We start from the raw sequence: 121,896 nt of genomic DNA, 5'->3' as shown, positions 1-121,896 counted from the left end.
ACCTTCAATGCCAACTTGGTCCTTCACTAATCCTCTTTTTGAGGATTCAAGCTTACTTTTACCTGAAGAAATGTTTGTAGTAAGCACAAGAATGTAAAAAGTCAAGTCGCCAGCAAAATTTACTCTTTGGCAAAGTCAGAGTCCGGGCTGCTGAGCCATAAAATGAGCAAATCATTAGTCCCAAAGCTTCAATTCATATTAAACTTTGTACTAAGAGTCGCAGTTATTAGGCTTACGCTCAAGCTGGAAGAGTTGAGCATATCTAAAGTCGTGTTGCTCGTGCTGGATGAGATGAGCATAAGAGTCAAAGTCTATTAACTTACAATTGGTGGAGTGTCGTAGAGTCTAACACTCACGCACAGTGCACAGTAAGATGAGAGCACATATCCTCGTCTAACAAAAACCATTCTTAAAGGGGTGCCAGCTTGCAAAGCCATGTCATATGATTTTATAGCTACACCATCTTTTTGAATTTCCCCTCAAAATCTTTCTTGCACATCATATTTTTTTCCATGCATTTTTGTGTATGTATAAATAGGATGTCCCATCATTGGACATATGCATTAGACACTCTTTTTTGCTTCCACCTATGCACCTTGAGTGGACTACAACAGGCAAACCCATGTTCCATCATGCTACCCTTTCATATTTGTTGCCCTTTTAATTCCATATCTATTAGCAAAAAATCCATTGAATACTTTATTAATATTTTCCATGCTAATAAGTACTCTAATAATGGGCTTATCCCAAAAAGTATTTTTTTTCCCACTGGGTTTTTTCCCTTTTTTCATTCAGGTATTAGACCCTAATTTAGAACCTCATCATTCTACTTCCCTTGTACATACTTTTCGTAAATAAATAGTAGCCTCATCATTATGCTATTACAACGGACAAATCCAACATCATCTCACAACAGACATATTCGGACAATGAAGATGCTGCAAAAAATTGAACCTCATCAAAAAATTCAACGACATATGAAGACAATCAGCCCATCAACAACCAATCAAAAACCATCCACAACCTCCACGGACACTTTTCAACAGTGCCCAAGAACGGGTACTAAAATCGGAAGGGATGAATGCTAACTAAGTCGACGTCAGTTAACAGGAGCTACTAAAGATTGAAGCTTTATGAATGCACATCAAAGATGAATATGAAGAAGCAGTGAAGATTGGAGCTACACACTTTTCACATTTTTCCAAAATGGCCATGTATTGTAATTTCTTGATTTATTTAGCCATTGTGATAATTGTAACGTGTTACGGGCTCAATAAGAGCTCCAAGATGTAAAGCATAGGTCGCTTGATGTACCTGGGTTGCATACAATAAGTGTGGAGCCTCAAAGGTGTTGGGCACCGGACATTACACATTTTAGACCTTGGCTAAGGTATAAAATCCAACTTTGTAAAGTTTATTATTAAGTTTTAAAAATGCACTTTTTCAGGTTGAGACAGATTCGATATGTTCTGCACTTCTCAAATACCTTTTGTAAATGGTCAATATGTTCTTCTCGTAGAAGAGAGTGGACACAGAGATCATCCATATATATTTCTAAGAATATTCTCAGGTATTCTTTGAACGCGTGAGTCATTAACTTTTGGAAAGTAGCTGATGCATTGGTTAGGCCAAAAGGCATAACTCTATACGCATATATTCCCCACTTTGTGGCAAATGCTGTTTTGTGTTGATCCTCCATTGCAATTGCCAGTTGGTTATAACGTGAAAACCCATCTAAAAAGGAATAAGCCCATTTCCCAGCCACCCTCTCAAGCACATCTTTTGTGATCGGCAAAGGATAATTATCCCTTATTGTGGCTGCGTTCACTTTTTTGAGGTTCACACACACACACGCAGCTTTCCGTTCTTTTTGGGGACAACCACAATGGGTGACACCCAATCTGTATGCTCGATTTCATAAATGAATCAACATCCATCAGCTTTTCAATCTCCTCTTTGATTCGTTTAGCGAATGTGTCATTATATGTGTAAGGACGCTATCTGCTAGGTTTGGCATCTGATTTCAACGGAATTGTATGTTGGTTATCAATGGATCAACTCCTTTGAGGTCTTTATAGGACCATGCAAACACATCTTTATACTTCTTGAGAAGTTGTGTTAGGAGTTCTTCTTCTTCAGGCTCTAAATCAGTTGCTATATAGACAGGCTGAGGCTTTTCGCCTGGCGCAACGAGGTCTATCTGTTTTGCATTTTCCGGCCCATCGTAAGATTCCTGGTTTATTCTTTCCCTTAGTGGTGGTGTCATTATGATTTTTCTATCTTGGATGGTGAATTTTCGATAGTGGGATGGTACATTCATGTTTTCTTTTTCTGAATCCTCCTTAGCATCACTTCCTCCCTCAGTAGTCCATGCCTCTCGTAACGACCGTTTTAGTTCTTGGTATTTCTTTTTACACTCCACTTTGGTCTACTCTGGGTCTTTTGTTTTTTCCTGTTTTGATTGTTGAGATTTTTTTAATCTTGTTTCTGTTTTAGTCACCTGTGCTTGTTTTATTTCCTCAAGGGTCCTTTCCCTTCAAACTCTTGAGAATCTTCCTGATATTTGGTCTTTTACACAATCCTCTCCCTTGACAAGCATGAGATAGTGAGTTTTATCTTTTATCATGGGCATCAAGTTTTCTCTAATTTTGTTTTCTGCTCTTTTTTTCTATAGCATTCCTGGCGTCTAGGGTGTTGATTTGCAAAATCATAAAACTTGATATTCAATGTTGTCTCCCCACGCTCGCTTGAGCTATCTGAATACTCGTTATCTGCATCGTTATTTAACTCCAGATGCTCAGAGGAGTCATAAAACTCTTCTTGTTCTAGTGGGTCTACATTCTCATCTCTTGTTGGTATAAGGCTTACCATGTAATAGGGTAGCACATCATAGCCATCCTTATCGCAAAATTTTGTCGTTGGGCTATCTGTAATGGTACAGACATCCAATGTTGCTAGTATGTGTTTCCATTCTAGAGGTTCTAAGGCATCTTCGGGAAAAGGTTCCAGAATGTAATCCTTGTCCTCAATAGCTCTTTCTAAGACGCATTCCTCTCTTTTTAAGCTCCCACAATGTGAAGCTTCGCACATCCATAGCTCTTTTTTCTGCCCTAACCATGCTGGGAGTTCGGACCCTGCCAATGTAGCTGAATCAAACTCTCCCACTGGTGTCTAGTTCACATCTTTGTAACTATGGTCTTTTAGGTATATTTTGGTTGTAGTCCCACCATGTCTGAGGTATATGTGGTCGTAACCCCAATCCTGGACCATCTTTAATTGTCTCATGAATGGTCTTCCCAAGATGATCTCGTAATTGTTCTTTTTGTCGAAATCAACTATTGCAAATGTATGCTCATACTCGATTCCGCAAGAGGTGACAATTACTTTTTCTAAAAGTCCTAGAGGCTTTTCCATGAACCCATCTGCCGGTTGAAATTTCATTATGGTAGCTCTCAAAGCCGGTTTTCCCTATTTTTTCCAGATTTCCTTGGTGGCGATAGCGACTCCTGCTCCACTGTCAAGAATAGCTTTGGAAACTACTCCTTGGAATTCTACTGGTAGTGTGGTATTTCCATCTTCTCCCTCGCAATATTCTCCAACCTTGTTTAAAGGTATTGGCCTAGTGTTTAGTTGAGGCTTGTCCAATTCTCTGATCCCTTCTTGAAGCTTCGAGGTGGGGTCTTTTACTCCATATTTTTCTAAGCATTTACCTAGTGTGGTCCACATGGTTGGTCGTAACCTCAGGAGTTCGGCTAATGTGATTGTGCATGCCACAGGGGTGGACAATAACTCAATCAACCCTTGTGAATCCATCACTCTGTTGGAAGAAAGTTTTTGAGATGGGATTGCTCTCACCTCAGACTTAGCTTCATACTCCTCTAGGTAAGAGGGTAGAGTTTTTAGCGATTCTGGTTGGCTGTGCCCCGAACTAATTGAACCCTTGTCTCCCTCGGGCCCCTTGTGAATGCATATCAAAGTTCATTTGTGATCTTGCCTCAAATTCTTCAATGGGAGGTAAGATCTCATTTTTCTCTTTTCTCGTGCTATTTATTTGGTGGCTCACCCTGTTAGCTTCATTGGCTTCCCGGATTTGCTTCTACAGGTCATCTAGACTATTACAATCCTTACCCATTTCTACCAATGTTTTAGGTTGGAAACCATCAATTGTCTCATCTGTTGTATTTGGCACTATGATAGGTTCTCTCCTAGACTCAGAGGCAGTCGTGAGTCTCTCCTTCGTGTCTACTTGTTTCTCTAAAGTTGGTTTGATAGGGGTTGGAGCTGGTACCTCGTGCCAACTTGCATGTTTACCAAGCGGGTTTTCTATCAAGGATTGGGTTGTTTCAATCATCTTCTGACACATTTCCAACCTCTGTTTTTCTATTTCTGCATATGCATAAGTCATCCATCTTTGCTCTTGGGTTTGGTTGTTTTTGAGTCTGGCTTCGTATGCTTTTAAAAGTGCATCTAACTGCTCATTTACTTTTCCTGCCAGCATTGATCCTCCTGATCCTACACTTTTGGGTTCTACTATTTCCTTGGGTCCTATGGTTGCCGTAGTATGTGAGCTTAGACTAGTTAGATCCTCTAACCGCTCTAATCTATCCTTTGTGTGTTTTAACTCCTCGGACAGAGCCGTTTTCTCTCGTTCTCTCCTGGCTTTCATACGCGCCTTTCTATTTCCAAGTGCTTCTCTAATTTTTCATTTTTGAACTTAGGACATTAGTTTTTGGCTCTTCAATTATGGGTTCATTTGTCATTCTTTGAGCTTGGGCTCGTGTCACTGCCTGAATAGGTATTATTGTCTCGTTTTCTGACCCTCCACTGGAAGGCACTGCTTCCAGCATGTTCAAGGTAGTTTTTGCTCCTTTGCTCGGGTTCTTCGGGCAATCAGGAATCAAATGAGTAATTCCACACTCAGTGCAATATGCGTTGACTCTAATGATTTCATCATGAGGACAGTCTCTTAGCCAATGGTCTCCACCACACTTATAGCAAGGTCCCTTAGGCTGTTGAGGTGCTCCTTGAGCTCCTCTTTGTTGGTATGCATGCGTCTGACCGCTCATGCCTCCGTTGGCTATGAACAACAGTGTTCATTCATCCAAGCTATATCTTCTTTCTCCTGTTGTCTGTGCAGTTGTTGGTGGTCTTGTACTGCCCATCATGCTCCAACGTTTTGGCGTTGGGGGTTCTTCGGGTGGAAATAGACAGGATTTGCAGCATATCTATTGGAATCTTTGTAATATGCATGCATAGGTACCAAAGACTTCTCTTCTGGCTCGTTTACTGTTGGTGTGTATCTTATGTCGACTAGTCGTAATCCTGGTAGGGGTGGCTGTTGCCCCAATACTGGTTGCGGTCTTTCTACACCTACAGGTCCTGGTAGGTTGCCTGCTTGGTACCTAGGCATCGGTGGAAGTTGAGGACATGCTACTTGAACTTGGGGAGCATATGGTCGCTCTCTCACGTATCCCTTGTTATAATAACATTCCTCCGTCACATGATTTGTCATTTTTGTTTAGTCTCTAAGCCGTCCTTTCTTCAATACAAATACACTTGCGTCCTCGATAGTCAAAATAAACTAGGGCTCCCCTCGATTTTGTTCCTTTTAAGAAGATTATAGTGAATTTGGCATCGTTCAAAGGGTTTTGGGAGGTACTTCCTCCGAGCATTGGTCCTTCATCGGAGAAACCTCCTGGCTGTTGACTACCCATCATGAAGAAGGTTATCTGATGAAGTGTCAGTATCACTACCCTCCTCAATGATCGGTGCTAATGGATCTAGCCTTGCCTGAGTTACACTCTCCTCAGTGGACATTAAGCTACCCTGATCACCTGCCACTTTTTGGTCTCTAGGAATGTGTTTTCCTAATCTTAAATTCATCAAACTTAGCAATGCAATTTATCACAAATTCAACCACTCACCTGACAAAGGATCAGTTTCCGCACAACTTCTTGCCTTGCCGCTGATTATACATGTACACAAGCGTTTAATTTTGACAATCGAATCAAAGCATTTAACCGCTAGAGGTGGTCTTAGTAATGATTGGTATAACTGGAGGGTTAACCTCAACCACTACTGTACTTTATACACTTCGGATGTTCTTGATTAGGTCTGCTAATCTAGAACTGTACTTCACTCGAATGTTTGTCAGTTTACAGGGAAAGTTTTAATTCAGTCTTTGCTCCGTCAAAAGGTCAAACAAGGTCCAATTTTACTTCTGAAAGAAGTTCTGGAACTCTTAAGTCAATTGGAACATCACTCTATGTCCACAGTCAGATTTTCACTTCAATAAGCCCCTGTAGACATCCTACACGTAGGATGTCTACCTGCAGCAAGAAAAGAAGGTCATACAAGAGACGACAATATCGAGAAAATATGAGAGCCAAGATAAACAAAGAAAGATCTACCGCAAACTGGCTTAGTTATGTAGGGGCATGTGATGCTCATCGAAAGTTGGTAGATAATTGGGGTGAACACCTCCAAAATCTCATGTGGTGTAGTCCACAACCCTTGACCTCGCCCAACTAGAGATTGCAGAAAAGCCAAAACTAAATCGCACTGCTAGAAGACGACAAAACCGAGAGTTAGCACAACATCAAAAGAAAGCAGTCAAAGAGCAGGCAGAGCTTAAAAAGATCCAAGCAAGAGTTGAGACTCGAGAAAGACAAAAACGTCTTAGAAGCCAACAAGAGGCTAATATGGGAATTACGAAAGCGTTTTTTGAAGATACTAATGATGATTCATTGGAATCTGAGCCACCTCTACAATATCCAATTGAACTAAATAGCCTCTATGGGAGAGTACTATATAACACACTATTGGATACGGAAGCTCAACATAATTTGTTATCCTATGGAGTTTGGTGTCAGCTAAGAAAACCACCCCTATCCACAAGCACCATCCAAGTCAAGAGTATCAATAAGAAGAAGACCACTGTTTTTGGAATCCTACACACTCCTATTATTTATGACAACGGAACCGTGGTTTAAAGCTTTTTGGTCATGCATGTTGCTACTATGGAGGGTAATATACACCTGGGGCGCAAAGGATGTTTGCAGTCAAATGTAATATCGATTGGGAGATCGGGAGTATGACGACGCAGAAACCAACTCATGGCCCTACGGCTCAAGGAATAACACCTGAAATCTCACCTCTTCATAACACAAAAAACAACAAAATATTTCCAATCCAAAAAGTCACAACATCCTTGCCAGTAGCACAACCCTCTAAAGCTTCAACTTCCATGGCTACGAAAGACAACACTACATCAAAGGCTCCACGTGATCTGACCAAGGGTACATATCAATGGGTCCCCAAGGTATTGTTATTGGATCCCCCTATGGTTCAAGTTAATTCACAAATGAAACCTGGAAGGAAGGCGTCCACTCAGGTTAAGAAGGTGAAAAGAAAATCATGTTGGATTCTCAAACAACTATTAGAAGCCCAAGGCTACTATGATGGAAATGATCGAATTTGGGTACCTAAAGGTAAATTGTATCCTTCCCTATCCACTACAAAACCATGTGAGTGAAACTTTGTCATTCCAAAGCCTATGGAAGACCGTGGGAAGGGAAAGATCACAGAATGCTACACACCTATTCCAGAGCTAGTTTGGGTTCCAAGGCAAAACCAATCTATTTGGCTTGGCTCAGCAAAGGGGGAGTTCCATGAAGATTCTAGCTCCTCATGTAATGCATCCATAGAGGTAAAATCTTATACACAAACTCCACCTACCATAGGCACCTCCATGAAGCTACAAAAGATTCGATACCTCCCATTGTTCAATTATTACCTGATGCACTACTTCAAGTTTGTTCATGGGAGAGTACCTTACCACCCTTGCAACTCAATGAGGCACCCAAGGTAGTAGAGATCTATTGGCTAAAATCCTCACCTATTACCAATTGGAATAACTGGTTCCAAAAGGTGATGACATCCTTTTAAAGTATGATCTACCCAAGGAAGGGGGGAGTCTTCATTCACGTCAGCATATTGAATTATTTCCCTCTTACCCTTCTTTCTGTGACCCTTGAGCTTTCCAATTTTAGGGATTGTATAGATATATAGTAACTAACCACCCTAGCTTATAACAAAAAATAAATAAATAAATAAATAATAATAAAGAGCAACAACAATTAGCAAACGAGCCTGCACAATACTAGTCAAAATCATTGACCCAGACCTACATATGTCACATCAGGTACACTGAAATAGAAACCTACGTCATCAAACACCTAACCATCCTCTATTTGTATTCACATATATGGCTGATTCTTACGAATAATCTTTTTACGTGTCCCAAGTAATGCATTTATGTTATCCTCATATTTCCTCTGAATGGGATTCGATTGAAACACTCGCTTGTGAGAGAATATTGAGGAGTTAGAGTGGTTGGTCCGCCTCTTGACTACGACGGATCCCTATTCTATCGAGGAAGTTCACCCAATTTCCCAAGTTTACCCTTTTGCCTAGGCTGAGTATGCACGCCTCATGACATTCCTAATAAAATTCTGCACGGAAGAGGACAAGGACGATAATGGTGATTGGATAGACGAGACACACGCTTTTACCGAAGAGGATTACACCTGCCTTGATGATGAGGATGGTGGTTTAGCCTTAGAGCTACCGACCGAGCTCTCCAAACTCCACTTACTTTGATCCTCATCACTCAAGTGATGGAGGGTAGATAGGATTAGTACGATAGGAGTGTTTCTATTTTAGAGTTTAGTGATTAGCAAAGTTCTTTTTTCCCATTGATGTGCCTTTGGAAGGTGGATGTTTGGTGGTGACTATTGTGCAGCTTGTGACTACATAAAGATGCCCTCGAAGGACAACGACAATGGATGTTTCCATGTTATAACAAATTTTCTCCATTATATCAGGTGTACTACTTCCTTTTATCTATGCTTTCCATAGTTACATGTTTGCATCTTGTCATTTGAGTTCTAACAATGCATAAAATTCATGAAGTTGTGACATTGCCAATTTAGATGCTATAATTTTTTCAAACTTCTGGTACCTTGTTCCTCTCTTTGAGTTTGGTCTATTAGTTGGCTTTAAGTAGGTTTCAGGACCTTAGGCCAAACTAAGCCACTTAATTGCTAACTTTAACTCCTAAATAGTCTATTAATTGTAGTAACTTTAGTATGTTTTAGGCTTTGAGGATATAGTTCTCTCTAGCTTATTCCACCTAAGTGTGACTTGTGTTGTGGAAGTCCATGTGTTAAGCTAGTATTTGAAACCTCGAGTCTCCCGGCTAGTTTATTTGAGACCTTGAGTCTCCCAACTGCTAGTATTTGAGACCTCGAGTCCCCCAGCTACTTGTAGCAACTATGAAAACAACCAAAAAGAGAGAAAGAGAAAAGAGAAAAGAGAAAGCAAATAGCACAAACTTCCTTGTATTTTATGTTGATCACACTTAAGTGGTACTAGTATGTGACCCGCGCATTGCTACGGCCAAGAAAATCACGGCATTGGAAATCTCTCTCTCTCTCTCTCTCTCTCTCTCTCTCTCTCACACACACACACACACAAGGTCATATATAGGTAGGTGTGTGTGTGTGTATGTGTGTGTGTGTGTGTGTGTTCATCTGCTCGTCCACGTGTGAGGAGAATGGAACGATAGTCCTTGGAATCACTCTAGCAAGATAGCAATGTGTAGTTATGCCTTTTGTCTCTTTCCCTCTCTTTCTCATATTCGATCTTGAGATCAAGATTCATCTTACTATCTTTTTTTCCACCTTTTCCCTCTTTCTCAATTCTTTTGAGTTGAGGGCTTGTTGGATAGCTCTCTCTCTCTCTCTCTCTCTCTCTCTCTCTCTCTCTTTTAATGAGCACATGGAGTATTTTTAGTTAAACGATTGCGAATGACTCATCCTTCACATGACTTCTAATAAATTCAAACTTCCCATATCTCCTTGCTTATCAACCAACGACAATGTACCAGATTTCTACTAGCTTACTTTTGTTGCGCCATGCTATCAAAACCCTGACTTGCTAATAGACATGCTTTTCATGACCCTCTATTGGTTGAAGCAAGATAGGTTTTGGTTGGTGTCACGCTCTGAGGTCACTTTTGAAGGGCTACCAAGTTACCAAGGTAACTCTCTCTCTCTCTCTCTCTCTCTCTCTCTCTCTCACACACACACACACACACACACACACACACAGTCTGTTGAGTCATGACTAGAGATGCTCACACCTAATCCATTAGCTCTTTCCTCTCTCTATCAGGCCCAACACTCAGTGGCTTGAGCAAACCCATGTACACCCATTGCCTTGACCACCCATTTGCTACTACCAAGCGCTCCCCACTGGCAATTAGTGTATGTCCCTTATTCAACTCTTCTTCACAACCGAGTTACTACTGCTAAATTTTGCAGCACCACCGCTTGGCCTATCATACCTATATGTGATCACCAGTAGCTACCCTAGTCAAGTTCTTGGTTTTGGTCCTAGTGGCCCACCTCATTCTTTCTCTTTCTTTGTCTAGTTGCTAGTGGCAGAGTGCTCTGTGTGTGTGTGTGTGTGTGTGTGTGTGTGTGTGTGTGTGTGTGTTTATCTTTTGGCACACACGTTGATGATCACACACACACACACACAAAGTGCACACATGTATGCGGACACACACACGCAAGTTGTCAAGAGTACAATTGTTGGGTGCACAAAGTGCACACACGTATGCGGACACACACACGCAAGTTGTCAGGAGTGCAATGTTGGGTGCTATAGTTTGCACGTTGTTGAAAAAGGGTCAATTTGCACAATTTCTCTCTCTCTCTCTCTCTCTCTCTCTCTCTCTCTCTCACACACACACACACACACACACACAGGTTAACACGATGTCAAATGTACGATTTTGACTATTTCAAGGCATTGGAAAAGAATAGATTTGCAGTGAATTTGGAGTACTTCATGTAATGTTTGAAGGCTCTTTAATGTGTCTATAGCAAGGACGACAACAACAGGGACTCAACAACTCAATTTCGGTATTGATCCAACATGCCGTGCAAATCAAACAGAAGGCGACACGTGGAGACCCTCTCCTTCCTCTAATTTTTCAAGCTCCATCATAAAGAGTATAGATAATGGACTATTGAATAATAGCAAAAAATATTGTGTACGTAGGTCCTCAAGAAAACCACCTACAAATTTCCCTGACTATATCTAATGCACCTTGGAGGCCCGTGCCACGTGACATAAGGAAAGGGCTTGGAGGGGATGGGAGTTGGAGACCAAGATAAAGCAAGAAAGAGAGTGGATTGGGCACAAAGAAAAGGGTCTCTCTCTCTCTCCCTCTCTCTCTCTCTCCATCCATAGGATGGGCCACACACTCGTAAGATTTAATTTGAAGGTTAGGACACTCACAACAATTGGAAGAAAAAACCTAGGTTTAGTATAATCCCACCTACAAATTTACCTCTAATTTTTCAAAAACCTTTGTTTTTACCAGCACTCACTTATCACTTGTAAGAGTGAGTTGTACTAAATTACAAACATAAAAAATACAACATTGCTATGCTCCAAAAAAGCCATGGATGTAAAAAGGCTAACAACTTAACATCACAAAGTTAAATTTTAAAATCAAGATGGTTCAATGAACCTAAATTAATGTTTAGAGAATCTGGAGAAGTTTAGTGCAAAAGCCTTAAAATATAGTAAATTTGCCTCTAAATTTTGTGGAAAAAACATAGTCCTCACAACCCCCCTTACAAATTTTTTAGATTTGCTTCAAAAGTTCTAATTTGTCTTTAAGCGCTTGAAAAAGCTTAGGCTTAGTGCAATCCCACCTATGAATTTTGAGATTCACCTTTGAATTCTGAGTCAACCCAAGGCAAGAGCAAAAAATCTAGCGTAAAGACCTTAAAAATAGCCAAAATTTTCCAAAGTTGCCTACCGTCGTCCACCTTTGCTATTTGTTGAGGTCCGCTCTTGCCTTGGGCTTGCATGCCTTCTACCTTGGATTCTCCGGATCAAAATTTTTCAACTACGTCAATTCTCGATTTTGTAGATGTCGATGTTGATTCTTGATTCTTGATTGTGGATTTTGTTGATCGTCGCTCCCCTCTCTCTCTCTCTTGCGCTAGTGTGAGAGCCCTATCACCCCCCCCCCCCTCTCTCTCTCTCTCTCTCTCTCTCTCTCTCACACACACACACACACACACACACACACACACACACACAAAAACACAGATACATGCGTACAACTATTGAGCTTTGAGCACTAAGGTTGGAGAGATATCATTTACGGCATGGAAGGTCTGTGCAATCCTACAAAGGGTGGTTCAATAGGACATGGTCACGCAAAGCTTAGTTGTCTATAAGCCTCGATAGTTTTAACTAAGGCAGGCACGACAATACAAAACATCACGAGGAGCAGCAAGTAGTGAGAGAGAGTGAGATGCAAACAAGAGAGAGAGAGAGAGAGAGGACTGACCGGAAAGAAATAGATGTAGTTTGGAAATTATGCTCTTTTAGGCATAGTAAGCCAGTGAAAAGCTACACGCTATCAAAAATTTCTGATTGATATAGCGGTCAGCCTCGCATGACCATAGCCTTAGATGACACATGAAGGGAAGTACTTATGGCCTTCAAAATGCAAAGTAAACCCACCCTTCAAATGGCTTTAGAAAACAAAAGTAGTCACTTGATGAAGTGAAATTCCATGCCCTTCCCAAGAACTAAAAATATTATAAATATAGATAAAGTACTAAGTTTTCTACTTTACATTTCTAGAGGACACAGACTTCTCATTTTCTACATTTCACTTTTGCATTTCTTAAGGTTTCCTTTGAAATGCACCAGAGTGTGACACCTGGATGCCTTCTCCTTGCTCAAAATTTTTAAGCTCCATTATATATAGTATAGATAAGTGACCAGATCACTAGTCTTTAGACCCCGACGAGCATTCCTAGGGTTAACTACTCTTTAGTCGACATTTTTTAATTAACATTGGTCAATCTAGTACTTACTTTAGCCCTAGCTCTTGTGTACTTCTCTTAGAGTCACCTAATAGACCTTAACTCAAATGCATTTCATTCAAGTACTACGCTTGTTCTAGTTGGCAATGTTACAATTCATGATTTTTTTTTGCATTTCCTAGAATATCATGTATGCATCTCACTTATTGCACACCTGCACATGCTGCCTTTGAGCTTTCACAATGTTGTTTTTCTTCTGACACAGATACTCCTATCGTGGATCCCGATGCTACACTATTAGATTCCGAGGATGAAATCTACACAGGAAGGGGGGCATGTTAACCACCGACGTCCACTTCTAGTAGTCATGGGCCGGACTTGTCAGTCAAATAGGAAAAGGGTAAGAGTGATCGCCAATGAGCGACGCACTCTAACTGGAACATTCAAGGGTTAGTTGGCTAAGCATGGGCGCCCAAGTGTGAATGGGCGAGCTCATATAAAAGTCACATAAACCTAAAAATCACTCAGTCTCTCATTTGTGCAATTGAAGAGTGCTCTTGCTCCATCTCCATCTTCTTCTTCATCTACTTGTGTGTGTCTGTGTGTGTGTGTGTGTGTGTGTGAGAGAGAGAGAGAGAGGGGGGGAGGAAGAGAGTGTGATCGAGCATTGCAATGGCACTGCGGCGGTGAGGCAATTGAGCGCGGCACTGCGGTAGCTCCCTCTTCTTTGCGGTGAAGAATCCTCCACGAAGGCGAGCGTAGGGCGGTAATTGACACACCCTTGCTCTCTTGAGCTTGATAGATTAATTTGGTTGTGTGTTGCATCCATTTGTGGCTCGCACACGGTGTACGGCAAGTACCTTGCTTTGACACGTGCGGCAGATGCACATAAGATTTCTTGAATGGTGAAAGTGAGTACAAATTGGTCGGTCGGACATAAATGGCCAAAGCTCATAAAAGAGCACTTGAATAATAAAATGTACAAAATATATTTATTGGCATAGGCCTAGATCGGCCAAGCCTTTTCCACCTGCCAACTGCAATAAATAATAGAATATCAATTCCATAACAATTTCTAACCTTCTAAACGTGATTTCCATCTTAATTTGGCCACTTAAGTCTGGCGAAAATAAAAGAGAATAAGAGGGATTGATTAAAGTACTTATAGACTTAGTTAGGTCAACAACTTGGGACCAAAGGAGAGAAGTCTATAAAAGAGCAAGGATAATTGCTGTGTAGCTATCTCAATCAAAAACACAAGTCAAGGAAAGATGAATCTATCTTGAACAACCTTGATCAAAGATACGAGACAAAGGAGATCACCTAGAGCAATTATAGGAGTCGAAAAAATAGAAACTTATTGTGCTAATTTCAAGTAATTGGAATTACTCATTAGACTCCAAGTGAGCTCCAAGTATGATGTGTGGGAAGCGTTAGGGTAACGTTAAAAATTACCAAAGTCAATCTAACTTTAGCATGTTTTGAAACCAACTTCATGGTATCTCCAAAGCACTATGCTAAGGTTTTGCACAAATGGTGAAGTTCTAAGGCCCAAGCGTGAGTTTAACCTTTACCAAATTTCTTCCTAATTTGGCAGGTTTTAAACTAGGAGGTAGGCCAAATCAGTAGGTAGGATCTAGCTCGAGTCCACTTCATAAGGCCCCCAAAGGATAGTGCAAAGAACTTGCATCCGGACGAGTAAATTTAAAGGTGAGTCTATGGTTTTTAATTAACAAGTGGAGATATTAAAAGCCTAAGGTTAAATCATCCCTTTCTTATTTGGTAAATTGACTCTAATCCCTCTTTACCAAGTTTTGCTAGGCCACCTGTCCAAAGTAGTTAGCACTTGCTTTGTGGAAGTTGGTGTGTGTGTGTGTGTGTGTGTACCCTTGCCAAATTCAATTCAAAAGGAAGAGGGGACTAGTTGTGCAAAAATAGTAAGGTGAAGAGTGTACAAGTGTTAGTATATGCACTTAGTTGCATTTTTGAATGTTTACTTCTCATGAGTCCATGTAATTCACTTTCCCTTGGAAAGTTTTGGCACGTCTGAAGAAAAACGAAAAGGAGGGCTCCTGGAGATTCTTGTTCATTCTTTCTATCATTTCTGCAAATTTAGTTGTTGAATAAAGCAAGATCTCTCTCCCTCTCCTTCTCACATGGGAGATCAAGAGGTGGTTTCCATGCTCAAGGACTTGGCTATGGATGCAAATCCAGACAAATGAAATTCTTCTCCTTCATCATCTCCTTCTCTATTATGCTAGATATGCTAAGAGCTTGCCAATGGATTAGAAGGGATACTACTTCTTTGCTTAAGAAATACTTCTTTTCACCCTCATCTAACTCTTATCTAGCAATTCTTTCTCCCCAATGGGGTGTTTACGGCTTGGGGGAAGGAGGGTTACACCATGGAATCATGAACCTCGTTATCTTCTTGGTTCGAGGAAAGCTTCTCAAGAGCACAATCTTGTATTGTAATCAAGGCTCTCTTTCAGAGCATTATAATACAAAGACCTTTTGGAGGGGGGACCTGACTCCAAACAAATCCGTTCCTCAATAAGTAGTCAATCTTAATTGTATTATTCTTTTTTATTTATGTGCATAATTGATGAATGTGCAATGAAATCAACTCGACACAAACTATAGTTCCTCCTCTAAAGAATCCTCTATAGGGAAAACTATATCCTTTTATGATTTAACTCCATTGAATTTAAAAGAAAATACTAGATTCTTTGACAATGGCTGCTTTAGTTGACGATCTATTGTTTTAAATCTAAAGATATCTGTTTGATAAAGAATGTTGGCGATATTGTTTCCAAGGATTCGTTTTAAAGAAACACTATCATGAAAGTATGAAACAAATCATTATTTTAAGTTTCAAAACAATGTGGTAGTAATTAGAAAATTAAGAATCGTGTGTGATTGTGGTGTGGTAAGCGGGGATCGATTAAAGATACCGATGATGGATAGGTGGACCCAATCAATGGGGTAACTATCCTTCCCTGCTGTATTAAATATATAGCAAAGTTTTCCATTGGAAGGGGGATCTGCCAACGAATATATAGAGAGAGTAAAAGCATTTGAGAAGGATTCTCAGGATCCTCTATGGAGGTTAGAGAACCGAAAAAGGTTTATAACTCTTAGGTTTTTGTCTCGTTTTTGCTAGGAGATAGGACTAAGTCTTTTAATAGGTCTTTAGACTCAAGCCATTGTCAATGGCAAAGGCCATCTCCTTGGATTGTTCTTTCTTCAGGACTCTGTTTTTCATTAGGATTAGAGACTTGTCAAGGACTCCATCATGGTTTTTGACTGGATGGGTAGGGACCTCACACCTCCTACGCTTCTACCCATTTCTTGAGGAAAACGACTAGAGGACAAGGGCTTGCTATGAGGCCTACGAGAGTCTTTTCCTCTAAATCTTTTTGAGTTTTGTGAACTTGAGCAGAAGGAAGAAGAACAATGAGCTTACCTCGTCTACTAGCTCCTTCTCTCCCTTGAGGAGATGCTTGCCAGTACTCTTGTTCAACTATCTCAGGAACTGCTCTAAGTTGGCTGCTTACACCACTTCGCAGGAGGCTCTTGATGGTGGAATGCTTGTCTTGGGAGAGAAATCCATGCGATGGGTGTTAGGGGACATATGAGCTAGTGCAACTTGCAGGTGGAGTGCATGCTTTAGTTGTTGCAAGGATACATTAGCTAGAAGTAGGTCGATAGAGCCTTGCATGGACATGGTATTCAAGAGCACTAGGGCCCTATGCGGTAAAGTATTTGAGGCCTCCCACGTGTTAGGGACTGGCGGAATAGGAGACGTCGAGTGACATGATACGGGGCCGAAGAAGGCACTTGCGACTATGAGTGTCCCCCCCCCGCCCTGCAAGTTCCCCCAAGTTGAGAGAGGGAGCATTGGGAGGAGGAGGAGGGAAACACTACTCTGGAGAGGATAATTTCACATGAGACTATTGAATATCCTAGACTAGAAAACAATTAAGATAATTTTTGTAAGATATGAAAAGACCAAGCCATCCTAATATGTACACAAATTGTCCGCTTCTGCTATTTCAAATAAGTTTGGAAGTCTAAAAATCGGTGCATCATCGAAAATGACCATTAGATGGCCGATTTCAAGATTATCCAAGAAAGCAGGGAAGTGAGCATCTCTATTAGGAAACACAAGAACTTTGAAGAGTGGAAAAAAGTAATCAAAGTCATCACGGTTTTGGTGTCAACCAGTTCTATGCAACTATGTAAGTAACTCTCTTCTGTAAGGGGGTAATATAACACATCCACGCACAAATTAAAAAAAACTAGTTTGCCTTTATTGACTCACTGTGCAGATGGTAAGAAGTAAAATAGTGATAGTGGTGTGGATTTTACTGCATGGCATAGCTCGTGATAATGGCTCCATAGCATCTCTCCTCGAAGCTTTCGCCAAAAGCTCTATGACCTCGCATCACAAATGAGATTTTGCATCAAAAGATGTATGAATGTAAACAATTACACATTATAATAAAAACAAAATGAGATGAATTTCGTGCATTTATAATGCTTGTGCCCATTAAAAAAAGAAAAAAACCATACATATGTATGGTGTGGAGTTGGCATCGTTCTCCACATTAGTAATAATACAGTAGGGAACGTGCCTTTCCCCCACCACGTTTATCCCCTTCAGTGTTGAAGGGGGACTTATGCTTCTCCTCTAGTGTTGGGGGGACTTTCTTATTGTAAAAATACTATAGCCGTGTTTTATGAAGACATTACCGATGTTTTATGAAGACATGTATCATTCCACGTTGCCTTGTTGTGGCGTATTGTCTATGTGTTCCTTTGTTGGGCATCACAAAAATTCTTCAGCCTTTGTCACCTTCATCTACAATCTTTTGAATAAAAATGATGTAAATTTATTGCTTTAATGTGTACATGATTTAATCTAAGTACTTTTGAGATCACATAAAGGAAATGAAAATACGGAATATAAGTGTACCTTTGGTATTGGTCGTGTCGATCAACGCACAATCTTGGATGAAGCCGCTTCTAGACCTTCCTTACATTGTTCTGCCACCTTCCCACCAGTATACGTTCTACTATCGTCATCCATTCTGTGACGTCTGCAAACATGTTGATTGATGTTGAATCCACCATATTGTTCGTCCGTAGGCTCACATGCCCACATACACAAAGTCGTAGTCTTTGGGGCACCCCATTTGACATACATATTGATCAAAATACGGCGAAGCATGACATCTTTCTCTAAGATTCCTTGCTTTGCATTTGTTGAAATATCCTAGAGCTTTTTGGCGCTGCCCTTTCAGAGAAAATCTTGCAATCATGAGAGGCGCCGTCACTTCGAATCTACTAAAAACAGACTAGAGCTTTTTGGCCTGCCCCCTGTGGGGTAAATCCTGCAATCAATGTGTTCCAAGATTCCACACTCTGGATAGGAAGCTTTTCGAGAAGTTCTGGTGGTCTCTGAAGTGTACCACATTTAGCAAGCTTTTTGAGAAGTTATGGTGGTCTCTGAAGTGTACCACATTTAGCAAACATGTCAACCAAGGCATTGCCAAGCACGATATCTTTTTCAACAACCCCTTACCAACAATCTCAGCGTAAATTTTTATGCCCATATCAGCATCTTGCGTAGAGCCACATGCCTTCTCAAGAGCGAGGCCCTTGCTTGATGCAATCAAGATATGCAAGCGAAGGTGATTTCCTTTGGACAAAGGCCCTCACTTTGCATGCGTCGATATCTGTTTTCCTGTGCAGTTACACAACATTTTGCCCAAACACCCTGCAAATCTCTTTTTTGATCGGCATGATTCACAAGATACATTTAAACAGATTTTGGTTTGTCCAATAACGAGCTCTGATCTTGCTCTCAAGGTCACACTATTTTAGAACAAGGCAATTACCGTGTGGTACCAAGTCCAGGTATTTACAATGTATGTGAAAAGGAGTGCAAGTATGTACAGAAAAGCTTCTTTTATGTAAAGAGAGGAGTAATAGCCTCATTGACAGAGGCACAATATCTTCTTTGGAAATTTTTGAATATTACTCTTATTGCACATGTGCAAAGTAGCTGAGAGCAACTTGTGTTGTTTCTAGACCTTTTAAAACATTCACACCTTGCAACATAACCACAAAATTCTCATTCTAAATACTAGCACCTCCATCACATTCAAGTATTGAAATAAAAATCAGGTATCCCAATGCAGAGCATCTCTATAGAATAATCATAAAGAAGAATCCTCTTACCCATACAATGATCCCATGTTCACCTAGAGCCAAAATAAAAAAATCAATTTCTGCTTCAGCATCTGCAATTGCTTGATGCAGAGGATCCTTGGAATGGCTTGCTTGGTCAACTTTCTTTCGATATACTTCGAGGCATTCTTGTTCAAGCTGTAGCTACATCTTGTCTCTCTCTCCATCGCTTTCTCCAACTTCATCCCATATCTACTGTCAACGAGGCAATCAAAAACCTTAAATATATTGACATGATAGCAAGTAGTAAGCAGAAGGGAGGAGGGCCTTGTTGGAGTCGTAAAAGCATACTTGTTGCATACGCATGCCTTTCAGATCACCTTACACTGGCATTGGGCTAAAACAACATTCAACACAAGGAAACAAAAGAGCAAACCTACAGCTCACGTAGTAGAGAGCCACACGTGGTATCAACGTCTCCACGAAGTTCATGGCATTCACTAAGTTAGAACCAAATGAGCTGCTTTCAAAATTCTCTAGGATTTAGGTAACACATGAAAGAATTCATGGTGAAGACAAAGCCTCAGTGATTGAAGCATTGGTAATGTTTACCAAAGGAGGTAGCTAGCTACGAGAAGAAGAGTGATGGCCTGTCCTTCTCTTACTGGTAACGTCACATGCCTTCAAGACAAAAGTATAGTTGACTGAATGGTGAGAGATACTCTCGCATTGCATCTGCTAAAAGTAGCCTATAGCTTTCTGTCCCTGCTCCTGCTGCACATATCCTGTAATTGGTGCATTCCGGACAAGAAGCTCCTCAAGCACTTTTTATGCTTTCTGAAGCATACCACATTTGACATACATATTGACTAAGGGAGTGCCAACCACAACCTCTATTTTCAAAAGCCTCTAATGAACAAAGAAATTGTGAATTTTTGTGCCCATATTAGCATCTTACATAGAGCCACATGCCTTCAAGATGCATGTGTAGGTCATTGCATCTGGACAAAGGCCCTCACTGTGCATCTGCTAAAAATAGCCTAGAGCTTTCTAGCCCTACTCCTGTTGTGCGTATCCTGCAATCAGTTCATTCCAAGAGATGTTGTTCCAAACAAAAAGCTCCTCGAGAACTATTTGTGCTTTCTCATGTGCACCACATTTGGCAAACACATCGATCAAGGGAGTGTCAGCAATGACATCTCTTTTCAATAGCATCTGAGTAACAATATCATCGTGAATTTCTGTGTCCATATCAGCATCTTGCAAAGAGCCACATGCCTTTAAGATATACACATAGGCGACTGCGTCTGGATATAGCTCTTGCTTCACATTTGCTGAAAACAGTCCACAGCTTCCTAGCCCTGCTCTTCTTGTGCATATCCTGCAATCAGAGCATTTGAAGAGATGCCACTTCGAACAGTAAGCTCCTCAAGCACTTTCTGTGCTTTCTCAAGAGAATCACATTTGGTATACATGCCAAGACAGTGCCAAGTACCTCGTTTTTTTTCGACAACCCTGCAATCAATGCATTCGAAGAGATGCCGCTCCGAACAGTAAGCTCCTCAAGCACTTTTCTGTGCTTTCTCAAGTGCACCACATTTGGTGTACATGCCAAGCCCAAGTGCCAAGTACCTCGTTTTTTTCCAACAACCTCTGGCTAAAAATATCATTGTGAATTCTTTTGCCCATATCAGCATCTACATAATGCCACATGCCTTGAAGATACTAGGTGATTGCATTTGGGAGAGATGCCCTCTCTTTGCATCTGCTGAAAAAAGCCCAGTGCTTCCTGGCTCTGCCTTTGTTGGGCATATCCCGCGATCAGAGCATTCTAAGAGACAACATTCCAGACAGGAAGCTCATCGAGCACTTTTTGGGCTTTATGAAGAACACCGCATTTGAGTGATTTCGGCCTCCCAACACTGCATTTGAGTGATTTCAGCTGGGAGGCCGCATTTTGTGCAACACGACTGAGGTGTTTGAGTGATTTTTAAGGAGGTCACTTCACTACTAGTAAGGGAGGTGACATCCTCACGTCAGTGGCAGCGGGCATATTTGGAATTTGAGCAGTAGCATAATCCAACATTGGTACGCCGAAGTGGGGATCATCGACCTCCCAGCTGTGTTTATTGGGGAAGGCAAGCGCAAGTTTCCTCAGCTGATCTCTCTGTACTTCTGCGGTTTTTCTTCACCTCACCTGGTACAAACTCTCCCCCCTCCTCTTCTTGTCTTCTAAGTGGTGCTTCTCCTCCCTACTCGCGGCATGTGAATCCTAGTCATCCAACTTTTTTGCACGACACAATAGTGGAAGACATCACACGTGTGAGGGGACCTTGGAGTGGTAATTATCCCATCCACACTAGTCTGCTCTCTTAGCAAAAAGTAGTAGACTCTTCGGTCTAATTTTCCCATACTTCTCTAATGAGTGGCATGTCACGGTGGGATTATTAGCTACTGCAAGATGGCGAACACCTGTTGTGGAGAAAGGTTAGATGACTAGGATTCAACAATTCATTGATGGTGTCAGCTTCAAATAGCTTCGAAAAAGTGTGCTTGGTGTTGCCTTGGTCCACACATATCCGTTTTCTCTCGCAACACGGCCAAGCAAGCAACAATAAAGGCTATAGAAGAAAAAATGGAGAGCAACAGAACGAGGCTCTCTTTTGTGAGCTCACTTGAAGATTGTTATAAGCAGAAGGTTAAGCCCTCGCTTTGCATCTGTTGAAACAACCTAGAGCTTTCTCACCCTGCTCCTCTCGTGCATTTTATGCAATCAATGAATTCCAAGAGATGCCGCTCCAAAAAGTAAGCTCCTCAAACACTTTATGTGCTTTCTCAAGTGCACCACATTTGGCATACATGCCAAGGCAGTGCCAAGTATGTCGTTTTTTTCCAACAGCCCCTGCCTAACAATATCATCGTGAATTCTTTTGCCCATATCGGCATCTTGCATAATGCCACATGCCTTCAAGATACAAGCATACTGATTGCATTTGGAGAGCTGCCCTCTCTTTGCATATGCTGAAAACAGTCCAGTGGTTCCTGGCCCTACCCATGTTGGGCATATCCCACATGCCTTCCAGATACAAGCATAGGTGATTGCATTTGGAGAGCTGCCCTCTCTTTGCATCTGCTGAAAACAGACTAGCGCTTCCTGGCCCTACCTCTGTTGGGCATATCCCGCAATCAGAGCATTCAAAGAGACGGCATTCTGGACAGGAAGATCGTCGAGCACTTTTTGTGCTTTCTGAAGTACACCGCATTTGGCATACATGTCGAGCAAGGCATACTTGAGGCCCTCTCTTCGCATATGCTGAAAACAGTCCAGAGGTTCCTGGCCCTCTCTCTCTCTCTCTCTCTCTCCGGCCTACAGTGAAACAAAAGCGCACAGTTCTCTCTCCTTCTCTCTCTCCGGCCTGCACTGAGCCAAACCACACAATTCATCACAGTTATCTCTCTCTCTCTCTCTTTATTGCACAATTCTCTCTCTCTCTCTCTCTCTCTCTCTCTCTCTCTCTCTCTCTCCGGCATGATGTAACGATTATAGAAGCATGTATGCAAAGCAAAGAAATTACCTCCGTCAATTACCTCTACTCTGCAATGCTTGCTGGTACTGTCCTGCTCTCTTTACCGCATAGTTCTGTTTGATGCTGTCCAGCTCTGTAATTGCGCTCTTTGTGAAGTACCCACAACCCACCAGCACCAGCATAGGCTGTTTGGTCTGCGCGAGGGTGGCGAGGCTTAATGCAAACCTTGATTTTCGATCTTTTTTTTAAAATGCCGTTGCTCTGTTCTTTCTCTCTCTCTCTACATCCTCATTTAGCAACCCAATCACATGTGGCCACATGGCACAGCTAACCTTCCTCCTTTCACTAAATCGATCTTAAATAATCAAGGTAAAGAAGAGTTATTTTTTGTTAGCTTATGTATGGCTGTGTCTTGCTCGTATTCAAATGACAGCCATTTGCGCTCAAAACAAATGGCAACCACACGCAGGAGTTGAGGCCGTATGGAGCAAGCGAACCTCGCAAGGGCAGCTCTCAGGTAATGTATTCTTGTGCGCATGAGAGAGAGAGAGAGAGAGAGAGAGAGAGAGAGAGTGTTAGTTTTTGAACAGCCCGCCTCATGCAAGAATCCCTGGGCTACCCAAAATGATACCCGCTGGGGCAAATAGAAACTGGGTTGTGGGACGATCTGTCAACACATACACGATCGCACACAATCTCAACAGCCACAGCAGGCTGTACCCCAGAATAACAGGCATGGCCACCGTCGATATCAACCCTACCACATTCCCGAGCTTCCTTCCTCCTGAGGTGGAGCAGCTGCGTGACCCAGCTGCTCGTGCTTTTGCATCAAAAATTGAAAGGCTACCTGTACAGGTATGTTTCTTGGTCATATGAATACTTAGTGGTATGCTTCAGTCTTGTATCTTGATTTTTGTGACTTTCAACATAAACATGCTTACATGGATAGGTTGATACTTCTGCCTGAAAACTCTGCAAATTTGTAGATGCGCTAAATTCTTTAAGACATTGGGGGGCCATTATTATGTGGAAGTTGGTTGAAAAATTTTGTTGGTAGGAAATTGCATGTCAATTGTGTCCATTAGCTTTTTTCCAGCATGCTAGCAAAGCACACTTGTATGCAACTCAGTGAATGGTTCCAAGGTTTGATGCCCTTAGATATCTTTTTTATTAATTGCGGTTTTACACCTCTCACTATAGCTTGCAGGCAGTTGTTTTAGTAAATTCTGTTTTGTTATCATTCAGTAGCAATCACTTGGCTTTGTTTAGTTTGTGTGAAGTAAGGCAGATTTCTCTTGTAGTTTGACTGATACAAAAAGGGTATTGTGGTATAACTGGACACTTCCACGGCAGCGTACAATGGTTTCTTTGGTGGGTCTGGCCTTGAATCCCCTTTCCTTGCATTGAGTGGCATGAAGCTTGTTTTCAAGAAGTGCTTAGTGGCTTTTGGTGACTTGGATTGTTTCATCGTTTGTTTTTGTTGTTAGCGCATGCTCAGCTTAGGGAAGGGAATGAGTTAATGTTCGATGAAGAGAAGGGGGGTCAAGTAGATTATTGGTCAGGAAGTTTTCTTCTTAATTAGCTTGATTAGGCGTGTCAGCACATCTAAACTGTCGGTGAGCAGTATGCATGAGACAGATTTATGTTTGTGTTCAATGAATGCTGTGTTATGAGGGTGTGTCTGCAGATGAGGAGACGGCCATTTATCAGCACAGCTAAGGATAATGGATGAGATTGAGTGTGAACCCTTGATCTGGTACTTTCATGTTTGTGACCATGAGGGTGGACAGTTTGAAGAGCAGATTCGTATTGGTTGGGTGGGTTGGGATGATGGGCCCAATCTCCTCATCTCAGTGGATGCGATCCTGATGCGCTGATACAAGCCTTATCGCAGAGCCTTACTCCATTTACAGGGGGATTGCCAATCACATTGCAGAGATTTTAGGATCCGATTCTAGAAGGTTGACGTCAGGTGTGGTAGAGGACCTGGCACATGCTTGCCCATGCTAGAATCTCCCCTACCTTTCTCCCCACCTCTGTCTCACTCTGGGATGGTTGGGCTGCTCTAATGAGACTTGCACATCAACAGTAGTAAGATGCTATATGGTTCGCTGTTGTCGGTGATGTTTACTTGTGTCTGACATCCAATGAGATTTTGCTGGATCCAAACACCTTACCGCCCTTTGAAGCCTGGACTTGGTACATGTGCAACGTGGAGGTTTTGGCTCTAGGAGGGTCCTAATCTCAGCTCTATTAGGACCTAAGGGAGTGGTCTTTGCCTAATCTGGTTAGCAGACTCTTTAGTGTTATGTTCTTTGAGTTTGTAGTATTGGTTGGCATATGCTTCTTCGACCTCGGAGACACTCAATTATGCCATTTTCTTGATGCAAGAGCTTATTTGTTAGCCACAGAGAAAGAGAGAAAGAAAGAACGATCTAATAAAGTCTTGCAGAGGCAGAAGACGACATATAAAACATCACATACATCTTGTACATTCCACTTCGGGTATGCCACTTTAGCACATTAAAAAAAAGAAAATTGGCTATGATTTTAGGGCTCTCCAACAATGTAAGCCATTAATTTCCGTAGTGTGTGCCACCATACTCATAAATAAGAGAAGCTAGATGTCACGATCTTAAAAAAAAGTGAAAAAATTCAGTTTAGACAATTGTTTTAAAGTGTTTAAAGTGATTCAAGTGTTGCAGAGTTCCTTCGATCAATTGTGTGAAGTGGTTCTAGTGGTATCAAAGCATGGTACTTCTTTGCCCTCTGCAAGTCAAAGCATGATAAAGCCATAGAGAACAACAAGGCTGAGGAGAAGAAATTCCAGTGCCACCTTAAGAGTCCGGTACAACAAAAGCTTTGGGAGGAGACTTGTGTACAATATGTGATGTGACAATTGCATTTGGCTGAGCAATCATGTCATAATTTGACGCATGATCGGATTGATTTGGAGGCGGTGCATGTTTATTCGAGTTCTATTTATCTGCTTGCTACCATGCTTTCCGCGACAAATTTCTCCAAAACCTCTTCGAGACAGGGTGGATGTAACTTCCTATCCTTTGGTTGCTTGTTCAAGCACATGCTTGAGTGTTTTATCCCCTCCTATAATTTGTAAATTCAAAGTATTCTGACCTTATAAAGGTATATATATGTATGCTTGTTCAAGCACATGGCTTTCAAGAAGTGGCTTCATCCATCTCAATAAAGCCAACCTTCTGCACTTTCTAGACCTCCGCTTCAGATACCACCATGGCCATGATGCTCTGATACCACTGTCACAAACTTGGGCACCCCAAGTCGGGAATCTGGCACGACACAGGAGAACATCACTTAAAATACTTCACAACTTCAAAATTTCAGTCGACACGGCCGGTGTCGTTCCGTGCCCAGAGTTATTGGCCCCAAAACTTGGCGCCCCTCTCGGTATTTCTTTATTATATTAATGCTTGAGCGAAGTACGACACCTGGAGGGATCCTGTGCTCTCGGACTCTGCGTCCAGATGTTGTGTAGAGTGAGGCCCCAATGGGTTTATTTATTCTTACAAGGGATGTCTCAAAAGTAGAGCCCCAAAAGCTTCTAACTCAAAAGCAAAAAGTCCCAAAAGCAATTGGCTCCAAAATCCGGCAGAAAAGCCATAGTCACAAGGGATGTGTCCTGAGGAGTCGGGACGGGGCTCAAATGGATTTTTAGTGTAAAAAAGAGGACGGGACGGCAAGTGGGGATAGACCGCCACGTCACCATCTATCAGCGTAAATTGCGGAAGGCCGTACAGGCTGCCACGTCAGCATGTCAGCGTAGTTTTTGGGATTTCTACCATGTCAGCCTCTATCCGTACTGTCTTCCCGGGTGGTCATGCCACATCATCTGTTTGTGACAGAAGGAGCTTGCTCGACCGAGTTGCAAGGACCTATAAAGGAAGGCCTAGCACAAGTAGCAAGAAGTAGAAAGATAAGGAGGGCAGGCACCCAAGCAGACCGGCAGCACCCTTAGGATCTCTAGCGTTTTCTCAAAGCAAGAACCAGCGTTTTCAGCCCACATACATCAGTGTTTTCAGATCAGACTCGACCTCGCCGTACCGCATCCTTCCCGGTTGCAAATCCTCGCCGCATTGACCATCAGTAGCAGATCAGCCTAGTGTTTCTGTTTTCAGCCCAAAGCAGCCAGTGCTTTGTAGATTCAGCCCAGATCAGCTAGCGTTTTTGCATTTCAGCTTCGCATGCAATGGTAGTTGCAGATCCTCGCCGCAGTACTGCCACATTGTAGATCTCTAGCAGAAGTACCTAGCCTTTCGAGTTTTCAACAATTAGCAGTTCAGATCTTGACGTTGTCATCGATACCTTGCAAATACGATTAGTCATGCAAGACCAATCTTGGCTCTCGAGTCGAGGTCCATAGTACTCATTCAGGAAGTATCTTTTGTTTGCATGATTAGTCAATATACATTGTCCGAGTCTCTCATTCGTGACGGTCTCTTGTATTGTCGTCACCGTCCTTGTGTGTTACCTTTTCATAAGGAAGCCATATTGCACGCTACACATGATTCACTCACGGATGAGCACAAATGCATGAAGATCACTCCAGAAAAGATAGAAAGTTTGCATTCATCCACAATGCTTCATGATTGTTACTCCATTTTGCATGTTTATGCCTTGGCAAGACCTAGTTACAGCAAAAGCAGTAGTATGTTTGTCCATCAAGCATTGGTGATCCCGTTGTGGTTTGCCACAGTTGATAGTTTTAGGTCAGGAAGTCAAGTTTAGATCCCATTTTTGGCATGTACTTGGTGAAAGGTTTGACACTTTGTCACATTTTTCATCTGCAGTCTACCCGCAGTCATTGAGGAAGCATAGTTTTTTTCAGTCACTCGACAAGTAATAGATGTGTCTGATATTTTGTTTGAAGTGGTTTCAGGGAAATCCCCCAAAGGAGATTCTTGCAGAAGATAACCCGAGATTGTAGACGAAGTTGAAGACATGGAGCCCGAAGCAGATTATTCTGCGTCGCTTTTGGCGCAGCCCAAAGAAGCAAGCACTACAGACATTCTTGAAGTTCAAGTATTGCGAAACCCATACAGCAGAGTGGGCCGGCGAAGAGTTGTTGGCGGACTCTATGGAAGCCATACAACTTGGTACCAATACCTCACCTTGAAAAGGGGGCATGTCACGTGCACATCTAACCCTATGTGCATGTGGACAAGCTGTAACTCCTATTTGTAGGGTTTAGGATAGCCTAGGAAATGTTCTGGCAACCTTGTGAGCTTGTACGTAGGACGTGCATGTCCAGATAGCTGCATGCCCTCTGATTGCACAACCCATTAGCATTAACATCAATACCTAGCACCAAGCATAAGCATTTCACAGCATGGAACCATTTTCCCAACCATTTTCCCCTCAAGTACACTAATGGAAAATAAACTGAATCAAGATGTTGTCACAAATGGGTGATGTGGCATGGCAACAGACTCCGGGATGACACGTGGCAGGCTGACGTGGCTACAATACGGAATCTCGGAATTTTCGACGCAAAACGCGTTGATTGGTTGACGTGGCACCGTGTACGGAAATCTGCTTTTCACGGAGGTGCTGACATGGCAAAGCGTATGGATTTCCTAGATTTACGTTGGCTGAATTTTATGGCAGCTTTTGGCTCAGTTGCTTTATTTTTGAGAAGCTTTTGGATTACTGCTTTTGGGCATCCCTTGTAACCAATAGATAAGTGGGCAGGGCCTCACTTCTTTGAGCATTTGGACGCAGAGTCTGAGAGTGAGCACCCTTCCACTCTCTTGTACTTTGAACACAGATTAATACAAAAAGAAATACCGAAAGGGACGCTAGTCTTTGGGTCCAATATTTCTAGGCACGTAACTACACCGGGCCGTGTCGAATCAAGTGTGAATTGTGAACTGTTTTGAAGTGAATCTCTTCTGTGTCGCGATGAAATCTTGACTTGGAGTGTCCAAGTTTGTTATAGTGGTATCAGAGAGCGGCCGATTTCTCTTCTACCGGGAAATCCGCTCCTTTTCCCGCGACACTTGTGGATTCCAACAAAGAACAATCGACTTCTTTTGCATCTAGGGAGGCGGGAAGAGATTACGAAGAAGATCATCGTCAAACATCCCCTCCTGCTTAGCTTCTTGCTCTACCACACTCATAGCATTTACTTGAGCGGTAGCATCAGAAGTTGACCTAGTAGAGGTTTCCTTGTTAGATTCTTTCTTAGGACATTCCCTTTTCATTTGACCTACTACGTGACAATGAAAACACCTATGTTCCTTTGCATACAATGCTTGTTGTGCCTCACTCAATTGACCACCTAAAACTCCTTGGGCAATCTTTTCATCAAGTGTGAGTTGAGGTTTATCAAATTTTCCTTTACCCTTATCCTTAGAGTTATCGCCCTTAGACTGAGATCGAGATGGAGAATTAGATCGAGAAGAACTGAGAGAGTTCTTTTTATTGTTACCATTCCCAATAGAATCCTTGTCCTTTTCCTTAGACGAGTCTTGAGAGGAAGAATTACCATTACCTGAGGCCGTCTTAAGCTTACCCTTGTTGTGCTTCATCTCTTGGAGTTGAGCCAAGCGTATCGCTTCTTGCAATGTCTTTGGATCACCTGCCTCCACATCAAACTTGATCGAGTGGTCCAATCCAAAGAGAAAAGCCTCTAACCTCTCATCATCCGATTTCTGCAATTGTCCACCTAGCTGTGACACTGTTAGCATACGACATCACCGGTTTAACTTGTTGAGACAAAGCCCGAAATCCTTCTTCAAACGCTTTAAGTACTGTGGAGGGAGGAAGCGAGTCTTGAGATCCTCCGCGAATGCCTTCTAACTAAGCTCGAGAGGGGGAACGAGGTAGGAGTCGGAAGGACTCGGGATGGGCAGCCGTATGGGACCCCTGTTGCTTCTCCATCCATTTATCCTTCCAAGTGATGGCATCACCCGTGAGATGCATGGAAGCCAAGAGAACCTTGTTATTTCAGACTTTCTAACAACCGCAAAATAGGATGTAAATTGATGCAACCACGAGTAAATGACAATAGCATCCATCTTACCGTCATACTTACTGAACGTGATCTTCTCGAGAATGGGATCATTGGTCGTCCGTGTAGCAATGGTTGCCTTCGCGATGGTCTTGGCAAGCTTTTCATGATCGGGCTCAGAAGATGGGGGATCGGGTCGCACCGCCAAGGTGGTGATGAGATCACGCATGGAAGCCCTTTCCAGCCTACGAGCCTTGGCTTCGGCTGCCAATTTCTCTGCCGCTTCCAAACGCTCTTGTCGTCGAGCTTCGTCTTGCCGCATCATCATCTCCATCATCTGCGCATCATAGCATCCATGGGATTTGATGGCGAAGGAGGAGGGGTGGGGGGAGGGCTAGGAGGATCCACAGGTGGCACTTACTTGCCTTCTTGATTGGTGGAGGTATTCATACCGCTACGAGTCTTGACCATGCAAGGACTTCTCCTCTTGGTTCAAGGAAGGTTGCAGACTAATCTTTGGGAGACTATCTACCCCCTCGTCGGCGCACCCCTCGTGCAACACTCGGTATACAATTGGTTGCTATTTTTTGACGCTCAAGGTGCTCGGCTCTACCCGCAATGGCAGGTCTGCTGTTCCAAGTGTGGGAGGAGTATACACCGAAGGGCTGCCAACACAACTTAAAACACAAGAGAGAAAAGGGGGATTAGCGGATTAGTGCAAAATCTTCAAAGCTCTGATACCAATGTCAGGCATAGTTACATGGGACGGCGGGTCGGGGTCTGGAACGGGGACGGGACGGTAAAAGTCAGGAAATGGGGACGGGGGTCGGGACGGCAAAAAAAAGAAGAAGAGTTTTTTTGGCATTTTTTGACCTATACACATGCCACATACATAGAGCATCACTTTGACCACAAATTTACACTAAATAGACCAAAGAACATGAGTCATATAGACGCAAATGTGCTAATAAAACATCGAGAAATGAGGACCCAAAGGGTGGCTTTTATAGCCATTGGGGTGCTTTGAAGTTCAAACATATGGCTATTGGAGAGAAACTAGCCTCTAGAAATGATCAGGTTTTCAAATTTTAAAAAAAGTCCCCTCCCATCCCCTGCCGTCCCCTGCCGTTCCTTGCCGTCCCCGAGACGTTTTGCCTGCGTTCCCACTTGGCAGCTATTTTCCCGTTCGTCCCCACCCGTCCCCACCTGTCCTCGTCCCGGAAATGGGCGTCCCCCGTCCCTAGGGTCCGTCCCCTCCGTCCCCTGTTACTATGATGTCAGGTGCAGCGGAATTGAAATGGTGAAGATCTAGTTTTGCACTTCCATAAAATCCTTTCCTTCTTTCCTTGCGTTAGTGAATGCTTTGTGCTTCAATGAATGTTCCTTTTATGTTCCCCTGAAGAGAGGGACAGGGAGAATGCAATAGAGATGTGTAGAGGGAGAGAGAAAGAGAAGAAGAGAGCGACACTCGATGGGGTCCCAACCAACCCTCTCAAGGGTACCCCCACACCGTTACTGATGTGGTATTTGCTTTAGATTGAGTAAATGGAATGTGGGCTGATTTGATGCACCTTGGATCCTTCTCGATGTAGGAATTGCGGATGACCACCACGGGCTGATTTGCACTTCCGATGTGAGAAGAATGATGGGCTGAAAATGCAGACCTCGACGAGGTCAACGATGGACAGCGATGGAGCACTCAATTTTGCCGAGGGAAGTGCCGAGAGGAGGGATCAATTTGCTGCCGAAGTACCGGACCACATCCGTCAATGGGAACGGCTACAAATCTCTTGAACACCCGGCGAGGCATGGGCTGAAAACTGAAAACGCAGGGCTGATCTGCGGTTTTGCTGCAGCGCTTGGGCTGGAAACCAAAATGCTGGCTGGTATGGCTGAGAGTTGGCGGCGATGGGGCTGAATTCTGGAAACGCTGGCTGCTGGCTGAACTCTGCAAAAATGCTGGATGTTCTTGCTGAGAAAACGTTGGTTGTCCTTTGCTAAAACGCTGGCTGAATTGGGCCCTTCTTTCTTCTTGCTCCAAGTGCTAGCAGATGGTTTCCTTTACAAGTGGGGAATGGGCCTTAAGTAATTATTAAGGCCTAGGTAGGGGAACTGTCCACCAAGATTTCCAACAAATAAATCATAAAAATGATTTATTAAAAATAGGTCCAGGGGATCCTAATCAAGGTGCAACTGTTGCACATCTGCCCACCCGAGAATCCGATTGACGTGCTGCCCACCCGAGAATCCGATTGACGTGCGGTCTGGCACGTCGGATTCCTTTAACTCAGGACTACATGCTTGACATGCCAGATGCCCACCGTAGTGTAATAAAAGCTGTCAAAACGCGTATACAAACCATTTATGCAAGAGGCTTCCAAACTTGGAAAACCTAATCTAATGGATTTGTCCGGACATGTAGGTCTTGCGAACAGGCTCACAAAATTGTCGGTACTAATCCTCCTAGTATTCTAGACATCCCTATCTAGGAAGAAGGGGAAAACTGGCTCTGGAAGTTGATGAAGTATGTCCATGTGGCACACAGAGGCATGTGCATGTGACAAGGCTTTCTTTTCTGTTTCTTTGCCTGCGCTCCAGAAGTCCCGGCTGAATTCTTTTCTTTGGTGGCCTTTTCTGACCCCTGTGACGCTTCAAGATCCCTTTTCACAAAGGGCTTCTTCACTGAATTTTTCTTTTGCTGCCCTCCTTTCTCGTTGCTCGGAAACCCACTGTCCTCTCCTTTCAACAAGGCAAGATCAGTGTTAGCAACTTCCATGAGCTGGGTGAGGGTAGCCACTCTGTTCTTGGTACAGTAGTCCCTGAGCCCTCTAGGCAGCCCACAACAGTACTTCTCTATCTGCTCTGTCAATGGCACAAATCTGTAGGAGGTCACTGAGAGTAACGCTTTACAAAACCTCTGATTGTACTCCAGCAAGCTCTTGCATGTAGCCAAAGTAAGCTGGTGCCAATCTGTCATGATGTCGGCTTCAAATTCATTTGACAGCCAAGCAGATGCAAACATTTGCTTGAAGTAAACCCAATTGGCGGGTGCCTGTCCTTGCATTAACAATGTCGTCCACCATGTAAGCGCATTGTCCTTCAAGAAAGTGGCAGCTTTCCTGACCTTAGAGGCCTTTGTAAAATTCCCTCCTACATAAGCTGTATCAAACTACTGGAGGAAATTGAGAGCCTTCTTTATCCTTGAAGCCACTAAAAGTGCTGAACTTTACAGTTGCACCACCTTCTTTGTAAGCTTTCAGCTTTTCCAGTGTCCCCAAATTGTCATAAGGAATAGTCTGCAACATGGGCACTGCAGTAGGCATCATCGGCACATCTTGGCCATTAACATTTTGCATCAGAGGTGCCATATGTGGTTGCTGTTTAGAAAAACTAACCATGCCAAAATGACCCTGTGGCACCTAAAACTGGCCCTGGCACCTGAAACTGGCCCTGGTTGTACTGGAAACCTTGCTGCATGCTGATGCTCCCATACATGGGGTTTGGCATCATGCCTTACATACCCCCAAACACTGTTCCTGGCATGTACGGCTGACTTCCAGGCACATAACCAGCCATACTCTAGGACGCAGATCCACCCGAAATACCCAGGATGTACCGTGGGTGGTGAAAAACCTGGGTGCATTGCTAGGTAACCAGTTCCTTGTCCATTCAAGAAAGCATGGGGCTCTAAAAGGTGGCGGGCTGAACTGGCATAGCTTGTGAACTAGGCGTTCTAGCCATCTGTTCAAGGACGGGAGAAACTTGTTTTGGAGCCCTTGACTCCGCAACATGCAAGTGCTCCCTATCCTGTTGGGACGCATGAAGTACTTGGGTTTGAGCCTCAACAAGCTTTGTTTGCGGTGTAGGTTGCCTATTTTGCTGTGGCACTGGTGGGCTGGCAAGAACTCCATAAACCTTGGGTTCTGCACCAGTTGCGAAAACACATTCATCGTGGCGACTAACTGAGTCCTGAACTCATCATCCTCTAGTTGCCCAGTCATAAAGCCCTGTACTGGAGGGACATTCACATCAACAGGAGGTATAGACTGACGTGGCCGTGAGCTCTCGCCAATCTCAAACACCATAAGAATTTCCTGTCTCTCCTTCGAAGAGGAACCCTCTTCCATAATGCCCTTCCCTTTGTTGGCCATAGTGAAATCCCGTGTTCCTGTACTCTGTCTTTACCCAAAACAACCGAGGCTCACTTCTTGCGGAAAAAGTGATTGATATCCTACAATGGAACCTTGAAACCGGCCTGTGGGGTGGTAGGCTTTGGCTTTCACCCGAAATTCTTAACTTTACCTTAGACACATAGAGAGAGATAGTACTTTGCAAAGGGAACCTGCGACGGGAATTAACACTTCAGCACACACACACGGCTCGGAAGCTAGAATGCTCCGAGTAGACGTCGACAACCTGTAGGCCCTAAAATTGCCGCCCCTTTTGGTATTTCTGCATACTTTAAAGGGTCGATTACAAAGAAGAGTCTCGGGAATTCTTTACTTGTATCCAGCTAGATACCACCTGTTTTGGCAAAATTTTGGCAGCATAACAGTCCCAAAACTTGCCCAAAACTAATTCCCTTGCTAGAACTTACTTCCACTGGCATAAGCCCTCTGATCCCTGTCCAAAAACAGTAAATTCAGCTCACTGTATTTACTTGTTTTTGCCCTGTTTCAGCCCTAAACAGTCCCCGAACTGCTCTCTAGAAGTGGGGCACTATTCCCAAGGGTTCTAGTGTCCATATGGCTGAAGAACAGTCAAAATACAACGCATAATCAGCGCTGAAATCGCACCTGTGTGGTGAGGTTATCACCCTCACGGGTGCCTGCTTTTGGAGTAGCAGTTAGCTACTCCTATTCCTGCTCAAAGAGGCTCTTCACAATTTGATTCGACACCGGCCCGGCGGAGTTCCGTGTCAAGAGGTATTGGTCCCAAAGACTGGCGCCTCTTTCGGTTTTTTTTTTGTATTAAATCTGTTGTACAAAGTACAAGGGAGTGGGTGGGTCTCACTCTCAGACTCTGCGCCCAGATGCTCTGAGAAGTGGGAGCCCAAACCACACTTGTAAAGAGTTAAAAGGGATGCCAAAAGCAGAGTCCCAAAAGCTGCCCCAAAAATAGGCTTACAAAATAAAGCAACTTTAAAAAAATAAAGCCCCTTTCTCTTTCTCAAGCTTGCGTAGAATAAAGCAGGCCCAAAAGCTGCCGTATGTTGCTGCTTTTCCGTACGCTGCCTGCCATGTGGCTGTTCGTAATTTCCACCGCAATTTGCGGGCGTTGATCGTACGACAGTGCCACGTCATCATTTCAGCCTGTTTTCCCCGGGACTATCCATGCCAAAGAGGAAGGTGTGTGTGTACGTGGGCTGCCACGTCACTGGGTTGTGACATACCCCCCTCTTGAAAGCATTGTAATCGCCCTCGATTACGCCTGCAAAACAAACAAAGGCCATAATCTGTCTTAGTAGACACTGATTGTTAGTACCGACGCACTAGGAACACACATCTAGCACATGTACCCATCGACAGTCACATCATACGACATCACAGGACATCACATGACAAATCACATTCAAAATCCATTCGGCTCTCAGACCATGATTTATCGGCAATGTATTTAGCAATCGCATCTAGATCCACTCAGGACCTCATAGATGCTCGATTGACTAATCCTTATTGCAACCATGTATATTGAGATCCTTTAGACCGAAATGCTGCAGTCATTTCATCTATCAGTTCTTGCACTTATTAAACAAGCCTAGAACAAGTTAGTATCAGGAATTCCAGTTCATAAAGTCATACAGCAGAATACTGTCAGCTCACAATATCCCTGAAACTCAAAAGAGACATTAGTGACTTTAATATCAAAATCAGGGCAATCTGTTGAGAAAGGAGAGGAGCGACTCCCCTCTTGTGCATACCCGTTGCACCAAATTCCGCCCAAGCTGAGTTCGGGGTTCCATTTAGCTAAACCAAATGCTTCAAGGTAAAGATTCACAATCCGAGGAGGATCTGCCAGGTCCTCCTCCTCCATTCACTTCGCATCCAATGCGGAGTAGGTCTTGAATTTAACCAAGAACCGTCTTATCGCTTTACCTTTTATCTTTCTATCTTTCTTTGCCAATATCTGTTCTTGAATGAGTATTTGCTCGTTTTCCTCCAATTCGGGTTGCTCATTTGGTTCCCCATCATCGGCCACATTGCCTTTGAAAGGCTTCAAGAGACTCACAGGAAAACATTGTGAAGTCTCCCAAGTGTCGAGCAACTCCAGTTTGAAGGAGACATCATTTATCTTTTCGGAAATCTGGAAAGGTCCATAGTATCTCATGATGCTAAGCTTTCGAGAAAGCCGCTCATTTCCCTTTTTCTTTCTCAGGCGTGCCTTCTCAAAATGTAAGAGCACCTAATCGTTCTCCTTCACTTTCAGATCGTGACGATGTCGATCTGCTGCCTTTTTCTGAGATTTCTCCAAAGCCTTCCGGACCAGGTCCAAGTCCCTCGTGAACTGGTCGGCTTCAAAGAAAAATCTTATCTTTCGTGCTAAGAGTGATATTCCATCAAAGGTAAAAACCCTTTTCCCATGAAGTCTTCAAATTCAAAGAAGAAGACTTCAACAAATCCAGTACCATTGAATTAGCAATCTTTGATTGCCCATCAGTCTGCGGGTGGAACGATGACAAGAACTGCAACTGCGTGCCAATGTTCTCCCAAATAGCCTTCCAAAACAAACTCGTGAATCTGGGGTCTCTGTCTGAGTCAATCGTCTTAGACATGCCATGTAATCTGAAGATTTGGGCAATAAACAATTGTGCCCACGTTGTGTTTACGGGAGATCAGAAATGAAATCCATTGCAATACTTTTCCAGGGGCGGGTGGGTATGGACAAAGGCTGTAACAATCCCTGTGCTTTATGCCTGTCAAAACTTGACCTTTTGGCATACCAAGCAATTGCGTACAAAATCGTCCACGTCCTTCTTGAGTCTCGGCCAAACAAAAGTATCTCTCCACACCTCTCAAGGTGGTAACAATGCCGCGGTGACCCGTAAAAGGTGGACAGTGGCATTCGGTTAAAACCTTTTCCTACAACGGTTGTGTAACGCACAACATCGTTTTCTTCATCAAGTAGCCATCCTGAATGGAATATTCCGCTAATACTTCCCCATTCTATATTCAACTGAATACATCTGCAAAAATCTGTATCTGTGGCGTACTGACCGACCATATCCTCGTACCTCGAAGCTTCTATGCTGTATCGTGGAAATAGAGCCAGAACCAACGGCTTCCGGGACAAAGTATTTGCCATCAATTTCTTCTGTCCGTGCACATGAACAATCGTGAAGTAAAAGTGTGATAAGATGTTTGCCCATCGCATCTGCTTTTCTGATAGCCGCTTTTGTGACAAGAAGTAGCGTTAATTCCAACCATCTGTGAAAACGGTAAAATCGGCTCCGAGTAGGTAATGTCGCCACTGAGTAAGAGCATGGATAACCGCCAAAAGCTCTTTCTCACATATCTGTATTGTCCATTCCGACCTTGAAAGCAATCGGTTCTCATAGGCAATGACATGGCCTTCATGCATTAAGACCGCATCTGGACTATGACCACAAGTATCACAATATACTTCAAACGACTTCTGCAAATTCGGCAAAGTCAAAACTGGTCTTGTAGTCAAATTCTGTTTCAATTTTTGAAAGGCAGTCACCTCTGTGGGTCCTCACGAGAAAGGGACTCCGTTTTGTGTCAACATAGGCAAAGGGATAAGCAACCTCTGCAAACTTTCTAATGAACCGCCGGTAGTAAGAACATAAGCCCAAGAAGCTTCGAACTTCATGGACATTCTTCAAATCGGGCCAATCACGGATAGTCTCTATCTTGGCCGGGTCCATCTGCACTCCTGCTGCTAAGACAATGTGTCCCAAAAAGTGTATCTCTGGACTCGGCTCGCACTGTAGGGTGGCCGGTTCGGTGGCGTGGTTCCAGGTATCAGATCAATGGTATTATCCTCAGGACGAGCTGGTGGCAACTCGCCTGGCTGGCCCTCTGAAAAGCAATCGGCATGAGTGTGGAGAAAAATTGTGGCGTTCTTCATTTAGGTCAAAACATGTTCGACCTTCAATCATCATTCAGTTCTCTCCAGAAAATCGAGTAAAGAAACAGAAGTTCATCAAGTACAATCTCTGTGCCCTTCATTTGTCAAAGTCACTTTCTCGGCCCGGTAGTCAACCACAATGTTGTTCTTGTGGTACCAAGGGATTTCGAGTAGGACCTCACAACCTCCCAAGGGAATTACGTAGAAATCCTCGTGCCCTAAACACCCCTGACATTGCAAACGAAGTTTGCCAATGATCAGTGTAATGGCAACATCCCGCCCGGGTGCCGCTAGAACTACCTCTGCCTGTGGCCTCGGCTTGTCGGGCATAAATCACTGTCGAGCCGCCAATTCAAGTGAAAAGAAGTTGGCCTTGACTCCTTCATCCAAGAAAAAGAGGGCTTCCTGATCTTTCACTTTGCCCTAAAAGCGGCAAAGTTTTGTACTTTCATTCATTTGATTCGGTTCGAGCCCCACGCAATGTGGTACCAGTTTACCCTCTCTCGAAGAGTGAGCTGGGGCCGTGCATCCTTTTCTTTCTTTTCTGGGTTACTCTTCTTCTCTCTACTTTCATTGTAGAAGTCTGTTCAGTTCTTTGAGTCTTGATCTCATCTGTGGGGTAAGTCAAATTGCTTGAATGAATGGCAAAACCCCGTTTCGCATGACTCATCAGCTCTTGAATAGAATCTGACTTTGGTTCTAAGCAGTGATCCCGGATCTCTGTAGAAGTCCCAAGGTAAATCGCTCAATCTGTTCTTTAAACGAGATCTTCTTAAATTAAGAAGCTGGTAGAAAAGAGCTTCATAATCTCTCGCAATATGCGTCCAATGTATCCTTCTTGGTCATCCGAAGATGGTTCCAAGCAGTTCGTATGTTGCTCTCGTACTCCCAGGTCAGCCATGAAGAAATAAAAAGCCTTTTAAATTTCAGCCATTTAAGTGGTGCTTTCTTGTTCAATAGAAGAGTGGACCACCAAGTTCGAGGATTTCCCGTAAAGTAAGAGGTAACCCTCCGAATCTTGGAGTGCTGTGAGTAATGTCCTCCAGAGAAAGCTATGTCAAACTGTTGTATGAAGGCCAAGGCCTTCGAAGCACCTTGAAATCCAGAAAATGTGTCAAATTTAATTGACTGTCCACCTTCTTTAAATTCTCGGACTTTCTTGCTTTTATCTTCCAGAAAGTCATACTGGTTGGCTTTATAAAAATTCTTTTTCCTTGCATAAAATCTGCTGTCATCGGACTCCGAACTATCCGAAGACGAGTCCTCTGTAGAACTGTCCGAAACTGGGCGAGATTTAGACTTCTTTGCCTTTTTCTTGCCCTTTCCGAAGCTTTGCTTTTTGCTTCGCTTTTTCCCTTTTCTGTCTTCTTCCTTCGAGTCGGAAGAGCTAGAAGAACTGTCAGAAGAAGAAGAAGAAGAAGAAGAAGAAGAAGAAGAAGAAGAAGTAGGTACTCCTTCAAGTCGTACACGCTTCTTCTGCTTTCTTGCCGAGGCAAAAGTAGATTGACGACCCAAATAACCCGGGAAGTCAGTGCTTTTCTTTTGCTTTTTGTCGTGCTTTCTGGCTTTGTTCTGCGCATCAAAAAGCTGACTAATCCGTGCATCAACCACCTCTTCTAATTCTTGCTCTGTAAACATCCTGTCACCAATTGGTGACGTGTCATACCTGGACAATGTGGGGCAGTAGAGGACACATCCACACACACACCCCGGGAACGGGCCCTCAAATGCAAAGAATGGCTTACGTGGCAGAGGACTGTTGACATGGCACGCCGTACGGTTCCACAATTTGCGACGCAAAAAAAGCGCTGGCAAAGCTATATGGAATTCAAGCATTTGCGTGGGCTGCTTTTTCTATGCAAGGGGCTGAAAATTCCTACGCAATGTTCACACGTTTTCTGGATTTCGAGATGCTTTGAAGGCTTTGGCCTTCATATAACAATTTGACATAGTTTTCTCTGGAGGACATTACTCAGAGCACTCCAAGATTCGGAGGGCTACCTCTTACTTCACAGGAAATGCACGAACTTGGTGGTCCACTCTTCTATTGAACAAGAAAGCGCCACTTAAATGGCTGAAATTTAAAAGGCTTTTTATTCCTTCATGCCACATGGCTGACTCGGGAGTACGAGCGCGACATACGAACTGCTTGGAACCATCTTTGGATGACCAAGAAGGATACATTGGACGCATATTGCGAGAGATTCTAGAGCTCTTTTTTACCAGCTTCTTCATTTAAGAAGATCTCGTTCAAAGAACAGATTGAGTGGTTTACCTTGGGACTTCCTACAGAGATCCGAGATCACTCCTTAGAGCAAAAGTCAGATTCCATTCACGAACTGATGAGTCATGCGAAACAGGGTTTTGTCATTTATTCAGGCAATTTGACTTACCCCACAAATGAGATCATGACATAGAGAACCGAACAAACTTCTAACAATGAAAGTAGAGAGAAGAAGAGTAACCCAGAAAAGAAAGAAAAGGATGCATGGCCTCAGGCACTCTTCGAGAGAGGGTCAGCTATATCAAAGAGGGAAAGTGCTTTGGATGCGGGAAACTGGACACATCTCCGCGAAGTGCCATTAAAGGGCACCGAATGAACAGGATGAAGAAAGGTCAGAGAGTTCGAAAGCAGCTGAGGAGCGTGGCAGAAAGGCCAGATGAAAACGGAAGTAGTACCACATTGCGTGGGGCCCGAACCGAATCAAATGAATGAAAGTACAAAACTTTGCCGCTCTTAGGGCAAAGTGAAAGATCAGGAAGCCCTCTTTTTCCTGGATGAAGGAGCCAAGGCCAACTTCTTTTCACTTGAATTGGCTGCTCGATTTGGAATTACGCCCGACAGGCTGATGCCATAGGTGGAGGTAGTTCTAGCGGCACCCAGACGAGATGTTGCCATTAACTTCGTTTGCAATGTCAGGGGTGTATAGGGCACGAGGATTTCTACGTAATTCCCTTGGGAGGTTGTGACGTCCTTCTCGAAATCCCTTACCATAAGAACAACGCCATGGTTGACTACCGCGCAGAGAAAGCGACTTTGACAAATGAAGGGCACAGAGATTGTACTTGATGAAATTCAGTTTCTTTAATTTCGGGAAAGGATTGAATGAAAATTGAAGGTCGGTTATGTTTTGACCTCGAAAAAGAACGCCAAGATTTTCTCCACACATGCCAATTGCTTTTTAGAGGGCCAGCCAGGCGAGTTACAGCTTGTCCTGAGGATCATATCATTGATCTGATACCTGGAACCACACCACCGAACTGGCCACCTTATTGTGTGAGCCGAGCCTTGAGATACACTTTTTGGGACCCATTGTCTCAGTAGCAGGAGTGCAGATGGACCCGGCCAAGATAGAGACTATCCGAGATTGGCCCAATTTGAAGAGCGTCCATAAAGTTCGAAGCTTCTTGGGCTTATGTTCTTACTACCGGCGGCTCATTAGAAAGTTTGCAGAGGTTGCTTACCCCTTTGCATTTGTTAGCATAGGAAGGAGTCCCTTTCTCGTGGGGACCCACAGAGGTGATTGCCTTTCAAAAATTGAAACAGAGTTTGACTACAGGACCAGTTTTGACTTTGCCGGATTTGCAGAAGTCGTTTGAAGTATATCGTGATACTTCTGGTCGTAGTCCGGATGCGGTCTTAATGCATGAAGGCCATGTCATTGCCTATGAGAGCCGATTGTTTTCAAGGCCGGAATTGACAGTACAGATATGTGAGAAAGAGCTTTTGGCGGTTATCCATGCTCTTACTCGGTGGCGACATTACCTACTCGGAGCCGATTTTACGGTTTTCACAGATGGTTGGAGTTTATGCTACTTCTTGTCACAGAAGCGGCTATCGGAAAAGCAGATGCGGTGGGCAAACATCTAGTCACACTTTTACTTCCGGATTGTCCATGTGCAGGGACAGAAGAAATTGGTGGCAGATACTTTGTCCAGGATGTAACAAAGTGTTGACGTGTTGATCCACAGAAGAATGGAGCTACCGGTCGAGGGGCCTAAACCCTAGAAGAAGCAGAAGCAACAGAAGAAGAAAGCAGCGCCTGCTGACTTGGCAGATTGTACGGATTTTCGAATTTCACGTTGAACTGATGATGTGGTAGATTGTACGGATTTCCGGATTTCACGTTGAACTGACTGTTGACGTGGCAGATGTACGGAATTCCGGATTTTACGCTGGTAGCTTTTGAGCATTGCTTTTGGACCAGAAGCTTAGGCTTTTCATGTAAAGTGCTTTTCTTAGGCCAAGGGCCTTTAAATATGTGCTAAGGGCATATTCTCTGGCATGCTTCCTGGAGAAGGTGCAGAGTCTGGAGTACCGGCTTGTACTGTGTTGATGCAATATAAAGAGATATCGAAAGGGGTGCCAAGGTTTGGTCTTTCAGTTAAATTGTTATTGAAGTGCTAAAAGTCTGTTCAGTGTGTTCTTTTCTATTGGCACGTGGAGCCCGTCTTGTGGCACAGGAAGCCGTTGGTTCTGGCTATTTCCGCGATATAGCATGGAAGCTTCGAGGATATGGTCGGTCAGTATGTCACAGATACAGATTTTTGTAGATGTATTCGGTGATAGTAGCGGAATATTCCATTCGGGATAGTAGCGGAATATTCTATTCGGGATGTCTACTTGATGAAGAAAACGATGATGTGTGTTACACAGCCGTTAAAAGAAAAGGTTCCTAACCGAATGCCACTGTCCACCATTTACGGGTCACCTCCGCATTGATACCACCTTGAAAGGTGTGGAGAGATACTTCTTTTGGCCGAGACTCAAGAAGGACGTGGACGATTTTGTACGCAGTTGCTTGGTATGCCAGAAGGTCAAATTTTGACAGGCATAAAGCATAGGGATTGTTACAGCCTTTACCCATACCCACCCGCCCTTGGAAAAGTATTGCAATGGATTTCATTTTTGATCTCCCGAAAACACGTGGACACGATTGTTTATTGCCCAAATATTCAGATTACATGGCATGCCTGGACAGAGACCCTAGATTCACAAGTTTGTTTTGGACGGCTATTTGGGAGAACATTGGCACGCCTCTGCAGTTTTCATCATCGTTCCACCCGCAGTCTGACGGGCAATCAGAGATTGCTAATTCAATAGTACTAGATTTGTTGAAGTCTTCTTCTTTGGATCTGAAGACTTCATGGGAAAAGGTTTTTACCTTTGGTGGAATATGCCTACAGAAACACGACTAACTCTTTGATAAGGAAGGTGCCAATTGAGATTATTGAATTTGCTACGAAGGTTCCACCCTTCCTTAACACGAAAGATATGATTTTTTTCTTTGAAGTTGACTAGTTCACGAGGGACTTGGACTTGGTTCGGAAGGCTTTAGAGGAATTCTAGAAAAAGGCAACAGATAGACATTGTCGCGATTTGAAATTGAAGGAGAACGATTGGGTGCTTTTGATTTGAGAAGGCACGCCTGAGGAAGAAAAAAGGGAAAGGAGAGGCTTTTTTCCAAAGCTCAGTATGCGATACTACAGACCTTTCCAAATTTCCGAAAAGATAAATGATGTCTCCTTTAGACTGAAGCTGCCCGATACTTGGAGGATTCACAATGTTTTTCATGTGAGTCTCTTGAAGCCTTTTGAAGGCGATGTGCGCGATGATGGGGAGCTAGATGAGCAACCCGAAGTGGAGGAAAACAACAGATACTCGTTCTAGAACAGATATTGGCACAGTAAGATAGAAAGATAAAAGGTAAAGCGATAAGACAGTTCTTGGTTAAATTCAAGACCTACTCCGCATTGGATGCGAAGCGAATGGAGGAGGAGGACCTGGCGGATACTCCTCAGATTGTGAATCTTTACCTTCAAGCATTTGGATTAGCATAGTCTATTCTAAATGGAACCTCGAACTCAGCTCGAGCAGAATCTGGTGCAGCGGGTATGCACAAGAGGAGAGTTGCTCCGCTCCTTTGTCAACAGATTGCCTCAATTTTTGATACTAAAGTCACTGATGTCTGTTTTGAGTTTCAGGGATACTGTGGGCTGACAATATTCTACTGTATGACTTTATGAACTGGAATTCCCGAGAACATGATACTTACTTGTTCTTGACTTGTTTAAGTGTAGGAACTGATAGACGAAATGACTGCAGCATTTCCGTATGAACGTTCTCGATAGACATGGTTGCAATAAGGATTAATCAATCGGGCATCTATGAGGTCCCGAGTGGATCTAGATGCGATTGCTAAATACGTTGCCGATAAATCATGGTCTGAGATCTGAATGAATTATTTGATTGTGATTTGTCCTGTGATGTCCTGTGATGTGACTGTCGATTGGTACATGTGCTAGATGTGTGTTCCTAGTGCGTCGGTACTAACAGTGAGTGTTTGCTAAGGCAGTTTATGGCCTCTGTTTGTTTTGCAGGCGTAATCTAGGGCGATTACAATGCTTTCAAGAGGGGGGTATGTCACAAATTGGTGACGTGTCATGCTTGGACAATGTGGGGCAGCAGAGGACACATCCACTCACACACCCCGAGAACGGGCCTTCAAATGCAGAGAATGTCTGACGTGGCAGAGGACTGCTGACGTGGCATGCCGTACGGTTCCGCAATTTGCGGCGCAAAAAAAAGCGTTGGTAAAGCTGTACGGAATTCAAGCATTTGCGTGGGCTGCTTTTTCTATGCAAGGGGCTGAAAATTCCTACGCAATGTTTATGGGCAGCTTTTTGGAGATGCTTTAATTATCAAGCAAAGCTTGAAAGTCAAAGTTGCCTTATTTTTATGGAGCTTTTGATTTTCAGCTTTTGGGGCTCTACTTTTAGCATCCCTTGTAAACCTTTATAAGTGTGGGCAGGGCTCCCACTCTGCAGAGCATCTGGACGTAGAGTCTGAGAGTGAGACCCTCCCACTCCCTTGTACTTTGAGCTGTAGATTAATACAAAAAGAAATACCGAAAGGGGCGCCAGTCTTTGGGGCCAATATCTCTAGGCATGGAACTCCGCCGCGCCGTGTCGAATCAAGTGTGAACTACGAACTGTTTTGAAGTGAATTCCTGTCGTGTCGCGGTAGATTCTCGACTTGGAGTGTTCGAGTTTGTTACATCCTCGGCGTAAGAGGTTGTTTGAGCGTTGGTTTGAAGGGCGGCTCCATGGTTTGCCGCCACTGTGAGTGCACCTCGTCGAAGGAGGTCTGGGTGAATTTTTTTTTGCAAGTTTAGGGTCCTTCGCAAAATTCATCATCAACTTTGTCGCATCATTGACCAATCTCGGATGTTCCATCTCTTCAAGCTTCGCCTGAGTAGGCCGAGGTGGGCCATACTCCTCACGTGAATCTTCTTCGTGATCTCTTTCCGCATCTCCAGATGCAGAGGAAGTTGACTGTCCTTTGCTAGAATCCATAAGTGCCGGGTAAAAAGGATCAAATTTCCCGGTAGAAGAGAAATCGGCCGCGCTCTGATACCATTGTAACAGACTTAGACACTCCAAGTCAAGAATCTACCGCGACTCGACATGAATTCACTTCAAAACAATTCACAATTTGATTTGACACTGGCCTGGCGGAGTTCCGTGCCAAGAGGTATTGGCCCCAAAGATTGGCGCCCCTTTTGGTATTTCTATTTGTATTAAATTTGTTGCACAAAATACAAGGGAGACCCACCCACAGACTCTGAGTCCAGATGCTCTGAGAAGTGGGAGCCCAAATCACACTTATAAAGAGTTACCAGGGATGCCAAAAGCAGAGCCCCAAAAGCTGCCCATAAAAAGCTACCCCCAAAATAGGCTTACAAAATAAAACAACTTAAAAAAAATAAAGCCCCTTTCTCTTTCTCAAGCTTGTGTAGAATAAAGCAGGCCCAAAAGCTGCCATACGCTACAGCTTTTCCGTACATTGCCTGTCACATGGCTGTCCGTAATTTCTGTCGTAATTTGCGGGTGTTGACCGTACGACACTGCCACGTCATCATTTCAGCCTGTTTTCCCCGGGACTGTCCATGCCAAAGGGGAAGGTGTGTGTGTGTGTACATGGGCTGCCACGTCACTGGGTTGTGACATGTAGGGGAGCGAGAGAGCAGTGTGTAGTGTGCAGGTCATCACTCCTAGCACCACCCTGTATATAGAGTGGAAAGCATGCACTCCTTAGTCTTAACCTATGAAAGGAAACTTGCAAATGAGCCTCCCAGCTATAAATTCAGCGCCACTTCTTCTTGCATGAGGAAAGTGCACAGAAATGTGCCACTTGGCGCGTTTACAGGCGATTTTCCGTTTCGGGTTGCCGCCTAAAAATCTGCCGAACTGGTTACCCAGTTGACTTTGCGACAGAGTTCTAAAATGTTCCCCTTGTCATTCCGAAGATAATGACGCGAACACATTTCATGGCCCAAAATAGCAGTTTCCTAATTTTTAAGAGATGCTTCTGTTGGGCTCCCATTGGTTTTTTGACCATATATCCCCATTGGGACCGCATCCAAAAATGCAATGTGGCCCAACTGTCGAGTATTTTCTTTTGGTGATCCCACCTTGGCTTTATGTCTTTATTGAGTTCACTTCCTAGTATCCACCAACTTGCTAAGTGCGATGGGGGAACCTACTTGAATTGAGCCTAGACATCCTCTTACTATACAAATTCCAGTGCCGAACCAATTCCCGTCTGTTGGTGAAACTACCGTTCACATTGGCCATACAATGTCTGACCATTTGCAACTTCAAATAGAGGGTCTCAAAAATAAAACAAAAATCATTGGAAAGAAACCAACAAGTAAGGCTGGCAGTTGCCACGTCCTCGTGACATAGTTAACAATTGCCACGTCCTTGTGACATCTATAATCAATGCACATTCTCCAAGATCCGTCTTTCTTTAAAATCAACAACACCGGAGAGCAGTAGGGTGAAGTACTCGGCTGGATAAGACCCTTTTCCAAGAGGTTTTTCCGCTTGGTTTTTTTTTTCCCATAATCTCTTCATTATGGGCTCTGCTCACACGGAAAGGTGGCTGATTTGGTGGTGTGCTTCTAGGTATCAGATCAATAGTATGATCCTCAGGACGAGCTGGTGGCAACTCGCCTGGCAGGCCCTTAGAAAAGCAATCGGCATGAGTGTGGAGAAAATCTTGGCGTTCTTTATCAAGTTCAAACATATTTGTCCTGTGTTCATCATTAATTTCAAAACGGCAGAAAACAATACAATAGGGACAGACTCGCCCTTCAATTTCACATCAAGTACAATTTTTCGGCCTTTCATTTGTCAATGTCGCTTTCTTCGCCCGATAATCGACCATGGCGTTGTTCATATGGTACCAAGGGACTCCAAGGAGGACATCACAACCTTCCAAGGGCATTATGTTGAAGTCCTATGTTGAAGTCCTCGTGCCCCAAATACCCTTGACAATGCAACCGAAATTTGCCAATGATAGGTATAATGGCTACGTCCCGTCCGGGTGCCGCTAGAACTGTCTCTGCTTGTGGTCCCATCCGATCGGGTGCAATCTCAAGCTGCGCCGCCAATTCAGGTGAAATGAAGCTGGCCTTGGCTCCTCCATCAAAGAAAATCAGGGCTTCTTGATCTTTCACTTTGCCCCAAGCTCGACAAAGTTCTTTATTTTCATCAATCGTATTTGGGTTAGTACCCATGCAATCTGGAACCAGTTCTGCTTTCATCTTGCCTTTTCTTCTACGTTCCTCAGCTGCTCTTGAACTCTTTGGCTTGTCTTCATTCTGTTCTTGCTGTGCCTTTTTAGGGCACTTCGCGGAGACGTGCCCATGTTCCCCACATCCAAAACACTTCCCCTCTTTGATGTAGTTGCCCCTCTCTCGAAGAGTGAGCCGGGGTGATGAATCTTTGTCTTTCTTTTCTTGGGAACTCTTTCTCTTTCTACTTTCATTATTAGAAGTTTGTTGGGTTCTCTGAGTCAAGATCTCATCAGGGGGATGACCCATCAATTCTTGAATAGAATTTGACTTTTGTTCCAAGCAATAGTCTTGGATCTCTGTAGGAACCGCTCACTCTGTTCTTTAAACAAGACCTTCTTAAATGAAGAGGCTGGTAGAAAAGAGCTCCAAAATCTTGTGCAATAAGCGTCTAGAGAATCTCCCTTGGTCATACGAAGATGATTCCAAGCAATTCATATATCTCGTTCGTACTCCCGAGTCAGCCAAGAAGAAATAAAAAGCCTTTTGAATTCAACCATTTAACCGGAGCTTCCTTTCTCAGTAGAAGGGTGGACCACCATGTTCGAGTATTTCCCTTGAAGAAAGAGGTAGCCCTCCGAACCTTGGAGTGCTCTGAGTAATGCCCTCCAGAGAAAGCTATGTCAAACTGGTGTATGAAGGCCAAAGCCCTCGGAGCATCTCGAAATCCAAAAAAAGAGTCAAACTTAATTGATTGTCCACCTTCTTTGAATTCTCTTACTTTCTTGCTTTTATCTTCGAGGAAGTCGTATTGGTTATCTTTATAAAAATGGTTCTTCTTTGCATAAAACATGTGATCGTCGGAGTCCGAACTGTTTGAGGATGAGTCCTCTGTAGAACTGCCAGAAACTGGGCGAAATTTAGGCTTCTTTGCCTTTTTCTTGCCCTTTCCGAAGCTTTGCTTTTTGCTTCGCTTTCCCCTTTTCTGTCTTCTTCGCTCGAGTCAGAAGAGCTAGAAGAACTGTCAAAAGAAGAAGAACCGGGTAGTCCTTCAAATCGTACACGCTTCTTCTGCTTTCTGGCCGATGCAAAAGTAGATTGACGACCCAAATAACCCGGGAAGTCAGCTCCTTTCTTATGCTTTTTATCGTGCTTTTTGGCTTTATTGTTTGTGTCCAAAAGCCGGCTGATCTGTTTCTGAACCACCTCTTGTAATTCTTGCTCTGTAAACATCCTCGGAGAAGGAGGTTTATTGAGTGCCGGTTTGATGGGTGGCTCTAAGGCCTTTTGCCATTGGGTGTGGACCTCTGTGAGGGATTGTTGAGTCATAATTTTTGCAAATTTTGGATCCTTTGCAATTTTAATCATCTGCTTCGTTGCCTCGTCAACCAATTGTCGACGTTCCATCTCTTCAATCTTAGCCTGAGTAGGCCGAGGTGGGCTTACGCCTCTGATTGCTCATGAGAATCTTCTCCGCAATCTCCTCCCGCATTCGCTGATGCAAAAGAAGTCGACTAATTTCTGTTGGAATCAATAAGTGTCGCAAGAAAAGGATCAGATTTCCCGGTAGAAGAGAAATCGGCCGCGCTTTGATACCACTGTAACAAACTTGAACACCCCAAATCAAGATTGTACTGTGACACAACAAAGATTCACTTCAAAATAGTTGACAATTCGCAATTTGGTCGACACAGCCCGACGTAGTTCTGTGCCTAGAGTTATTGGCCCCATAGGCTGGCGCCCCTTTCGGTATTTCCTTTTGTATTAATCTGTGTTCAAAGTACAAGAGAGTGGGTAGGTGCTCACTCTCAGACTCTGCATCCAGATGCTCTAAGAAGTGAGGCTTTGCCCACTAATTTATAGATACAAGGGATGCCCAAAAGCAGAGCCCCAAAATCACTCAATAAAAGCTTTTCAAATTCAAAAGCAATTTGCCCAAAAGCTGCCATAAAAACAGCCAGCGTAATTTCAGGGAATCTGTACGCTGCCACGTCATCAGCAGTCAACGCAAAAAGCGGATTTCCGCACAATTTGCCACGTTAGCCTGCCACGTGTCACTGCGGTACAATCTGCCACGTGTCACTGCTGTGTGTCCGGGGTCTGCTGCCACGTTACCAGTTTGTGACATTGGGACAAGAAATATTTCAAACTTTGTTGATCTCTGTACACAGTAAAATCTGCAGCGATGGCGCAAGTAATGCTTCCAGAGACTCAAAGCATGTATAATTGAGACTCAAAGCTTGTATAATTGCTTGGAGTTCTTTCTGGTAAATCTGCGCAACCCATAGTCACAAGGGACACGTCCCGAGGATTGGGGAGGGGGGACGGGGCTCAAATGGATTTTTAGCAGAAAAAAGAGGGTGGGATGGCAAGTGGGGACGGGAAGCCCAAAAATGAGCGTCCCCTATAGCTATGGTGCAACTTTTTTGTCTTTGGAAGCATTTGACTCTCATAAGCTACTGCATGGCTTTCTTGCAGCACCCCAAACTACTTCCACATGCATCGCAGTTAACCTCAAAGATTTCTGCATGTCTGGTAAAATTAACACTGGGCCGATAGTCAACTTCTGCTCTAGCTACTAAGTGGACTTTACAGTTTGGAGTTGATTGGTTGTGATGTCCTATTGGGTATACCTTGGTTCTACAAATATTATGCTCGTCTAAAATGCTCGAGACCGATAGACCATCCTCTGATATAAGAACAAGGAGATACACTTGGACATGAAACATGTAGCAAAAATAGAAACCATGAAGACTTAAGCTTTGGAATGGTTCCCATATGGACTAAAGACAAGATTTTTCAAATGTTATTCTTAAGTATGTATGAATATAAATAAACAAAAATGCTGATTATGAGATGAATGAATGATAACAAGAGTTTCATCTCCTATTTGGTGGTGGCTCTATCTCCCAGATTAACGGCAATGGATAGAATGACTATGAAATGGGCTGCAAATTGATTCACTCTGGCTATACAAAAGGAAATTCTTATAGATGGGTTTAATCAAGGTGGCTTCACCAAAGAATTGAGACTTCTATCGAAATCACAAGAAATGTTTAATGATGATGATGATTGGCACTGAAAAAAGTTATTTCTTCACTATTGCTTTTTGGTATTATGTTGATTGGACAGGGAAAATTTTCAATTCGTATGTTGATTGTTTTGGGATGTTTGGGTTGCAGACGAGCCTTTCAGAAAAGCAAATTTTAACCAGCTGTGTAAAGCCAACTGTGGTAAATAATGAAGTATCTCCTGTACTCCTGCTTCACGGGTTTGATAGGTATGACATGATCTGTTATTCTTTTGAAATTGATTCATCCTTTTTCCTAGGAGTCCTCCTTTGGCCTTTTTTTTCTTTGAAGTTTGAAAAATTGGAGTCAAAATATTCGATATTTATTAGTGGCATGCTTTGTTGTGGCTGAGGCTAAGATTGTGCTATGTATAGCAGCTCCTGTCTTGAGTGGAGGAACACATACCCTAAACTTGAGAGAGCCAATATTGAGAGCTGGGCCTTGGATATTCTTGGATGGGGTTTTTCATATTCAGGTAAGGAAACATTAATTTCAGCGTTAAGGGGAGTCTAGCGATTTACATTCCAAAAGAAATACCTCGATAACCCATGTGTGCTGGCAGAGGACCTTAAGTCCGTTGGTGCAGAAGCAAAACGTGAGCACTTATATGAGGTATTTCCCTGTGAGCTGTCTAGGTACTTGAATGGCTGTCTTTTGTTCATATTCTGATGTTGTGACTTCAGCTAAAGAGGATTATGCTATGCAGGAGAAGTTAAAATGAGTGGCTCTCAGCGGTGATGCATGAACTCATGTTTTTTATTTATTTTATTTTGTCAAATTTTGTGATGGTAGTTTTGGAGATCATACATAAGAAAACCCATGGTTCTGGTAGGTGCTAGTCTTGGGGGTGCTGCAGCGATAGATTTCACTGTCAAACATCCAGAAGCAGTGAGTGTCTCTTCCCACTATCAAAATATTGCAAGAAAAGTGGCATGTTGCATGGAAATTATTGAAATTCCTGGCAGGTATCAAAGTTGGTCCTCGTAAATGCACAAGGCTATGCAGAAGGTACAGGAAAAATGGCAACATTTCCCAAGTTCCTTGCCTACGCTGCTGTAAGTGGTACTCTTTTGCTGTTTTCTGATTCAAGTCCAGGTATTTGTGGCAAGGTAGCTAAGCATGGTACGATACGTCAGGTATGGGTATGATAAGCATAGTGTTCATCACCCTTTAACAAGGTACGTAAGATACAGTGTATTAAAAGAAAACAAAAACTTAATTGATTTCTACAGTGTTGATGAAAGATAAGAGTTCATCTAAATTACATGCATAAAAGAAGATGCTTCAAAAGAGGCTACAATGATGCTTTTAACCTACAATAAATAACGTGAAAGCATAAAGTATAATAGTGGATGTACTGTTTGTACCACACATATGGCATGGAAACGAGGGGTTGGTTACGCGAATGGATGCTGCCATGATTTGTGGTTGAAAAACGGTCTTATGGTTACATTCTTTTCTGGTTATTTGCACAGGTTTCAGTGTTGAAAAGTGTCTTGCTACGTACTTATGCAAACACTTTAATCTATCACAGAATTGAATGGGATAGGGTTATTGATCAAATGAAGGTAAGATGCTATTGTAAGGTTTCTTTGAGGGTTACACACTATCTGGTTTGGATTGCCAAATTTTTGATGTCATGTTAGCTTTACGATGCAGGTTGGACGATTGCATTGCTTCATGCCTGGTTGGGCTAAAGCATCGGTTGACTTCATGCTGAGTGGTGGCTATAATGTTACTTCGCGCGTTTCTGAGGTCATTACCCTCTGATTCATGAAAAATACTACCTTTCAATCTGTATCAATGGAACTTCTTTGTTATTGTCAGGTCACAAAGGAGACACTTATCATATGGGGAGAGGAGGACAACATATTAAGCAAAGATACTCCACAGGTAGGTACCCCCAATTTTGTTCAGAATGGAAAGAACAATAAGAAATGAACAAGCGATGAGCATAGATTGAAGGGTGAAAGAACCTTTGGAGATGGAAGATGAAAGAGAGAAAAAATTGGAAGGTCAATGGGCACTTGCTTTCTCTATATAAGGCTGGGTTAAGGCGAGGCAGAGGTAGATGGAAGCAAAGGGGCGTGCTTCCTTGGTGGCGCATACTCATTTGGCAGAAACGGGCTGTGAACTTTCGGACCCCCCCCCAAATGCAAAGCTCCATGCGCTTTTGCAGCACAAAAGTGGATCTGCAAGATTGAACCAGGATCAGCAGCGCTGGGATTTGTTACATTACCATCAAAACACTTATCATTCGGTGATTATTCAAATAAAAATTTGAATTGCTATCTGCCTCCGCCTCTTGTGAACGGGGGGGCTGCAGTCAACCTACAAGTCTGTCATTACCGCTGGGCTCGTCTAAACCCAGCCTAAGTCATTCTAGTGTCTCATTTTCCTTGTTTGTCACGTGCACATGGCTCTATGTGCCACGTGGACATGCTTCATCGACTTCCAGAGCTAATTTCCACCTATTTCTAGATAGGAGTGTCTAGAATCCTAGGAGGATTAGTACCGGCAATTTTGTGAGCCTGTTCCTAGGACCTGCATGTCCAGACGAGTCCATTTTATTAGGTTGTCCAGTTTTGGAACCCTCTTGCATAAATGGATTGTACACGCGTTTTGACATTATAACATTACGGTGGGCATCTAGCATGATGTGTATGTAGTTTCAAGTTAGAGGAACGACAGATGTGCAACAATTTCACCCAGAAACTTAGCCCTGGTCAAACTCATCAATAAATCATTTTTAATTAAAAAAAAAAAAAGATCTTGATAGAGGTTTTTCCCTACCTGAACTTTAGTGGGTTTATAACCAGTAAATTGGGCCTATAAAGGGAACCAAGAGCCTAGCGATCACATCAGATTTGGACAGCGCAAATCAGCCTTGGCGTTTGTGGAGCAGAGCATTCAGCATTTTCAGCCTTTTCAGCCCAGCCAGCAGCAGTACCCCATCGCCAGATCAGCCCTAGCGCTGCCCATCATTGCAGATCAGCCCCTAGCGTTTTTAGTTTTCAACCCTTCCCTTGCCGGATCGGCTTGGATTTGCCCCTCGGCCATTCCCTCACCGTCATTGAGTGCTCTAGCCTCTCATTGCTGTCCATCATCAGCATCGTCGAGATCTGCATTTTCAGCCCTTCCTTCCTCTCACATCGAGAGAGCAATTCAGCCCTAGGTCTTCCCCTTGGTGGCCATCCACAATCCCACATTAAGATTCAAAGGTGCATCAAATCACCTGTGGAGGTGCTTCATCTCGAAGAGCTACCGAGGTGACATTCCCCATTCGAGTCAGTAGAGCCTGCATTTGAGGTATTGCATGTGTGTCATTCCATTTACACAATCAAAAACAAATATCACATCTGTAACGGTGTGGGTGACCCTTGATAGGGTTGGTTGGACCCCATCGGATGTCATTCTCCTCTCTCTCTCTCTCTCTCTCTACACATCTATACCGCTCTCTCTCATTCCCTCTCTCTAGGGAATTTAAAAGGAACCATCATTCAAGCTAAAAGCAATCACTAACGCAAGGAAAAGAAGTAAAAGATTTGTGGAAGTGTAAAACCTAGATCTTCACCATTTCAATTTGCTGTACCTGACATTGTTTCACTCCTTTAGACGTTCTTGGAGTTCTCCTTCAGAGTTCAATCTATAACAATCCAGGAAATAAATGCTTTTCAAGAGTAGAGTGAATAGGAATAGTATGTGCGCCTTAATTACACCCCATAGCACTTGAAGGCTGCTCACACCTGATGAGATCAAACACTCATTTTGCTTTTGTGGATATTTATGCCGTAGTTTGTGAGAGGATAAAGTTGCTGTGGCGCTAAGTGAGAAATAGGTTTAGTCCGCTCTAAGTGATGAAGGTGGTACTTTAAAATTCAGGAGGGGGAAAATTAGCTATATTTTCTAATCAGATAACCACTGCTGCAATCCGTGTGTGTAAAGCATGCAGTCTTGACCGTCATTGTCACAAACTGGTGACGTGGCATGCTCTTGGACACACTCACAGAGTGGCAGCAGACCCGGACAAGCACCGACAGGCTGACGTGGTAGGATGTACGGATTGCCGTACGGATTTCCAGATTTTGTGGCGCAAAACGCGGAAGTGCTGATGTGGCCTGTCGTACGGATTTCCTGCTTTTACGATGTACGGATTTTTGCTGGCTGATTCTATGCAAGCTTTTGAATTGGATGCTTTGTTTTTAAAAGCTTTTAAGCTTACTGCTTTTGGGGCTCTGCTTTTGGCATCCCTTGTAAGAATAAAAGAGCCCTAAGGGCCTCATTCTATAGAGCATCTGCACGCAGAGTCTGAGAGCAGAGGACCCTGCGGGAGTTGTACTTTACTCAAAGATTAGTATAAAAGAAATACCGAAAGGGACGCCAGTCTTTGGGGCCAATCTCTCTAGGCACGGAACTATGCCGGGCCGTGTCGACCAAATTGAACTGTGATTTTAAAGTTGTGAAGTAATTTAAGTGATTCTCTCTCGTGTCATGACAGAATCTAGACTTGGAGTGGCCAAGTTTGTTACAGTGGTATCAGAGCACGATCGATTTCTCTTCTACCGGGAAATCCGATCCTTTTCTCACGACACCTATGGATTCCAACAGAGATCAATCGATTTCTTCTGCATCTGGGAATGCGGGAGGAGATCGCGGAGAAGATTCTCATGATCAAACAGAGGAAGAGTACGTCCCACCTGGGCCTACTCAGTACGAACTTGAAGAGATGGAACGTCGACAATAGGTTGACGAAGCAACAAACAAATGATCAAATTTGCTAAGGATCCCCAATTTTACAAATATTTTGACCCAACAAGCGATGACTGAAGTTCATACTCTGTGGCAGAAAACCACCTAGCCACCAATCAAACTGGCGATCAAGAAGCCTCCTACTCCAAGAATGTTTACTGAAGAAGAAGTCCATGATGCGGTCCAGGCCCAAATCAATCAGATTCTGGATACGAAGAAGCCCACGGAAAAGCAATTGAAGCAACGTAACAAGGGAACTATTTTCCCCGGTTACTTAGGACAAAAATCCACTTTTGAAAACACCAGAAAGCAGAAGAAGCGTGTACGCTTCGAAGGATTGCCCAGTTTGTCCTCATCTTCTGATAGCTTGAACACCTCATCTTCTTCTGACTCAAGTTATGAGGACAGGAAAGGCAAGAAACGACGGACAGAGCACATGTTTTATGCAAAAAGAAACCATTTTTACAGAGCCAATCAATATGATCTCCTCGACAACAAGGGCAAAAAGCCCAAAGAATTCAAAGAGGGAGGACAAGCAGTAAAGTTTGAGCGCTTTTCAAGGTTTTGAGATGCTCCCAAGACTTTAGCCTTCGTCCAACAGTTTGACATAGCATTTTCTGGAGGCCACTATATAGAGCACTCCAAGATCAAACGGGCGGCATCCTTTCTAAAAGGCAATGCATGGACATGGTGGTCCACTTTGCTATTAAGGAAACAAGCGCCGACAAAGTGGTTGAAATTCAAGAAACTCTTTATTTCTTCATGGCTCACATAAGAATACGAACGAGATGTGATTACTAACTGGAACCATGTTCGGATGGTCAAGACAGAATCTTTGGATTCTTATTGTGAAAGATTTTGGAAAATTTTTCTACCTGTTTCATCCTTTAAGAAGATCAAATTTAAGGAGCAGATTGAACGGTTTTGTTGTGGGCTTCCCAAAGAAATTCGAGATTATTGTCTTGAAAGGAAGTCCGAGTCTATACAACAGTTGATGGGACACGTGAAGCGGGGATTTGCTATACATGTTGGTAAATTATCTTACCCATCAGATGAACCTTCAACAAGTCATAGCAGAAACAATCGACGAAGAGATAGAAGACCTTCACTGACAGAAGACCAAAGAGATGAATATTTCAAAGCAGGGAAATGTTTTGAATGTGGAGGACAAGGACACATCGCTACAAGGTGTCCCAAAAGGGCACAAGAATCAGAATGATTGGCAGATTGACAGAAGAGCAGGACGAGGCGATACTCATTCGAGGACAGCTTTTTTTGAATTAGCATTATTTTGCTTTATGAATTTATGAAACAAGACTTTTTGAAAGATGATTTTAAATTTTGAATAAAACTAATGTTTTATAAAAGAATATGTTAATTCTGGAAAACAGCAGGATTAAGAATGAGATGGAGCAGTGACAGCTCTTGAATGAACCTGATAACGAATTATGAATCACGTCTGATTCAATGGAATGAATGATTGGACCACTCTGTACAAAATGAACTTAGTGATAATTTGGGATTCTCAGAAATGATTCTCGCACACGAGTGCTTGAGGCGATATCGATTGTCATGTGATGTCGTGTGATGTGACTGTCGATTGGTACATGTGCTAGATGTGTTGTGCCTAGTGCGTCGGTGAAACTAATTTGACTATTTTGTTTTTAATTTCTATTTTCTAAAATTAGGACTTTAATAAAAAAATGTGCACAAGTTAACTAATAAGTTAAGGAATCACAGATCTGTAAGAAAAGCCATCAGGAAACAGACAACTCTGGTGTGTCATACGATGGGTGACAAGAAGCACCGTGAAGGAGTTGGCCTGTTAGTTCGGTGGGAGAAGACCAGGTAATGGTGGTCCCTGATGAGTCACAAGATGGGTGACAGGTTCATCGGTAAGGGGACACACTAAGGGTCTGAGGAGGAATTCCGAACTGGTAAGATGAACTACGCGTAAGAATGCAAGCACATGGATAAAGATGGGTTCTAAGAAGCTTTGGTAAAAAGCAAGACGAGAAGCGGATGTTTTTCCGCGAGAGAATGCTTGAGTTCATATCCGGGGACGCCTGGAAGGAATAAGTGCAAGCATTGGAATAAGTTTATAAGGTTTAAACTGAGTTTAAACAGGTTCACATTGACCGGCCAGTCAATTTTAAGTGAACAGACTAACTTTTAATAAGTTTATTAAGTGACCGGCCGCCCACTTAATAAGTGGGCAGCCAAGTACTAAAATTGATGCAGGACGTTCTCTTAAAAGCAGAAAAGGCCAGCGCCTCCTAAATCTGCAAGAAAAGGCTAGCGCCCACTATTTTGGCAGAAAAGCAGTCGACCCTCCCTATTCTGGCCGACCTGCAGGGCTTATAAAACAGCCAGCGCTCTCATCTTTGAGGAGGTAGAACTCGCAGGAGAAGAGCAAAAAGCAGCCAGCGCTAGCAGATTTCAGCAATTGGAGATCGCAGAAGCACCCTCACGCTGCCCTATTGCTCACGTGAAGAGATCTCGTCGCCAGGATTTAGTTGCAAGAGGATTTTCCCGCATTCCTACCCTGCTGTCCTGCAATTTCAGCAAGCTTTCGTCGCAAAGAACGAGTTCCAGAAGAAATCTATCGCGACAGAAACTCTCGTCCACGTCCGAGAGGTGATAGGTAACGATTTTCAGCTTTGTTTATGATGAAGTCCTTGTGTTTGGATGATGGAGAAGTGATGACTGAGTTCCTAGCAAGGTAAGGAAATTGATGACGGAGTTCCCAACAAGGGAAGTGAACTGATGCTTGAGTACCCAGCAAGGGAAGTACGGCCTCGTGCCTAAGTCCTTTACGGGAAAGAACGACCTTTGGGTCTAAGATTACAGAACGGAGGGGTTTCCTCGGGTTCTTGTGCTTGTATACGACTCTCCCTGAATAAAGAATACTCTTGACGGGGGGGGACCAGCCCATCTTCTGGTCCCCAATACTGTGTCAATTCTCTCTCTCTCTCTCTCTCTCTCTCTCTCTCTCTCTCTCTCTCTCTACTCGTCATGATGAACCGTCTCTCTTAAATTCTGCATGATATTTATCTGAGTGAGCAGCTACGCTTCCGTATTTGTGACAGTCGGTACCAACAGTTAGTGTCTGATAAGACAGTTTATGACCTCTGTCTGTTTTGCAGGCGTAATCGAGGTACGAGTTTCCGGATTGTGATTTTAAATGTCATGTGACACATCCAACCCTATGTGTCCTTGGACAAGCTACAGCATGATCAGGGTTCAGTCAGTCTAGTCAGTCTAGATTAGAAGTGATCTGGCACTTTTGTGAGTAGACCGTGCATGCCCAGTCACTTAGTGTAGATACATATTGTAACAGGCTTGGACACTCCAAGTCAAGAATCAACCGCGACAGCACCAAATAACCACTTCAAAACAATTCACAGATCACAATAGATTTGCACTGGCCCGGCGGAGTTCCGTGCCTAGAGATATTGGCCCCAAAGACTGGCGCCCCTTTCGGTATTTCTTTTTGTATTAATCAATCATCAAAGTACAAGAGAGCGGTTAGGGTTTCACTCTCAGACTCTGCGTCCAGATGCTCTGAGAAGTGAGGCCCTCACCACTAATTTAAAGGTTACAAGGGATGCCCAAAAGCAGAGCCCCAAAAGCTTTTAAAATCAAAAGCATCAGTTCTCTCTCTCTCTTAGAGAGTCTTTTCTCTTTTTTTATAAAAAAAAGCAAAAGCAAAATTCGCGTAGCTCATCATTTTCCAAATTTTTTTTTTAATAATAATCCGCCTCCGCGATTTCCGGAATTTAGGGTTTTTGGCAAAAATTAGGGTTTGCAGGAATTTTAGGGTTTTTGGCAGAAATTAGGGTTTCTGCTGTCCGCTACGTCATCACTTTGTGACATACCCCCCTCTTGAAAGCATTGTAATCGACCGCGATTACGCCTGCAAAACCGACAAAAGCCATAAACTGTCTTAGCAGACACTGACTGTTAGTACCTTCGTACTAGGAACACACATCTAGCACATGTACAAAATCGACAGTCACATCACACGACATCACAGGACATCACCAGACATCACAGGACATCACATGACATTCAGCATTCATTCGGATCTTAGACCATGATTTATCGGCAATGTAGCTAGCAATCACATCTAGGTCCAATCGGGACCTCATCGATGTCCGATTGACTAACCGCTATTGCAACCATGTCTATTCGAGATCAATCAGACCAAAATGCTGCAGTCATTTCGGCTATCAGTTCCTGCACTCACAAGAAGTCAAGAACAAATCAGTATCATAATCAGGAATTCCATTTCATAAAGTCATCCAGCAGAATACTGTTAGCTCTTAGTATCCCTGAAGCTCAAAGAGACATCAGTGACTTCAGTATCAAAATCGAGGCATCTGTTGACAAAGGAGTGGAGTGACTCCCCTCTTGTGCAGCCCACTGCACCAGATCTCCAGCCAAGCTGAATTCTGGGTTCCGTTTGGAGTAGACTATGCTAAACCAAAACATCGAGGTAAAGTTTTACAATCCGAGGAGTATCTGCTAGGTCCTCCTCCTCCATCCACTTCGCATCAAATGCAGGAAAGTTCTTGAACTTAACCAAGAACCGCCTTCGGACTTTACCTTTCTTCGTATCATTATGTGCCAAAATCTGTTCAGGAACAAGGATCTCCTCGTTTTCTTCCACTTTGGGTTGCTCATCAGGCTCCCCATCATCAGGCACATCACCCTTAACAGGTTTCAAGAGACTCACATGCAATGCATTGTGAATCCTCCAAGTATCTGGCAGTTTCAATCGGAAGGAGACGTCATTTATCTTGTCAGTAATCTGGAAAGGTCCGTAGTATCACATACTAAGCTTTGGAAAAAGCCTCTCCTTTCCCTTTTTCTTTCTTAGGCGTGCCTTCTCAAAAGTAAGAGCACCCAATCATCCTCCTTCAGTTTCCAGTCGCGACGATGGCGATCCGCTGCCTTTTTCTGTCGTTCTTGAGACTCCTGCAAAGTCTCGCGAACCTTGGCAAAAGCCGTATCCAAATCTCGCGAATATTCATCCGCTTCAAATTTCTAATCTTTCGTGCTTAGAAAGGATGGAACCTTCGCAGCACTTTCAACAATCTCACATGGCGTCTTCCCCGTCGAAGAGTGTATCGTGTTACTATAGGCAAATTCCACCAAAGGTAAGTTCTTTTCCCATTGAGTCTTCTGATCCGAGATACAAGACTTCAATAAATCTAAAATCATTGAATTGGCAATCTCAAATTGCCCGTCAGTCTGCAAGTGGAACGATGACGAGAACTGCAACCGCGTGCCAATGTTCTCCCAAATTGCCTTCCAAAACAAACTCATAAATCTGGGGTCTCTGTCGAAGACAATCGTCTCAGACGTGCCATGTAATCGGAAAATCATCGTGATCATTCTGTATTCTCGGGAGATTAAAAAAAAAAGAAATCCATTTCAATATTTTCCCAGGGGCGGGTGGGTATGGGTAAAGGCTGTAACAATCCCTGTGCCTTATGCCTGTCAAACTTGACCTTTTGGCATACCAAGCAACTGCGCACAAACTCTTCCACATCCTTTTTGAGTCTCGGCCCAAAGAAGTATCTCTCTACCCCTTTCATGGTGGTAGCAATGCCGCGGTGACCCGTAAAAGGTGGACAGTGGCATTCAGTCATAACCTTTTCCCTTAACGGTTGTGTAACGCACAACATAGTCTTTTTCATAAAGTAGCCTTCCCGAAGGGAGTATCCAGCTATTGTCTCCCCATCCCGTATCCGTGTGAAAATATCTGCAAAACCTGTATCTGTGGCATACTGATCGACCATATCCTCGAAGCTCCTATGATGTATCGCGGAAATAGCCAGAACCAACGGTTTTCGAGACAAAGCATCTGCCACCACATTCTTCTGTCCCTGCACATGGACAATCTGGAAGTGGAACTGTGACAAGATGTTCACCCACCGCATCTGCTTTTTCGAAAGCTGCTTCTGTGACAAGAAGTAGCGCAAACTCTGATGGTCTGTAAAGACAGTAAAATCCGCTCCGAGTAGGTAATGCCGCCACTGAGTAAGAGCGTGGATAACCGCCAAAAGCACTTCCCCATAGATCTTTGCTGTCATCTCCGGCCTAGAGAACAAACTGCTCTCGTAAGCTATGACATGGCCTTCTTGCATCAAGACCGCACCCAGACTATGACCACAAGCATCACAAAATACTTCAAATGACTTCTGCAAGTCCGGCAAAGTCAAATCTGGTCCTGTAGTGAATTTCTCTTTCAATGTCTGAAAGGCAGTCACCTCTGTGGGTCCCCACGAAAAAAGGTACTCCTTTCTGTGTCAAGGTATGCAAAGGGGAAGCAACCTCTGCAAACTTTCGTATGAACCGCCTGTAGTACGAACACAATCCCAAGAAGCTTCTAACTTCATATCGGGCCAATCACGGATAGTCTCTATCTTGGCCGGGTTCATTTGCACTCCTGCTGTTGACACAATGGGTCCCAAAAAATGTATCTCTGGTAGGAAAAATTCACTTTTCTTAGCATTAATCACTAATGTGTGATCTCGTAATGCCTAAAAGACTTGAAGCAGATGATCTCTGTGTTCTGCCTCATTCTTGGAGAAAACAATGATGTCAAAGAAAGTGCCAACAAATAGCTTGTACTCTCGAAAAATCCTATCCGTCATCCGGTTAAATGTCGTAGGAGCATTGGTTAAGCCAAAAGGCATCACCAAAAACTCAAATAACCCAAAAGTCGTCCGAAAAGCTGTCTTGTAGACATCTCCTGGTGCTATCCTGATCTGATGATATCCACTCTTCAAGTCAATCCTGCTAAAGCACGAGGATCCCTGTAACCTGTCGAGTATATCATCGATCCTAGGAATCGGAAATCTGTTCTTGATGGTGATTTCGTTGAGAGTGCTATAATCGATGCACATTCTCCAAGATCCGTCTTTCTTCAAAACCAACAACACTCGAGAGCAATACGGTGAAGTACTAGGCTGGACAAGACCCTTTTCCAAGAGGTCTTTCACTCAGTTCATAATCTTTTCATTCTGTACTCGGCTCACACGATAAGGTGGCCGATTCGGTGGCGTGCTTCTAGATATCAGATCAATGGTATGATCTTCAGGCCCTCTCAAAAGCAATCGGCATGAGCGTGGAGAAAAAAAATCTTGGCGTTCTTTTCTTCAGGTCAAAACATATTCAACTTTTATCCATTGTTCAATTCTCCCAAAAGAATGAGTAAGAAAACTGAAGTTCATCAAGTACAATCTCTAAGCCCTTCATTTATCAAAGTCGCTTTCTCGGCCCGGTAGTCAACCACGGCGTAGTTCTTGTGGTACCAAGGGATCCCGAGTAGAACGTCACTCGCGTGCCCTGAACACCCCTGTCATTGCAAACGAAGTTTGCCAATGCTCGGTGTAATGGCAACATCCCATCCGGGTGCCAGTCGAACTACCTCCGCCTGTGGCGTCATTCTGTCGGGCGTAGTTCCAAATCGAGCCGCCAATTCCAAGTGAAAAGAAGTTGGCCTTGGCTCCTTCAAAAGAGCTTCCTGATCCTTCACTTTGCCCCGAAAGCGGCAAAGTTTGTACTTTCATTCATTAGATTCGGTGCAGGTCCCACGCCATGAGGTACCAGTTCTGCTTTTCTATCTGCCTTTTCTGCCACATTCCTCAGCTGCTCTCAAACTCTCAGACCTGTCGTCGTCTTTATCATTCTGTTCTTTTTGTGCCTTATCAGGGCACTTTGCGGAAATATGTCCATGTTTCCCGCATCCAAAGCACTTCCCCTCTCTGATGAAGCGAACTCTCTCCTCAGGAGTAAGCTTGGGTCGTGCATCCTTTTTTTTCTCTGGGTTGCTCTTTTTCATTCTACTTTCATTCCCAGAAGTCTGTTCGGCTCGTTGTGTCATGGCCTCATCTGTGGGGTAGGTCAGACTGCCAGAGTGAATGGCAAAGCCCCGCTTCGCATGACTCATCAACTCCTGAACAGAAGCTGTCTTCTGTTCCAAGCAGTGATTTCGGATCTCTGTAGGTAAACCCAAGGTAAACCGCTCAATCTGTTCTCTGAACGAGATCTTCTTGAATGAAGAGGCGGGTAGAAAAGAGCTCCAGAATCTTTCACAATAAGCATTGATTGTATCTTTCTTGGTCATCCGAAGATGGTTCCAAGCAGCTCGTACATCTCGTTCATATTCTTGAGTCAACCAAGAAGAAATAAAAAGTCTCTTAAATTTCAGCCATTTAACTGGTGCAGTCTTGTTTAAAAGAAGCGTGGACCACCAAGTACGAGCATTCCCCTTAAAGTAAGAGGCAGCTCTCCGAATCTTGGAGTGCTCTGAATAGCGTCCTCCCGCGAAAGCGATGTCAAACTGTTGTATAAAAGACAAAGCCTTCGAAGCATCTGAGTATCCTGAAAAAGTATCAAACTTGATCGAGTGGCCACCTTCCTTAAACTCTCGGACTTTCTTGCTTTTATCTTCGAGAAAGTCATACTGGTTGGCTTTGTAAAAATTCTTCTTGTTCGCATAAAACTTTCCGTCATCGGAATCTGAGCTGTCTGTAGACGAGTCCTCAGTAGAACTGTCAGTCTCTGGGCGAGATGTAGCCTTCTTTGCCTCTTTCTTGCCCTTTCCGAAGCTTTGTGTCTTGCTTCGCTTTTTGCTTTTTCTGTCTTCTTCGCTCTAATCCGAGGAGCTAGAAGAACTGTCAGAAGAAGAACTGGGTAGGTCTCAAACTTGACGCGCTTCTTCAATTTCTTTGCCTTGTCAAATGTCGACCGACGACCCAAATATCCCGCGAAGTCAGTGCCTTTCTTCTGCTTTTTGCCGTGCTTTTTGGCTTTCTATTGCGTGTCAAAAAGCTGAGCAATCCGTGCATCAACCACGTTCTCCAGTTCCTGCTCCGTATATTTTCTTGGAGGCAGAAGGTTTCTTGAGAGCGGGTTTCGGGAGTGGTGTTGTGGTTCTCTGCCATTCCATGTGTACCTCTTCCAAAGAGGTCTGGTTCATATATTTTGCCATCTTCGGGTCCTTGGTAAAATTGAGCATCATCTTTGTTGCATCGCTGATCAACTGGCGACGCTCTATCTCTCGCCGCTCCGCCTAAGTAGGCCAAGGCGGGCCATACTCTCTGCCTGAATCTTCGTTGTGATCCCAGCCCGCATCTCCAGATGCAGAAGGAGTTGACTGATCATTGCCTGAAGCCATAGGTGCCGCGGAAAAAAATTCGGGGATCGGATTTCCCGTAGAAGAGAAATCGGCCATGCTCTGATACCACTGTAACAGGCTTGGACACTCCAAGTCAAGAATCAACCGCGACAGCACCAAATAACCACTTCAAAACAATTCACAGATCACAATAGATTTGCACTGGTCCGGCGGAGTTCCGTACCTAGAGATATTGGCCCCAAAGACTGGCGCCCCTTTCGATATTTCTTTTTGTATTAATCAATCATCAAAGTACAAGAGAGCGGTTAGGGTTTCACTCTCAGACTCTGCGTCCAGATGCTCTGAGAAGTGAGGCCCTCACCACTAATTTAAAGGTTACAAGGGATGCCCAAAAGCAGAGCCCCAAAAGCTTTTAAAATCAAAAGCATCAGTTCTCTCTCTCTCTCAGAGAGTCTTTTCTCTTTTTTTATAAAAAAAAGCAAAAGCAAAATTCGCGTAGCTCATCATTTTCCAATTTTTTTTTTTAATAATAATCCGCCTCCGCGATTTCCGGAATTTAGGGTTTTTGGCAAAAATTAGGGTTTGCAGGAATTTTAGGGTTTTTGGCAGAAATTAGGGTTTCTGCTGTCCGCTACGTCATCACTTTGTGACATACCCCCCTCTTGAAAGCATTGTAATCGACCGCGATTACGCCTGCAAAACCGACAAAAGCCATAAACTGTCTTAGCAGACACTGACTGTTAGTACCTTCGTACTAGGAACACACATCTAGCACATGTACAAAATCGACAGTCACATCACACGACATCACAGGACATCACCAGACATCACAGGACATCACATGACATTCAGCATTCATTCGGATCTTAGACCATGATTTATCGGCAATGTAGCTAGCAATCACATCTAGGTCCAATCGGGACCTCATCGATGTCCGATTGACTAACCGCTATTGCAACCATGTCTATTCGAGATCAATCAGACCAAAATGCTGCAGTCATTTCGGCTATCAGTTCCTGCACTCACAAGAAGTCAAGAACAAATCAGTATCATAATCAGGAATTCCATTTCATAAAGTCATCCAGCAGAATACTGTTAGCTCTTAGTATCCCTGAAGCTCAAAGAGACATCAGTGACTTCAGTATCAAAATCGAGGCATCTGTTGACAAAGGAGTGGAGTGACTCCCCTCTTGTGCAGCCCACTGCACCAGATCTCCAGCCAAGCTGAATTCTGGGTTCCGTTTGGAGTAGACTATGCTAAACCAAAACATCGAGGTAAAGTTTTACAATCCGAGGAGTATCTGCTAGGTCCTCCTCCTCCATCCACTTCGCATCAAATGCAGGAAAGTTCTTGAACTTAACCAAGAACCGCCTTCGGACTTTACCTTTCTTCGTATCATTATGTGCCAAAATCTGTTCAGGAACAAGGATCTCCTCGTTTTCTTCCACTTTGGGTTGCTCATCAGGCTCCCCATCATCAGGCACATCACCCTTAACAGGTTTCAAGAGACTCACATGCAATGCATTGTGAATCCTCCAAGTATCTGGCAGTTTCAATCGGAAGGAGACGTCATTTATCTTGTCAGTAATCTGGAAAGGTCCGTAGTATCACATACTAAGCTTTGGAAAAAGCCTCTCCTTTCCCTTTTTCTTTCTTAGGCGTGCCTTCTCAAAAGTAAGAGCACCCAATCATCCTCCTTCAGTTTCCAGTCGCGACGATGGCGATCCGCTGCCTTTTTCTGTCGTTCTTGAGACTCCTGCAAAGTCTCGCGAACCTTGGCAAAAGCCGTATCCAAATCTCGCGAATATTCATCCGCTTCAAATTTCTAATCTTTCGTGCTTAGAAAGGATGGAACCTTCGCAGCACTTTCAACAATCTCACATGGCATCTTCCCCGTCGAAGAGTGTATCGTGTTACTATAGGCAAATTCCACCAAAGGTAAGTTCTTTTCCCATTGAGTCTTCTGATCCGAGATACAAGACTTCAATAAATCTAAAATCATTGAATTGGCAATCTCAAATTGCCCGTCAGTCTGCAAGTGGAACGATGACGAGAACTGCAACCGCGTGCCAATGTTCTCCCAAATTGCCTTCCAAAACAAACTCATAAATCTGGGGTCTCTGTCGAAGACAATCGTCTCAGACGTGCCATGTAATCAGAAAATCATCGTGATCATTCTGTATTCTCGGGAGATTAAAAAAAAAAGAAATCCATTTCAATATTTTCCCAGGGGCGGGTGGGTATGGGTAAAGGCTGTAACAATCCCTGTGCCTTATGCCTGTCAAACTTGACCTTTTGGCATACCAAGCAACTGCGCACAAACTCTTCCACATCCTTTTTGAGTCTCGGCCCAAAGAAGTATCTCTCTACCCCTTTCATGGTGGTAGCAATGCCGCGGTGACCCGTAAAAGGTGGACAGTGGCATTCAGTCATAACCTTTTCCCTTAACGGTTGTGTAACGCACAACATAGTCTTTTTCATAAAGTAGCCTTCCCGAAGGGAGTATCCAGCTATTGTCTCCCCATCCCGTATCCGTGTGAAAATATCTGCAAAACCTGTATCTGTGGCATACTGATCGACCATATCCTCGAAGCTCCTATGATGTATCGCGGAAATAGCCAGAACCAACGGTTTTCGAGACAAAGCATCTGCCACCACATTCTTCTGTCCCTGCACATGGACAATCTGGAAGTGGAACTGTGACAAGATGTTCACCCACCGCATCTGCTTTTTCGAAAGCTGCTTCTGTGACAAGAAGTAGCGCAAACTCTGATGGTCTGTAAAGACAGTAAAATCCGCTCCGAGTAGGTAATGCCGCCACTGAGTAAGAGCGTGGATAACCGCCAAAAGCACTTCCCCATAGATCTTTGCTGTCATCTCCGGCCTAGAGAACAAACTGCTCTCGTAAGCTATGACATGGCCTTCTTGCATCAAGACCGCACCCAGACTATGACCACAAGCATCACAAAATACTTCAAATGACTTCTGCAAGTCCGGCAAAGTCAAATCTGGTCCTGTAGTGAATTTCTCTTTCAATGTCTGAAAGGCAGTCACCTCTGTGGGTCCCCACGAAAAAAGGTACTCCTTTCTGTGTCAAGGTATGCAAAGGGGAAGCAACCTCTGCAAACTTTCGTATGAACCGCCTGTAGTACGAACACAATCCCAAGAAGCTTCTAACTTCATATCGGGCCAATCACGGATAGTCTCTATCTTGGCCGGGTTCATTTGCACTCCGGCTGTTGACACAATGGGTCCCAAAAAATGTATCTCTGGTAGGAAAAATTCACTTTTCTTAGCATTAATCACTAATGTGTGATCTCGTAATGCCTAAAAGACTTGAAGCAGATGATCTCTGTGTTCTGCCTCATTCTTGGAGAAAACAATGATGTCAAAGAAAGTGCCAACAAATAGCTTGTACTCTCGAAAAATCCTATCCGTCATCCGGTTAAATGTCGTAGGAGCATTGGTTAAGCCAAAAGGCATCACCAAAAACTCAAATAACCCAAAAGTCGTCCGAAAAGCTGTCTTGTAGACATCTCCTGGTGCTATCCTGATCTGATGATATCCACTCTTCAAGTCAATCCTGCTAAAGCACGAGGATCCCTGTAACCTGTCGAGTATATCATCGATCCTAGGAATCGGAAATCTGTTCTTGATGGTGATTTCGTTGAGAGTGCTATAATCGATGCACATTCTCCAAGATCCGTCTTTCTTCAAAACCAACAACACTCGAGAGCAATACGGTGAAGTACTAGGCTGGACAAGACCCTTTTCCAAGAGGTCTTTCACTCAGTTCATAATCTTTTCATTCTGTACTCGGCTCACACGATAAGGTGGCCGATTCGGTGGCGTGCTTCTAGATATCAGATCAATGGTATGATCTTCAGGCCCTCTCAAAAGCAATCGGCATGAGCGTGGAGAAAAAAAATCTTGGCGTTCTTTTCTTCAGGTCAAAACATATTCAACTTTTATCCATTGTTCAGTTCTCCCAAAAGAATGAGTAAGAAAACTGAAGTTCATCAAGTACAATCTCTAAGCCCTTCATTTATCAAAGTCGCTTTCTCGGCCCGGTAGTCAACCACGGCGTAGTTCTTGTGGTACCAAGGGATCCCGAGTAGAACGTCACTCGCGTGCCCTGAACACCCCTGTCATTGCAAACGAAGTTTGCCAATGCTCGGTGTAATGGCAACATCCCATCCGGGTGCCAGTCGAACTACCTCCGCCTGTGGCGTCATTCTGTCGGGCGTAGTTCCAAATCGAGCCGCCAATTCCAAGTGAAAAGAAGTTGGCCTTGGCTCCTTCAAAAGAGCTTCCTGATCCTTCACTTTGCCCCGAAAGCGGCAAAGTTTGTACTTTCATTCATTAGATTCGGTGCAGGTCCCACGCCATGAGGTACCAGTTCTGCTTTTCTATCTGCCTTTTCTGCCACATTCCTCAGCTGCTCTCAAACTCTCAGACCTGTCGTCGTCTTTATCATTCTGTTCTTTTTGTGCCTTATCAGGGCACTTTGCGGAAATATGTCCATGTTTCCCGCATCCAAAGCACTTCCCCTCTCTGATGAAGCGAACTCTCTCCTCAGGAGTAAGCTTGGGTCGTGCATCCTTTTTTTTCTCTGGGTTGCTCTTTTTCATTCTACTTTCATTCCCAGAAGTCTGTTCGGCTCGTTGTGTCATGGCCTCATCTGTGGGGTAGGTCAGACTGCCAGAGTGAATGGCAAAGCCCCGCTTCGCATGACTCATCAACTCCTGAACAGAAGCTGTCTTCTGTTCCAAGCAGTGATTTCAGATCTCTGTAGGTAAACCCAAGGTAAACCGCTCAATCTGTTCTCTGAACGAGATCTTCTTGAATGAAGAGGCGGGTAGAAAAGAGCTCCAGAATCTTTCACAATAAGCATTGATTGTATCTTTCTTGGTCATCCGAAGATGGTTCCAAGCAGCTCGTACATCTCGTTCATATTCTTGAGTCAACCAAGAAGAAATAAAAAGTCTCTTAAATTTCAGCCATTTAACTGGTGCAGTCTTGTTTAAAAGAAGCGTGGACCACCAAGTACGAGCATTCCCCTTAAAGTAAGAGGCAGCTCTCCGAATCTTGGAGTGCTCTGAATAGCGTCCTCCCGCGAAAGCGATGTCAAACTGTTGTATAAAAGACAAAGCCTTCGAAGCATCTGAGTATCCTGAAAAAGTATCAAACTTGATCGAGTGGCCACCTTCCTTAAACTCTCGGACTTTCTTGCTTTTATCTTCGAGAAAGTCATACTGGTTGGCTTTGTAAAAATTCTTCTTGTTCGCATAAAACTTTCCGTCATCGGAATCTGAGCTGTCTGTAGACGAGTCCTCAGTAGAACTGTCAGTCTCTGGGCGAGATGTAGCCTTCTTTGCCTCTTTCTTGCCCTTTCCGAAGCTTTGTGTCTTGCTTCGCTTTTTGCTTTTTCTGTCTTCTTCGCTCTAATCCGAGGAGCTAGAAGAACTGTCAGAAGAAGAACTGGGTAGGTCTCAAACTTGACGCGCTTCTTCAATTTCTTTGCCTTGTCAAATGTCGACCGACGACCCAAATATCCCGCGAAGTCAGTGCCTTTCTTCTGCTTTTTGCCGTGCTTTTTGGCTTTCTATTGCGTGTCAAAAAGCTGAGCAATCCGTGCATCAACCACGTTCTCCAGTTCCTGCTCCGTATATTTTCTTGGAGGCAGAAGGTTTCTTGAGAGCGGGTTTCGGGAGTGGTGTTGTGGTTCTCTGCCACTCCATGTGTACCTCTTCCAAAGAGGTCTGGTTCATATATTTTGCCATCTTCGGGTCCTTGGTAAAATTGAGCATCATCTTTGTTGCATCGCTGATCAACTGGCGACGCTCTATCTCTCGCCGTTCCGCCTAAGTAGGCCAAGGCGGGCCATACTCTCTGCCTGAATCTTCGTTGTGATCCCAGCCCGCATCTCCAGATGCAGAAGGAGTTGACTGATCATTGCCTGAAGCCATAGGTGCCGCGGAAAAAAATTCGGGGATCGGATTTCCCGTAGAAGAGAAATCGGCCATGCTCTGATACCACTGTAACAGGCTTGGACACTCCAAGTCAAGAATCAACCGCGACAGCACCAAATAACCACTTCAAAACAATTCACAGATCACAATAGATTTGCACTGGTCCGGCGGAGTTCCGTACCTAGAGATATTGGCCCCAAAGACTGGCGCCCCTTTCGATATTTCTTTTTGTATTAATCAATCATCAAAGTACAAGAGAGCGGTTAGGGTTTCACTCTCAGACTCTGCGTCCAGATGCTCTGAGAAGTGAGGCCCTCACCACTAATTTAAAGGTTACAAGGGATGCCCAAAAGCAGAGCCCCAAAAGCTTTTAAAATCAAAAGCATCAATTCTCTCTCTCTCTCAGAGAGTCTTTTCTCTTTTTTTATAAAAAAAAGCAAAAGCAAAATTCGCGTCGCTCATCATTTTTCAAGATTTTTTTTTTTAATAATCCGCCTCTGCGATTTCCGGAATTTAGGGTTTTTGGCAAAAATTAGGGTTTGCAGGAATTTTAGGGTTTCTGGCAGAAATTAGGGTTTCTGCTGTCCGCCACGTCATCACTTTGTGACACATATCCTCCGGTTGCACACAGCATGATCATCAGAATTCCCATCAGAATCCATTAGAATCAGTTAGGGGAATTTTCCAGTGCATTTAGCCTATTTTCCCTATTTTTGGTATTTTTCACTTATTATTTTAAAGTGACTTCCCAACAAAAGTAGGTAGGGCAATTTTGCTAAGTTGATATATAAGCAAACCCAAGTTAGCACTTTCTGGCAGAAGAGGTAGCAGGAGCACATGCTCAACAGGCACCTTCTCAGCAATAACCCCCGTAGAACCCTGGCGTTTGCAGATTCCCTTCATCGCCAGACATTTCCCCCACTTGGTGTTTTTAGCCCTGCTTGATCGCCATCAACAGTTAGCCCTAGCGTTTCCAGTTTCGTCTCCATCACCATCTCCCCCTAACCCTTGGCGTTTTCAACATTGCTTGGCCGCCAATAGTCCCCCAAGCCCTGGTGTTTGCAGATCGCCATTAGCACCTCCAATTGCCTAGCGTTTTTGCTAGAACCACCCAGATCTGCCAGCGTCTTTGGATTTGCAGCATTAGATGAACAAGACAAGCCAATGTTTTACAAACGCTACAGCAGCCCCAGCGTTTTTGGTTTTCAGCCCTTATCGCAGCAGATGCAGCAGCGTTTTCAGCTTTGAAGACGGTAGCAGATTCAGCCCTAGTTGGTTGCAGAAGACCCCCATTTTCAGCCCTCGAAAATGCAGCCAAAACAGTCATTTTCAGCCACCGAAACAGTCCCGAAATTCAGCAAAGAGAAGATCACAGATCTCAGCCCTAAAGTCGTCGTCGTCGTCACCGGCATAGTCCCAGGTTGCATCAGTCCATTGCATCGTCATTGTACCACTTTGTGCAATCAATAAGTAGACCACTCTCGCCGATGAGAGTGGGGCCTTCGGAGGAGGGTTTTACGTCTCTGGTGTCGTATCTCTCTTCTCTCTCTATCTCTCAATCTCATACACTTGCACGCATAGTGTCCATTCACTTTGTTTGTGATCATAGCATTCTCTCATTAAGAACGGAAGGCTCTCTCTTCCATAAGAACAAAAGGAACCTTGAGCACAGTTTGGAGCACTCATCTTGAGCAAAGCGCAAACAATCATTCCGTTGCACCTAACATTAAAGCTGTGAAGTATTTTAAGTGATTCTCTCTCGTGTCGCGACAAAATCTAGACTTGGGGTGGCCAAGTTTGTTATAGTCATTTCCTCATTCCAATATAATATACTAGGTGGTGATGCCACCTAGATTGTATTTTCGTAAGAGCCCTTACGAGTCTATTTGTTTGTTAAAATTAATTCTCTACTTCATTCCGAAGGACTAAAGAAATTAGAACAGATATTTCTTTGACAACGATTTTCTCTCTCTAGGCTAGAGAGAGAATATACTCTGTAAAGCCTGAATTAGAGAAGTAAGATAATGAGAATGGCAAGGCCAGACTCTAGCGAAGCTAGAGAGTCTTGGAACATTCCCAAGTCATTACAAGCATGTGTCAGTTACTAATACATGATTCAAGCATGAATTTCTAAGGCCAGGTTGGTTCAGAAGCTGCACTTTTCCCATACTGGCAGTACCCTCATTCACAAGAGGCGGAGGCAACCTTTAGTTTTTATATCATATGCTTTCACCATCCAATAAGGTGTAGCATGATGGTTGGGCGCGTACCTTTGCATGCCATGTATTTGGGTCCAAACTGCAGTCTCTGCGTGCCATGCTAAAAAGTTGGTGGAAGAGGCCATTTTTTGAGGGCGGGGGGGCATTTTATTGTGGGTCAGGAAGTACTTGACTCTCTTTTTCTCCAATACGCCTCCGCCATGTGGAACCATGCGCCTTTGAAGCTGTTTTCCGCTGGCTCCTCTGAGCCCAGCCCAAGTCTCCCGTAGTTGCATGTATCTTAGTTCATATACTTGCCGGCAAGGCATTACATGGTGAATCTTACTTCTTTTTCATGCTCCCTTCTCTTCCTCTTTTTGTTGCTTGCCTTTCAGATTGAACTGAAGTAAAGTTTTGGTTTCCTTATAGAAACACTTTTGGCATGTTGTCAATACTGATGCAAAGTTCTCTTTTCAGAAATTTAGGAAAGACCTTCCACACGCAAAGCTAGTTTATATCAGCAAGTGTGGCCACCTTCCACATGTGGAGAAACCCGAGGCTGTTGCAGCCTTAATTTCAGAATTTTGTAGGACGTGAGGATCAATGCACCATGTAGTCAGCTGTGGTGGACTAATTGCCGTCAAGGAGAAAACTTTGCTATCAGATACACTCATTGGTCCATTTATGAAAGGCAAGCAAACACAAACCTAAGAAGTAGCTTTGATTGGCCCCTTGCCACCATCCAGGTTTTTGTGTTGTATCCAAGGCTTTTACCCTTTTCTTTGTAAAAGTTTCTTTCTTTAATACAATTTCCTGCACTTTTATGGAAAGGCAAGCAAACAGCTACATTGTTCCGCATGAAATTGGTACGATGCCAGTCAACCTTGTCAATGAAATGAAAATTCGGACTTTTCCAAGAGAACAGCTTTGATTAGTGGAGGGTATGGTTGATGCATTTGTTTATTAGAGCTTTTTAGTTGTCAGAATGTGCTCTCCAAGGATGGGTCAAAAGGTACCCTTGGTATGATTGATTTGGAAGGCTCTTCAATATGAGCCTTTATCTCCTTCAAATATGGCGAAGGATAGGTCAAAAACTACCCTTTGTAAGCCTTTTGGAAGGCCCTTCAAATATGAGCCTTTATCTCTCGAAGGATAGGTCAAAAGTTACCCTTACTATGAATGATTTGAAAGGCCTTCAAAAATGACCCTTTATCATGTTTCGTTTGATGATGTGCTCTCCAAGGATAGGTCAAAAGTTAACTCTCCCTGTGAATGATTTGGGCCACCCTTCAAATATGATCTCCTCTACAATGGCTGGTGAAACGGAAATTGCTGTATGAGCGCATTTGGATTTGGAAGGTTCAACATCTAAGGTTTAGGTATGCTTCAAGTATAAACAGGGCACATTTCCTTGATATCAGAGATTCCAAGTAGGATTGTGCCATCTTCGCCTGCTGTCATAAGAGTGGCCGTGTGCAACTTGTTGTACCAAGGCTTGTGCCTTTGGAAGGTGCACCAGTAAAGTATTTAGGTATGGTTACAGTCGAGCATTCTTTAATAATATGCTAACATGGTTTCCAAAAATTTGGTTTGTAGGAAAGAGCGCCTATTTCCTTTTTGTTACAATATATCTAGCCTCTACAAGCTTATATGTACTTACTCATGACATTAGCACAATATTTCTTTTGTTTGACTTTAGCTTCTGTTGCGTTAGTGGAAGCCAATAGAAATTAACATGCATGCAATAGGTTTAGATTTGTACTTACCTCGAGCTAATGCCAACGCATACACCCGATGCTCAAATTTTGTAGTCAACAATTTACACCTCTTGATGTTACAGATCATTGCCAAATCCCTTTCAAGCTCACAAGAGAAAACTAGGAGCTAGCAGATTTTCAAAAGAACTAGATTTGTTCAATTATTACTTTTGATGCTATTCAATACATTGTGTATTGCGTGCCCAAATAAAAAAAACATATGTACATAAGAGTGGGGAGATGACACCGCCCTAGCCCTAACATTCGTTGTCTATGTCCGTGTCTCTTGTACACTTTTGTTTCTTTTGCAGCCTCGAAAGGTCATGATATGCTTCTTCGAATTGGAGGGTCACTTTTTATGCTTGAATTTGCAACATATGGGAAAGAATCCATTACCTTAAACTTAGACTTGATGCATGACCTCCTCTAGCGCAAGCGGTCCTTGCAAGTCTTAGTGTGAAGTGTCAGAATCCTTGACTGCATACAATAAAAGCTGTTTACAATTTATGCTCAAGTCCACAATCCAAATATCCTCGTCTTCCATGTGACAACATTTTAAACTTGCATTGTATCAAAAAGCGGCCCTTGCATCCGGACATAGTAGCACTTGAAATGTATGGTAATCAATACATTGCCGACAATAATACATGGTAGCTCGGCCTCGCATTGGTTCCAATGCAGCCAAGGTTTGCATTTATATTGAAGGAGCCATTATTTGAGAGGGTGTTTCATAACAACAAACTGCAAGTGGAAAGTACCACAATTGAATGGGAAAGCAAACAAAGGTGCCCAATGTTGAAGACACCAAGGAAGAGAGGAAGCAAGAAACTATTGAGGGTGTTGTCCCACATATGTTGATAGAATTGAATGATCGGGAAAGTTGACAAATTTGATATACTTCAAGGAGCTCTAAATGATGAACACATCTTGTAATTCACAATAAAATTGCTACCTCTGTCTATGCCCCTTGTTTCCATGCTTGAAATTTGCATACAAGATTTGAAAACTCGGAGATCTTTAGACATTGAGATGCAAGATATTCAATATGGTTGTGCATGAGTTGATGATTGACAATGGTCTTGATAGAGAGTCTAATTTAAATCAAGTGGCAAAACTTTTCAATACCCATCCAGAGTTATACATCCAACACCTTTATGCCCGCATTATGTGAAAGAAAGTCTACTTTTGGTGTTTTATCTAATGAAGTAAGAGACTTATTTGTTAGATTTTTTGTCTAAGCACACTAGGGTGTCAAGATATTTTCTCAAACAAAGAGTGGTGGCAGAAGATAGTTTCTTGAGCATTCCATTTGCACCTTCTCAGATATGGACTTGTTTCAGTGTTGTCTTCTCTAGCTTTAGATATTCAAAGCATCTTGCTCTCAACACTTTATTTTAGTTACATCTGCTATGTAGCTCCCTGTTTCTATAAGGCTTGTCTCGACTATCTAAGATACATAGTTCACCTTTGCAATAAGGGATATCTCTACCATCTATGCAATGTAGATTATTTATAAGAAGTTCATATCTTATATGTAACTTATAGTTAGACGTATAGCTCATAACTAGTCTGAAGTTGACTGTATAGCTCATATATCTAGTATATAGCTCGTTTCTTGTAGACATAAAGTTCAAATAAAGCATGGTTAAAGTGAGCAAAAGGTCTTGTCCCTCAAGAAGCTACCTTTTTGTAAGCTCACATAGAAAATACATGCTTGCACTCAGCACTTTATCAACCACAATTTCACATAAAGGTGACAAGTTAAACAAATAATCATCGTATCAATAGTAGATTTTGTTGAGAACTACTCATTTGAAGAGAAAACTGAGGTACAATCCATGCATTGGCATATAGATCAATGCAAAAGTTTGGTGCATATAGCCTATGGAGAAGATGACACATTTTTATATTTATGATAATAGGACGCATGATATGCTTTTTGTCTAGCATTGTCTCTTTTGTGTGATTGGTGTGGCTCAAAGCATGAGGACTAATTCTCAAAAAGCATTGGGTGTGGTTAGATAGTGTTCTTGACACAAATATTTTCAACTGCTGCATGTAGCTCTTATGCATATTCCACTAAGATAGGCCCTAAGATCAAAAGGAAATTTTGGATGGTAAAAGTTGCCAATGTGGATAGGTCTTATGCATGGGCTTGTGAGAAGGTCCAAGGATCTCAATCACTTTGTGGAAATTTTTGGTTTTATCATCCGGATTCTACTCAAGTGAAGTCAAGGAGTTTGTCATGTTTTTGCACTGGTTGTATGAGAGGCCATTGTAGGTATTGCTGCTACAACAAGTCATGTATATAGAAATGGAAATATATAGCCACTCTCTGATGAAACAAAAGAGACCAATGGGTGCGAGTGTGAAGATGAGGTTTCAATGGTTGAGGAAGGCTTGGTATGCTAGGGGATTTCCTTTTCATCTGGCATGCATCATTTTGAGAGACCAACAAGTGTGTCTGTTATTCACTCTAAAGAACAAAATATACTTTGAAAGGGTTAAATTTTTTGTGGAGAATCCAACATTCTTGCTATCTCTTGACGCAACCCATGAGGTCATAGCATAGTGAGTCAAAGTGTTTGACGGAGGGTTGTGTGAAGACCCAATGACACTTCCAATTCTTGTCAAATATGAAAAACTATCTCTTGACAGTGAAAAGGATACAAAGAAAATAACCCCTTAGGGTGCAAAAATACCTTACTGTTGAGAGAGTAATACACCACATGCCTTATTTAATAGTACAACGTATAAAACAAGCAAAAATGTGCTATATACCATGCCTAGGGTCTCTTATCATATTCTTTGGCACATACTTCTTATCAAGAGCCATTCTCCACATAATTAGCTAGAGAAAGAACTCTAAAGTGTTACCCTATACATGTGATAGTGATGTGTGTGAACACACTAGGACCGCCGGGGCATTTTTTCCCTCTTTAGAAGGTTTTTTCCCCCGTGCATTGTATAAACGCCCATCACTTTAGGGCTATCTATCTTTCCTTTGCACACTAAGTAATACACTCTCTATTGTGTGCCTTGAGCTTCCTTCATCTTCTCCAAGCTGTGTGTGTCTCTCTACAACCCTAATTCCAACAATTGGTATCAGAGCAGGTTGCGTCCTCCCAGGCTTAGTTGCCAGCTGCTCCAGTACATGCCTGCTCACTTTCTCCAATTTCAATGAGCTTTGGCGAGCGTTCGCAGGTCGACATATATTTCGGGGATGGTCGAAGAGCTTGGTCTGCTTAGATTTTTGATTTGGGCTCATTTCGGCCTCCGTTTCCACTACAGGCAGTAATGCACATGCTATTTCGTCATTTTGTGCAGAATTTTTGTCAGTGCCGTTTTCTACATAATAGGTGCCTTACAGTCTTCTACGGTTTGTGCTATATAGCACGTGTTGTTCCCGCTCCGTTTCTCCTATTTTTTGGCAGTTTTCACATCAGGTGCAGCATTTACCATGGCTGACAACAACAACACAGATGTGTTCAAGATGTTTGTTGTTGAGGACAGGTTGGATGGGGACAACTACCCTATGTGGGCTTATATGATGCAACATGTTCTTGTGTCAAAAGGCGTCTGGAACATTGTGCAGGGCATTGATGTACGTCCTGGTTTTGAGGATGTAGGCGATGTTGAGGATGTTGCAGGTCTTGCTGCAAGGATTGCTGCTGTTAGAGTTGTTTTGCCTACGACAGAACAAGCTCGTTGGGATGTAAAGGATGCGCAGGCTCATGCATTGATTGCATTGTCTATGAAGCACACCATTGTTCCTCACTTCCCTTCAGCAAAATCTGCAAAACAAGCTTGGGATATTTTGGTTGGTCTTTATGCAAGTCGCAATAAGGCTAAAATGCTTTGCTGCGTAAAGACCTGGAGTCGAAGATTATGCATGAGGAAGATGATATGGACACTTTCCTTGCTAATGTCAAGGATATCAATGAGCAACTTATTTCTGCAGGTGAAGTTATTTCAGACAGTTCCCTTGTGCAAACTGTTCTTGATGCCTTACCAGATTCTTACCAGACTTTTGCTAGTACTTAGAGACTTATGACCCAAGGAAATCCAGAAGTTGTCAAGTTTGATACATTATGCACATTGCTGTTGCAAGAGTCACTTTCCAGAAAAAACAGGATTAGATAGCGTGCAGTTGAACAGGCTTTTATTGCTTCTCAAAGAAAGGGTGGTAACAGTAATGCAACCACTTCTTATGGTTCTGCTGCGAGTGGAAAACATTTTGTTCCTAAGGCTTCTGCTGGTAGCAATTCGTCTGGAAATTTTGGTGATAAGGGCAAAAAGAAGATGCGTTGCCATTATTGTAAATCCAATGATCACTTGATCAAGTCGTGTCCTAAGTTGAAGGCTAAAGAGGCTAAGAAGAAAGAAGCTGGTTCCACTGCAAATGCTGGTTCCAATACAAATGCAGCCATTGTTGAGTCTTCTGTGAAAGGAGACTGTGATGCTGATGTTGATGCAGAATGGGCTTTTAGCGCAGAGTGCACTTACAATCCTGCTGTCTATGATGCATGCTTGTCAGTTGCTGCAGATTCACATGTGTGGTATTTCGACAGTGGTGGTACAAAGCACATTACCTCACATCGTGAATTGTTTACCTCTCTCGAGTCTATCCCTCATGGGAATTCTGTCACTTGTGCCAACAATGCCTCTTATCCAGTTCAGGGAGTTGGAAAGATTGTGCTTACTGCTGCAAATGGCAGTTCCTTCACACTTGTTGATGCACTTTATGTACCTGGGATCAAGAAGAATCTCTTATCTGTATCCGCACTTGCTAGACTTGGACTTGTAGTCAAATTTGTGGATAACAGATGTACAGTTCATGATCTCATTTTTGGTGATAAAATTGTTGCATCTGGCCTTTTGTGCCGTGGGCTGTATAAGCTCACTTTGTATGACAAGTGTGGATAAAATTTTGCAAATGCTGTTGCAGATTCAAGGGCTATTTCAGATGCAAAACTTTGGCATGCACGTTTTGGTCATCTGAATTTTGCCAGTTTGCTGCGTTTGCAGAAATCTGATATGGTTGCTTATTTTCCACCTCTTGAAGCACCTGTCAAACATGTTTGTGAATGCTGTAATTTGGGTAAGATGTAGCATTCTAAGTTTCCAAAGGATGGTTCAGTTCGGGCCACATGCAGGTTGCAGCTTGTGCATAGTGATGTTTGTGGGCCCATGCAAACTCCGTCCTTGGGAAATTACCTGTACTTCGTGACTTTCATTGACGATTACTCCAGGCATGCATGGGTATTTCCACTTAAAGCGAAGTCCGAAGTTTTTATGTGCTTCAAATAATTTCTGGCTATGGCTGAAAATGTCTCGAAATGTACTATGGGCACCCTTTGTTCCGATCGAGGGGGGGAGTATATGTCTCATGAATTTAATGCATTTCTGGCTAGTCATGGGATAAAACACCAATGTATAGTGCCTTATACACCTCAGCAAACTGGTGTTGCTAAGAGGAAAAACAGGTCACTTATGGAAATGGCACGATGTATGGTCAAAAGTCAAGCTTTGTCGCATTCTTTTTGGCTTGAGGCCATCATGTGTGCCACTTATGTACTTAATAGGTGTCCTACGAAAGCTTTGCAGTCTATTACTCCATATGAAGCATGGCATGATAGAAAGCCTTCTATAGAGCACATGTGTGTTTTCGACTGTTTGGCATATGCTTTGGTGCCACAAGTGCAGCACATAAAATTTGATGATAAGGCTGTCAAATGTATTTTTGTTAGTTATAGTGCTGAAATCAAAGGTTACAGGTTGTATCATCCGCAAAAAAAATGTATTCTGGTTTCACGGGATGTAGTGTTTGTGGAAGATTCTGTTCAGCCCTTGCTGTCATGTAGTAGAGACAGTAATGTAAGCTCACATGACATTTATGACACTTTGTTGCCTCTTTTCGGTGGTGGAAATACGAATGTAAGTTCCAATGAGGCAAATGTACAGCCTATGGGGGTTTCTGAAAAATGTTTTAGATTAGCCTATTACTGATGCAGATGTACATGATGTACTTGATGAGGAAAGGGCTAAAAATGAGCAGGCTAGAGGTATGCCAAAATGGCTGGTGCACACTTTGCGTGACAGTAAATTGGATGCACCTTTGTCTAGTCGTACTCGTTCAGGCTCTCGCCATGCATCTTATGCATCAGATTGTTATGCTTTGGCTGTGTCTAGCTTACATGATGTTGAGGAGCCTCTGTCTTTTGATAAGGCACATAATTTAGCAATTTGGATGGCTGCCATGCAATCAGAATACGATGCACTTATAGAAAATGACACATGGACTTTATATGATTTGCCTCGTGGCAAAAAGCCCATTGGTACGAAGTGGGTTTACAAGTTGAAATGCAAGCCGGATGGTGAGATTGATCGCCATAAGGCTCGACTTGTTGCAAAGGTTTATGCACAGCAAAAAGGCATTGATTATGAACAGACTTTTGCTCCCACTTGTCGTATGACTACTATGCGTTTTCTATGTGCATTGGCAGCTCATTTTGGTTGGGATGTACATCAATCAGACATTGGTACTGCTTTCTTGAATGGTGACATATTTGAGGAAGTTTATGTAACGTAGCCTCACGGTTTTGTCATAAAAGGACAAGAAGACAAAGTGTGAAAATGTAAGAAGGCTTTGTATGGGTTGAAGCAATCTCCTCGTGCTTGGTATGAGAAAGCTGACACTCATTTGGTTTAACAAGGCTTTCGTAACAGTCCAACAAAAAGCACATTGTATGTAAAGCGTGAGGGTGATGTACTTCTCATTGTGGTTCTTTATGTCGATGATTTGCTGATCACTAGACCAAATGAGAGACATATTGCTGAATTTAAGGCTAATTTGAATGCTACTTTCAAGATGAAAGATTTGGGGCTGTTACATCATTACTTGGGTATACAGTTCAAGCATTGTGATGGTGGTATTGCCTTGTGTCAGAAAAGTTACATAGAGACATTGCTATGTAATTTTGGACTTGAGGATTGCAAACCTATTGCCACTCCCATGGAAACAGGTTTGAAGTTGAGTCTACATGATGCTGGCGATCCTGCTGATGTCACTCTTTACCAAACTGTTGTTGGCTGCCTCATTTATGTATGCAACACGAGGCCGGATATTCAGTTTGCAGTCTCAAAGGTCAGCAGATTTATGCATAGCCCAGGGTCTAAGCATTGGCAGGCTGTCAAGAGGATTTTCCGCTACCTTAGTGGCACTTTACATCTTGGCTTGTTTTATCCCAAGGGGGGATCATTGCCGCCAGACTTACATGCTTTTTCGGACTCAGATTGGGCTGGTTGTTTTGACACGCGAGTGTCCACAAGTGGTTTTTGTTTCATGCTTGGCAGTTCATGTATATCATGGTTAAGCAAGAAGAAACCTACTGTGGCCACTTCGAGTTGTGAGGCTGAGTACAGGGCAGTCTTCATAGCTACGGTTGAGTGTGTATGGCTCAGACGCCTTATGGCTGATTTGGGTGTTGGACAAGACACTGCCAACACTATCTACACTGACAGTCAGAGCGCATTGGCAGTTGCGAGGAACCCACTTTTTCATGCTCGCACAAAGCACATTGAGGTGCATTACCACTATGTCAGGGAGAGGCTCTCAACAGGAGAGATCAACTTGGCTTATGTGCCAACACAGGACAACCTTGCAGATCTTTTCACAAAGGCATTGTCTCGTGAGAAGCTTGAAGCTTTCCACAAAGCTTTGGGCTTACTCCCCTTTGTGGACTGATCCTGTCCTCAGGGCATGGCACTTCCCTTTACTCATGTGCCAGCTCTCGTTCACCGCATCACTCTAGGGGGGATTTGTTACTATATACATGTGGTAGTGATGTGTGTGAACACACTAGGACCCCTGGGGATTTTTTTCCCTCTTTAGGAGGTTTTTTCCCCCGTGCATTGTATATACGCCCATCACTCTAGGGCTATCTATCTTTCCATTGCACACTACGTAATACACTCTCTATTGTGTGCCTTGAGCTTCCTTCGTCTTCTCCAAGCTGTGTGTGTCTCTCTACAACCCTAATTCCAACATAAAGTTAGGTAGAATGCTTCATGTGCATTGTCCTTTGGGTCAAATGCCTTTAGATATATGCAATTGTTTGCTAGGTTTTGCAATCCCTTATAATCATTGCAATCAAGGAGAAAAGTGGAATTTATGCAAAGCTATGGATAGCACCTCCACAGGTCATTGAAAACTTTGGTATAGGCCTTTATTCACCCATGGAACCAAACACATATGTAGGGAAACCTTGCAAGCACTTTGGCCAAAATTATCTAAGAATAATAACTGCAAAAATTCCTTGAAGGAAGCATTTAGCGCATTGATAATATTATGCTTTGCTATACTGGTTTGCAATGGAACCCTAGACAAGGGGGATATAGAGTACAAAAAGCTTTCAACATCAGGCCTGTAACATATTCAGAGTGTGGACAATTGGTGCTGGCTATTGGCTAATGGCCACTTGACATTATATCATCGGTTAATGATTTTTTTGTTCCCTCTCGTTGTTTGGCCTCATTGATAAGTAACTCGATGGAAACACAACAATAGGCCATTCACATCCATCTCCTGACAACATTGTTCCATTGATGATGGTGGGGGTGCACTGCCCTGGTAGGAATCAAGAGAGGTAAGTTCTCATATGATGCGTGTGAGGCGTCCCCTCCTACACATCAATTGAAATAGCACTAGCATCCTCCTTCACCTCCTAAGCATGTTGGTCGGCGCCCTTATCCTGCATCTAAGCCTCTTGCTAACCTTTCGAACCAAGTGCAACCTTAGTAGTACCATCAATGACTTCCGTGGCCTCATCAAAATTAAGTAGGCATGCACCATTCAAATCGAGAATACCTACGTTTGAACCACATTTTCACTTTCAATTATAAGACATGTCATATGAGCACCTTTCCCAACAACATCCCCACCACAGTGAGTTGCTGCAACACACTTTTAGCTTGCACTCGAGCTACATCATTCATGTCCCCAATGTTGTCTCCGTTACATTGAGCACATTGCATTCTATAGTAGCTGCATTTGTATGTTTACTTGCTTGCCATAGAAGCATCCTCCCCAACATCATCCTCATTGTAGAGAGTTGCTGCACCCACACTATCATACTGTGCTTAAGTTGTACTACTCACATGTTCATTATGTGAAACCTCTACACCAACATCTTGCATATGAAGAGAACTTGTAGGCATACTCCCATGTGCAATGTTTTCTACCTCATTTTGCACAACTATAGTCGTACTCAAAAATTCATATTGTGCCTTGTCTACATCAACATCCCGAACCTCACTTGAGTTCCCAATATTGGTGCTCTTGCTAACACCCTCATGTCTAGCCTCCACCATGCATTGTGAACTGCCCAAATGTATAGCTTCAAGCATGCTGCCTTGCCTGCCATCCTCATCCTTTGATTCAAAACACACCCTCTTTGCCATCCTCAAATTCATCTCTATCCTTGTTTATTTCACGTTTTTTGTGCATTGACAACATTACATTTACAAAAGAGAGCTATTCTCAACCCCCAGTACCCTAGGTGGAGAATCAACGATACTGAAGTTTTTTGCTTTGTTAGGCTTTGGAGATCTACGTACTTGCACCTTCTTTGAAGATGGAATATTCTCAACCTTGCATGTGTATTAAGACGAGTCACAAGACCATGAATTCTTGCATGTTCTTTTTGCACATGTGAAGCTAACAAATAAATCGACCTAAATGTAAGAAATATACAAAAAATAGGATATTGTAGCAAGGAGAGTAGAGAGAGGTATGATGCAAAGTAAGATAGTGCAAAATCAAAATTTAGATTAACACTATTACAGAGTGATGGCGTCATCCACCCATGCACTCTCAAGGTAGAGCTTAGATGGCGATATAGACAACTAGAGCTAGTAGGTAGCAATACAAGGGGTTGGTTATACTTCAAAATAGTATTTGATGGTTCATGGAGATGGCCTCCTTATATACTGCTATGGGTGTGTGGTAGATTACTGTGTGTGCTTGTGTGTGTGTGTGTGCGATATTGACTATGCTCGTACCATCCATGGTCAGAAATAAAGACCTTATTAGCGTATAAGTTGGAGTCCACCAAATATATATGCACTATTGGCTTCTCTTCATATGGGGGCCTTATAAATTGTGAAACATATATGATGGTGTGAAAAATTGATAGGTGGACATTGCAGGTATACTAACACCCCCCCATCACCCCCTGAAGATGCTTTATGTTGGCTGTGCGTCAACTCTGAGTCGATGAAGGTGTCAAAGTAGTTGGTCTTTACCAAGAGCTTTGGTGAAGGTATTTGCACAATTATCTTCAGTAGAAAAATACTCTAGCTCCACAATCTCATCTTCAATAAGCTCTCAAATATGATGGTATTGAACCTCAATATGCTTTGTACATGCATGGAAGACAGGGTTCTTGGCAATCGCCATGCAACTCTAGTTGTCACATTGAAGTGTTGTTGCTAAATCAATAAGAACACCTAAGTCCATGAGAACTCTCTTGAGCTAAACTGATTTACAAGTTGCAAAACAAGTAGCTTTATACTCCGCTTCTGTTGAAGAAAGAGTGACGGTTACTGCTTCTTGATAATCCAAGAAAACACTCTAGAACTAAGTGAGAAACGATATCCAAAAATTGACTTTCTATAATTAAAATCTCCTATCCAATCAGAGTCACAATACCCACTTCAAGTATTTGTGCCAATGCCATAGAAAATTCCATGGCCCAAAGTACCTTTAATATACTTTAGAATATGCATACCTACCTTCCAATGAGATTCCCTAGGATGGTTGGAAAACTTGCTCAAAAAACCAATTGAAAAATAAGTGTCTGATCTAATATTACACAAGAAAATAAAACTTCCCACAAGATTCTTGTACTTTTTGATGTAGAATAAGGGAGAAGAATCTTCCATGGAGAGTTTCACATTCATCTCCATTAGAGTGCTCACAGGTTTACAACCAATCATCCTAAATGATTTTAGAATTTCGTGAGAGATGAAGATGCCCTTTGCAGATTGTGAAGCCTTAATCCCCAAACAATAATGTGAAGTCTGTCATTTCAACTCAGATCTCAAACTCTTTTGAGTTTGTTGAATAAGTTGTTTATGATCACTTGTGATAATTATGTCATCTACATACAAGATAACAATGACCTGCTTTTCATTCTTCCTTAGTACATACAAATTTGCATCAAAATCACTCTTTTAAAAGCCAAGATTTTGCAAAACCTATGTATCCTAACATACCATGCTCTTGGTGATTGCTTTAGGCCATATAAAGCCTTTTTGAACCTACAAACCTTCCCTTTTGAATGAGCAACTCAAACCATGGTTGCTACTCTACATAAACCTCCTCCTTGAGAAGTAAAAAAATGTGGAAAACAACCCAGCAAAAGATAGCAACAAGAGCAAGTACAAAGCAAATAGCGGTCATTCAAGGTGTGGGAGCAAAGGTTTCACTCATTCAAACCCTTCATTTAAAAAAAAACCTTGTGCTACTAGCTTTGCTTTGTACTTTTTCAACGAGCCATCAACCTTGTGTTTGACTTTAAACCCTATTTGGTGCCGATGACCTTCTTCTTTGGTGGCCGATCCACTATTTTCCATATGTTATTCTTTGTTATGTTGTTTTACTCTAATTGCATTGCCTCTTTCCACTTTGGATCATGGCCTCTTTGACAGAGAATGGCCTCCTTTACAAAGTCCAAAATTTAAGTCATTAAAGCCATGTTGACAATGTGTTCGGAGGCTTTTTTTTGCTCCTCTATTCTCTTTGACCTTCAAACCATCATTCTCTTCACAAGGATTGTGATCATGAGGGTTTTGATTATCAAAGAGCTATTGAACCCACTTTGGTAGTGGATTCTCTTGTGATGCTTCAATAGGTTGGCTAGTTTTATTTGAGTTTTCATCATTAGAAAAATCCTCCTCCTCAATTTCTACCCGACTTTGATCTGACACAAGTTGAGTTATTTTTTCATTTGATGAGACAGTGGACGAACTTGTTTTCTCCACCGAATGTTTCCCTTCTTCACATATCTCATCACGACTAGTGATTATTATTTTTACCTCTGGATCATAGAGTTTGTATGCCTTAGACTCTTCACTAAATCCTAAAAAGACACACTTCTTACTTTTGGCTTCTCACTTTATACTTTTGGAATTAGGACGTGTATCATAGAAACACCCAAAAGTTCTGAAATGCAACCAAAGATTTCTTACCAGAATAGGATTTTTGAGATGTTTTTCCTTTCAAAGTCTTTATGTAGCTTTGATTGATGATATAAACTGTTGTATTTATTGCTTCAATCCAAAAGAAATTTGGCATATCCTTGGCTTTGAGCATGCATCGTGCCATCTCTATCACAATTCGATTGTGACGTTCCACAACTCCATCATGTTGTGGTGTATAAGAAATTATAAGGTGATGCTTGTTGCCATGTTCATTGTAGTAGTTGTTGAATTCATTTGAAATGAATTCTCCTCCTCTATCTGTGCAAACTTTCTTGACCTTCTTTCCAGTCTCATTTTTCTTTAAGTGTGAATTTTAAAAACTCTTCAGACATTTTATGAATTAAATACATCTATATCTTTTGATTAACGTCATTGACTAATAGGAAAAAATAGAAAGACCCACCCAAAGTTAAAGTACACATTTTACCACATAGAGGCTTGCATGTACCAACTATAGAGGAGACCGTGCTCGATTATTAGTCTCTTGTGGAAATTCCTTCCTTTGCTTGCCATCATGAAAACCTCACATACTTCATTCATATCTAAGATTTGAGACATGTGTGCAACCATCCTAGATCTCTACATCTCTTTTAGCACAACAATGTTTAGGTGAACAAATCTCTTATGCCATAATTGAGTTGTACCATTTTTTCCCAATGTATTGCCTTCAAAAATCAAAGATTTCTACTCCAATTTTCTTTAAATAAACTTCAAGACCACGATCGGTGATTGTAGCAATCGAGAGCAAATTTTTCTTGATTTATGGCATGTACAACACATCAAAGGAGTTGTGTAGTTTCACTTGTAGGAATTGTTCCAGACCATTATGTTGGACATTTTGCATTATTCGTAACAATTCCACTCATGGGTTCCTGTTGGGATTGTGGCCTTTGGCCTATACCGATAAATGGTGTGAAAACCTTCTCTCTTATAGTTAGATTTACACGCACAAGGAGAATCACAAGTTATTTTATAATTGGTAAAATTTTTGTGATGTAAGCTCTATTGAGAGCATTTTACTCCCCGCAAGAAGCTAAGTTTTGTGGTCTTTGCTATAAATGCATTTGCAACAATATGAAGTAGTCATTTGTGAAAAATCCCTAACAATTGATGGCATGCGACATGTGCACCCAACCAATCTTGCATCTAAGAAGCGTGCAACAAGGAGACTGAATCCTTGTCTAGAAAAGTGTCCCTCCAATGCATTGCTTGTCCAAGAAATATTCTCAAGGCACTCTCAAAAGTGTTGCTTAGTGGAATTCAACCACGGGTTTTTGTGGTACTTGCACTTGCTGATTGATGGTGAGCTTCCCACTCATGAAATTTGGGTAGTTCCCCATTGGTGACAAAGGAAGAGGTAGAGGACATGGAGGTACAATTTAACCCAGAAGAAGAGTGGACAGAGTTATTAAAGGAAACAATTGATGCTAGTTTAACTCTTTCTTCTCTTGAAAATGCAACATTAGGAAGCAAGAAAGATAACCCAAATGAGGAAGGATCTTTGCCTCTGATTGAATTCTCAGCTTTGCTATGGTAGACAACATTCACTACATTTTGGTCATAACATTATGCATGAGCTGAATATATGGGTGGACTTAGTGGCAATTGCAAATTGTAGTTATGACGGACAACATTCCTTGTTGGCACAACTATCCGCGACACACAGTTCACTTCAGGGGGACAACTGCTCAAAGATACAATCAACAAAGTAAAGTCCGGAGAAGCTGAATCGCCAATGGAGGAACAATTTCAATTGACACACAAGACAACTTGGCTGGGAAAACATGGGCATCCCTATAGCACCTACAACCCAGATAGCGAATAAGCAATCTATTCACTTGTGGGGAAGGTCCATGCTGGAAATGGACAAGAATCAGATGGTAATTATTTTTAAAGGCATTTTGTTGTTTTTGGAGATGGTAATGATGCAATATTCAAGATCAAACTGCTTGTTGACAGGTGCTTGTGTATGATGATAGTTTCCTTCGAAGAGTAGGAGACTCAAGGCAAGGCCTTGTCACTAGAGGACAAGGCAAGGATGCAACATTGTCTCATTACATCAAGCATTTCAACCACAAAAAGTTTGTAGAAGCATTTCAAGGACACTCTAATGTACACACCTCACTTATGTCCATGAATGTTTTAATATTGTTTTGGAGATCATAATTTACCACAAGGAATACTTTGAGGATAATGCAAAGTTTCCACTGTTTGCAAAAATTATCATTACAAGATTGTGTGGTGGGTATCCCCTACCACTGAACTCAGAAATGCTATTTTTGATAGATAAACAATTTGTGCTCCATGTCTTTGGCATCGGGTATGGGCACCAAGCACTCAAAGGCCCCTATTTCCTATCCTATGTAGCATAGACTATGGTGGTAGGAGTTGAGACCAAGAGAGCCTAGATCCAGACCAAAAAAGGCTGCTTTTGATGGAAAGAAGATGCTTGATTTCCGCAAGGATGCTGCCATCAACAAAGGAAAGAGTTTGTCTAAGGGGATTGTACATCAAAGAGGTACATAGTGAGGAAGAAGAACATTCAACAAAGAGGATAAACGCGATAGGCTCATGCCCATATTCTCTAGTGCCACTTCACATTGCGTTCCCTTGCATTTGAGTTTCCCCAAGCCCTTTGCTTTTTTTCTTTGTGGATGTGTTGTAAAGAACATGTAAGAATCTGTTCTACGTTTCTCTATGGATAAGTCATCTATAAGTCCATTGGTGTAACTCTAATAGGCTATTGACTCTATCCTTGCCTCCCCCATGTTTGGCGTGCTTAAATTAACCTTAGTTACCATGTAGTGGGTCTTTTCCATGCCTTGTGTGGACCATATCGGCAATGAGCCATATGTCTTGGCAAAATATGGATTGAATTAAGTATACCTCAAATGATCCTAGTGTCAAAATTTTGTTTTGGTTATTGATGGATCCAAATCTCTATTCATGAGGGTAATGGTGACTCTCTCCAACTGCTTGTTCTTCAAGACCTCACACTTGTTGAGTTTCAAAGAAAACTTGAGAATCCCATTTCACTCCTCTCCACTCATATCAAAGATGGGAATTGCATACCTTTGCAATGATTCAAGATCAACAAAGAGATTGTTGTGCTTGTTATATTGTACCTCTATACCCCCTTGTTATATTGTACCTCTATACCCCCTTGTCCAAGAATTTTGCTTCAATTTGGAATAAGGTCCCAAGTTTCTCAAACACCTGATCATCTACGTGCTGACATGCAGCCTTTACATATGATGGCATTGGTTGCAATGATCCTCTCTGTGACTTATTTTGAGAATTTTTAGCTAAATCTTTGAAGAATGCCCTATAGCCCATCTGTGAAATTCCATTGCCTTTCACATTCCAAGATTAAATATGTAAGTTGTCCATTAAGGGGAGAGTGGGGAAAACTCCTCCATGTATGAAGAACCATACCTCGCCGCCACTCTTTCCCTCCTTGTCCTCCTCTACCACATTTAACTTAGAAGCAGCCAGCTCCAAGGTAAGGAAGCCCTTCAAATTCCTATCTTGAAGCAACTCAAAGACGTTATCTAGATTGATGGGGGCTTCGTGATGATCTAGTGGCTTTTCCTTGCGGTGGAAGTTGCTCCACGCCAATGTTTTTACCTGCTTGCACTTAATAATAGAGACTTGTTGCCAACAGCCCTCAACCATCACCCTAGGGCTGTGGGTAAGACAATTTTTTGACACGGCTTTATGGTAGATTTGATCACAAGGAATGCATCAAAGTGAAAACTTGGTGAGGCTTGGTTGTTGATAACAAGTTCCGCAATCACATGATTTTGGGGAGTGTCCTTATGAGTGGCCATCCTACCAGACTCGAGCACTTCATTGTCCTTGTTGCTCTCACCTTCTCCTTGCTTTGCATCTTCAATGTCCATGTTGGATACAATAGATTCTTTGAGTGAGGTCGCCAGTGCCTATTCAACTTTATCCTCTTTGACTTCCCTAGAACCATTAAGAGGGCATCCTCTAGCAAAGTGACCAAACCCATTGCACTGAAAACATGCTCCAAAAAACATATCAAATCTAAGAGGGATCACTTTCAAACTTGCACCTACATTGATCACCATTCTTTCGAGAGGAGGTTTACGTATTTCCTAGCAAATGCACACTTTATTTGTTGTTGTCCCAACCTCCCATGCACTGGTACGAACAGAGGAGTACCCAAGGTTCTTGTAAGGTCTCTGACGTTATCCCATAACCAAATTGGTAAGTTGACAAAATCAACCCACACGGGGCATCCTTGAAGGCCTTTGGGGATTCCAAAGCTAGATTCCATGATAAGACACAAACTGGGGAGCAATTGAGGTACAACAGGCTTTCATCTAGGATCTTGGCAATCACCACGGGGTCGTTGAACCTAAGAGTGAAGATCCTTCTGGTCAGATATTAGAGATAATCAATCATTCCGCCATGGTTGAGAATCGCAAGACCAAAAATCCATATGATGAGCTCTACTTGTGAGGGTAATCTGCCCATAAAGCCAAGTACCAGGGACGAAGTGGCCACCGCCACCAACTGCTTTTTATAAGCATTGGTGGGACCGACACCGTATTTGCATTATCCACTTCAACCACCTGTGGTAAACTCTCCTTCAAGGCTTGGAGGGCAGTCTCCCCAATTGTAGGAACTTGGTGAAATTCACCTACCCTCACCCCTTCAACAGGTCTCTTGAGTGACCCTCTTGTTGAGCCTTGGCACTTTCAAGTACATCTCCATTAGGCCTCGACCTCTACCTCAACATACGAAGGCTTAGGCGTGCTCTCCATCAACCTCCCAATATGTACTGGCTACCTAGGGAACTCCAGTGGGAACAAATCCCAAATGCGTGCTGAATATATATGAAAAAGGCACGCGGATTATAGATGAATTGACACACTGACTATAGATGAAAAAGGCGCTCAATACCTAAAATTTTTAAAGGCACGTTGAATTTAAAAAAAAAGATAAATTGGATAATTGGCGCTGAAAGGATAATAAAAACGAGCTCCGATCGGCTGCAGGTAGTGGGCATAGAACCTTAGTACACACTGGTCCGCTCTCCATAACAAAAAGGATTTTTTTTTTTTGCAAAACTCACAAATTGTGAGTGATATGTGTATTAGATGCAAAAAATTTACAGAAAGGATCTTAATGAGGGGACCCATTTTGTAACTAAAACAAGGTGAAGCCTCACATTCGTTGGCATCTATACTTTTATTAACAAGCACTAGTATAGCCGGCTCTCTCTCTCTCTCTCTCTCTCTCTCTCTCTCTCTCTCTCTCTCTCTCTCTCTCTCTCTCTCTTTGCCTCACTGTGTGCTCTTGAACGCTGCAGGCTACACCCGCCGGTTGAAGGAGGATCTGATGCGTGGCAAGGGGGGAACTGGAATTCCCTCCCCCTTTATCTATTAGTATAGATGAGAGAATGCTAAACGCTCTACATTTGCACACGTCACATAGCTAGAGGAGAGAATATAGTGGGCATGTCTCTCTGTCTCTCTCTCTCTCTCTCTCTCTCTCTCTCTCTCACACACACACACACACACACACACACACACACACACACACACACACACACACACACACACACACACACACACACACACACACACACACACACACACACATAAGGGGGGGGGGGGGGGGGACACAATGGTCACTGATAAGCCAACGCATATGTACGTGCATGTGTGTGTGTGTGTGTGTGTGTGTGTGTGTGTGTGTGTGAGAGAGAGAGAGAGAGAGAGAGAGAGAGAGAGAGAGAGAGAGAGAGAGAGAGAGAGAGAGAGAGAAACAAAGATCGAGACTGCATTAGCATCCATGGCTTCTAGATGAGCCCGGCTAGCCCCGCCCTACCCATCTTTGCTCCTCCCGTGGCAATTTTGGGGTTCAATCCCGTTGAGCTAGCTGAGATGTTTCAAGGACTCTAGGGCCGGAGAGAGAGAGAGAGAGAGAGAGAGAGAGAGAGAGAGAGAGAGAGAGAGAGAGAGAGAGAGAGAGAGAGAGAGATAGTTTTTAACTCACACATACGCACATGCCGCTACTCTCAAATTGGAAAACGGGGCTACTGGCTATCCCCTCCTTTGATGAAAAGCATCCCAAGGGTAGCAAAATATTCTTGGATGCGAGAAGCATCAACGCATCACCATGGTGGGTCTACTTCGTGGAGAGAGGGTGGTAGTTTGCCTAAAGTGGTTGCTAGAGCACTATGTGTGTGTGTGTGTGTGTGTGTGTGAGAGAGAGAGAGAGAGAGAGAGAGAGAGAGAGAGAGAGAGAGAGAGAGAGAGAGTTGCTAGCAGTTTTGCATCAAGTTGTCAGCCCTGGACTGTAATCTTGAATTTGCGATTCACTGCTCCAAACCTTCAAACTTGCTCACAATTCCGCGGAGTTCACTTCTCAAAAATATGACCTATCATTTGAGTTCAATAAAGAGATATTTGATTCTCTTGAAACTTATTAAAAACATTTACAAAAGGAATTTGTTTAAACAATTCTCCAAGATATTTATAGATTTTGAGGGAAAGTCCTAGATTGATGGGCATATATACAATGCACAAGGGGAAAAAAACCTCCTAGCAAGGGAAAAAAATGCCCTAGCGGTCCTAAGTGTGTTCACACACATCACTACATGGTATGTATGGTAACAAGATCATTTTGGGAAGCATTTAGTTAAATCTAGATGCTTTACATTATCTAACAAGATCATTTTGGGAAGCATTTAGTTTAATCCAGATGCTTTACATTATCTGTTTGCACATGTGAACTATGTGTCATCTATTAAGCATTTTATGAAGCATATGAATCTGATGCATCAATAGTTCCAAGTTGAATGAGATTGTGGGTTTGTGAGTGGTAGTACAACGGTTTGTTTTAGTGCGAATCCAAGAAGATCCAAAGGCGATTAACAATGCTATGTAAGGCAAATCAAAATTGGTGGACGTATGTTTTTATATGCGCTATGAGAACTGCAGAGTGCTGTCTATGCATGGTGTTTGGCGGCGGGGAGCGAGAAAGAGAGGTAAGTCGTCGTGAGAGCAAGCTTCTTCCATTGCTGCTGTTTTGTTTCCAAAGCATGTGATGTGTAGTGTTTTCTTGCCAGAGCTCCTTATGATGTGCTGTTCGATTTGTGTGAAGAAAATATGTTGTAGTTGGTGTGCAATTGTATGCATTGTCCCACTGTTGTTGTGTTACTGAAGATGGCACGCGTGAAGGCAAAAGCCCCGATCCAAAGGAGATGCAGAGGGAAGTTCCTCAAAGAAGAGGGAAAGACTCTCTAGAGTGACAAAAAAAATTAGTGTCACTGTTTCAATGGGAGGGACCGACATAGATGTAGGGCTATTGTCGTGCACTTTTCTTCAAAAAGAGACGCTGACCGAAGTATGCACCATGGAAAGGGGCTGTTTTTCACCTACACTTTCAAATGGTCGTCCGGTTGTGCACAACCTCATTGATAGCTGACAACAAAAGAATAAAGCAATACCTAGACTAGGATATATAGAGTCTCCTGGCCAGGAGCTATGGTCCTTTGTCGGGCGTTAAAACAACGGAATATGCATACATTTGAAGGCATGGTTGGGTATTTCCTAAAGGACCAGGATCAACCACACTTTCAGATAATCATGCACAATATCGAAGCAGATCATGTCAACAAAGGGGTAGAATTGTACAGTTTGTATGGTGCCGATGAGCTGAAAAAAGAAGTATGTCTAACGCCAATGAATATCTTTGATAGAGCCTTAATGTTCTGGAAGTTTAAGTTAGGGCACCCACTAGGTAATGACTTGCTGTGAATGCTACAAAAAATGCTCAAAAGCGGAAAATACTATCCCTCTTCATCGTGGGTCACACTACCAAGGATGTGGCATGGAGTTGGGAAAGACAAAGGCTCTCTGGAGATGTATGGTGCATCCATCAATGACAACATATCAAGATGTTGTTAGTATTTTCATTAATAGCCAGATGTATGGAACCTCTCATCCATGCACTGACTGGTTTCATTCGTGTTGGCAAGACGTTGAGAGGCAGGTTCAGACATGTATGCAAAGAAGAATGTACCCTACGTAAGTGTTGATTTGCAACAATATTGCATGTTGTCCGCCAAGTGTAGTTGCTGATGATGGGGATGAACATAGTGAAGAACGGGGCCCTCAGATAGGCGACGACTACTTACCGTTCATTCATCAACTTGGGGTCACAACGGTTGCATGATTCAATGTATTTGCTTTATGGTTCTTTTGTGCTGGTTTATTCAAGATTGGTACATGCATGGTAACAATTTCATTGTATGTATGTAGTGTGACAATGAAACAGAACCAGCTGCTGCTCACGATGGGAGAGACACAGCAAGAGGAGCTCTTGGATGAGATTGAAGATCCACGACTCAACAACGTAGAAGACATGACAACAAAAATTCTGCACATGAACTACGTGGGAACGAACTCAATGATTGTCCATCTCTTTACGGAATTTGAAGGACATAGTGCAAAGCCATCAGGTCGACCTTGCTGAGTCCAACTCTGTAGGCTTGAAGAGCAGATTTGTGCCTTGCGAATCAAAGTTTTGAGCTTAAAGACGCAATTAAATAAACTAAATGCACTCATAACAAGAGTATCAAATCTTGTAAAAAGGAACATTGTTCAACAAGGCAGCATCGAATGACTGGTTTTGTGAATTCTACCATGTGTGCTAAGAGACACAAATTTTGTTGAGAGCTTTTGATCCATCTCTCGAGTTACATACCCGGGTTGTACATACTCCTACCTATAGTTTTGCTTGATGAAAAATAGACTTAATTTGTATTTACTCCTGTATTTCATCTTGACATTTTCATTGGCCTAAAGTCTTTAACATGTCAATTGACAAACATTGGTGCTATGTTGAACATGAAACATAGATAGATGCATCTTTTTATTGCGCCAAATACAATCAACAAAAACATGCACGTTTCCATGGCAAAAATGAGGCAAAAATCCAATCATCGAGCAAGAAAAGTTGCAAATCGGATCTGCACGTGAAACCCAGCAAGCCGTGAACTTGTTCCTGTTTGCAGATGATTAGGTGAACCATCACAAGAGACTGCTTGAGCTCATTACATTTGCTGTCGTTGTTCTCTTCATTAAGTAGAAATTTTTATCATTTTCCATGGTTCTAGCTACCCTAGAATATCAAGACCTTCGATGCAAATGAGATGACTGGATGACCCTCATATTGTGGCACTATATGGTGTAGGAATGTGATGTATGGATAATGTCACTATCTCCTAAAGAATAGGGTGGAGTTTTGTAGGCTTGATTGCAAATGATTGCTCTTCTTTTATAAGGGGGTATGTGATAAGTTGGTGATGTGGCATGGTCCCTAGGGGGTTAAAGAAATTTAAAACCATATAAACTGAAGACGACCGTTCGAGGGGGACTTTAAACCCTACAAATGATCACTCAAGACAAGCCAGTGTGAAACACAAAACTCTCTACTAACATGGTGAGCCTATATGGACAGTGTCCTAAAGCACCGGGCCAATGCTGATGTGGTATGTATGGACTGGAAAAAAAATGCGCAAATTTGTTTTATCGTGCCTATATTTGGCTCATGAGCTTTTAGGGGAAGAAGCTTTTTACATAGTTTCTTTTGGGAGGCCAAGAGCCTTTAAATATGTAAAGAGGGGTCTCTCTTTGGCGTTGCAAATTTGCAAGAAGAAGAGAAACAATTGACACTTGTAACCCGTTGGAGCAATGTAAAAGAAATACCGAAAGGGCCCATGGTTTTGGGGCAAGAGCATTTTGGGAGTGGAACTCCACCACTTTGCATATCTCTCTCTCTCTCTCTCTCTCTCTCTCTCACACACACACACACACACACACACACACGTCAATGGTTTTGAAGTGCTGAAAGTCCAATCTGTTCTTTTTATTTTGCATGTAGTGCTCTTCTGTGACATTTTCTAGATGTGGACAACATAGATACTCAACAGGGCTTTATACAAAGCCTTTGATCTCTATCCTAGTAATTCTCAAGACCATGGACTCTCTAACACCTCACTTACCTTACCATGGGTTCTAGACATTCAAACAATGAGGATCTTTTGACTGTTGACATTTCCATAGTAAGACCTGCAGTATTGAGAGCAGTTTGGCAGTCCAGAAACACGTTACTCTTTCAAAAGAAATGCGAGCCTCTTGACACAAATGTTCTAGAAACATGCTGGTGAAAAATCCCTTGTAGAAAGGAATAAGAATTGAAAACTTCACAAGAAAGAGTAGTGATGGAAGTGCATCCCTTTGACGTATTTTTTAATGAGACCCTTGTGAAAAGGATATGCCACGGCTGCTTGTAAATTTTGTTGATTAATGCAATTCAAGCTCATTTGAGCACTTAAAAAAAAGAGACCATGGACTCTTCAAACATTCTTTTTTTCCCAAACTCGCAATTGTCAGTGGTGAAGGGATGTATTAAAACAAAAAACTTACAAAGAAGGCCATGCTCCAACCGAGACATGACACCATACATAACTGCTCAACAATGAGACCCAACAAAAGAACAAGATAACCATCTTGAGGTTTCCATGAAACCCACCAGGCTTGCCACCCCCACAAGAGAGCCGTTTACATAAAAAAGACAGAGATCATACCACAGAGCAAATTGAGCAGGACACCACACCCAACTGAAAAGAGAAGCCAATATTGCCGCAATAGGGGGGAGGCTTCAACCTCTATAACCTCACAAAGGAAACCAAATTTGACCACCAAAGAAGCTTCACAAACCAGGAGGGAATGACAGATTATGTCCATGAAAGCCACCATGAAGCTGTAACCAACATGAATTATTAGAGGAGAGCCACAAGCATGGATCAAATCTATCACCTTTGTAGTGCACTCCTTTGACCCAAGGGCAAGTCACCAGGTCACCAAAATGTGCCCCTGGAAGGAACGGGAGAGACAACATCTCCTGTGCATCCAAAAAAAAGGGAAGGTCGAAATCTACAAACAAAGGAGGGCAGGGTTGTTGGCACCTCCCTCTCGAGGAAGGCTAAGGTTCTGTGTCCTTTCCCTCTCGAGGAAAGCCCAACCCCTTAGGTTCTGTGTCCTATCCCAAGCCCGTGGATAGGACCAACTCAAGCAAAGGAGAAAGCTGCATGCCTCATGATGCCCAGAGTACCCAACTCATGCGAGCCTCGTAGGTTGCAGAGCCCTCCTTCCCAAACCCCCCCATGGCGCTTGAGCTCGTCAAATACTAACAAGATCTTGGATTCTTAGGCTAACGATCTTATTTTTTTTACTTGGTGAGCCAAAGACCCTTATTACTCTCTCTGATCGCAGAAGCCACCACGTGGCACAACTTTAAATTATTATTAAATTTAATTTCAACCTCACCAGGTAAAAAAAGCGCTTGAAAAGCTGTTAATGAAAAGCTGTGAATATATGGGATTCAGTTCATTGATGGGCTCCGTTCTTCAATCGTTAGAGCCTTGATAGAGTATGAGAAGAAGCAGGAAGCACAAGCTGCAATCAATCATATGAATGGGGCAAAGCTTCTAATACAGATTGTTGCTATGGATTGGGCTTTTAGCAGTGGGCCTCTTCGACGTTGCAATGTAAGAAAAAGGTCTTCTCTAGGACATCGCCCACGAAGCCCATCTAAACTACGCTATTAAACGGACGGTGCATTGAGCAACATGCAAGTTTGTATTTATTTGAATGGTTCTTGAATACTAAAGATGGTTTGGAGGAGGATTAGTTGTGTTGTCTGTTTAAAGGACGACAATGACGTTTGATGAGTTATCGATGTACTTCAAGCCACCTAGCTTTTGGTTCCTTTCATCCTGTGTGAACCTGGTGCTGCGACTTTTTTGTTCATTTACTTCTTTATAGTGGAAATCAATATACAATAACTTGCTAATGATAAACACTACCATAATGTAATTTTGTGTATCCAGAGAGAGAGAGAGAGAGAGAGAGAGAGAGAGAGAGAGAGAGAGAGAGAGAGAGAGAGAGAGAGAGATGGAAACAATTCTTGTTGATCAGCAAAGAGGTGATGAAAAGGCACAAGGCCTGCTCGAAAAATGCCATCACCATGCTAAATTGCCTCTCTAGTTATACAGTTCAGAATTCGGCTATGGCGACTCTGTGCGTGGAAGAAGAGCGTATCGCGAGCCCTTTGTTGCCTTGCCTCTCATGCATGCCTTGCTCTCTTGGTGTTTCTGGATGTATGTGTGTGTGTAAGGGCACATCGCAAATAGGGAACTAGGAGAAAGAGTTGACGGACGAACAAAGAGAGATAGTGCAATTTTAGTAAGGGAAAATCTATCAAAAAGCACCCTTAACTCTTTATGTAGCGAACCTTCGACATATGCTATAAAATTAGATCTGCTTCTCTTTAAGCTGAACCAATATGCCACATCTCTTGTATTTGTATTAATGCATGTTTTGTATATGGTAGGGAGGAGATATATTCATAACACTGGACGTTTTAATTGCACAAGCGTGTCTCCAGCTTAATAACACTACAAGGTTTGTTATCTGTATCCAGCACCCCATGACTATGCGTTTGCTTGGCGCAACACATAAACACTACGGAGCAGGGCACGGCTTCCGTTTCTTATAATTTTTGGAGAGACCACAGTGCCAGCTCTCCACCATACTTTTGTATGGCACCTTTGCATGACGTGCACTGTAAACTTTGTAGTTTGAGTTTGTGACATTTTATTGCAAGACAATTAATATGTTTAACTATTCACATTGCTTTTTTGTAGCTTGACTCAAACATTGTCCTCCGGCTTGCACAATTGGATGACATCCATACATGATTATCAGGTCAGTAGTGTAGTTCAATTTTTATAGTCTGTTTATGCTTTCTGTAATTTTGAGTTTGTCAAAGCTTCCTTAAGTTTAGTTTAGCTATATGTTTTCCTCACCAGTGCATGCTCAATTTCGTATCTATATATCAAATAGACATGTATTTCTTTTCTCATAGTTTGGAAATTCAATGTATATATTGAAATAAAGAAAAATTAACTACACTTGATTGAGAATAAGATGATGGTTCCACGATTTAGAGACTAAATGGTCGATATTACTAGGTTGAATGGTACAATCTGCAAACAACTACCAAAGTAGGTTAAGTTGCAACCCTTTTGCTCGATTCAATTACCCTCTTTAGTAGCCCTTTGTTGTATATGGAGCACTATGGGACACAACTTGCTTCTTCCCAATGCTCATCAAGTCCCAAGCTGAGCTATTATTGGTGCCTATCAATTGGTTCTACTCATTTTCTCGTATCACCAACCAAAACCCAAGTCGACAGTACTCACAACCAATTAACCAAGTAACTAGCTGTGCTCCAAAATCTATTAGATTATGTACAACAAAGGCCCACCAAGAAAGACTAGTTTTCGTAAAAACACCTTAAAGAACAAGGGACTAAGGAGTATGTTCATAAGAGTTTATTTTATGATGTGAAGTAGTGAAAGAGTCCTTTCATTTAAGGACCTCATAAACGTCCATTGCAAATAAACAAAAAAGCTGTTTTATATATAAATCTTATTAGATCTTGCTCTTCCTAGGAAAGCATTAATTACTCTTTTGTTTCAACGTGAGATGGCTCCCCTATGAGCCGATGTATCTTTGGCTGATGAATCTTGTCATGGTTGAGAACAAGCATGACCTGAATCTGTAATGTATAGTTCTTTTTTGTGTGGAAAAACTCACAAATGTGAGTTAGATAATATTAACAAAAAAAAGGAATTACATGATTAGTCCTGTTCAAATACGAGCCCATGCATCCAACCATTCATGAGACAAAGACTAAAACAGGCTTTTACAAGGAGCCCCAACCTGAAACATAACCATACAACCCATCAATAGTATGTCGATTCAATCCCATCCAATAAAAAATTGTAGATAGTCGAACAAAACCGACCATTCCATATAGAAGGACTCGTACACTCCATCACCGAGAAACCTCTCAAGGTGCCACCAATGAGCACCCGCTACCATCAGAATGCTCGATGTTGCCTATACAAGTAGACCACCATGAACAAGATACCAGGAAGCACCACGAGTCGCAATACAGAAACCTCGTCAGAACTGAGCTGGAAGATCACATCCCAACATGCTATTGAGACGAGCCTAGTGCCTTTTAAAGCATCATAGCCAACCACGATCGATTCCACCAATGGAAGAGCCCCTGCCATGACCCCCCCCCCCCCCCCCCCCCCCCCCCCCCCCCCCCCCCTTGCCGATCGTAGCTGAACTCCAATCCGGATGTATAGGAACCATGGCCGCAAAATGCCCCCAATCAAGGGTAGAGGAGGGCAGCCACCCTCGGGTCCAAAGAGAGAGAGAGAGGGTGAGGAGGAATACGGATCACTCCTGGCTGGAGGTGCAAGGTCCTCCCCTCGAGGGGCATCTATCATCGCACCACCAAGCGGCCGCACAACTTCAACATGATATGTTTATAAAAGGAAAAAATAAACTATCTTCTCATGCCATGCTTGGGGAAAGGTAAGAGAACATGATGCTTTTATTCTCTTTGACCCTGGTTCTACTCACAATTTCATATCCACAGAGTTGGCCACCAAGCTAGGCATCCAAGCCTATGAGATGGGAGATGTCCTACCCGCCGATGGTGCTTTTAAGGGGCAAGAAGCCTCAATTACTCGCTTAATTGGGAAATTGAGGCTCCATGTCCAAAGCTATGTGGACAAGGAGGCTTCTTTATCTCTCCTCTCAAGCATGAGGATGTAATCCTACGGGCACCATGGTTTGATTGCATGGTTGCAAACATTAAATTCCCTGAAAGGCAAATCTACTTTAGGTTCATGGAAAAAGATATGTACATACGCAAGATTTCAATAAGTCAATAAAGAGCTCTATTTTCATGTACATGATTTTTGTTGAAGATTCTCAAAATGAACCTAATGCTTTAGCAAAAGAAAATATAAACAATTACAAGAAATTAGAGTTATCCAATTTTCTCAAGGGATTTCAAGATGTTTTTATTGACGACATCCCTTGTGAACTACCTTCTAAACAAGGCAATGATGATGACCATGCAATTGAACTTCTTCCAGGAAGTTCACCGCCTAATAAACCTCCTTATAGAGTTTCCCAAGCTTAACCAGAGGAGATTATGCGGCAAGTGCATGAGTTAGTTGAGAAGGACATGGTTAGGCCTGGCTCATCTCCATATTGTTCACCCGTGTTGTTAGTGCAAAAGAAAGACGGCATATATCGTATGTGTGTCAACTATAGAGCACTAAATAGGATCACTATCAAGAATAGGGTTCCCGCTCCACAGGTAGAAGACCTATTTGATAAGCTACAAGGGTCGACCTACTTCAGTAGGATTGACCTAAAAAGTGGCTACCATCAAATAAGGATAGTTGATCAAGACATTGTAAAGACCGCATTTTGCACTACATTTGGTCTTTACAAATACATTTTCATGCCTTTGGCTTGACCAATGCACCAGCCACATTTAACCGCTTGATCGAGAGGCTATTCACGCCTCACCCAACCTTTACTAGATTGTTCTTTGATGATATAATCATCTACTCTAACTCACTAGATGAACACAAGCAACACCTCCAGGTAATATTTCAAGTCTTACGAGAGAATAATCTTTATATTAATTAAAAAAAAAGTGAATTTTCTTACAAGAGATTCAGTATTTAGGTCACATTATCTCTCAAGATGGCATCCAAATGGATCTATCAAAGCTAGAGGTAATAAAAAGATGGCCTAATCCAAGGAATCCACATGAACTAAGAAGCTTTATAGGTATGTGTGCATACTATAGACGCTTCAGAGAAAAGTTCTCACAAATCGCAGGACCATTACATGACCTAGCAAAGAAAAACGTTAGGTATACATGGTTTTCCAAGGAGATCAATGCTTTTGAAAAGATTAAAGAAAAGCTTATCTCTCAACCTGTGCTTACACTGCCGGATCTCTCAAAGCCATTTGAGGTCCAATGTGACGCTTGTGGTGAATATTCCCTTGGAGTTGTTTTGCCCCAAGAAGGGCACGCCATAGCCTATGAAAGAAAATCTTATCTCTCAACCTGTGCTTACACTGCCGGATCTCTCAAAGCCATTTGAGGTCCAATGTGACGCTTGTGGTGGTGAATATTGCCTTGGAGCTGTTTTACTCCAAGAAGGGCACGCCATAGCCTATGAAAGTCGAAGGCTCGACCCTATTGAGCAAGCTCTAGGCATATATGAAAAGGAACTCCTCAGAGTTCTACATACCTTAGACTCGTGGAAGCACTATTTATTGGAGACTCCTTTCATTGGGGACTCCTTTCATTCTGTGCACGTATCACCAAAGCCTTAAGTACTTCATGATGCAGATCAAGCTCTCTGACAAACAAATCAGGTGGGAAAATTTCCTTTTGCAATTTCATTTTTATATTGCTCACATTGCTGGCAAGCATAATCAAGTAGCCGATGCACTCTCAAGATGACCGAGAGTGAATGCGATTTCCATAGCAACTCACAATGATCTATCTTCTATGATAGATGAGTATGCTCTTGATCCCGATTTTAGAGATGTGATTTCAATCCTTGCACTAGGGAAGAAACAAGAACCATTTACTGTTAGCAGTTCGACACACCCAACGGAGGATGATTGACCGGCATGATATTATTTTTTGTAATTATTCTTTAATTGAGAAAATTCGTCATTTCACCTTTGTAAATAGTGGGGCTTGCAGAAGCTTCCAGATTGTATCCCATTTTTGACATTTAGACTGAGTGAATGGTTAAATTGGAACATTAGGGTTTGAGATTGTAAGGTATTTATATCACTTTTGACCTTAATGCAAAAAACCTTTTGTCATTTTATAAGTTTTGTCTGTGTGAGTTGAGGGTACTCTGTGTACGAGAGAGAGTGAGAGTTTTATCTTGACGCTACGCGCGCGCCGGTGGTCGGAATCGAGTGCGGAGAAGTGCAGCGTGTTGCCTCCGACGAGAGCTACATGCCAACACCTACATTGCGGGTGTATGGTCCGGCTTCGCGAGATCTACCCACGAGCTATATCTGGTGATTCGATGAGCATACGTTGTCTGTTTTCGCATTTTAGCATATCCACGCGTTCGCATTGAGTAGAGCTACACATTAGGCACTTTAGTTTTTGGAAACAACGGCCTACAAATTTCGACTAGACATCCTACGTGATTTTGCACCGGGTATTTAGGGTTGGGATTTTGGTTCATGGACCTTAGGGAGAGCGACCTATTGGTGTTAATAGGGTTTCCTTCAAGTTCCGTAGCGTTTCGAGAATGTTTGATGGGTATTTGGCTCTTAAAAGCGTTGTCATTAGGAAAAATATGGACTCTCCATGGACCTTGTAAGAATCCCTAATTTTAAGGAAGTATGTTGTGATTAAGAGAGACAAAGGAAATGATGGGGGCTATTTTGGTAGGTCATTTTCTATCCTTCAAGCTTAGAAAAGATGGGGTAAGTAGTGACTAGGAGGCTACCTTCTCTCTCTAGCTTTTCAACATCTCCTAGAGAAAAGGGGGTGTCATAAAGAGGGAGAGGGACCCTTGTACAAAAAGAGAACCCCACCTTTCATGTTTTTTTTAAAAAAGCGGCCAAAAATAAACCCTAAAAATTTGAAATTTATTGAAATTTTCAAAAGTAGTCATTTCCCCCCAAAAAGTGACCCCAAACCTATTCTAATATCAAAACATCATTTTTTGCCTCCAAAATCCCTTTCTCTCTCTCCATGTCTCCTCTTTGTCTCTCTCACTCCCCTTCCTCAAAGTAGCCATGCCCACCATAGCCAGGACATGCTGCATCTCCCTCTTCATCTAAATGCTAAATCCTCCTTCTCACTCTTACAGAATTTTGCATCTCCCTCTCCATCTACCTGCTAAACCCTCCCTCTCATTCTCACACACTCCTGGATCTGCCTCTTCATCTACCTGCTAAACTTTTCGTCTCACTGTCACATTCCTCTTTCCTCTCTTCTTTCTATCCATGTACCCTCTTCCATTGTTCACTGTCCTCCCTCAAAATACCAAGTCTATCATAAGCCAAGATCTTCAGCAACTACCTCTTCATCTACCTCCTCAATCTTCCATTTCAATGTCAACGTCCCCTCCTCTGACCCTACCCCTTCCCTCATACTTAACTTCTTCTATCAACCAAGCCCACCATGATTACAAGCTAATGTAGTTGTCTTCACATCCACCTTTGCCTCTATTGCATCCCACAACACTAATACACAACCGTCACACAAGCTATGGAAAAGACTCTAGCATACCCAACTTCTTGCAAGCTATGGAACATAATATTTCTTTTTCATGTAAGGTGGAGTCACATCATAAACTTTCTAGTTGGAAGGACACAGAAGGGTGCCCCTGCACCACAGGTGGAAACTCCATAGCCATGAGACAGAGATGGATCCCAAGCATAGGAAGGTCAAGTATGTCACGCAATGGTGATGTTACTTTACACAAGGGCACTGGTTTCAAACCTGAGTGTATTTGAGGCAACATTTGAAGAATTTAGATCTGTACTCTATACATGCTGAACATGTATCCATAATGCCCAAAGCTATCAACATAGCTTTTACTTTGTAATCTCAATCATTTTTGCTTTGGTCTACAATGGACATGGTTTTGTAACAACAAGCGCTATGGATTTAATATATGAAATCTTTGATCTTGCAAATTATTTTCCATGTAGCAATTTCTTTAAATATTTGATTCTTACTGAGGGGTTTGATGCTGATACAAGTGTGTCACATGAATACGGTAAATTCTTGGTGAATACTAGGGGTTCATAACTAATATAGAAAGTGTTGAACCAATGTTGAGAATTATGCTAGTGGAGAGGATTACCCATCACTCATAAGCCTGCATCAAGATGGGCAATGTAATTGCATCATGGTAGCATTTTTGAGGATGCAAAACTATATCAACCAATGCTTCAAAGGTAGGGGCTAGTTGGTTAGTTTAGGAGAGGAGGCAAGGGTGCCTATTCATGCATTGGATGGAAAAGAGGCATGGGATGGGTTTAGAAAATCTTTATTATCTCTCTCTCTCTCTCTCTCTCTCTCTCTCTCTCCCCCCAATATCTCTTTGCTTGCAGCTAGCTAGCCATGTATGATCAATTATTTTTTGCATAAACTTATAGAGTAGTGTTTTGTACTAATAGAATATTGGCTCCTTTATGGGTAGCTTCTTTAAGAATCAATTATCTCTCTCTGTATCTCTCCTTTTTGTGGATGTTATGGCCATTTGCTTCAGCTCTGTTTCACTAGTAGGCTTTTGTGAGACTAAAAAGTGTCTTGTACAACCAAGCAAAGCACCCCCTTTTTCTTTAGAGACCAAAACTAGAGCATACACACTATGGGGCACTATCCTGAAAATCAAAGGGGGACTTGCAACGCGCCATGGTATGAGATAGCTATTATTGCATGGTTGAGTGAAGTTTGAACATCCTGTAGGACCATGTCAACCATGCCAAAGCAAGCTGGCACAAATAGAAGGCAAGGCAAGGGATGCATAGTCCTTGGGAGGCCCAAAGAAAGCCTGCCACAAGGGAGCGCATTTGGGCCTTCCATAGACCTATGGAAGGCCCAAATGCGCTCCCTTGTGGCAGGCTTTCTTTGGGCCTTGGGGCCTTCCATAGGTCTATGGAAGGCCCAATGGGAGGCCCAAAGAAAGCCTGCCACAAGGGAGCGCATTTGGGCCTTCCATAGGTCTATGGAAGGCCCACATGCGCTCCCTTGTGGCAGGCTTTCTTTGGGCCTCCCAACGCCTATGCACCCCCTGCTTTGCCTCCTACTCTTTGTGCTTGCTTAGTTTTGGGCATGGTGGCCTTGGGCCTACAAGATAACCATGAACATCCATCCAAAGAAGCATTTTACAAAACTATAGCTCATATGATATATCTAGAAAAAGCAAACTCATCCTCTACTACAAATGGCTATAGATGGCTCATCATGTGCATGATGCATTCTCTACTCATTCTCTGCTACAGATGGCTCAAAGTATGCATGATGCATACTCAATTAGCAATCAATACAAGGAATAACTTGTCTTGGGTTTGATCCATGTATCATGTCATTTGTCCATTATAAAAGTGTATCCTCAATAAAGGGGCAATGCCCTTGAGTTCCAAAAGGGCCTCTCTCTCTCTCTCTCTCTCTCTCTCTCTCTCTCTCTCTCTCTCTCTCTCTCTCTCTCTCTCTCTATTCCTAGTTATCTATCTATGTATCTATCTTTGTGTTTTTTATTTGCATGTGTATCTATCTATGTATTTATGTATTTATGTATCTATCTATCAAATTATCTATCCATCCATCTATCTATCTGTTTATCTATTAATGTATTTATCTACATCTATCTGTCTATTTGTCTGTTTATCCTCCATCTATCTATGTACAATAAATATATATATATATATATATATATATATATATATATATATATATATATATATATATATATATATATCCCCTATCTCTATCTTGTTTGTTCGTTCTCTTTTCTTTATTTTGATTTCATAGTCTGTTTTCCTTGGGGATTTCAAAGAACACAAGCATATGGTTGAACTTACACAAACTCATATCAAATACAACATAATAGCATGCCATTGCATTATTGATGGCAAAGGTAGAAAGAAGTGTTTGCACAATGCCAAGAGGGGATTCATGTGTTTGCTTGCAAACATGAGGGAATATGATTGCTCTATCTTTCTTGGATTAGATTTGAGTGTATTCTTTCAAAAATTTGAAGCCTGCCAAATATATTGAGATAAACTCTGAGTGCTCATGAACTAAATGTTTGTTCAATGCCAAAGGAGGTTCATGTCTATGCCTGCAACACAAGGAAATATGATTGCTCTATCTTGCTTAGATTAGTCTTGAGTATGGGATTTTTCTAAGAATTTAAAGCTTGCCACCATTTTGAGATAAACTCTAAGTGCTCATACAACAGAAAATGAATCAAACCTGACCTTTGAGGTTAGATGGCTTACTAGATCTACATGCAGGCACATTGCAAAGGTGTACTTGCTACCAAAAAATCAATTTACTTGATCAATTCACTTATGAGCACCAAAAATTTGGCAGGAAGCACAATACACATACAAGATTAGATGAAACAAAAATTGATCACAAGCACAACATCATATAGTTGAAGATTAACTAGAGTGGACAAAAATGTAATGAAACAAGAGTGCTTTCTATTCAAGTAGTTTCATTAAAAAGTTTGTAGCTTGTCTACAATAATAGCTTGGGATGTTATATACTGGATCAAATACATTGAATGGAATATAGAGTGAGGCAATTGCTATGCTCTTAGCAAGGCTTGTCTCATCATTGATAACTCCATGGACCTCCATATCCACAAGTATACACACCAAACAAAAACTGTTTAGAATGAGCTTCTGATTGGAGAAGTCGTACTTTCCACTTGACACCAAACCAAGTTGAGCCCAAGCATCCACTACAATAACATCCTGTAATACAACAAATATGGTGTTAGCTACTATAGTTTAAATTAGTATACATTGTTGAGTTATATAGATTAGTTCTTATCTATAGCATGCACAACCATAAAGGTACCCGAGAGGTATTCAAGTGGTTGCTTTGCAAGTAAGATGGATAAAAAATACGTTCACAAATACCGTTGTCAAAAAATATGAACACATGCAAATTAAAGAGGACATATCCATAAGATGACTTAGCATTAGACTTACAATGAAGTGCAAATTGGTTTGAAGCTCTCTGCAAGTGGATCTCAGGTACACTATACACATGTTGAGTGATGGACACCATTCTAGATTTTGTTTTGAAAGCCATCAGTCTTCACTTCCAATGGCGTTCTAGTATGCCTCGACATTGTACTCCATGAGTACCAACACTGAACGGTTGCATGTAGACCCATGAGCCTTGCTAAATAACTGTGGGATCCATTCCACCTTCGAGCTCTTTGTGTTGTGCAGTATGACCTTTTGTATCTCCAACTTAGGCCGTCTATGCGTGGTATGGGTGGACATGCTTGAGAAGAGGTTGGGTGGCCACACAGTAGAGAGAGATTGGGAAGGGGGAGGGGGGTGAGGGTTGGAGAGAAGGATAGTGAGGTCTACACAGTAGAGAGAGAATGAAGGGGAGAAAGGGAGAGATAGAGAGGATGGAGGGTGAGCTTTTGGCTATGGTGGGATAGTGATGAGCTTTGGGCTATGGTGGGCTGCATTGTGGAGAATGGAGGGGTGAGGGGAGGGAGAGCTAGAGAGGATGGAGATTGAGCATTTGGCTATGGTGGGGTTGACTGTAGAGAGAGTGAGGAGAGGGAGGAGGGATAGCTGAAGAGGAGGATAGTGATGAGCTTTGGGCTATGGTGGGCTCCACAGCACAGAGAGAATGGAGGGGGGAGGGGAGGGAGAGCTAGAGAAGATGGAGAGTGAGATTTTGGCTATGGTGGGGTTGACTGCATAGAGGAAGTGAGGTGAGGTGAGGGGAGGGGAGGGGAGGGGAGAGAAGATTGTGGGAGAGAGAGGGGGAATTTGGAGAGAAAAAGTGACTTTTTGATGTTTGGTTATGTTTTGGGCAATTTTAAAGGGGAAACGGTCATTTTTGAGACTTTTCAAAAATTTCAAATTTTTAGGGTTTTTTGACCTCCGCAATTTTTCTTTTGGGGTCCCTTTTTGTCAAGGGTCCCTCTCTAGGTTATGACACCTCTTTCCCCCTTTTTAAACACCCCCCCCCCCACCCAGTCCACCTCCCCTTTCTCTCTAGGAATCAAGCATTGAAGAGGGGGACAAATAGGCTACCCCCCTATCTCTCCTTAGGCTATAGGTGATATCCCAAGAGCCCTCTCATTGGTCCTCCACTAACCCTTCCCTAATCAAAAGGGCCCTAGGAGAGTCCATATTTTTCTTAATGTAGGAAATCTTCTCTCGTGTACTGAAGGCTGTAGCTTAGACATTGGGTAGAGACCTTTGTAGGAATTAGTCGAGAGTCGATCGAGTGTAGGTTGACACCCTATGCTTGCTTCCACGTGCCTGCAGGTCGAGCTTCGTCCTTAGCTGACAAACCTTGTTAGGTGAGTTCTTGTCGTGCTGATGTCCGTCGCGGCGTATCCGCCAACATTGGCGCCGTTGCCGGGGACGAAAACCCTAGGTAGGTGACTGAGACTAGTCCTTGAGGATAGGGATTCTGTGGCTTGCCAGAGTCTTGTTTTACATTTAGATAGGATCAGTGGGTGGAGGACTCTCTAGGACTTAGGAGGAGTCTAGGGAGCGAGTGTCTAGCCTGGATCCTTTGACTCAGGTAGAGTTAGGTAGTTTTAGGTATTAGTTAAGTTGTGGTGTAGAGAGTAGAAGTTGGAGTGGTAGAGGCGGTGAAAGGACACCTTGAGAGTCCAGAGAGGCTAGGAAGCAACCGAGACACCAAAATCACCATCTCACATGATGAGTAGGAGTAGGGTAAGTACGACATCATGATTTATGATCTAGAGCACTTCATGCATGTTATATTTGCTGGTTAGGCTCATCAAAGAGTTGTAAAAGACGGAAAAGAGTGTTCAGAAGCTGAAGTGAAGTTCAAAAGTTTCTGTGAGTATTTCTGAGAGAGCTGCAGGGCATAGGGAGCACTTCTGTTAGAAAAAAATTAAATTTTAAGCCAGTAGACATGCTACATGTAGGATGTCTACATGGTGTCCTGGTGAGAATTTTGAAAATCTAAATTAACCAGTGTGTTAAGAAGGTAGGTTTTACCCTATTTTCACATGGAAAGTGGAAGTTTGACCATATCTTGACAGGATAAGGCCAAAAGAAAGGAAATTGCCAGACATCCTACCCAAATTGTGCCAAGACATAAATTTAAGACCAAAACCATAGGATGGCTACATGAGCATGATTTACATGATTTATTGAAATCATGAGAAAGGTTTCATCTCAATTGGGTGAGAAAATTGGGTTTTGAGCAGACTTTAGCATTTTTGACTGAAAAAAGCTAGGATAGCTAACATTGGGGTCTTTTGAAATCCAAATTAAAATTTAAGCATAGCATTGGGTTGATGACATCAAGGGGAAGCTGTGGCTCAAGTTTGGGGTCAAACAGATCACTTAGACATCCTATGCGTAGGATGTGTTCTGTGTGATTTAGCACTCCAAATCCAACTTTGAGCATACCAGAGTGATCAACACCTTAAGAGGAGTCTGTGGTTTGCATTTGAAGCAATTTTGAGCAGTTAGACATGCTACGAGTAGGATGTCTACTGCATGATATTGAAGTCAAAAACTGACTGTAGGCATAGCTGGGTGTTGTATAGCCTGAGGCAAGCCTCCTAGTAAATTTTGTTCCAAATTGGAGTTGATTTGACTAGTCAGACCAACATTACGCTGCTGGAACAGATTTTTGATCAATTGACCAGCTTATAGGTGTCCAAATCAAAAAGTAAAAACAGCTATGGACTCAGCACATCAAGGGAAATCTATAGTGCAAAATTCAGCCAAAACAGAGAGGTTTCAATTTTGGGTTATGTTTGAATCAAACTCGCTTGATATGTATTCGCTTGTACCCTCTTCACTTTCGGATAAATCACCATAGGCTGTTGTACTAGGCCTCGAGTGTTTAGTTTCTTGACTTGATTCGTTGGTCATTTCCTCTAGCCCTGAATCAATCTCTCCCTGAGATTCGGTTCCTAAGGTGTGTTGGTCAGAATCCCCTGAGGTATCATCAATTTCACTCTTAGGTAGGTCTGCCTCTCTTTTATCGTCAGAGGTTATATGCGCTACACCTAACATGTTTACTGGTACAATTTGTGGGATCTCCTCCCCCTCTGGTGTTACCTAGATTGTTCCTCTAGTTCCCCAAGTATCTATAGTTGTTGCTAGGTGTACCCAATCTAAGTTGTCTGACTCGTCCATTCCAGGTAGGATCCATATAAGGAGAGTTTTCCCCAATAACCGTGTCCTTTTTACATGTGTAATAATACTTCAATGGAGCTGAGTGAATTGTGGTGTCCAATCAATTGTCAGATATTTATTTGTTCCCTATAGGATCCGCTCGACCGCTTACAAGATCAACTCAAATGACAGAGTCCTTGAACTGTAAGTAAACATGGTTTTTGGACCAGTCTCATGCACCATTTTTGCATCCCTCATAAAAGGACGTCCTAAGATAATCTCAAAAGGCATAGGATGCTTGGAGAAATCCATAACAATGAAAGTGTGCTTTACCTTGTGTCACAGGACCTTGATCTTAAGATCTTTCAGCATTCCAATAGGCATAATGATAGTTCTACTGGCCATTTTTACCACTACATTGGTGACTTCAAGATGAGGTCTCCCCATAGACTCCCAACAGCTTTTTGTTACAATGTTGACTCCCGCACCACCATCAAGGATTCACTTCACAGTTAATCCTTTAGTAGTGATTGGTAGGGTTGCATTAGTTTCATCACCTTCAAAGTATTGCCCCAACTTGTTAATGGGTATTTCCACTACAGACTCATGTTCCTCTAGGTCGGGTGGCGGTGCTAGTTGTTCCTCATCATTCATTACCGAGTCAGGCCTATCCATATGTGCAAACTGCGGTAATGTAGCCTGTAATTCTCCATTGAGAAACGCTCGAAGTGCTAGGAATAACTCTAGATCTCCGTATAACTTGGATATGATAGTGGTGCGGATTTTTGAGGACATGAAATCCATCAACTTGGCAACATTTAACGGCGTCTTGTTGGACGCAGGACCTTGACAAGCGAATGGTGAAGATGGGATCTCCACTTCCTCAAGGGGGTCGGGCATTCCCTCACTAAACATTCTTTCTAGCAGGAAAGGTACGCTGTCCACTTTTGGATGTCCCACCTTCACTCTCTTCCCGAATGATACTGGGTATGGCTAACGGCTTGTGGTTCTTGTGAGGTTGAAGTTGTGTGGGAAACACTGTGTCCGACGTCTTGATATGCTTGGGTTTTGGCTCTAACTCTCGTTGAGTCTCCTCCACCAAACCCCTCAAACGTTGTATTCATTCAATTTCCTCTATTGGGTTTGGATAGGTTCCAATATTTTTCTAGCGATTTTCAATTTTCAGCCCTTGTGGCTTATCTTGGGGGTTTGTAATTGGGTGGGTAAACTTTGAAAACTCTTTTGGTGTCCTTTGCAATTCCCTCAGTCTTTCCTTAACATTATTTTCACTCGATCCCCTCCCTTGATGCTCCTCACTAGATCTTTCCTTTATAGTAACGGTTTTGGTTTCCGTGGTCTCTATCGAATCTGAGTCATCGTCGGGGTCATTCATATACACAGGATCCTCCCCTGTCCCTATGTTAGTCTTTGAACTAGGTTTTGAGCTTGAAGAATTAAGGGATCTCTTCCTCGTGTTTTCTTTTTCTTCGCTCGGCCAATGGATGCGGCATCTCTCTCTTCAAGGATATATTTTGGTTTTGGAGCATTGACCGTGTGAATGCGTTTACTGGTGCTACAGGTGTAGGTTGTGGTGTCCCATCGGCAATTTCAATTAAGTTCAATGGTGTAATTTTTGGCACATTTGGATTGTTAGGACATTGTGCAATCAAATGATCTATGCCACAACGATTACAAGTGAGTATCGGCATCATCGATGTGGCTCCTTGACTTGCTTGCACAAGTGTAGCATTCTTTTGCATTCTAATAGGACACTCAGCTACTCGATGTGGTCCATGACCACATTCGTAGCACTAAAGAGGTGGTCTCCTGGCAAAGCTATTCATGTTTTGGCCTCTTACTGCAAGAGCAGTGGCTTGATATACAGGCTTGACTTGTCCCCACTGGTCCTCCATGGAGTACTGGGGGACACTCCTCAAGCATAGAGACTCCATAGGTGATACTAGAGTCTATGTCTTCTTCACAGTCCAAATAAGTACTAGATGGCTCGCAACCTACTTGGTTCATGGGGGTAACTCGTGGATGAGGAGGCTGCGGTCCTAGCATTGGAGGGGGTAATGGTGTGGTTTGGACCACATTTTAGATTCTAGGGATCATGTGCGACGATGGTTGATCAACAGGTTGGGCAGGCATCTATACAGGAACTCAAGGCGAGTCTGTCTAGGCTAAAGGCGGTCTATTTTCCATTACGTGTTTAAGAATTAGGCAATCCTTAGCTTGATGACCATACCTACCACATGCGTTACAAGTTCCGTTAAAATTTACTTTGAAAATAGGACATTCATTGGTACTATGTGGGCCCAAGCAAATTGAGCACCATTGTTGCTCCCTGCTTGGATACGTATGATTGTTTTGGGGGGGACGATCACCCCTAAGGCTTTCTTGGATAGCCTTGGTGAGATATGCCAAAGTCATCTCATATATTTTTTATTCTTTCACAATTGGCTTTATTGTCATCCACTCATGCTCAGATGCTTGTGAGCTAGTAGACTTGGATTCACATGCCACCTTGGCTCCTGCGATCATTAAATTGTCTTCTAGTTGATTGTGTTGGTAGTGACTGCTTCCCAAGTAGTGATACATCTAATGACCAAGCCATTGTAGATACCCTCATGTTGCAATCCTCTAATGAATCTATTGAGCAACTGGTTATTGTTGAAACGCTCATTTGGGGTACAATGAGAGTTCAAATGCTTCAAGAAACTGATAAAATCTCTCACTGACTCCCCTTCTTCCCTTTTAGCTTTTTGGAGTTGAGATGCTACTCCCCACAGTACACCCTCTCGTATGTACTCTTTTAAGAACAATCTCCTCAGATTTGGGTAGATCGTTTTTTCTTCCACCCTTAGGGTTCTATACCAATCCCCAGCCTTCCCACTTAAGGTTATGCTTAAAGCATTACTCTTATGTAGGTCATTGTGTTCTCCTAGAGAATCACATATTTGTTCAAACACTTTGATATGCTTTCTCGCATCCCCATCTCCACTAAATTTTTGTGTGAGCTTGGCTATTTGTATTGCCTTACTTCTAGGCTCTCTATCGGGCGTGTTACACATATTCTCATCAACCAATAGATCAACCGATGGTTTGAGCAAATGATGCCAAATCTCCTAAAATAAGCAGATATAGTGGCCGCAAGTGCAGCGCTCCTGGAACTACATGTAGGAGGGGAGTTGGCCTTGGCCTACACATACGCGCGGCCCTCGAGTCCCATACCTCATATGGTGGTGTACCACATGGTGGTCCAAAGTTCATAGGTGTGACCCTAGGCCCAGCACTGGCTATAGCCCTTGGCATAATTGGGCCTAGGGTCACACCTATGAACTTTGGACCACACCCCCAATTATGCCAAAGGCTCACACTCCACAATGGCATTATCCGAGCTCTTATTCAAGTGGGGACCGGCGTACTAGAGGTTTCCCTTGAGATGGAAGCATTGTTGTTCCCCACAATTTGACCCACATTGCCTACTAACTCAGGAGCACTCGATTGCTTGATTGCTATGCCTGTTGTCCCAGGGGTCTTTCCCTTCATGGCTTGGCGTTGTTCTAGGAAACTCTCCATTTCCCTCTCCCTATCCTCTTGCATATAGCGCTCAACTTCTTGCACCTCCGCAAGACTCCTACCATCGGGTAGTAGAACTTCAAGAGGTGATTGCTTTACAGGGTGGTGTAATGTAAATGGCCTATGAACTTTGAGAATAGTGGAATTAAGAGAATTAGAGAGCATTTTTGTGAGATTACTTTGAGAACTTGAAGGGTGAACTTAATTGAGCATGGCAACATAAACATAGTACCTAATTAACTTGGCATGAACAATACTTTTGCAAGAGAGAGAGTATTAGAGAACATGACAATAGATGAGGACCGAATTTACTTGGAGTCGGTCCCCCCTCCAAAAGGCGTTTGTATTATAGATTCTCCCATCAAGAGAGAATTTGTTACAATACAATCTTTGTGTTCCTTGTGACCTTAGTGATGCTATGAACATGGAAAGCTTCATGCATCACAAGCTTAACATAAACTTTGGAAAAAACATTAACTATCCCAAGCCTCAGTCCCAAGGCCTCAAACACCTCGAAGGTGGAGAGAGCTAGCGGGGAATGAGGGCAGGGAGGAGGAAGAAGAAACATTCCATAGGAGAAAGAAATAGTTCCTCAGTTCTCATCACTCTTCTTGCTTAGCATAGCATAATAGCATAGTAATGAAGATGAAAAAGATGGCAAGATTAATAAGCATTGAAGTATGGCTCTTGGTTGGATTTGCATTCCATAGCCAAGAGTGTTGGTGTAGGCTCTCCACTTCTCAACAAACTTGGAGAAGGAGATGGAGCTCTCTTGCACTTTGCACTCCACACAATGAGAGAATGTGTGTGTGTGCGTGCGGGGGAGAGTATACCCCCCTCTCATGCTTGGTCCACACCTCTCTCTCTCTCTCTAGTATTATTTAATTATTTAATTTGGACACGTATCCTCTTTTTTCTCTTTGAGAGAAAGAACTTAATTATTTATTTTTATGTATCTAAATTCTCATTGGGCCCCTTTAAAACCTATCATATAGCATTCAAGCACATCATGAGGGCCCATGTGGAGGATCATTTGAACATGTGTCTTTTATGCTTATTAAATCATTTGGCTGAATTGAATACTTCAAGGACTTAGTCAATCAAGCAAGCATTTGTCTTTTATGCTTCTTAAGTCATTTGTTTTGAATTGAATACTTCAAGCCTTAGTCAATCAAGCATGGAAACGTTCACGCCTCTTGAGAATTTATCTTTGAATTTAACATTTTAAAAATCTTAGTCATTTAAACATAAAAATCACCTCAAGCTTTGGGTAACGTTCCCACAACCACTTTAAGCATCTTAACACCTCATGCTTGGGTGGGATTCCCACCTTCGAGGTTAGCCGTGGCTTGCATAAGGTCAAAGGACTTTTTAACACTAACTTTTGGAGGTCTTTAATGAAGTTAGCCCTAAGGTCTTTTAAGCTCCATTAGATGCAAGTTTCTCTTTGATAGACTACCCTCGTTTGGACCCCTTTTGAGATGTAACCATCTCTCCTCTTGGTCCCTTGTTGAGGTAGATTAATGTCTTTTTATGATCGGTTAGACGTGTGATAGCTCGAAACTAGCGTATCGCTCAGGGGGTCGTGGTGTGCTTTACAGCACAGCGCTCGATTACCCGAAGCTCTGATGGACCTCAAAAGGGTCGATTTTTACTTAGACATGAGGCTAAAATAAGTAAATCCAAAGGGTGACTGAGGCCTGAGCCTGAACTTCTGCTTGGGCTTGGGGAATGTTCCCGATCCCGATTCTTTCTTTTAAATAAATAATTTTAAAATTATTATTTTAAATTTTTTATTTTTTATTTACGGATAAGATCGCCGCGGATGCGCCGCGCATACGCACTTACACACCCTACCTACCTACCTACTTGCAACTAACAGAGCTACTGTTACACACTGTTTAACACAGTACTACAATAACTAATTAAGTAACAGATCTACTTAGTGTACCTTACAGATCTAACATTATAGATCTAATATCTTAAATCTAATGCCTTATCAACAGAAAACTGTACATTTCAACAAAAAAAGCTAACACCTTATTAACAGAAAACAGTACACTACAACAAAAACAAAGTTCACAAATCCTTCTCAACAGCCACACACCTTCTTTCTCTACCTTTCCTACATCTCATATTGCACCACAAACTAGCATAGAGTGCTATTCGAGCTTAGTGCACTACAACAAAAGAAGGTGTTATCGATGCATATATCGACGCTGCCCGTCGCTATGAGCGTCGCTGTGAAACCAGTCGCTATTAGCGACGCGCATAGCGACGCATATAGCAGAAAAAAATTTTCTTGGGCAAAGGGCAAGTAGCCTGGCCTGTGCCTAGTTAAAAGATGGACACAGCCACAGCCAGACTTCCTATCCTCTGCCCAAGAAAGCGAGCATCACCAAAATATCAACCATGCTCCCGCGCGCAGAAATTTCGGCAAAGTTCCCTTTGTTTTTACATAAACTTTTCAAAAAAAACCATATCATGTATACACCTCCTACATGCAATCCATGTAGGATCTTACATGAGATTTAAGGCCAATGAAAGACAACCGTACCAACTGAAAAGCATAGCCATAACTTAAAAGCATAACCATAACCATAACTTAAAAGCATAACCATAACGAACCATAACCATAACTTAAAAGCATAACCATAACTTAAAACCATAACCGGCTATAATCACTTTGATCAAAACCATAATGTAGATAACCATAACCATAAACAAAATTAACAATAACCATAAGCATAACCAGAAAGAGAAACAATAACTGTCTATACAATGACAATGACAATAATCATAACCATAAGGGAAACAATAACTGTCTGAACACTAACTGTTTGTACAAAAAAGAGACACAGAAGCGTGTCTGTGTCTCACAAAGCATATAGATGAAATCTGGTCCACTAATGACTAGGCGTCGCAACCTGCACATAGGAAAACTCACAAAATTAGTATTGATATTACTTCACATATACTGACTTAATTAAATCAACTCACACATATTAACGTCTCACCTCAAGCGATCAGCGAGACTGTAAGGCCTCCCAGTCTACAGGCTCTCCTGAAGCTTCAAGATCATTCAATACTTCATAGATACCTCTGCGATATCCATTTGACTCCTCCTCGCGTGATGGAGCTCGATGCATCGCAAGATTCTGCGTTTATACAAAAATCAAAGTAATAAGAATACATGATTCATCGCGTTTTAAAAAACGCCATAGTTAAGATTGGATTAGAAACTCACAAACTCATAGCGAAAGGTGTCGAAGCCTCCGCTGCCAAGATGAGATGCCCCCCTAGTCATCTGTCGTACCTACGCGGCCTCATGCTGCTGTCTGAACCGCGTGGCCACTGTCCGCTCATCCTCCCTGATCTGCAGCCACGGGGACACACGATCCTAGTGCCTCCAAGCTCTATACTGTACGGGGAGATGGTTCTGTTGACATGGATAGAATCGGGACTAAGATGCGACAGCGGATTCGCCAGCTCGTGGAGCTGCAGTTTTCGACCAGCATTTTGACGTCTTGGGATCAGCAAGAAAAGGAAAAAGTTACTTACATAGTAGAGACCATCCTGAGAGAGTACCAGCCTGCTCCGGGTTCTTTCGTTGTTTCGGCGCGGTAGATCAAGGGTGTTGCACGGGACACCATCAAACATCGACGAGATGCAGCTCGGAAGGCTTTCAGGACCGGCTCGCCGAAGCCTTCGGGCATCCCACATGAAAACCGCATTTCTAAATCGACCAAATTCAAGTAATTTGGGACTTTCCCACTTAAAGTGAGAAAAAAGGAGATAAACTTGTTGATGTATGGTTGGTAAACAAAGTGAAAATATTGTAGGATTGTGGTGTTGATAAACACCAAAAGTCAAGAGTATGCATAACACATGAAATTGAAGAAATACTATGGACTAAATACAACAAAGAAAGATACAACCAAAGACCCTGTTTCCGCAGCTATAGTCACAATGGAAGTTGCACATAATCTACAACAAATTCAATACCATATCCAAACTTTGATCCAAGCGTGGTTGATGTGCACAAGTAAGAACTGATTTGTCTTTTAGAGCATGCGTTTCTGGGATCTTAAATGGTTCTTCTTTCTTGGGTATCCAGGACCAAACTATTGCATCTACAATTTGCCACACTTGCGGATCCTTATAGTTGACAACCCAAAAACATTTCCAACAATTAAGCTTGAGCGTCCTTCATTCTACTCTTTTTCTCACAAGGTGCTCAATATTAAGTCTTTTTTATTTATGATGTAGGCTCATTATCAATGTCAGATAAAGCCATTGCAAGACAAACCGGATAGATTTGTTTGTCACTTGGAACTAACATAACAAAGTCACCTTAATGCACATTAGTCATAACGTCAAACTCTTCCCTTGGTCTATCTTGTTGAGGACCACAAAAATGATCATTCAACTCTTCAAGGCCAAGGAGTCTTTCTACTTCTTGTTGTAAATTCATTGTAGTGCTTTGTCGGAGATAAGATTCTTGAGTCTTTGGCCAGAAATTTTCATACAAGACTCCCTCTGATATGATTGCTTTTCCAATCTCATCAGCTGCCTTACTCCAGTAATCTATCACGCATCTGTATTACTATGGCACACTTGAACCATTCCCTAAATTTTTCCATAGACTTATATAATACTTCAATATTGAAATCACTTTTTCATGAGCCTTGACATACTCTGCCATTGGTACCAAAGTTGGATCTCCATGTGGTAACATTGGTTTTCCTTCTGTGTCTATTTCCAAAGACGAATACTTCCACTCCAACTTGACACACCTACATGTGTCTTATATTGCATCATTGGTGTGTCATCTTGCATAATAAACCTAAATTGAAGTGGTTTGAATGGCCAACAAGTATGTCTTGTCCAACACAAAGATAGCCATCACAATACTGCTTGAAATTGGGGACGTTTGTAAATCAATCTTAGCTTGGAAAAGTGGTGGAGCTTTGCTTCTCTCCATATCTCAATGAATCACGAGACCAAATGTCCACACGCCTAGTTTAGATAACCATCTTTCCTTCCACCTCTCTCTAGTGGTTGGTGGACCTTTGAACTAAACGAACTACTATCTATGAAGCCTAGGCTAGACAAGTGGTGGAGCTTTGCTTCTTACCATGTTTCAATAGAGCCTAGCTTGGACAAGTGGTGGACCTTGAAACAAAACTCCCCATGCAGAACAAATATATGGTTTTTCCATGTTTCGATAGATCTTAGCTTGGAGAAGTGGTGGATCTTTCTTCTCTCCATGTTTCAATGGATCTTAGCTTGGATGAGTTGTGGATCTTAGTTGCTCTCCATGCTTCTATCCATGTTCCAATGGAGCTAGCTTGGAAAAGTGGTGGACCTTTAAAATAAAATCCTCATGGACACCATATCATGGGTTTTCTAAGTGGTGGAAAAAAAATCATTCAATAAATAGCCTTATAGGTTGGACAGGTGGTCAATGTTAAAACCAAATTCTTCATAGTATAGTGAAGTATAGGTCATATACCTTGAGACCAAACCGCCCATGCTACAAGATAGTAGGTTGGAGAAGTGGTAGACTTTTTATTATTTTCCCATGCCCAACTTACAAAACAGGTACAACCTTCATCTATAGGTAAGACAAATGGTGGACCTTCAGAGGAAACCACATATTATCTATGTACCCTAGCTTCAAGAGATCTACTTCTCTCCATGCTTCAATGGATCCTAGATTGGACAAGTGATAGACCCCATGTATAATAAAACTAATATGGGGTTTTCATGTTTTTAAGGAGATTATCTTGGAAAAATGGTGAAGCTTGCTTCTCTCCGTGTTTCAATGGAGCTTGGCTTAGACAAGTGGTAGAGCTTTGCTTCTCTCCATGTTTCAATGGAGCTAAGTCGACAAATAGAAAAGCCCTTATGTACAATGTTTCGATGGAGTCTAGCTTGGAAAACTCATGGAACTTGAATCTGTTCATGTTTCAATTGATCCAAGCTTGGACAGTTGTGGAGCTTTGCTTATCTCTATGTCTCAATGAATCTTGAGACCAAACCTCTCCATCCTTAGCTTAGATAACCAACTTACCTTGCACCTCTCTCTAGAGGTTGGACAAGTGTTGGACCTTTGAACTAAATGAACTACTATCTATGAAGCCTAGGTTGGGAAACGCGGTGGAGCTTTGCTTTGCACCATGTTTTATTGGAGCCTAGCTTGGATAATTTGTGAACCTTGAAATAAAACTCCCCATATAAAACATATATATGGTTTGTCCATGGTTCAATGCAGCTTAACTTGGAGAAATGGTGGAGCTTTCTTCTTACATGTTTCAATGGAGCTTGGCTTGGAAAAGTGGTGGATTTTAGCTTCATGCTTCAATGGAGCATATCTTGGACAAGTGGTGAAGTTTGCTTCTCTCCATGTTTCAATGGAGCATAGATGGGGTAGTGGTGGATCTTTCCTTATATCCATGCTCCAATGGAGCTAGCTTGGGCAAGTGGTGGACCTTTTTTTATAAAAAGCCCTCATGAACACCATATTATGGGTTTTCCAAGTGGTGGAAAATATAGCCTTACACGTTGGACAATTGGTTAATGTTGAAACCTGTATGAGGGGGGATTTTTACAACATTTCACATCTCATAAAGAGATGGTCCCAAGACTAAAATGTCAATCCTAGGGAACAAGTTGTTGGGATTCAGGCCAATTGGCCAGACATCCCACTTACTACTAACCCATCTACTAACTTAACCATTATACACTTATTCTTTAATACACTAAAAGAATAAGGAGCTGCAACAATAGGATAACATTGTTGTGCGCTCCACCCAAAGTAGGTCTTTCTCTATCTCTACTCTCACACTTGCACTCGCACACGCTTCCCGTGGCACCTTCAACTGGTATCAGAGCAAGGTTTGTGCTTGCCGTTTTCGCGTCCGCGCACGTGCGCACTTTCAAAAGTGTAAACAGGTTTTCGATCCCTGCATCGG

General features: G+C 42.6%; 2 protein-coding genes across 3 annotated transcripts; one reads left to right on the top strand and one right to left on the bottom strand.

Moving 5' to 3' along the window:
* Positions 1 to 20,174: 20,174 nt before the first annotated feature.
* On the bottom strand, positions 20,175 to 22,827 carry LOC147449392 (pentatricopeptide repeat-containing protein At2g37320-like). The gene is made up of 4 exons (XM_086521558.1): positions 22,750 to 22,827; positions 22,283 to 22,365; positions 20,479 to 20,633; positions 20,175 to 20,359 (listed from the first exon to the last, which is right to left on the bottom strand). The coding sequence occupies exons 1-4, from the start codon at positions 22,825 to 22,827 to the stop codon at positions 20,175 to 20,177; spliced, it is 501 nt and encodes a 166-aa protein (XP_086377684.1).
* Positions 22,828 to 23,028: 201 nt separating this feature from the next.
* LOC147449391 (alpha/beta hydrolase domain-containing protein VTE7-like) lies at positions 23,029 to 73,357 on the top strand. Of its 2 annotated transcripts, none has more exons than XM_086521832.1 (11): positions 23,029 to 23,162; positions 23,236 to 23,500; positions 50,485 to 50,582; positions 50,751 to 50,848; positions 50,936 to 50,985; positions 51,166 to 51,261; positions 51,339 to 51,428; positions 51,849 to 51,941; positions 52,033 to 52,128; positions 52,201 to 52,266; positions 72,925 to 73,357. In XM_086521832.1, exons 1-11 carry the CDS (start codon positions 23,128 to 23,130, stop codon positions 73,042 to 73,044), a joined length of 1,107 nt encoding a protein of 368 aa, XP_086377958.1. In that variant the 5' UTR covers positions 23,029 to 23,127; the 3' UTR covers positions 73,045 to 73,357. The 2 variants fall into 2 exon arrangements, with proteins under 2 accessions (XP_086377958.1, XP_086377957.1); XM_086521831.1 differs by having other exon boundaries at positions 50,748 to 50,848.
* The last annotated feature ends 48,539 nt before the right edge of the window (positions 73,358 to 121,896 follow it).

The sequence above is a fragment of the Adiantum capillus-veneris genome, chromosome 10 (assembly GCF_014529385.1).
Source record: "Adiantum capillus-veneris isolate H3 chromosome 10, ASM1452938v2, whole genome shotgun sequence".
Taxonomy (NCBI): Eukaryota; Viridiplantae; Streptophyta; class Polypodiopsida; order Polypodiales; family Pteridaceae; genus Adiantum; species Adiantum capillus-veneris.
The sequence above is the reverse complement of the archived record's forward strand: the minus strand, read 5'-3'. Positions and strand labels throughout refer to the sequence as shown.

Bases quoted from the DNA above. Each gene is read 5' to 3' on its own strand.
- LOC147449391 (XM_086521831.1), top strand. From the start codon at position 23,128: ATGGAGCAAGCGAACCTCGCAAGGGCAGCTCTCAG. The intron at 23,501-50,484 runs GTATGTTTCTTG...TTTGGGTTGCAG, and splicing joins TTGAAAGGCTACCTGTACAG to ACGAGCCTTTCAGAAAAGCA. The intron at 51,262-51,338 runs GTGAGTGTCTCT...AATTCCTGGCAG, and splicing joins CTGTCAAACATCCAGAAGCA to GTATCAAAGTTGGTCCTCGT.
- LOC147449392 (XM_086521558.1), bottom strand. From the start codon at position 22,827: ATGCTGGTGCTGGTGGGTTGTGGGTACTTCACAAAGAGCGCAATTACA. The intron at 22,366-22,749 runs GTAAAGAGAGCA...GGTGTACTTCAG, and splicing joins GCATCAAACAGAACTATGCG to AAAGCACAAAAAGTGCTCGA. The intron at 20,634-22,282 runs GTAGGGCCAGGA...CATTGATTGCAG, and splicing joins GCGGGATATGCCCAACAGAG to GGTTGTCGAAAAAAAACGAG.